Genomic DNA, 109,761 nt, shown 5'->3' with positions numbered 1-109,761 from the left:
GAGGCAGATGATGATGACGTAAATCTTTAAAAATGTATTAATTTCCTCCACTGTTGTATTCTTCATTTGTTTATTGTCAAGTTTCCAATCATTGTATTGCATTTTCCTCAACAATATAAGAATTTTATAAATACCACCTGATTGTATAACACTTTCCACCAAATCTTTATAAAATAACTTTATTTGTTTATATATTGCAAGGCTATAACTTTAGACTAGTTTAAAATGAATGTATACATATGATCATCCTTTACATTAAATTTTTGCTAATGATTAAAATTTTAATTTGATTAAATCGATGGCTCCCAACAGTTCCAGTTTTGCTTGGAGTGACAATAAAGCTCATCTTATATTATGTAAAAGAAAATGACCAAGAAATAACCATTTTGTTTTTGCATTCTTTTTTGCAGTTCTCATTTTGTCTTTCCTTTACAGCTGTGTGTTTTCATGCTTCTCTACAACTCACTCCCTTAGAGGTGGGGGTAGGTTTACTTCAGCTTGAGGTAACATCAAAGGAAGGCAGACTTTGATTACCAAGAATTGTAAAACCGATTCGGCTCTTTATAAACGCTTTGGTTTCAGTTAGGCGAAGAATAACAGGCAATTTTTTTTCTCAGCGTTTCAGAAGTCAGATTATGACACGAAATAATCAATCCTAATACTTCCTGAAGTAACCGAGATTATAATTTTTACAGTAATTGTGTAGCCCTACTTTTTGCTGCTGTAGTGAGAAAAATTAAGCCACATACTCGTTCCGTTCACCACCTGCTGCTATTTCTTCTCCAATGCAGTCATGTGCTTTACTGCTAGCTAATTTCACAGATTGTCTTCTGTGGTAGAGAGCGTCCCTTAAGTCATCCTAAAGACAGATACAGAGATGGGCCCACTTTATCAGATTAAAGAAATGTACTTGTGTAATTTGCTTTTAAAAAAGATACAAAGAGTCGAGACCAAGTGTTATTTTTAGTAAGTTCACACAATGGATGAAATAGGTGTTCTAAAGTCTAAATCAACAAGCATCAGCTCTGATTATCTACCTCTGTTACGCTGTGTGTCACTGTGAGTGTAACTGCATATCAGTGTGCGCTCTACTGCAGCTGCCAGCTTTTACTATCGCAAAGACTGTTCTAGTGTCTGTGCTCGTTCTCTTCCTAACATCTGCTCCATTCACCTCTACACACTGCTTGGATTTGTGCAGTGAGCATTGTGTGAAATTCTGTGGGGTCCTGGCATTCATGTGCAGATTGGCGACCCACTGCTTCCTCTGTTCCTGCGTGCTCTGGGTCATACACTGAAAAATAAAGAATCATGCTAGCAACAAATGGCAAACCCAAAAGTCAGCAGTTCAGTTCACGGAACCAGGATTTCATGGAATGCTAAAGTAGTGAGAGGGGAAACATGGAGGTCAAAGGTAAATGACCTCTATATGTGCTTAAATATTAGTAACACATAGTAGCATACATTTGTACAAAACAATTTACTTAGTCTGATTGAGTGCAGAGGTATTTATTTCCATTTAAATCTTTTGGGTGCAGTTATTGCAAAATGCTGAAAAAAGCTCCGTGTGTCCTCTGTGTAACTATCATTTTCTATTTTAAGCATATTAACTGGTAATAACATTACGGATTAATGGTCAACAACATACTTTATAATCTCTTATAATTAAAGTAATGTGTAATGGTCACATTGTAATTCCCAGGGTTTGTGTTTTGTTTTGACAAGTACTGTTATCATGCGTTGTTTACTTATTTACAAGCTTATTCGCAATTACAATAAAAAAAAAAGCAGTAAGTGACATTTCCTTGTATAGACAGATTTTATCCTGATCTACAGTGATGGTGTTGATCACTAGCTAACAGCTGTCGTGAAAACAAGTGTTTCACGAACTGTATTGCTTCTCTTTTATTTTAACGTTCAGCTTCCTTCACTTTCTCATGGTCAGCTGGTGACTGTAGACCATTTCTGAAATGGAGTCAGGTCTGGTGGTTCTGGCCTTGGGCATCTCATCGTCAGATAAAGCAGTACAGTTGTCTTCTGCAGAGGGTAGTCCATGGCTTGAGTCTTCTGTGAGTTTTTTACACCTTCCCTTGCAACACAGCTTTTGCAGCATCCGCAAAAGAGCAATTCTTAGTTCTCGAAAGCGCAGGGCATACAGCAGTGGGTTGACTGAAGAGTTGACCAGACAGAGGGTGCTGCAGAAAGCAAAGGCTCGCTGTTGGTCTCGGGTCAGGATCACTGAGACATCTACTAGCATGAAAGAAAGCACAGGAACCCAACAGCCCACCAGTATGAGCAGAATCAGGCCAAAGGTGCGAGCCAACCGGATATCCATCCTCATGCGAGATTGAGCTTTTCCTGCTGCTCCCTGGAAGCTGGTCATTGAGCACTCATGGCGGTGGGCCTTCCACAGGATGAGAGCATAAGCCCCCAAAATCAGAACCAGAATCACAAGGACGAAGCTGGTCCAGAAGGCTTGATAGTGCTTATTGATGTATGGAAACAAGTTTGAGCAAGGTGGAGTAAGGCCTGTGGAACACCTCCAGCCCATTAGAGGTAAGAAGGAGAGGAAGATGATTGTACTCCAGAGAATCAGAAGGCTCAGCAGGGCTCTGCGCCGTGTCAGCAACACCTTGTAAGTCGAGGAGTGGTAGATGCAGATGTAGCGGTCCAGAGCAGTCAGCAGTAAACTTCCCACTGAACCAGAGAAGGCCATGGTGACACCGCCTAGCTTGAAGAGGTAGGCGCCTGGGCCATCTTTGAGATGAAAGAGGTGAAAGTGTAAGAAACTTATGGTGAAGAAACAACTGGCAAAGACATCAGCCAGAGCAAGGCTGCCAATAAACAGATAGGATGGCCGCTTTCGCAAGGTGGCTGTGCTAGCAATCACCCCAAGCACAAGAACATTTTCCAGTAGTGTGACAGGGCCTGCCAGGAAACAGATGGTGCCGATGGCTTTCCTCTCTTCGTCACTCAGGACCATGTAGCACGTCAGATTCACACAGGACTTGTTAACTAGGAGAAAAACACAATCAGTACCGTGACAAGTCTTAGCTGACCAGTCAACTGTACATACAGATGTCCTTTTTTTTATATAACACAGAACTGAATTTTACCATTAATGGAAAGCTGCATAGCTATTGTTGATGAGATATTACCTGTGTGTCCATGCTCTACAGAAGTAGCTTTCTCCCCGTCCGTCATTCCAGCTACTATAATTAGGAAATGAAGTACAAAAAAGCTGTAACAAATGTTACAAGTTATTTATGAAGCACAGATGTCTCTACAGAATCTGATCTTTCATTCACATCTTTATGTGTTAAGATTCCGTCACTTTGACGTATGTCACATTAGGTTGGACGGGACAGGTAACTTCCCGTTTTGAAACAAACAAAGCAGAAAACGGGATTACTTTTTTATCTTGTTGTCAACATTGAAGCTGGAGCTTAAAGGGAACATAAACGTCTCTGAGTCAAGACAGAAAGTCATTTAGAGGCCAAAACAAACACACGATCATCACAGTTTCAGCTGATGATGTTACGGGAGAGATAGTCGCCTGGTAGAACATGGTTTCAAGCAAGCCATAAAACACTTTGATTTTTACTGAAGGCTGAATTGAGTTTAAAAATACACAGAGATCTATCCTTGTGCCTGTTATGTTAAAAAATAAGCCAATTTTTCATCATGATATGTTCAGTGTTATAGTGAAATTTCAGCTACTATATCTCTAAAACATTTAGCTTTCCCATTCATGTCAGGAACATCTATGCACATCACATAAATGTTTATCCCCTAGGGTGGATACTCTGCATTATAAAATTATGTAGTTTTTGTTAGCTGGCTTTTTTTGAAATATTTCCAGACTGCTGTTGCGCCGTCACTGTACAGGAGCTCCATGTTGGTGCCCTCTTGTGGAATCAGAGGAGACTGTATTTAGTCGTTTTATCAGCGGGTGAAGGTCACAGTTGAATTAAATGATCTCCAGTGAAGTGCGTCGCCTGTATGCAATCAATAGATTAAAGGGTTTGTGGAAAGCTGAGGCAAAAACATTACATTGAAGTAAATTATGCTGTTATAAATGAAAAGAACTGCCTTTAAATGTTTGCACAAAGTGGCTTAAGATTGAGGATTTCTTTGTTCTTTTTTTTTTTTTTTGGCAGGGAACAGCATGACTGATGAAATACAGAGGGTTTAATCAAAATATTCCTGAAGCAATATATTTCTAGAGCAGCTGATAAACACTCAGAAATTATATAAATATGATTAGGTGTGGTATTGTTCCAATTATACCACGCTATACTGTTTCCACTGTATCTGTGACACGGCCATGTGAAGACTATAAAAATTGCATATGTATGAGGCCAAAGGAAGCACGTATTGAGAAAGATCCTTATTGAGAGACATTTTATGAACATTGTGGTGACATGCGCAGCGTCGTGTGGCAATAACCCCTTGAGTCACTTTTGCGCCTTGACACATTGTTACAAAAGATCATGAACCCTTTGGGCAGAATTGGAATAAAAAAAGAATAAAACTACTATTTGAAGTCACTCTTCTTTTATGTATTGCAGGAAACAGAGACTTTATTAAAATAAGTCAGAAACAGCAGGTCAACTCTCTACACATTAGATTAGAAATATTGCAGAAAGCATATTTTTTTCTAACAATTTCACACTTGCAAAATGCCACTTAAACCAAATTGCTAAATCTCATATGTAAGAGAAAAATTTTAACTGTGTTAAATAAAGTTATAAGAGCTCACCTTCTCTTCTTTCTTGGCAAACTACTGAAATATCTGATTTCCTGCCTCTTAGCCGCAGAGCTGAAGCTGCATGACACGCAAACCAGCAGACGTGAGTACTGGTGTGCATGTGAAGGGAGAAGACAAGGAGGGTATAGCTGTGATGACATGAGGGGGCGGGAGCTGCTTAGACGACATCTGAGATAAAACAAAAACCAAGCCCACTTTTTGATCAATTATCCACTCTCTGTCACAAATTCCAATTTTCTTCTGTTTGTTTTTTTCCGTAATATTTTCTTAAACAGAAATAGAGATTACCAGTAGATCATTCAAAGATCAACCCTTTTGAATTTTGAAGTCTCTCATATATTTCAAGTATGCTTCATGAGGTTGGACTGTGGCGAAAAGCCAATAAGATTATTGAGTGTCAGATATCAAATGTTAAGTGTAAAAAGCATGATCATAAAAAAAGAGGAAGTGGGCCATAATCACATTGGGTTTTGCAGCATATTTTGCAAGTGCCAACAGCTTCTTATGGTGCCTAAATATCTCAATAAGAGAACTTTTGTTATTTCTAACGAACTACCTAAGGTCAAGATTGAACTGTCCTAGTCAATGTGAAGCCCTCTTTCAATTAGATTATTTCTATTTAAATAGCAATTGTTTTCCACCTCTTTTTGTTATTATCTTCTACTCATATTCATCTGACAAAACAACATCTATCATAACAGAAATATGTGCGTATACCCTGTCCCTGCAGGATCACTTAGTTAATGCTTTACTCCAGGGGTAGGCAACTCCAGGCCTCGAGTGCCGGTGTCCTGGAGGTTTTAGATGTGTCCATGATCCATCACAGCTGATTTAAAGGGCTAAATGACGCCTCAGCATTTCTTGAAGTTCTCCAGAGACCTGGTAATGAACTAATCATTTGATTCAGGTGTGTTGACCTAGGGTGGGATCTAAAACCTGCAGGACACCGGCACTCGAGGCCTGGAGTTGCCTACCCCTGCTTCACGCATTAATTCTATACTCATAAAACATTGCTTGAAGGATTAGAAGAACACCTTGTTGCAGTTTATAGAAGTAAAGGAATTGTAGATAATAAAAAGATGGCTTTAATTCCTTGGTTTTCTTGTTTGTCCTGCAGTAGACTGCTGACTTGCCCAGGATGTACCTCGCCTTTTGCCCTATGAGAGCTGGGGTAGACTCCCCCCCCAACATGAGCCAGGAATTGGATAAGTGGAAGAAAACAGATGGTTACTACAGTATTGCGACAAACCCGTATAAAGATTTTTAGATGTAAAAGTTGGCATCCTGCATTTGGCTGGCACACATATTATGACAAATATGGTGCAAGAACACGGAACAGTTAAATGTGGATAGACATGAAACGTGTATTCTGCACTCACAAATAATCTTGTCACGATCCTGGGTCTTATGACCCAGTGTTTTGAGTTTTAGTTTATTTTGATGTTTATAGTATATGGTTAAGCTCATTAGTTTTTCTATTTCATTTGTTATTAGATTCCCCTTGTGTCTTCCATCCCCTGTTAAGTCTCCCTTGCCCTTCATGTGTTTCATGTCTGTGTCTTACGTTGTCAAGTGCAGGTTTGTCATGTCTGCGTCTCATTATGTTTCCTGTTTTATTTTGCAGAGGTCCGATGTTCCTATGTTCAATGTTTTTAGTTTTGCTCTCCTCTTGTGATGTCCTTATGTTCATGTGTGTCAGCTGTTTCCCCATGTGTTTCCATTTCCCTCATTATCCTCCTGTGTGTATTTAGTCGGTGTGTTCTGGTCATTCTTTGTCAGGTCGTCTGTTGTTCACGCCATGTTCTTTACACCAGGTGTTTGTTTAGATTTCCCAGTTTAGATTTGTGTTAATTTTGCTTCAGTTTGCCTTGCTTTTTGTTTGTACCTTTTACCAGCCTCATTAAACGGCTCGCTTTTTGTTAACATTCAAGTTTTGTTCCCTGTTCCTTGGAGTCTGCATTTTGGGTCCTTCTTGTCAATTCATACAGTCTGCCCTCGCCAGACTGCGACAAATCTGTTAGGAAATAAAAGTTGATTATGTTCATCTGGGCGTAGTGTTTTCAGTGGTAGAAACGTTTCATCACTCATTTAAGTGACTTTTTCAGTCTTAGCTCACTCCAAGTTCCCCCAACTTTATAAACAATGCATCTGCACAATGACTGAAACTTAATGAACAATGGGCTATGAGGTCAGTTCCTTGATCATTAATATGCAAGTTCTCATGATCAAAGACCATTTACCGAAGGCCTCTACATTAAAAATGCTACTTTTGGGATTTCCTTACCTGGATGATTGAGCATTCATCAAAACCCGTACAACAGACAACTTTATAGTTTTTTCCTCTGTGTGTGTGTGTGTGTGTTGCAATTCAATAAATCTGACTACATGTTTGATTTTTGATCCTTATATTTCACCACCAAATTCATTCTAATGTGAGCCACTCTACTTTGACAGGATTTCAAGTGTCCAGTTCAGCATTTTGAAATTGAACTAGTCAAATACTGTCTGCATAGTGATAGCACTGACTCACTTGACCTGAAACCCTTTTATGTGAGTAGTCCACTCGCCCATTGTATTGTAGTACTGGTGGCAGTACATAGGGGGCAATACTAGGCAACCCTGATTCAGTAGGCAATATGACTGAGTCAGGAAACTGGCCAAAAGCATCAGACTAAAGGTGACAAGTTAAAAGTTTGTTTAAAGATTATTCATTAGAGATACAAACGCAACAAGCAGTCCACTCAGCAATGAGGTCATTTAATTTAGATTAAGTCCCATGTGGTAAAAATAGGCTGCATTAGTTTGACAACAATTTAATCAGATCTCTAAACCACATACCCGAGGCAATCTGAAATAAATTAGCAACCTATTTTAGCATTTAGAGAAAATCATGCGTCGGTAACTGGGTCTGACGAATTTAAGTAATATATCAAATTTCATGAAGGAAAGGAGTTAGTGTTCTACTACATGACTGTTTTAAAAGAAAAGGAAACAAAAAATGTCTCGCGGAAAGGCAGCGATATCTGGTGCACGGGCTGTGTCTTCTCCTACTTTGACCTGATAAAGTCAGCAGGACAGAAAGCAGGAAATGTGATTAGGAGCAGGCAGCACAGCTTCAATAAGATTTCTACTCGCTCACTGTCTGTCCAGGTGCAGTATAAACACGACAGACAACAGGGCAGACTAAAAGCTGAAATGTTCAATTATCTGTTGAACTGCATCATCCTGTTACACAATCCATTTTTAGAAATTGCCTTGGACACAAACATCAGGGCCAGCTCTGCTGCTTCAGACAGATTTGGATTAAATCCATTAATCAAATTTCCGCTCCTCATTTCCAGATTGCCAGACCCTCAGGGAGCAGTATCAGTTCACTGACATGAAGAACACAGGAAAAAATGATCAGGCAAAAAATCTAATTACTTGGATGCTTAATTCTTTAATCATGCTTAATTGTTTACTTTGTTTTTGTTAAATGAAAGGCTTGACTTCTAAATATGGAAATGAAACGCACCAAATGAAAATTGCAAAAGCACACAGATAAATCTAAATCTCTGACTCAAATAGCTTTCAATTACATCGGCATGGGAAACGGGGTGGAGTGGGTGGAGACGTGTGTCCAGGGGGGATTTGTGACAGAAGGATAGCAGCAGGTGATGTATGGTTTGGGGACGATTTGAAGATGGAGGTGGCAGAGCTGAAGATGCTGAGACCTTCAGTGGGAGTGACCAGGATGGATGGGATTATTAATGAATTCATCAGAGGGACAGCTCAGGTTTGACACGGTTTGGACATGTACAGAGGAGGGACAGCGAAGTGGGTTGAAAATGGAGCTGCCAGGCAGGAGTAAAAAAGGAAGATTCACGGATATACGTAATGAAGGAGGACATGCAGAGAGTTACATTCAGGTTCATAATGTTTTGGACAATAATACAGTTTTGTAATTTTGCCACTGTTTGTGTCTGTGCCCCTGGAAATTGTGCATATCACCAATTGTTTCCTCTTAGTTGCAGCTTGTTTATGGGTCTCTCTGCCTTCATATTAGAAATTAAGGCAACTTATAGCATCTTTATAGTAACCGAGGAGCATGCGTCATTAGGTTCAAGATCACGTGACTAACTTGGCCATTCAAGATTGCCCAATTTCTTTATGTTCTTTATGTCTTTATGTACTCTTGGTTTGCTTTTGCAGAGTGTTTTGGGTCGTTATTCATTTGTACTGTGAAGCACATTTTGACTACTTTTGCAGAATTTGGTTGATCTGAGCAGAGAGTATAACCCTGTGCACCTCAGTCACATCAATAAATACTAGTGGCCCAGTTCCACCGGTAGCCACACATGCCTACATATAACATATTTCACAGACAGATCATGAGCTGTTCCTTTCTTTCACCATACTTTTATCTTGTCATCATTCTGATACAAGTTCATTTTAATCTTTGTTGTTCAAAACAATCTTTTTCACACCTGTATAAAAATGGCTGTACTTCTTAAAATACATCATAAATTAAAGATTAAACTGTGCTCTTCAATCACATTTTGACGGTTCGATTTGAAATTTACTGTGCTGGTGTACTGTGACAAAATTACAAAAAAAAAAGTGCAACTGTCTAAAAATGTATGGACTTAACTGTATGTTTATTGCAATAACTGAGTGAGAGAAAGATATCAATTAATTATGACAAGGACAAGGATATTCACTTGCTTAAAAATTGAAATTTAACAGACAATCTAGAGCGTTGTTTACTTTCACTTCAACTGGGACATGATCAGGGTTCTTTTTGAGGGAATACGAAATATGAAAAGTGATAGCTACAATTTTTAATTCAACATGAGAATTATGAATGCCGCAGGAACCTCGATGGAGTTCACAGAGATATCTGTTTATCTGTAAAGAGAATATATATTTTAATAGGTCACAGCCACATCCTGTAGCGTTGACCAGACTTCCCACAACCCACAACTGCGTAAGCTCTATTTGTTTCTCAACAAGAGAATTAAAAACACAGCTCTGCTCTCAGGTCTGAGGCCTCTGACCTCTTCTGTGCCAACAGTCACACTCAACAGTCTTTTAACTGCAGTCATGCTGAAACGTGCAGAAGTTTCCTGTTGGGCCCTTACCCACCACTAACCGAGTCAGTTCAGCAGCAAATTTTATAAGAAAGAATAACTCCTGAGCAAGTTAGTGCACAGCTGAACGAGACGATACAAGGCCAGCCTATAACCAGGATCCCACTCCGTCAGTCACAGGTAACAAAGCGCCTGGGAATAGCATACCTTATCATAGTATAGGATTAGGACTACATATATGTATTGATTTGTGTTATCTATTTAAATTGGGTCACTGCAGTGGGTAGGTCATCAGGCTCAACGCCCCTCAGCTTATGTTAGCTTTGCTGCACACAAGGTCTTGCATTGCATGAATACAAGAGGTCATTTGTAATATGAAAATCTGAGTTCATAAAACTTGGATGACTCATTTGTAGTGTTGTGGAATTTTCTGTAAAAAAAAAAAAGGTCTGCAACACTGTCAGCTGTGGTCAAGCTATTTTATTACTGCATGCATGCAGGAGAGTGAACACACACATCAAAACATCACAGGTCTGCGTTACGAGCGCTCTGCCCTTGGGGTGTCTCAGCTCCTCTTTTATACCTTCACAAACAACTCTCTGTATCTTCCCAGTTACAACAGGTTTCTGTCCAATGGGCTGTTTCTGGGCAGAAAACAACTCCCACTATCTATTCCCAGGAAGCTCTTGGCACTGGTCATCTTGGGAGTTTAGTCCTTCTACGCCCTAACAGTTAGCAGATAACATAGTGAAACGTCGTTAAGCAAAGCTAAGCAGTTTTCAAAAGGTCATGCTGACACATACACATACTCCATCTAAGCATATGCATAAGCACTTAAATACTTTAAATGAGAATAATAGATATTTTCTATTAAAATAGTGAATAAAAATGACACCTGCCATGCACATGCATGCAGATGCAGAAAATTCTAATTATTGGATGATAACCTGCACTTGGTGTCCCTGCCCCCAAAAAGTAAAATGAAACCCATACCTGTGATTGCAAGGAAGTCATTAATAATTCAGAAATCATGCACTGCTATTTCTGGTGTGGTGATGCCAGCATTAGTCGAAACAAATAAGGAGTTAAATGTATTTGTAATTTAAACAGCTTGTTAGATTCATAAAGCTGTAAAATAATACAAGTGAATTGAGCCTTTGCTCATGTAATGACGGAAACTGGGAAACCTGAGAAATGTTGTTGAAAACTGCCATTATTTCTCATCTGTTTTGTAAATCAGTGGTCTGTTAAAAGTCACATTAAAAAAAATAATAATAATAATAAAAAAAATATATATATATATACATATATATATATATATATATATATATATATATATATATATATATGTGAATAGTTCTGTCAACTACACGTCAACAATAACTTTTTCATCTGAAATGGTATTTTTTCCTGTTTGGTTTCAGTGGTTCATTCCAAATATGCTCTGTGGGCATTTTTCACAGAAAACCATCTGCGGCTGGCACATCTTCAAAAAAAAAAAAAAAAGTGTTATCTGAGTGTACCAACTTCATCTGCGCACTGTGGTGCTAACTAAATAAATCTTAAATAACAGTAGGGATGAGAAGGACCTCCAATTTAATGTGCCTGTTTTACCCAAACCCACTTATAGATCAATTTCACCATGGGTTTCATTTTAATATTTAAATTCTGTAAATTATGTGTTACTTTTATAGCATATTAAGTTTCTTTGTTAAGTAACTAATGTACAAGGTTTAATTTGAATATGTTTACTGAGTGTACAGATTTTCTTTATATGTGTTGAACTTATTGCTGAGCTGTGTGAAACTGCTTCTGTACTTTCCCCACTTCCCTTTGTGTGGGCATATGACATACATTTTGCACCATTCAAGTTCATATTCATAACTTCAATCACTTGTTTGTAGGCCAACAGGACTCCGTAAACAATCAGGCCAATAGATAATCTGTAATTTTGTTCTTTTTCTCTGTGTGAGGAAAAAAGTTTCCATCCAACTTTCCAATTGTACACTATCTGTGTGACGTGTTGACACTGCTTGGCTTCTGCAGCCAGTCAAATATGGCGAGTAGTCCTTTCCACCCCCCCATGTGTTTCTAGCGACCTACCCAGTCTCTGGGTGACCTACATAGCTGACTCTTGATTGGCACAGCCCCATTTCAGAGATTACTTTGCTTTGGGGAGTGTCCTGCCTTGCCATGGCCTTCAGCCTTCAGCAGCGTTGTGCAACTCTTTAAAAATCCAGGCGAGAAAAGAAGGCAAGGCCTCGATGACACAGAGCGATGACACTTAGCCCTGCCTGCGCTCATAAAACCTACTGGAAGACTGCCATGGAAGTCAAACCTCAAAGTCCTTTGAAAAGATTGGGAGGAAAAGTGAGACCAACATCAAAGGGACAAACAGGGTAATATATGTAATATAGCCCCCCAACCCTTATTAAGACCTCCACCCAATGAATTTAAATAAAACAAAACACTTTTGGGATGGACAACCGCTCATAGACATTGTTATTACAGCCTGTTGCTGCTGTGTCAAGTGGGCATAAAAGGGGTTAACCTGAAAAAGCAAGAAATGTGATAAAACAAACCAAAACAGTTTCCTGTGGCACAAACCTCAGTAAATCTAAACACTGGACTTGTTTACAACCTAACCGAAGGGGTAGCGGACATGCTTGGTGTCTTGGTGTTACATAACACTTAACTGCCTCTATGCTCACTCTAAACCTTTATGTAATGTTTTACGTGCCATCTCGGGTATTTCCTGTCTATTACGTTAACTTCCAGAGCCCGAAAGTGGTGTTTTTTTCCTTCTTTATTTCACTTCTCTCGGGAAATACCCGAGCTCCAACAAAGGCAAGGAGAGGAGGGTCGGCAATTAACGTCACCAGTCTGGCAACAGGCAACTTGTCGACTGCCTCTTCGATGATTGGTTGTTTATTTCGTAGTCGCTTTATGATTGGTTAGATTTGCGTTGCAAGGGAGTACATACCGCTGCTGTAGAGTCCATTTTGTCGCAATTCTGAGTCGGGAGAGAGAGAAGTGAGATCTCTTCACCGGCCTTTAACACCAAATAAGCTTCGAGAGTGACGGATTTGTAGGAGATATAGTTTGCTGTGCTTCCTACATAGTCCGTAGAGGGAGTTTAGAAGCTAACTGTAAATTCTTTTCTGACGAAAGGCTTTAACAACCAAGCCTGAAGAAGTTGGTAAGAAACAGTTTTGTACCTCGTCGCCATATTAAACCGAGTTTCTTTGTTTTGGTTCTGTGCCAAAGTAGAGCGTCCTAGATCATAAAAAAAACGTTAGAATTTGAACCACTGGATTTGCTAATTAATTAAATGATCCTATATGAAGGGTATACAAACTATTTCGTTTTATTATTAATTTACTACACAAGAACAAGGGAAAAATTGGCCGCAGTTTAAGCCCAGCCTGAGCAAACAGGAGTGGGCTATGATGTCGCACTTTTCTTACATAACATTTTCGTGTGATAATCGCTATAGATTACAAGTTATATGCAAGGTTTTTATAAATGTAATGGCGAGGAAATGTCATTTTGTCGGTACTTCAATGTTATGTAATAGAATATTTGAAGAAAACGTCAGTTCCCAGTCACACGTCACAACACTGTGAGCGCTATTGTTATGTTGAGTCCTGTCTATTTAGCATATCTAATGGACGTTAAGTCCTGTCAAGTTAGCATATCTGATAAGCGTTTTTTGTTAATGCCCCGAAGGGTCGGCGACTTCTTGGAGTATCGTGCGCCGAGGTGAATTGATGTTCAGCTCGGCTTCACGAGAAAACAACGCTTATTGGCACATGAAAACCTCAGACCCTGCTGGACACAAATGTGCAGCGAGAGGTAGACAGAAGACTACTTCGAGGACCTGGGGCCCGATTGGAGGAGAAAGATTGAAGAGAGACGTCTACTCGGTTAACTTTCTGACAACAAAGAGGTGAGCTGGCGCTGTTTTCCTGGTGTCCGTGTGGGGGATGGGCGAGCCTCGCTGTCTGGTGTTTCTGCACGTAGTCTCTGTACTTGTTTTTATTGTGATGTGGTGCGCCTGTGCTCGCGGTTGGTAGTCAACAACTTGCGCTGTAATTGCATAGATTATTAGCGTGAATAGAAATGTATAACCAGAGTTTATTTTTAATAATACTATTCTCACAATTTAGGTGACACGTAGAGCAAAAGCAGTATGGGAGGTGGAGAGAGGTACAACATTCCAGTTACCCACCCTGAGCGCCCTTTGGCCAAGAAGAACCACCAGCTTGGCCGGGCAAAGCAGCGAAGCCGTGACCAGAACGGAGCAGCTGCATCCGTAGGGGGGGCAGGGGGCCTTCACCACCACGGCCACCGACGGAGCGAGAAAGGCGCTGCCTACCACAGGTCTCCAGAGACACGGCAGGCCGTGTCTGCAGAGAAGAATGCTTCTGTCCGTTTTTCCACCAACTATGATCAGAACTGGGAGGGTGCAGTGTCTCATCTCAACACACTCCTGGCAACCCAAGGCAGCCCAAGCTATGCAGGGCCTAAATTCAGTGAGCCACCTTCACCCAGTGTTTTGCCCAAACCCCCTAGTCACTGGGTGTCTTTCCCTATCGGCTCCTGTGACAACAGGGAAGTTATGACCTTCCAGCTCAAGAGCCTCCTGAAGGTGCAGGCCTGATGGGGGTGATACCAGTTCTTCATTTAAAGAAAAAAAATAAGCCAATGCATGGACCCACCCACCAGGAACGCCTCAGTTCTGTAGTATTTTTAGCTCTTTTCTTTTTCTCTCCTTTTTTTGGCTGACCTTCAAAGTTGGTGGATGCTTGACAGGAGCAATGTTTTGCAATTCCTGTTTACCATCCATTTTAAAAAAACTGATCATTTAAAATTTACAGAATTGCAGCCTTGCTGGTCGGTGATGCCTTTAGCGGAGTTTCTGTGACTATGACAAACTGGATATTCTTTGTACTTATGTTTTGTTTTGTTATTTTTAATCTTGGCTGCCAAGGCAGATTGAGTGTGCTTTTTTCCCCAAACAAGGATGGTAACATTAGTCAGGTAAATTCCCATCACTTTTACGGTCCACTTCTTTGGACAGACATGGTGTTTCATTTATGTTTCTATGAAGAATGATCTTTGGAGTTATCTCCTTAAGCTTTAGGTGCTAAAGCAGGTTCATATTTGTAGCAATTTTATTTCTTTTAATCAAGGGCCCACTGTTGTTTATATATCACATTCATTGTTTGGCTAAAGAAGGCACTCAACTGCAGTTCTGCAGGGAAAAAAAGATATTTTACAGGAGATGAGCTGTAGTGTAACTACAGGTTAATGGTATAACCTCAAACGAAGGGTAGTAAGAGACCATGGCACACTGGCTTTGGACCACCAACTCACGTACCCTTTTTTACTGCGCTGTGCGCACATGCACTTGGAGTTGAGTGTGTCCAAGGTCTACAGCACTCTTATCATAGCATTATTTTGTATAAGTGCTTTCTGTTGTGGTTGTTGAAAGATGTATAATGTGCTGTGTATAACCAAAGCAATGTTTTGCTTTTCTTTTTTTGGACATTTGGGCAGAAGGCAGTGTTGCCATTTCCACTTGCCAACTCGAAGTGAATGGTTTGACGTCTCCTTGATCACCTGTTCTGATCAGTACCGTTACTGCTCCTCAGTCTCTGCCTCTTCAGGACAGTGCCTGCAGCTCCAACATGCGGAAGGGGGCCTTGCTTAAATGTGGGACTACTGAGTTTTGTTTTCTCAAAAAAAACCCACATTGCCTGGCCCTGTTGGCTGTATGCTTTTGTGCACAAGGCGAGACAGAGCTAAGGAATGTTTCTGAAGAGGCCCAAGCGCCTCAATGTGAGACAGGAGGCTGGTGTTTGTGTTTACAAATTAAGTCTCAATGGTTAACTACCCCATAATCAACAGACACTTGCTGCCTGTTGTCTCTTGCACTTCTGTCCCTTAACCTTCTGCACTGCAATCAGACTGTTTTCTTTTTTTCATAAGTTACAGGCCAGGATGCTGTTCAATTAACGGAGGCGTAATTGACTATCTTCTATGGATTCTCTTTCAGTTCTCTGTTGAGGCTCTTTGCTTTCCCTTTGCAGAATTGGAGCCATTCATGGCCAGCTTAAAGATGACAAAACAAAGTATGAAAGCTTGTGAGTTCAAGAGCCATGTAAATAATGAACTGTATAAAACACTTGTAGCATATGTACATTTGCAGGCCAAGTTTGTGGCCTGTTTGACAAAAGTATTTTTAGTAATAACACTGAATGTATGAGACATGCTAAGGTCATGTCTTGACTTCAATACTGAAGAATATTTTTGTTAAAAAAAAAAAAGCTGCCTATAGCATCTATCAGTACCCCTATACTCTGATCTTTCCAGAGTTATTGCACATTTTTTATTGTGTATTGTGCAGTGTAGGTTGAAAGATGCTAAATGGGAAAAACAAGTAAAATAGAAAAAAAAACTCCCAATTGGACTCTAGGAGACTTGCATATGTATAGATTTGAGTTGTGAATGTGCTTACAATGGTGTGTAAGCATAGCACTTTTTTATTTTGTTTTATTTTTTACAAAAAAGAAAAACTGTGCCTAAGTTAAAACTCATACTGAAACTGACCATAATCATTGGTGGAAATTCCCAAGTTGACCAAATATTTTCCAGACATTTTCAGTTCTTGGCTGTTCTTCCGCCTGCTGACAATTGAAAATGTCTATTATTTTAATTACTGCCTTTTCTTGGTTCATGTAAACCTTTTTTTCTTGCCCAGACTAAATCATGCATGGCAGTCTCCATATTCAAAATTTTAATCAGTGAATTGGCTTTTTAATTTGTCCCTCGGATGAAATGTCACCAAGAACAATGAAATGTGCCCTGTTTACAATTGGTGTTAATTTGTTACAAAATGTAAAACAAGAAAGCACTCTTTGAATTGATGAAAAACTTGAACGAAAAAAAAAAAAACCTCAAACAAAAAATTAAATCCCCTCCCCTACCCCCCTACTTTGTGTTTGAGTATTTTTGACTTGATATAGTAACACTTGTTTGACACTACCTTTACAACACAGCTTGTTCAACTAGAGCAGTGTAAGAATGTATTTATTGTCAAAAGATATCAGGTATAACAGTTTAAACAAGGGAGTTACTTAGGGACACGAAAAACAATTGATTCTTATCTTTAGTATATTATTACATAACAAAATGACTCTGGGTACCAGCTGTATCAGCATATCTTTCATTGTCACAGCAATTACAATAACTATAGTATACAAGTTGGCCTGCTGAAATTAAACCAGACCAGGGCATGTTGTGAATACTGGCAAAGCAGGCCTTCAGTTTAATTTAACACATGTACACAAAAAAAAGAAAAAAGAAAGCAGGAGCCAAATGTGCTTTTCTTACAAACATAACAAAATTGTTTATTTACCTTTGGCAAGAGATTCCTCCGTATTCAAATAAGAAATGAAAGCAGGAAGCACAAGACTCCTTTCACACATGCACACCTTTCTATAAATACAACCTTTTAACATGTCTACTTGCACCCTGGTCTCTTCATAAAGGTCACAACAGCAGTTCTTAACACAGTTGGACCTTGAAGCATTCAACTTTGAGTGCATGCAGTTACATTGATAGATAGTGACGCACAAAATCATTGCTCTGCATGAGTTCCATAGCTCACTACAGTAGTAGCTTATATCCAATCTTTTTTTTTTTAAATTTACAACTTTAAGGTATTCTTCTGTTACGAACTTTCCCAATCCAGAAGGTAGCCTTCTCTCTGTGTGGGAGGGAATTGGTGCAGTTCTCAGCAGCAAGAGCAGGGAACCAAATGTTATACACGCTAGAGTCAATACTGATAATGCTTGTAGCTACAAAAGCAAAAAATCTTGTGCACACATACTGTGGTTCTCCTGTCACTGCTGCTTGTACGTCTGGGGGGGAAAAAAAAACAAAACAAAAAACAAAAAAACCTGGGAGGAACGTAACAGAACATTATTAACCAGTTAATTAATCATTAACCAGATTAATGAAGCCAACAATGTGAAGTAATGCATGTCCAAAATGGCTAGAGGTGAACATTAAACAGAAACCTCTAGAGAAACATAAACAGGGCTTTGGAGAACAGTCTGTCAGTGGCCTCCAGACTTGCGTCCAGCCCAGGACCTGGAGCGAGAGCGTGACCGGGACATGGATCTAGAGTAGGAGCGTGATGGGGATCTCCTGACAGACTGTTTCTGGGATGGGTGGAAGTCTTCGGCAGGGCTGTGAGACCTGGACTGGCTCTTTTTACCTTTTGGTCTTGACCTGGACGCTGATGGGGAGCGGGAGGTGGAGTGTGAGGCCGTTTCATGGTGCGTTCTGTGGTGGTCACTGGGAGGAGCTTTGTGCCTATTGGGATTATCATTACAGTTACTATCATTACAGAGTACAGTGCCATGTTTATATGATTACTGAAATACAAGAGGACAGAAATGAGCCCACTTGTTATTTTCATGGCTTCTGCTTCTTCTGTGTCGGCTGTAGGATCGAGAGCTGAAGAGGGAACAAGAAAACAAAATTGCTGAGTTACTGTACAGTTTGAGTGAATTACTTTATATCCTTACAGCATGGCTTGCCTACATACAAGCAGTATATGGCTTCCTCTTTATTACATAAATTGTTTCCTGCAGAAACTGCCACGCTCGGACATCGTCCAAAGTTTCTGTGTACAAACCTGCAAACATCATGCCCTCTCACACGCTGCGCATGGCCCACACAATTACAGGAAACTACATTTATGGCACATGTCACAAGCAGATCATAACTAAAACATAGTCACAAATAAATATTTCACAAGAGGTGGTAGACTCACTCATGTCAGCACATAGAAATAAGTGCACAACAGCCACCAGGCACACAGCACATTCGTCTCAGAACACTGCAGAGTGTACAAGCTCTCCTTTAAAGTTAAATGACAGAGGGGAGGAACCACAGCAGGAACTGGTCTTATTGTGATTGGTCACTTTCAAAGCAATGACACTCCAAACTTGCTAAATGACTGCTTTAGTTAACTGTGTTGCACCAAGTTGCAATCAGCCAACAGCATGAGAGCCATTTCAGACTGTGTTCACTTGCATTTTGGTAAATGAAGTTCACAGAATTGTTTTGTTTGTTTGTTTGTTTTTGTTGTTTTTTTTTTAAATGTAATGACAACTTTCAATTAATTTAATATTTAAATGTAAAAAACAAACAAACAAAAAACAGAATTCCAAGGAATGTATTGCATATCAGTTTGTAATTATGAGGAAATTAATACTAAATATAGGCTCTACTTTAAAGTTCCACCAGAGAGACGAGTGATACACCCACCATGTTTCCTCAATCCATCATTCACCCATCAGTTTTCTTTACCGCTTATTCCACTCAGGGTTGCAGGGGCAGGATATGAAGCCTATCTCAGGGTTGAGAGGTGGGCTATAACCTGAATAGGTCCCCAGCTCATCATGAGAATAGCAAGTTGCTAATTTGCATAATCCAAAATTGCAAGATAGTCAACCGAGCAATTCTTTGAGGGATGTTGAAAAGCTGGTTAAGCTCTCGTTTCAATACCCTTGACATATTAAACAGTTATAAACGTAAAAGACAGTGAAAGACAGAAACCCAAACTCAAGTCAGTCACAAGCTAGTGCACTCCTAGACCAGAGTCTAGATAAATGGGAGGGTTACGTGTAGAAGGGCATGCAGTGTAAAAACTGTGCCAAATCAAATAATTTTAATGTGGATCTATCTGCTATAGTTAAAAGTACATTTGTGAAAAAGCCACATTAACCGCTTGTTACGTTATCATTAAAGTAGTGGCCAGTCGCAATAGCTAATAATCAAACAAAAACGTTACAGTGAGGGATAAGAAGAAAATGAGAAAAAGTCCTGCCTGTATAACGTCCTAATTTAACAGAATAACAATTAGTTATGTCTAAAAAGTGTTATGTTCGCAAAATCCCAGATTGAAGCTGAGAAAACAAACAAACGAAAACAACAAACAGTCACATATATACGTAAAATTCTGCCAGCCCCTGCAGTACCCCACCCCCACCCTTTGTATTATATACGTGAATACATACATGTAAACACAAAAGATTTCTTACAGCAGGCAAGTTCTGACAGGGTTGTAGCTCCTGGATTAGGTAGATTTGATGTGTGATCATGTGTATGTTTTAATGCATGTTTTTGTCTCAGGTTTTGTCACAAAACAATTTCAAAGCCAAGTCACAGCTGGCTAAACTAAATGAGACATTTTTCAAAACATTTTTGTAAGTAGAAAAGTTAAAGTTTGTCATTTTGTCCACAATTGCCTACAGTCTCTCTTTAAACCACTATTTTCTCTGCTGCAGTGTGCAGCTCGTTAGATCCTCAGCTCTGGTCTTCAGATCTAGTTCAACAAACCTCTGGATTCTCTGCTCGGTTCAGCTATTGTTCCCCTGACACTGCACAGCCAGTAACCTGTGTCGTTCTCCATTTGTCCATAATAAGTTGTGACTCACTGTCCACAGGCTGCTACATTACTGATGACAGGTGGCTAATGTTGCTATCATTTAGTTGCTAATAGTTAAACGGCAAATGTTAGCATGTTAACATTTATGATAACTCCAAATTCCTGAAGTGTTGTTCAATGCTCTCCGGTGGCAAAGAGGGCAGCTATTGGCCCTTCTATAGCTTGACCAGCCTGTGAAAAAAAACTTTTATTTTTATATTATTAAATATTGATACAATTAATATAACACTGTATATTTTATGTTGTGGATTTGGATTGCATAACGTTACTAAAGCTTTGATATAAATATGGGTTACTAAACCCTATGTCCCCATTTCGTTGAGTCACCCCTGTTGCAGGTATTGCTCTGATATAAAGTAGGACAGCTGCTTGCAGCTTTTAGCTAGCTGCCTAATCTAAACATCTTATCAGACTAAGCTAACAGCCCATCTCCATATTTTAACTTCAGTAGCTTTACTGTAGATTTTCCTTGTGGAAAAAACAAAAATGAGGATGACTACAGAGTTTGCTTCTCTTCACGTTGAAGGCTTTTAAACAGGTGGTTTGATGGAGAACTCCCACCAGCTTTTTCCAAATAAAGGTTTTAATAATGCTTGCAGGAATAAGTGCTGCTGTTTTGCACACTAGAAAATGTTTGCTTTAACCCCAGCTGAGCTCAGCATCTCAGTAACTGCTCTGCCTCTGCACTGTCTACCCACACAGAGCAGAGGCAGAGTGCCAACTACCCACACGGCATCTCCCTGATAAACTATGACAGCATCTTCCCTGCTGCTGTTGTGTTATCCGTTTTTTTGTTGAAAAATTGGGGGCTGCTTGGGCTCAATGTTGTAATATTTTTTTAATTTGCACATGTGCGCCAGATATATTTCTATTGCATATTTATTTTTAATACAAAACGTGTGTGAAACGCTTGCACTTACATAATGACATCTGAGTGCTACAGAGTTTAAACAAAGCAGTGAAGCAAAAAATTTGCATTGAGAATTTTATTTATATTCATGTTACTCGAATTGTTGCAGCCCCAGTATGTACACACACGTCCCCCCCCCCCCCCCCCACTCTATTGAGTCATAAATTGCCCCTCCATCTTTCCCCTTTCTTTTTTCCTCCTCCTTTGCAAGTGCCTGCTTTCAGAGCTGCAAACATCCATAGAGCACTCCTTCACACTCACTACATTTATATAATTATGTTTTTGGTGAACTTTAACGTCTTATATTCCTTAAAAGGCGTAAAAGTTGCCAAGAACTCACTCTCTAGGGCTCTCAGACCTCCGAGGGCGACGGTCAAAAGAAGGGCTCCGGGACCTGCGGCGATCATAACTGCGACTCCGTGATCGTCTTCTGCGGGTATCCCGATCATCCTCATAGCGAGAGAAACTGCGAGGGGAGTGGCGCTCCTTGGCCTTCATCTGATTAGGGGCTTTATTGACAAATCCACATCAAAAGGTTATGTAACAATACAACACATTTCCCAAAAGGAGATGGTGCAGTTAAGCTCAAGTAGGAATGCCAATGGGTCATACTCTTGCGGTCTCCCTGTGCAAACTGGATCTCAATCTGGCGCCCGCAAACCCATTTACGATCCAGGTTGTGAAGAGCATCTTCTGCATCCCGGACATCTTCAAACATGCTGGATTGTTAAGGACTTTTAATTTGGAAAGGTGGAGCTGAAAGCTGCACGCATGCAATAAAAAAAAAAAAAAAAAAAAAAAAAAAAAAAAAAAAAAAACAGCAAGCAGCTGCAACACAAGAAAAATAAAAAGCAAACACACAAAAAAAAACACCACACAGCTACTGGATCAGTGAGGCCAAAAATGTATAAGAGTAATTCATCATCTCAGCATATTTCTTTCATTTATAATTGACCGTCTTCCGTAATACCAACTCAAATTATGTAACATTAAAAATAGGCCCATTTGTGACTTCAAATTGTGAAGACAAGACAAATACTAATGGTGATCAGATTGGGTAGGATACAAAAAGTCTGGCTTGTTACCTTTAACATGCTTGACCTTCAGCTTGATCTTTATAGCCTTGGCAGAAGAACTTGAGGTTTCCTGCTTGTCTTTGCCCAATAAACACTTTTCTTTTCCTCCCTTTGGTAGACAAATGGAAGCCTGGAAGCTCTTTTTTGTCCTCTTTGTATCTTCATGCTTTTGCTCTGTCTTTATTTTCCAAATTCCACTACTGCTTGTCGCCTGGATGTCTTTGGCTTGAATCTACTCTACAACCGCCTTTCAACTTTCTTTGGTGTGGGGTCTCCATACCTGTATCTTTACCATTCTGAGGCAACAACAGAAGAAATATTGGTTAGGAGTATATTTAATGCTAGAAGCATTAAAAAAACAAACAAAAAAATCAATTACATTACAAAAACTCCTCTTAAAAGGGAAATATTAAATCAGGTGTTACTCAATTCACTGCACCCAACAGATCAGAGTTGATGCTTTACAATCCATTAGTGAAAAAGTACAAACATAAACTGAAAGAATAAAGGATATTGAATGTAAGCAAATCCTCTTGGTCGTCGTGTATAGAAGTCAAGTGGAATGTAGACATCTACAATAGGCCCATAACGACCAAACTCACGCCGTAAATCCTCTGGCCTAAAGTGTCATGAAATAAGCACATTTATTCTGCTGGCTACCATATGAATTTGGCTCGAGTCCAGTGTGCAGCACATACACAAGAGTTGGCGCCAGCAAAGCATCGGACATTGCTTAACAGCAAATAAACCGAATTACTTTCTTACTCATAAGGAAGTTTCCTCATCAGGACATTTAAGGTGAATTTGTGCAATTTAACCAGAAACTGTCTTTTTCACATATTCATTGCGGCCATAAAACCCATATATGGCACTTTTCACAGAAGTGATTTTTTTATTTTGTGAAATCAACCACACTTAAAAATCTACTTATTATCTTTAATAATAAGTACTTTAAGTCATACTATTCACATTTAGGCCTCTAGATTATCAAACAGAACTCATTACGCTAATTTCCAAATACATTTTTTATTTTAATCTTGGCAGCAGAAACAATGTAGCACAAAGGCAGTTACACCTTAGGGATACCAATGTCCCCAGTTAGGAAGCATAACCCATTGTGAATCCATTTGACCTGATTTGGTGCCAATGTTGTAGCTGGCATCATGACATTCGTCATGGCATCTCCAGGCTCGCTCACACCTGGCACATGTACTCACTGTGGACTTGCATCCGTGAAGACAACGGGCTAGTTCTAAGTGTTGTCTGGTAATGCCAAACACAGTGTATGGCATGTGAGCACATGTCTTACTAAAGGATGCCCTACATAGTCTTTGGTCAGAAACACACACATGAGCAAGGCTCTGTTCATCTTCACACAAAGGAGCAGATACTGGTCCTTTTGCTGGGTCAATTCCCTTCTATGGCCCCGTGAAACTCCCCTGAAGGAATGGGCTGTCTTCTGGGATCGCCTCAACAGTCTTGTGGAGTCAGTCAGCACTCCTGACTGTTATTCAGTCAGAATAATACCAATTCTATTTGAGGGACTCTTTGGAAAGGATACGCATTGGCTAAAATTTCAAAACACTCAAAAGACATTCTGTTTAAAATAAAATTTAAAATGCCTTTACTCTCATAGCACAGTCAAGCAAGTGCCTGAACTTTTTGTTTAAGCTTAAACAGCCATGCCCTGAGGATAAAGGCCTTTTGAACTTAATTTGAAAACAGAGCACCTTGAAGTGCATTGAGATCCCTTCCACTGTCTTAAGCCTGTGCTGGGAGACAAATCAAACCTCGTGACAGGGCTTAAAGATGTGCAATCCTGTAAGAGGTGGACTATCTCTGTAACTCGAATGGACCACAGTCTTATGATGTCAGCAATGACATGGGCACCAGCAAAAAGTAAAACAAGAAAATAAGTGAGAGGGGATATAGAGAGAGCAACGGTCTGTGGCCACCACCTTCAAAACCCATTCTGTCGTATTGTTGCCTCTCCAATCCACCTGTTATCACTTTCACGTGCACCAAAGCAGATAAAATGAATTCACTATTTATATGCCCGAAGTTTTAATTGGCTGTAATGTTCAAGTGTTGCCTTAATATTTTTAATTATTTTTTTAATGATAGGAAGGACATAAAATTAAATTCCATAATTAAAAAGTGTATAGTGCAAAAGTGCGTAAACTACAGATATTGTAGTTTACTTGCAGGAACTGCTGCTGTCCAGCCTTTAGTTCAGTTTCAAAGACGTATTTCAGTCGTTTATTTTTTTTGTCCCCTCAGACAGGTCAGGGTGTAGCGTTAACTTCAGTAACAACACGAATGTTTCAGCTTCTTATTTCTAAGTATTACCAAATATTACACGGTTGTGTTGTCCGTAGCCAGCTTCTCTGTCCGGAGTCGCTCTCTGACCGTTAACGTCAGTTTCCTAATTTTGATGATGACATCACGTTGACATGTTTGCTAACTAACTAGCGTCACATTTAGCCTGACCATGCCTGCTTGCACGCCGGCGGGGTTGAAAGTAACAACGTACCTGGACTCGTCGGCGATGTTTCGGACAAAAAGAGATGTATTCGGAGGCCTCAGGTATCTCGCCATTTTTCAGCGGCCCGTTGCTACTGTAGAGAGGCCGTGAATTCGTGTATTGCAGCTATCTGTACCGCAGCTGAGACAGGCTACGTGGTCAGTCAGAGCGCTCTCTCGGCACTGCGCATGCCTAGAAGTAAAACACGACGGTCTCTCTTGCTCTCTCTTTCTCAGACCTCAGACAGGGATATCAAACTGACAGTTTACATTGTGGACCACATATAGGCTACTTTGAGCATAATTGGATCAGTGAAACTCCCTCTTCCTGTGAATGTAAAGAGGTTTAATTGCATTACAATTAAGTAGCAAACGAAATAAGTTTGTCAGCACGACTGGAAGACTTAAATGTGCAAAATTAAAGAAAAATATTTAGTTCATTACTGAGACTGTCATGTAGTTATAAAGTTTTTGTTAATTCAATGTCTTTTGAATCCACAGAAATTCCTATGGTATATAACTGCCATTTAATTGTTGATCTATTATTTCATTACGTTATTATTGTGAATGGCCAAAGGGAGGGTCCTCATCAGCAGGAAATGTAATACAGTTAAAAGTCTAAAATCTGACCTTATGTGTGACAAATCTGTTTCATACTGTCTGTGATTATAAGAGAAACATATGGCAATCACAGAGTCCTGAAATTAAATGTAATTCCCTAAAAGTTAATGTTTTAAAATATTTGCCAAAATTTCCCTAAAATAACCTTATAAGCTTAAAGCTTCCTTAAGTTTTCACCTTAACCTTTCCTGATTTATAATTACTTTTTTATTTCATCAAACAGAAGCCAAATCCCCACACTGACCATAGAAACTGATTTATGCCTGCTCAAGCCCCCAGAACTATCCAAACCAGTATCACGGCATAGCGTGCATTAGACCCGCTAGTCCACTAGAGGATGGTGTGGACGTCAAGCCACAAGCACATTTCTCAATATAGCCGACATGGCAAACACAACTTTTATCAAATGCTTCTTTGCATGGATATCTTTTGTTTACCTAGTTAATATTTTATAAAACACGTTAGACACAGAAAAAAGGCCTCACAAAGCAATGACCTTATTAAGACCATTGCAAATATAAGGGGACAGAAATATGACACACGCTGCTCTTTTTAATCAACACTTTTATTTAAATAGACACTGCTTTCTTCGCTGCCAAGTTTATATCCGTTTGCTCTTTCTGATGAGAGTTGTCGACCCAATGGTCAAAGTCTGAAATTGGATAAAGAAAAGAAAACACTTTTAAATTACAGACAATATTAAGATTATAATCCAGCAAATAGTTTGTTTGGTTTTTGATGCTGCTACTGTCTGAATTCTGGTAAGGTGGACTTTACCTCAACTATCTCTCCTCCTTTGAGCTCTTGGACGTGGCGGAGCCTGTCAGTTTTGCAGACCAGTTTGCCGCCCTCAATATTGACAATGCACTGCAGAGAAGTGGAAGAGACAATACACATAAAGAAACCCTCAAAACAGACAAGAAAATGAATTTAAACCCTTCACATCTTCAGGCCCACTAACATGTCATTTTATTTTACTTTACTTTTCCAGTAGGAAGAGGAGTATTCTTAGACACAGATGGCCGAACTTTAGTCAAACAGAAGCAGCAGATGCAGCAATAAGTGACCAATTTAACAGTGGTACTGTTGCCATAACACAAAATGGGGCAGTTTACTAAATATGAGTATGATTCACGAATAAAGAGAATGCAGCATTTTTTTAGTCTCTCAAAAGTTGCATCATCCTGAAGTAAATTAGCATTCAAGATAATATTTCATATAAAAAAAGAAGTTAAATAAAAATGAGTAACCTTGATCTTCTTGCCGTCCATGGTGGTGATATCAGCCTCCTTGCCGATGGTAAACGAGTTGGTCACGGACTTTCCGGGAGTCTTGGAGGTGATGACAAAGTCATTGCCACTCTGCTTGATCTCAGTGATTGGCTTGACGTCCTTGGCCACTTTGATGACATCTTCTGGGAGCTCTGTTAAGCAGAACACATGTATATTGTTAATTTATGCACAATAACCTACAACTTCAGCTACTGAAAATAATCGATTTTTTTCTTTACCGCCCAGCTTTTTTCTCACCCATGGCCCTGAGGAACTCCTCATAGTTCTCCTGAGCATAGACCTGCCACGTTCCACTGAAGTCCATGTTGTTTAGGTCTGGCTTCTCCTTCACTGAGGTGGCGGGAGGCTGAGGCAGCTGTGTGAAGCTCAACACAATGTGGAGATTGCTAGCGTATGCCCCACCTTCTTATACTTGATGGTATAGGGCTCCCAGTGCTATGTCTAATGAGTAACAATGTCCTCTGAAGTAATCACATGTTTGAATAACCTGGAGTTCATTTATACCTATGTGGCGACACAGCGTTCACCAAAGGTCAATTCATATTGGTAAATTTAGTAAATTCAGTAAATTTAGCGTTTAAGAGCTTCACTGGTGTGAAAGATGTGCAGATCACACATGGACTTAGCAGTAAAATGCATGCCAGCCTATTTCACAGCTTGACTATTTTGATCCTCATTAGTATTATAAAGGAACAGCTATTCTTCTTTGAGGCTCCACTTGCAATTTATGACAAAGGATCTGAATCAGCAAAAGAGCACACAAACAAAGAATCGAACCTTTTATCAGAAGGATATCAAATCGTAGAGGAGTTTAAGGATGAAAAGAAGAAAATGCTAAATGAAAGCATTTCATAAACATGACTAATATGCAGACCTTAACTGAACCTCATTCACGTCTCCAGCCTGCTAATGTAAATCTACCACTCTGAGGTAAAGTAGAAAGGTTAATGACACTGCGGACTGTTTGCTTCCAGAGTGGAAAAGAAATCATTCATTGCAAAATCTATTTTAGAAGTAATCCACTAGAGAAAAATTGCTGTAAATCCCTTTATTCACTACACACACACACACACACACACACACACAAAATACAAATCTGCTTCAACGGAAACTAAGATCAGAGTTTAGGGTTTTTCAAAAGCACTTAAAGCGAGACTTGTTGAAACTGTCAGCATGACCAAAAGCAGATAAATGACAAAATGCAGTCCAAATTCAGTGCTAGTGGAGCAAGTAAAAGCCAGCAAACTAGCTCCGTAATGTCAATTACATATCATATCTATATGTATCTAATTGCTTACAGAAAATGCTACCATTGTTTACTGCAGAACACTGGCTACTATAGTGGTATTTTATAAGATAATCAGCCAAAAAGAGTTTCATTAAGCAAAATACTAGACACATCAAATAAAGTAGAAGCAAATCCTGGTGTAGAGGATACTGTGGTTTGTTTGCAGGAAATTCTCAAAAGTAACATGTGCGCAGATCTTGGTAAACCCTCACTCCCTGCAGAAATATCGATTTTTGACTCAGTTTGGAGTCCTAACTCAACTCCACTGCATTAGCTGGAGGTTTCTCCCCATGCTTGTAAACACTCACGGTCACGTCAACCGTTTCAGAGCCGTACTTGTTGCGTACAAAGATGCTGTACTTTCCAGAATCTTCCATGTTGACATTGTTTATAGTGATGCTGCTGCACTTGGGCGCCTTAGTGATTGTAAAGTGATCCTGGCTGAATATCTCCCTATCGTTACGAAGCCAGAAAATCTCTGGGGCTGGTTCGCCATCAATGTAGCACGTCAGACACAGAGACTGAAGAGAAGGAGCAAACAAGATATGAAATGGCAGGTCACAGAGAGAAGCACATATGCAAGATTTAAACAGTTATTGTACCTTGCCCTCCATAATGGCTACCACATCAGGAAGGCCTTTTGTCACTTTAGCCCGATCTGAAACAAAAAGGCAAAAATAACTCTCTGCTGGCATATGATATAGAATCTTTTAATCTTTGCCACGGAAAGAAATGTCCTGGGATTAACACATAACCTATCACTCACTTTTCTCTGCAATGGCCAGCTGCCTGAGGGATGAAAACAAAGGGTTAGATCAAAATGAACTGCACAGTGTCAGGAAACGATAATCTGTTTTCAAGTAAAACCTCTGTCTTTTGGAAAACTGTTCTGTCAGTGTCAGTAAAAGCCTAGATATCTCATCCAGTGCATTGGGTGTAGCACTTACTTTAACCTCTGGTGCTCCAACAGAGCGTCATCAAAAGCTGTTGGATGTTTGAAAAATAATCACAATAAAAAATCTGGGGAAAAAACGATCTCACAATCTAAAACCTTTAAACTAAAATGACATTTGCACTCACCTTTTCCCGACAGGTCAAGAAACCGTTTGTGTGTCTCTTTGCCATCAAACATCTCCAATGTGTATTTTCCTTTATCGCTCTCTGTTGGGTTGAAGATTTCAATCCAAACCTTCTGCATGCTGCTGCCAGGCTTTGTTCTGGCTTCCTCGTCAATCCTCTTCTCTCTAAGCATGGAGAAGAGCATGTACACAGTTATGTACTGCCGTATATTAAAGTTACTATATAATACAGTTATGTTAGATCAGTGTGGCAGCCAGTGAGAAATGATTTCCTTTACATCACAGCTAAAGCATTTTTAGCACTGATTAGTGCAAAGAGACTAATGAAAAATGGAATGGCGTTAAGGAGCCTTTAAAATATTATCATTTGCTGTTATCATTGAATGATCCAGCAGGGGGTGCTAGCAGTTTAAGAATTTGAAGGCTGTTTCCAGGCTATGTTCTTTGTAAAGCATATGAGGAGGATGAATAGGATATTTTAGTGTGCAGATTTGCATGTACACATCAAAGACATCAAGGCTCTTTTATTTTTAGGTCTTTAACATGTAGCTGTTGAACTTTATTAGACGTTTTACAGCCTGTTCATGTAAGGGAAGCAGCCTCAGACTTTCCCATAAAAACAAGTGTTGAGGTAAATTATCACGCAGTGGTAGATGAAGTACTCGGACAGCGGTACTAATATCACAGTTCTCCATTACAATGTACAACTATTACAATCCATTACATTGAAAATGTATTTATGGCATAAACAGAGGTTAATAGAGCAACTTGTTTCCTTTTACTGCTTTGCTATTGATGTGCAGGATAGATATATATAGAGATGTATAGAGAAAGTATCAAATTCTGGGATTTAGGAAGAAGATTCATCTTATTTTAGATTAAAATTACTTCATTATACACACACACACACATATATATATATATATATATATATATATATATATATATATATATATATATATATATATATATATATATATATATATTTTTTTTTTTTTTTTAAATTAAATTTTATATATATATATATATATATATATATATATATATATATATATATATATATATATATATATATATATATATATATATATTAGAGATGGCACGATACCACTTTTTTATGTTCGATACCGATATCATAAATTTGGATATCTGCCGATACCGATATGAATCCGATATAGTGTTTTTTTAATCAACAAAACAGTTTTTTAAAATATCTTGCTGCATTTTGCAAGTCTGCAAGTTCATACTCAAGTTTAAAACAACAACTACACTAAAGCTATTCTGTTATACCTGTATACAAAAAAAATATTTCATAGTTCAGCAATACTGATCAATCTAATAAACTTAGACCTACACCATCCTCCCTATTCTGGTATTTTAAAGAGTACTTAGCGTAAATATTAAGCAACCTATCTAATAGGGTTCCAACTCCCAGCAACAACAAAAATAAATAAATAAAAAATAGGGAACCACCCCTCACGCTCCACCTCATGATGCTTAATCGACGTAATCAACCTTAATTTGATGCAGTGTAAAAAAAAAATGCACAGAAATCAATTATTTTTCAAGAAATATTAAATAGATTCAACATCTTTCTTCAACAAAATTGCAGACTGCACAGATGGTACCTTCCCAAAGTAAAAAGTACTATAGCTTACTAGGGTATATATATTAGACTTAATAGTCACTATATACAGTAATTGACTTCTATTCATTTTACATCAAATTAAAACTTTGGGTGTCAGATAATTATTTATTAAAAACTCGACATTTTAAATGAGAATAAGAAAGAAAAGTATGTCTTTGTGCCCCCTTTTCCCTGTTAATGCCCTATCGGCCCCCCTGGCTAAACTTTGCTAGATCCGCCCCTGCACAGTTACCAGCGTCAGCTACGTAGAAAAAGATCCTGGAGTAGAAAGTAATATTAAATAAATTCTAACAACAGCTTATCAAGCTTAAACGTGCTGCTGTTGTTCAGCCGCTGGTTTCCTCTTTCTGGTGCAAAGTGGACCAAAAACAAACAAGAGAAACGGACTCGCGACAGAAAAGCCGATCAGCTGATCATTAGCAGTTTCACGATTGAAGTAGCAGCCGAAGAGCGAGAGGCAGTCGCTCGTTAAGCTTAACGTGGGAATGCTTTACAAACATTCAGAGATGGACTTACACACTTGCTTTACTTCTCTCGGGGATAACTTTGTCGGAGATGAAATGCCAGGTTGCTAGCGAAGCTCCACATGCTATCCAGACCACCGACAGGTCCCGCATGCCACAGCTGCTCTATCACGTGATGCATACTGCTCCGACGTGCTAACGTTCTGAGGTGAGTTACGGCATGTTGCAAGTTTTGTGAGGTGCTTTCGTGATATTTAATGGATCGGATTACATTTTTTATTTTTCTCCGATATCCGATCTAGTAATTTAGGTCAGTATCGGACCGATACCGATACGTAATATCGGATCGGTCCATCTCTAATATATATATATATATATATATATATATATTTTAAATTAAATTATATATATATATAATTTAATTTAATTTAAAATAGACATATAACTATTTAAAATAGTTATATGTCTGAAGCAGGTATTGGATGTTAGATCAGAGAAGTGTTCTCTTTGTGAACTCACTTGAAGTACCAGCTGGTCTTCAGGAAGCTTATGTAGTATTTAAGTGAGCAGTAGAGCTTGAAGCCTTCACCGGTGCTCTGAATCTTCAGTGAGCTGGCTGATATCGCTATATGGGGGTGGGACTCTCGATTAATATAATAGCACATTTTGGATATATTTTAGCAATTCAAAACAAAGTGTTTGTTATCTGGGGTGCTCGGCACAGTAATATTCTGGGCACGGAACAGCTAATCAACATGGCTTTCAGGTGTATTATCCCCATCCCGACACAGCTCACCTGATGTAGAAAACAAGCCATTGGCACATTTCACCAAGATTGTTCTTCTGAATACGTGTCACTTACCGCACTGTTTACTCAGGTGCTGGAGAAGCTTGTCATACTCTGCAAATTAAAAAAAACAATCATCCATATTCAAATAGATTTTTATATTTTATTTTAAATGACTAATTTCCATGATAAATCAAATAACACAAAAAGCAGTAATATTTGTTTGGCTAGAAAATCAAGTATCACCTTCATCCAGCAAGTCCAAGGTGCTCACATCTTCTCCTCTCCCGTCTGACACCACAGCTCTGTACGAGCCTGCCTCTTTCTTTGTAACCTGAGGGGGGGAAATCATCTACTGTGTAAAAGTTAAACATATTCAGAACATTCACCATTTAGTATGTGATATCTGTGAGAACCAAATATTTGATTAAGAGGCATTTCCAGGGCAAGGCTCACTTCAAGGTGAATCTTGATTCATCTCAAGGTTAAGACTCATGTAGACTTAATCCTATAAATGTCAGCTGTCACTCTGTTTATCTCCTTTCGCTCTCTACATCAGCTACAGTGTGATGATTCATACTTGCCTTATCTGAAAATAGAACAGGACACAATCATTATGCATACCTGTGGGATAGTAAGCACGCTGACCCCTGTTGATGGATCATACGCAACCTGAGTCACCTCCAAACCATCCTTAAACCACTTGAGAGATGTTTCCTTTTTTGCATTTGTCACCTGCGTCAAGAGAGATAAACAACACCTGTAAAAACAGCACAAAGTGTTCTCAAAAGCTGGTGCAAAAATTGTGGGTCCTTTCATCTTGTTTGGGTTATGTTAGTATTTTAGCTTTGGGTTACAAGGAGGCTCATATGTTATTATACTGTCACATTTCTTTTCAGTCACTCTAGACTGCCAAAATCCATTCAAGTTGGAGTTATAGGAAGATAATTATGTGCCTAAATAATTTCAGTTTTAATGTAAGAAATTGGATAAACTTTCAGGGACTGCAGAGGTTGAAATGTTCCTTCACTCTTTCTTCACAAGAGAATACAAAAGATGGTGACGATAAGAAGTTTCACATTTGCATTTGGAAGCTGTGGCTATGAAGTCTGTAACATTTGGCCAAAATAGCTCTCAAGTAAAACAGGCTGTCCAAAAATGCAAAAATAAAACAAGTCTGCTACAGAGAAACAAGAACAACCAATGTGGCCAGACAAACAGTTCAGTTAGTTCTGATAAAAAAAACCAAACAAAGAATGATCACCGGTGAATTCAGCCACATTAAAAGGCAGAGAGGTGGTTCATCACTGAATCCTTTAAATGATTAAAAATGACCTCATCCAAACAAACATCTATCCAAATGAAGAACACGATCCAGGAGGTAGGCACACAATTTATCAAAGGCTACATCTGCACTAGAGCAAATACAGTGCTTAACAAATGTAGTAGAGTACTTATCGCAAAAACAAGAAAACACAAGTATTCAAAAAATTTGTCAAAAACTCATTTGAAACTAAAAATCGTTGTTTTTTTATTTGGCAAATAAACCATTTATATGTTTAATTTTATGTTCATACCCACATTTGAAATTAGAAAGTAAAACATTCAACCACTAAAATGATTTTTTTCATTCAGAAATGCAAGTAAATAACTGTAATTTGGCATTTTAATAAAAAAAAAACAATTTTTAAGCTTTTTTTCTAAAACCAGTAATTCTGAAAATTCATGAATAACAACAAGAATTATATTATAGCATTAAAAATATCATTTTAGTTTGAGAGCTTCCACAGACTGGTAGATGGAGATCTACAGGAAAATGCTTTGGTGCAGCTGTGGCATAAAACTTATATTGGGTGATGATCTAATACATTTGCAATTTATGGACAAAAGTATTGAGCCACATCTTTGAACCACATGAAAATATAGGGACCTAGCCATATATTTTGCCTTTGTGGAAGAAAAGACCTCACTTTTCTTCCATATAACACAATCAGCTGTAAGTGGTATTATTGTAACATGGAAGCTTAAAGGAACCAAAGAAACTAACTATTAAAGCACGTGGTGTCCTACTGACCCAACAACTGAGTTTCAAACCTCTTCTGGCATCAACATCAGCATAAAACTCTGTATTAGGAGCTTCATTGCATGTGTTTCCATGGCCTAGCAACTCCTGTGTATCCCAGTACTTTTGTCCACATTGTGCTTATTAATCACTACGAGGTGAAAACCATTCATCAGCTAACTGATGAAACAGGCCTCTTTGGACAGATTAAAGTGGAATGACAGAAAGAAAAAGACGAGAAGGCTTGGAACAGCTCAGACTTAAAATTGTTGATGTGACAAACATTAGTCAATAAGTGATAACAGAGTTAGCATAATACTACTAAAATGGTTATAGTAGCACTATTTTCTGGTGGTTAGTATAAATGAGATATGTCAGTATTCGGACATATAATATGTAAAAATATAAAAGTACCTTGCACTTCAAAATTAATTCACAATCCTCATTTACACTCCAGGACAAGAATTCCTGGAAATAAGGACCTTGGAAAACAAAATAAATGATTATCCATCCATACTGATCATTTAATTTATTCAAAACACATCATTCATAACAGTATGTTCAGTACACGCACAGTGGTAGGTGTCTGAAATATGAATTATGGTATGATTTAATCAGGAAACATACTGCAGGAAAGATTTCCCCAGCTGGTTTTTCTTTTATAGCTTAGTATTCTGCTTGTAATAGACAGAACGAGTTCTGTGGACTTTGGGTCTCACGTGGACTTTGAATAGTGGATTTGATTTGAGATATTCTGTTTACACAAACAGACACTGGGACATTGGCCTCTACACACAAAAGAGTTTTAGAGCAGAACCTCTCGTATCAGGTCTCAGAGCTCAGGTGATGAAAACAGAGAATTCAGCGGCACAGGAAGCTTCATGTCTCTCTCTATGCAACTCTCTAATTTTAATATGTTTCATCAATACAGCGATTATGAACGCCTGTTGCAACTATTAGCTTTCACCTTGGAATGAGATAAAAAAAAGTCTTTTAAAGCAACAAGGCATCACTGAATGAATAAGATCAGTTCACAAAGACATTTCTCAGCATTAGGGCAAACAATCATCATAGAATATCTGCGCCACTGGCTGTCGTGATGGTCCTTGACTGTCGGCTCTGATTGCATTAGTTGTTTTTGATGTGTGGAAGATTTCTTACCAGTCTTCCTCTTGTTGTCATGTCGGATTGCATCAGCCAAGGCCAGCGTCTCACGAAACTCTGACAGAGACACAGACAGCGTCAGACTGAGTGCAAGAATGAACCCAAACAAGATCGAAATGACACTTAATCAGATGAGAAGTGATTTCAACCTGTTGAAGTTGTATTTATACTATAAGGCAGCGGTCCCCAACCCCCGGGCCTCGGACCGGTACCGGTCCGTGAGTCGTTTGGTACCGGGCCGCGAGAGTTGAGGCTCAGGTGTGAAATGTATGGTTTTCAGGGTTTTTATCGGTTTTCAGCGTTAGTTTGTTATTGTTTTTATCGTTAACTTGGATTTCCTGGGTCTTTTCACGTGTGTTAGGAATAAATCTTCTTTTTTTCGGTACCGGTACTAGTTTTATTTTGTTGTATTTATCCGCGACACCTTAAAGGCCGGTCCGTGGCGCAAAAAAGATTGGGGACCTCTGCTGTAAGGAATATAATATCTGTGTTTATATATCCTTTATCAATATAGACACACATGGCACACATCAGCAAATAAAATCCAATTTTTACATCTAAGCACTATTAAATAAATCACCTAAAGCTGCACGAAACAATATCAGCAGACATTTTTTTGAATGCTCTTTTGCATCACCACCTTTTCAGATCATAGCACGTCAATTTCTCTCCACAACCAACATGTTCAACAAGTTTTCCATTTTCTTCCACTTCTCGATGACCTGCGCATGAGGGTAAAACTCACTGAGTGGGGGTGTGGTGTAAAAGTGAAGAGAAAATCTGGAATCAACAGTTCCCATTAGCTTTTTTGAGCTTTTTATTTTTGCATTGCAAATAATATAAGTTATCTGAGATGTTTGCATCATTATTTTTGTATTATTGTTGAATGGTTTTCACCCTTTTATGTGTGTTTCTGTGTTTCTAAATTATTAAGGGAGGGAGATGTATTTTAGTTAAGGCTGCATTTTGGGTTTTTTGCAGTAGCGTGTTTATTTATTCATTAAGTACCTTTTGTGACATGCCTGCTTTTCTGTGCAGCTCTTCCTTGTTTATCGGTCCTCAGATTTAGCACTACTCACTTAATATGAGAGAATGACTTACTTTTATCCACAAAGACCAAAGTGAACTGGTTCTTGGCGCGGCCGTCTCTCAGCTGTGCCGTGTACGAGCCCTCATCCTCTTGAGAGAGCTGATCAAACAGTATCTCCACCAAACCTTTGGCCTTGTCAAAGTTGATCTTGCGGTGCTGCAGAAAAGCAAACAAATGTTGCCACACATACAGCACACCCATCAGCTCAGATGATCCCAGATGGCAGGTGAACGTGCTGCTTGCAACTACCCTATAGATGGCTCCTCGTACAGAGAGAATACATCATGAAACAGTCACATAAAAGCATCTGAAATGCCATGTGCACACTGAAGATGAAACACTTCTTTTTTTCTATAACACATGCAAACACGCAAACAAACAGTGACACAGAGAAAACAGCCTTTGAGCTCATTTTCACGGCTTTTATGCTCATCAAGATAAGTGTATGCCTTGCATGTTGATAGGCCTCAGTGGTGGATGTGATTTGTGATGTATGGCAAGCCTAAGGGCCCTAATCAGCTAAATGGCTTTTGAATTCACAAACCTCAGCTGTGATCATTTAGAAATAATGTGTAATCAGTGCTGTTCAGATGGAACTCTGATATTGGGAAATAATGGAATAAATGAAAATGAAATACAAGCGATAAATGGAAGCTGCTGAATATAAAGCAGCGGCAAACAAACCAGGGCAAAGAAAATGTAGCTGACAGAGTTGTGAAACCGCAATAAATATGCTGCCTTGTATTTGTTTTTCTCTCTGTGCACACATCAATGCACGGTTCAATAACTACAATGGCAGCACTGATTATTCTGTGCTCAGTGTCACAACACATATAAGTTTGTTCACATTCAGTTTATGTTCCTTTATGATTATAATGTTTCTTTATTTTAGGCGGTCTGACTTTGAATTGCACTTTTACATTTTCCATATTTGGTCTCTCATTACATTACATTACAGTAACATTACATTAGTTTATCAATAATAGGGTAAGGATCTTTTTGAAATAGCTTTTTTGCTTCCTTGTTTTTGTTGCAAATAGTTACTGAGACAGAAATTTTCTTTCTTTCTTTTTAAACCCTGACCCTTATGTGACATAAGGTCCAAGTCTCCATGACCCTGGATGGATAAATAGTTAAAAAATGGATGTGTGTGGATATACACTATCTGTGGACTTTATTAACTGGACCTTGCCAGTGCGTGGTTGGGCTCCTTTTCACCTTCAGAACTACCTTGATTCTTCATAGCATAAACTCAACAATATTTTGTAGACATTTCTCAGAGCTTTTGGTCCATATAATGCAGTTGCTGCAGATTTGTTGGCGACACATCCATGATGTAAATCTCCCATTCCATCACATTCCAAAGGTGCTCTATTGGCTTGAGCTCTGGTGACTGGGGAGGTCATTTAAGTACAGAGAAGTCATGATCATGTTTAAGAAACAGCTTGAGATAAAGAGAGAACTGCTGAAAAGAGCCATAAGAGGATACTGCTGTAATAAGGGAAGGACATGGCCAACAAGTGTTCTTAGGTAGGCTGTGGTGTACCAAGTGGTTGTTTTAGCTACTGTTGCCAACCTATCAGCTCAAAGCAGTGTGGCCATTCTCCTCTGACCTCTGCTATCGACAAGTATTTAGTCCAGAGAATAGGCGCTCACTGATATTTTCTCTTTTTTGGACTATTCTCTGCAAACCTTAGAGATGGTTGCACAGAAAACTTTCAGTAAATCAGCAGTTTCTGAAATACTTAAATCAGCCTGCCTGGCACCAACAATCATGGCCACATTCTAAGTCACTTAATGTCCTCGGGATTCCCATACGCTTGTTTGCCATACACCTGGGGTCATTTTCGACCTGAGAACAACACAAGGGTTTTAAATCACCTTTCTTCATCAGTCTGATGCTCAGTTTGAACTTCTGCAGGTTTTCTTGACCATGTCTACAGGCCTAAAGCCAGTATATTGCTGCCATGTGATTGGCTGATTAGATATTTGCATTAATGGACAGGTGAGTCTAATCAATTGTCGGGTGAGTGTAATATATTTCAACTAGTTGTGTCATAGGAAGGAAAAAGGAACATTTTTCTTAATATACCAGATTTCAAAATTTCAAAGAGCTATTTCTTCTTGCACTAGAAGGTAACATTAGTTTATGTTATTGTTTTAACTACAGATTTACTATCCTAAATTATATTTTCCTGAAGAACATTGTCCAAATTTGTTTCATGTGCCTTGCCCAGATGTTGGCTCTTTCCCCCACATTCACCTGAGCTGATTTTTCTCCTAGACTATGTAAAATTAGCACAGCTTCCAGGCCTGTCTGTAGCCGCGCACACCTGCTCTTCATCTTTGTTGATAGCCTCACCATCCTGCATCTCAGGATGTTCGTTTAAACAGTAATTGCTGTTTTGAATTCACACTGACTTGTCATAAACACAGATGCTTGCACCTACACCTGATTATTTTCGCCCGGTAGGGTTTCATGACATCTGCAAATTTCCCACGCCGCGAGCATGAAAGGGGGGAATTTTCAGCAAGCTTTGATGTCACTACCTGGGGATTCAAATGTATTCTATATTACGTAGCAGAAACGGAAAGCTGTAAATCTGGTTTGTGGCCACTTGAAGAATTTGAAAGTGTGAACAAGCATGTCTGTACAGCATCACAGATCATCACAGATAACCCTTAATTTAAACCATGACCAAATTACTGTGTAATTAGTGACATGTTTCAGCATTTCATATCTGGTAGTTTGTTTTACACGCCCAGAAATATGGAACCAAATCATTCAAAAATCTCATGACAACACTGAGCTTTTAGTCAAACTGTCCAAAAACCTCCTTCCTTTTCCCAATCACGTCTTGATCCTGATTGAAAATGTCATGAGGTGTGTCAACAAAGATGCAAAAAAAATTTAAGGACTTCACAGAAGAGTCTTGAATGTGCAGAGAATCCAACTGTACTTAGACTAGACTTCATTTCTAATCTGGGTCTGCTGTGTTGGATTATGGGATACCGATATCTTTCGTAAAGGATGAATCACCTTATTTTAATGTGATGACCTCCTATTATGGCTTTCATGCAAATATTTCCAAGTCACTTCACTCAAATAAGATGTTTCCTAGACAAACGAGATCACAAGTGACCTCTACTCACTCATTTCGGCAGATTGTCAAACCGAATTCCTCAGATATTGATGTGGGCTGGCCCAAAACTAACCTGGCACAGGTGATATAAACTGCAGTTCAACACTAATAGAGTAACCTTCAGCAGCTTAAAAAGTGGCCCATTGGCAGATTCTTACATTAACAACGCTTAACCATTTAAAGGTCAGCAATGGTAGTATTTCTCAGGGTTTGTGAACTCCTCAACTCTCAAATTGGCAAGGACACAGGATAACCAGATCAGTGGCTCTTACCGGCGTGCTGGAGATTTCCCGGTCATTGAAGATTAGACGGAGCTCAGCTGCATTACTCAGACTCTCAGTTTGAAGCCAAAGCCGTACACTGCCTTTCTCAGAAACCTCCACCTGCCAGGCCGACTTCAGTGCAATCACTGCCAAAGATAAATTAAAGGCAGATTAAGTGATCAATATGTCATGAATAAATACTAATAACACTAATTCCAGTGATTAAAATAAGCTGATAGCACAATGTGAGCTCTTCCTCATATATTATAATGTCTTAGCAGTACGTACGCGGATTTCTGACTTGCCAACTGAGTTCTTTGAGCCGTTCAAGATCTGGAAAAAAAAAGTCCAACAGAAACTCAAGGTTAATTATAGTTTGATCTGAACACTGGTTACATAATGCAGTTGTATTGTCAAAGTACTAGTGAATAGTGCAATAGTTGAAGATCAAGATCGATTGAGACCATCTGCTTTGCTGGGCGAGTGACCTTGTGGAAGCGGCTGTGAGCAGAATAATTACTCGCTTGCGAGAAAAGCTTGATAAAGCTTAAAATTAAAGGCTCTGTATATTCCTGCTGCCGTCAGCTTCTTCAATAATGCAAGAGACAACTGAACATTTTTCATTCTGATGAGTGTTACATTTAGAAAGGGGCATGGGGTGCTCGCAAGTTTACCACTTTACCTTCAGCTGTGAAATCGTAGCTGGACGACTGCTGGGGGTTGTCGCTCATGTTCACTGTGTAGAGACCCAGGTCCTCCTCAGAGGGGTCTGTGAAGGTGAGGACTGACCTGACAGACAATGAAAAACAAACGGATGCATGTACAGAGATGCTGAAGCTGTCTTATTCCACCACATCTCAAACATGCGCTATTGAACTGAGCTCTGGTGAATGAGATGATTTGAGCTTTGTGACATGGCGTGATGTCCTACTGGAAGCAGCTATCAGAAGATGGGCGGGCTAATGCTGTTCATGCCAAATTCTGACCCACCATCTGTATATCGCAGCAGTAATCCAGCCTCATCAGACCAACACTGTTTCATAATCTTCTGTCTTCCAATGTTGAGCCTGTTTGAGTCCTGACCTCAGTTTCCTATTCTCACGAGTGGCACCTGGTGTGGTCTTCTCCTACTTGAAGCCTATCTGGTTCAAGCCTCGTGGTGTTGTGTGTACAGCGATGCTCTTTTTTATACCTCGGTTGTATCAAGTGGTTCTTTGAATATGAAACTGAAATGCACCGAGTCTTTTTTACCTTTTTTAACTTCAAACACACTTTCCCGTTCATAAATGCTGTTAGACATTTTCAGAGAAAAAATAATGATTGCTCCACATTGCACATGAAAAACCTACCTATTTGTCTTGGTTTCTGCTCTCACTCTCCCAGCACCAATTGGGTCTGTGTAATTTTTGCTCCAGAGGAATTTGCTCTCATCGTTCATCTCAGCAGCTTCGTATCCCAAAAATATGAAGCCATCATCATCCACACCAATCTCAATGTTTTTGGTGCCTGAGAAAGAGAAGCCTGCTTAGAAGGGGTCGTGTATTTCACTTTATTCTACAGTGCTTCTGGTGTTGTAGCAGCATGCGACTATATAAGTAATAGTCCATTTAGTGGCACCAAATTGAACATAGTGCATATGCTGGATAGTGCATATTTTTCACTGCTTGGGTGTACAACACTATCCAAAAGTCTTGGTCCATTCCTCATTTATATTTTGCAAGGAAAATGAGAAATAAGGGCATGAATGTATTGAAATGTGTGAATATAAATGGAAACACATTAGATAAGGCAAAAGTTTGTGCAATTTCAGGGAGCCTGAAAAATCAATGTTTATTCTCTTTTAAGCAAGCTTTAGTGTGCTTTCTTTAAGTGGACTTCAGGAATACTTCTATAGTGACTTTCAAAGCTCTTTTTTGGATGTTGGCTGCCTTTTGATGATCCCACACTGCTTCAATAATGTCCAGGTCGGGGCTGTGGGAGGGCTGATCCATGACTGTGTTCCACTGTGTGTTTTCCTGTCCAGGTGTGCTTTCACAGCATTGGCATTCTGTTCAGGATCATTGTCATGCTGAAAAAATTAAGCTATTGCCAATCAGACACTCCATGGTGGTTCCAAAGTGCAGTGATTTGCACATTAGCCTAACAAATGAAAAATCACAGTTGGAATTTGGGACGAGACATACACCCCTTGGGGGTTCCATAAGGAAGGACATCTGGCATAAAAATCTGTCAAATAAAATATGTTTAGCTACTTGCTGTGGCAACCCCATGAGCATAAGAGAGCAGCTGAGAGTAGCTTACCACTAAAATCCATCAAAATCTATAATTTTAGTGGATCAAAATCAGGCGTGATGTGAATCAAATTTAACAAGCTCTTGGCACTTCTCCGTCTTTTCTCCCTGTTTTCTGACTTTAAAAATGAGTTCTGACAGCCACTCTTTCATTGAGTAATTTCTGAAACGGTTTAAGGATCAAATGAAAGGGTGGATCCATCTCTCCGGCCGTGTCAGGTCTTTGCTGGACTTTTCTAATTTTTTAAGGACATAATTGTCATATACTCTCCTTCCACAAAGCCTTAGAGCTACAGCTCAAGTCTACTTAAACAAATTACAAGGAACTCTGTGTAAAGTACTGCATGTTTTGCTGGATATAAAATGAAAATAAAATGTATTTTTATTGATTTATTTTTAGGAAATCCACTTGTTTGCTTTGTTGTATAGAGCTAAAGCTGTTCCTGTTTCCTGTGTTAATGCTAAGCTGGGTTAACCATCTCCTGACTCCTCCTTCATATCTGACAGACGAATTTGAGATCTTTGCTAAGATCTTTTGTTCCTTTTTAAAAACTCATCAAAAACAACAAACAAGTGTGCAGTTTTCCTATTATTACATACACATAGGAATTTTAATTTGTATAGTTTGTCTAGAAGCTTACCTGGTTGTGTCTGAGCTATCACCGGCTCAGACGGCAGAGAGGCATGACCCACGCCAGCCTCATTGATAGCCGACACACGGAAACGATAGGTCTCACCCACCTGAAGTCCCGACACCTGGATGTCATTAGAAACACATCAAATATTTAACAGTCACTGTCATAATTCATCACAATCATTTAAACATTTTTACCCCCAGACTCACAAAGTAATGAAATTCTGGTATGGAGGTCAGAGATCATTTTTACACTGATAACAATCCAGTCATAGGCTAAACCACACCGTCATCGCTTGCCCTGTCACCTGATTAAATTTTGAACATGCTTATACTTCGCTCACCTTGTAATGCGTGTCAGAAATAGTTTTTTCACTCAGAGCAGTCCAGTTCTCTGATTGGTCACCCTGGCTGATTTTGAGCAAATAGCCAGTGACGGGGCTTCGTCCTTCATACAGTGGAGCAGCCCATAAGAGCACCAGGGAGCCGTTTCTCACCTCCCTGATCTCCAGGTCGTAGGGGCAGCCTGAGAAAGAGGAGAACAGATCATGGACTTTGAACACAGGGCAACAATGTGAGGCCAGAAAAGTTCGGTAAAAGTGCACAGACACAAAAACAGCTTGTCTTTGTCACAGTGGAAAGTCATTACAGAGCAAACTATAAATAACAATAAAGTCAAAATGAGTACAATGACTTTCCTTAATCTACCCCGACTGACTTCATCCCAGAATGTGGTAGCTAATTTGCTTAATGATTTTGGGTCACTTTTAAATCATTAATGGCACAGAGGAAAGCCCATTTGCCAAGATTAACGAGCTGCGCTTTAAAAGTGGCACATTTGAGAGCGCCTTTTTCCATTTTCAATATTAATGGCACACAAAGCTGATATGAGCAGAGTCAGAGTGGCTGGGATATCTACTGAGCCTCGACTCTGGACTCTAGGTAACCTAAAGGGAATGCCTGGAGACACCGCTCAGCGCTGAAAATGCATCTCTCCTGCATTAAGTGTAGCCAACAGGCTTCAGATTGGTCTAAAAACATTTTCTACTCTTGGAATTGTTTTATTGCATTGAGAATAATCATTTCAGGCCTGCACGTACCACAGCTGTTAAATGTCCAAGCATTTATTTGGAAGGGGCAGCCAATCACAAGACTGAAAGGAAGCTGAGTTGGCCTGTTTCAGATGGAGGATAAACTGAGAGGCAGCATCAAGTACAAGATAAGTGTTATTTTGAATCATGCAAAGCTGATGGTAGAGTCTACCATCAGCTTTAAATAGGCCTGTGGGTGACACATCAGTCCAACGTCAATCAAAAGTAAGAAAACAACAAAATTATTATTTATTGTTACTCCATTAAGAATGAGTCAAAACATAAAGCTAAAACTTTAACTGATTTCATTTAACAAAAAGATAGATACTACATTATTTCCATCATTAGTCATTTATTGCTTCAGTGACTTTTTCCTACTTTTTCTGTAGTGTTTTCAGTGTCTTGCTTTGGGATACCAACAACCATCCATAGCAATATTTGAGCACAAGCCACAGATGATAAACACATAATGAATTCCACTAACTGAATCTAACCACAGGCTGTTTTTGTAGATACTGTGTTTTCACTTGACCACTGACCTGCGCTTTAATGGCACAATAAGCAAATAAGCACATTTTATTCTGAAACCAAAATATGTATGTATGTGTGGTGACCACACACACACTTCCACTGATTTATATAAATGGGCCCTCAAGTTGATGGATGGTCTCAGATGGTCACAGGAGCCAGGGTCAACAAACAGAGGAAACCGAATGCCAGGAGGGTACTGATGGAGGCACATAGCTCAGGGGATAAAACAGATTTGTGTATAAATGTAACAAACAACTTTTAATATTTAAGTTCTTACAGTTACAGTGCAACATGCAAATTACATTGTGGAAAGTGAACATAGATTTGAGCACTGATCAAAAGCTTTTGTTAACATTTTCATATAAACAGAGTTATTTATTTCAGTAAGCTGGATCCTCTTTAAAATAAATAAAGAATACATTTTGTTCATAACAAAGACAGGTCCAAAAAGCTTCTAATAGCTGCAGTTCCACTAATGGATTCAAAAGTGACTCAGTCCCCATTGACTCCCATGTTGAGATGCCTGACTTCAGAGATAAAATCAACATGTTTACAGACTGCTGAAAAAACATGACATGGTTACAGTTAATTTCCACTTCAAAAATAATTTATGGTCAACCTTTGCATTGTATCCCAATATAAATGGTATTATATGAAAAAGGGTCACTAACTATATGTGTTGTGATGGAAGAAGTGTTTAGGGTCTTTAATTAAGTTAGGGGTGTATTGTTCAATGGGCTAATTCATGCGTGAAAGGGTTGCTCACATAAATAAACCAGCGACAAGCAAAACAAAGTGCAGAATTGATGATTTAAACATTTAAGCACTTTAAAAGTAAAGCATGCATAACGGAAATTTAATTTCACCTGGCTCTGGCATCGTCCACTTCTCACATAGGAAAGCTTCACTGGGTTCAGACGGTTTCCCGATGCCGACCACGTTGGCAGCAAACACACGGAATTGGTAGAAATGTCCGCTTGTCAGGTTGCAAACCTGCAGAAACATTTACAGTACACTTCACAATGTACCTGTGTCTTGGGGTAATAGAGTGATTAAATTCCCCCCCCCCGGTATTAAATATTGCTATTAGTTTATGGCACCTTATTGTAATACTGAGTTGTAATATTACTCAGATCTTCCCAATTGTTAAAGCAAAGCTGTTCCCTGGTCATGAAACTGGTAAATACATAATTTATTATTGCCATATTACTTGAGTATTGCCATTAGGCTGTATTTGTTTTTGTTTTCCTTAAATTGATTTTCTAAATTATTTTAATACTGTTTCTAAGAACATCAGTGTAGTGTTATTTATCTGGCACAAACAGTGATTCAAGCTTTTATTCATATAAATCAAAACCAAGTACTTGAAAACATGGATACGATGTCCCATCAAGCAGGGACAAAAAGCTCCCTCATTGAACAGTTAAAGCCTCTTGACTCAGGAAGGCATTTTACGACATATTTTCTCTGGAGATGCTGCCACAGCATTTTTCTGCAGCCTGTCCCCAGACACTTCTGCTTTGGAAAGACAGGCGAATCAGCCTTATTGATCGCCTCATTGATCTTTCTATTCACAGCCACTTAGACTTTAAGGCCCTTATCAGCGCTGTGAACACTTGTGAACCTCTGCTTCTACTTTCAGCTCTCCACCAGCAACTAATTGACACAACCACGGAGAGCTTTCTTCACTGTATCTAAAATACGCCACCCGACACCTGCTGCCATGCTCGGATCATCAAGCTACAGACCCCTGTGCACGATGGTGCATGGGCCCTGTGCTCATGGCCAGAATGCTCTCTGGACAATCCAGCCTGCAACAGTCTGCAAGTTCCTTTATTAACTAACGATCCCGCTCTAACCACACTCAGGTGGAGCAACAATCATGGTATTAGACTGAGATAAAGCCCATCCCAAGTAATGACTGCAAATTTCATCCACTAGATGGCAAACAGGATGCATGTGATTATTAAAGAACTATTTTCCATCCTCCAGCGGGACACCTTTTTTTATAGAGAGTTTTATCAGCAAAGCATCTGCAAGGTTGGATGATGAAAGGCTGAAAACATGACCTGTACTTCACCTAGACTTGAATGTATCCATATTTTTTCTTTTGCAGCTTCTCTACATTTTAGGTGTAAAATATCATATTTTCTATTCCACTGTATTCATCTGAAGTTTTTTTTTGTTTTGTTATTTTGCAGGTTAGGAAAGATATTTCATTAAAAAAGAAAGAATAAAAAACTGTTTCAGATTTTTATCATTTTATCTTAAAAAGCAGTCTAGACAGTTTTGATGGTTATATTTAAATATCAATTTGAGGCTCACAGAGAACCCTGTTAGTATAAGTTGATTTATACTTTATAACAAGCAAGCTACAGCAAAAGATTAATTAATATATATTTATGCATCAGACTTAACAAAGCAGTGTTAATGTGTCACTCAAAATAGCATCTGCTCTGGAAAAAAAGTGATTTTTTTCTTTTATTAACTGGTAAGTATATGCATATGATAATACTTCTGTACTGTAAGTAGGATTTTATATGAAGAACTTTCACTTGTTACAGTAGTTGCACAGTATTTGATTGATACTTCTACTTAAGTGAGCAATCTGTGTACTCGTTTTAGTTAAGTGAGAGAAAAACAGGAGGTTAAAGTCTGTTTTTGTCTTCTAAAATGGGCTCCTGATGGTCCTTTGTGACAGCTAAAGCAAAGAAGCTTCCAAACCAAAATCATGAGCACAGCTCCAGACAGAAAAGCAGCCCTGAGCTCAAAATTGCAGCACAATCGATGTTCTAATGACTCTAATTTGCATCCAGGAAGCCAGCAACTTGATTCAAATGAAGGCTCACGCCGATTCTGTGCTTCTTGAACATGCAATGTTGAAAAGGCTTGTTTAGTCCAAAAGGGGGCGCTGCATGTTCTCATCACAGGGTTTCTTCTTCAGCAAAAGGGGTCTCCAATCCTCAAAAGTCTGCACTTTGCAACACGCGGGTCTAATCTTGATTTATGGTGGCACAGTCATTTTCGTTCTAATTGGCTTTGTCTTTGTTTTTCCCAGGAGCTAAAAACAGCCACTTGCACATAACACATTTGCACAATGTCTAATTACAGAGCACCTGTAATCTCTCTGAGACAGGTTAAAGATTTAACTTTCCTCTGGGTCTCCATGGACACTGCTTGTTGCCTAGTGACACAGCCAGTGCGGATGAGGGAGCTTTGGCCGTTATTGCCATTATTTAGAGGCAACTGCAAAATCCAGAAATAACTTTTATTATTGTTATTATTATTATTATTATTATTATTATTATTATTATTATTATTATTATTATTATTAATAATAATAATAATAATAATAATAATACTATATTCTCCTGTGACATAGGAATTTCCCAAAATGGGTTAAATAAAGAATTTCTAATGTTAACTTATCATTTTAAATGGAGAAAAATGGTCTCTTTAAAAACTGCATTGCAAAGTCTGCTCTGCTTTCTGTGCCAGTCTGGTTGACAGCAGACATTTCACTGAAATCCCAAAACTGTGCCTGTGTCTGTAACTGTAACCAGACCATCACCTAAGTCAGCACTTAAATTTCAGAGAAATGGTCCAAAACTTTCAGTATTACCCACCTTGAACTGGCGCTCTTTGACAGGTTTGACGTTGACCTCTCTCCATATTTCCATGCCCTTTTCCTTCTGGTCCAGATAGTAGCCACGTACAGGGCTTCCCCCGTCAGAGAACGGAGCCCTCCAGCCCAAAACCATCTCTGACCCAGTGCATAGCAGAAGGACGATGGCAGAGGGAGCAGAAGGAACATCTGGACAAGCAGAAGGAATTGGGGAAAAAAATACATATAGATGAGAAAGTCTCAGCAGGCACTCCTTCTTGCTAAATAGACCAAAAAATGCCAATAACTCTCTGGCCGACAACAGCTTCTGTCCAAATTTTCAATCTCACAACTCTAGGCCTACATTAGACTTTCTCCAATGATAACGAAATAAATATTCACCTCATATTCTATTTGACAAAAATGCATTCCTCACAAAGAATTGGATTCAAGCTATTATCCCACAGGTAATGGTAGAGTAGCAGAATAGATGTGAGATTATTCTGACAGTGAGTGCCAAGCGAAATGAGTCATAACTCTACTATACTGCAGGCTGCAGAAAGCATATTATCTGAGACTGCAAGAAGGGTCAGTGGCTTTTCATGTATAGTCAGTCTCTACCGGATTAGTCATTTGGTAGAGCTTACTTGACAAAACATATAGACTGTTATGTGACAGGATCACAATTTCCGTTAGATATGATAACAAGAGCAGTGAACAGTGATGTGCTATATTAATGCAAGCTTTGATTTCTCTGCCTTCTTTGTTAAATATTTCCTAAAAATGATTTTGCACTACCTAAAATGCTGCAACTATGTGGAGGACACCAAATAACAAATGTAGGGTGAATGTTGGAAGCCTTTCATTGTCCTGCTTTACAGTGCATATGCATTAACGGGGAGGACTCGTGAGGCTGCAAATGAAAACTACCAGTGAAAAACAAAAACCCATTCCACCAAGACTGAGTGAAAGCTGAGAAAAAGCAAAAAAAAAAAAAATTTAACTGTGATGAGAAGTTTACAAACACACATTATGGGCATGAATGTCATGATAATTTGGTGTTTTAATGATTGACCAGGTCAAAGAAATCCAGAGTGGAGTGTTTTCACAGCGTAGAACTTTAATAACTGAGGGCAGAAGTTTGAATTTGTTTTGGATTTTCTATAATCCACACATGGTCAAAATTATACATAGAGGCTGAAAAATACACATACATTCACTTAAATCTTTTAATAAGTGGTGCTGAAGGTTCTACAGTGTCTTTTTAAATGACAATACAAAGGCTGATTAACTTCACGTTATTGATCTTGATTGACTTCAGCTGGCAGTTTCTCTTTTCTAACATTGAAAATGATTTATTAGACGGCACTTATTCAATTGACCGATCAGATCCATGGGGAAATCTGAGGATTTCAGTGAAGATCTAAGCAGAATTGCAGATTTAAACAAGTTGTGAAGGAGCCATTTGTAAACAACTGCAACAGATTCTAAGATTATCAGTAAAAACAACTGTACATAAGTACAACTCATTTGGATGAATCATCACTTTGCTTGGAAGAAGACTCAAACGGTCACCTTCAGGTGACAGGAAACTGATTGGGATGTTCAAGACAACCCAGGAACCACCGAGTCTCAAGCCACAGGAGCTGGCACTGCTGGAGGTCTACATCACCATGGAGAGGATGTTGACTAAGACAGAAAACCCTGCTCTAAAATCAACACCTTGAAGATCAACTGAAATGTGTAGCTGCCCTTAGGCTAACTTTACACTTCACTAACGGCCTTCTCAAAGCCCTGGCCTCAACCCTATTAAAAATTTGTGAACTCCACTTAAAAACCAAGAAGCCAACCAATTTAAACTCCACCAATTCTGCCAAAAAGAGTGGTCAAATATCCAGGTTGAATTATGTCAGATGTTAAAAGAAATCATTAAAATCTCCAAATTATTATGACATTCATGCCTATGATTAGCATATGCATATCACAACTGTATACCAAAGAAACCCCTGAACATACTCAGCACTCACTGCCATTTAAACATTATAATATAGTGTGAGTGCTCTGAGTTAGATGCTCAATAACAGAATTACAAAATATTTACAAAATATTTAGTATTTTATGTTTTTGTCTGGCAGGCATGCTTACGAATGGCTGATTTGACCATGATGGGTTGAGACTCATCTGAATAGCTGCTGTTTCCTGCTCGGCTCACACACTTTACTCTAAACACGTAGTCCTTCCGAGTCTTGAGGCCATGGACTGTAAACCTGAGGAGAGATTATGTTCAAATCACATATATTGCAGTTGTGCATTTTCTATGATATTCATTTCTATTTCTTTTTGACTTTATGTTTTTAATTCAGTTCATTTCCAGAGTTGATTTGCTGATTTCAGTTAGCTTTTGCAGTTTGAACATACTTAGTTGTAGTCTAATTTCAGTGTAGTTTTAGTCTTTTTAAGTATTCATGTGAGGTGGGCCAGAGGCAGGATTTAGAACAATTACTATAGATGTAAAATGAAAAGAAAGAACTTTTTGAAAGCAGTCTCTTAGGTGTCTAAAGCCTCAATAAATATTCCCATCAAAGGCTCACCAGACAAGCTGTCATAACAAATTTGACCAATGCTAAAAGTAAGACTAAAGAAATCTGAAAGTAATATTGATGTTATTTTCAGTGTTTCTGCTAAATTAAAGAAACATCTGTTTACACTTAAAAAGTTTGTGTTTTATTTTAATTTAATTCAATTTCTTTTTATATCCACTGTGAGTTTTAATATTAGTTTTTGTTAACTATAATAACCTTTATTTATCATGCATATCACTTATAATTATCTGGAAATGGCCTATGAAATGAGATCATTTTGACTGTCACTATAACTTAATTTTATTCATACTAACATTTTACCCACATACCTGTTTTTAGCAAAGGGCTTGTTGTTAACTGTCTTCCAGTTGTGTTTGCCAGCTTCACTGTAGTACAGATAATATCCCAGGATGCCGTTTTTGTCTTTGGGCTCTTGCCACTGCACCAGCACAGAGGTGTCTGTGTCTCTAATTGCCATGACAGAGTGAGGTGGAACTGGCACAGCTGGTGGGAATCAGATAATAAACAAAAAAAATATCAACTAAAACCACGAAACTTAAAATGGTAAAAGGAAAACTGACTACAAGATAGAAAACACCTATTTTTCTGTCAATAATCTCCTCAGGAGTTGGCCCACAGTAGAGCTTGAAGTAACTTTGTTGTTTTCTATACTGAAATAATCTAGAGTAGCATTATAATTCAAGGACTCTATCATTGCTTCCCTGTCTTGTTTGTCTTGTGTATACACACATGCACTCACACACACCTACACTTGATCTACAGGTCCTAGAAATGCCTGTGTGGGCTCTCTCTGGGTGATTCTAACACTGGCCAAAGGCGTGATCATGAATGGTTGTCTCTCCTTATCTCTCTGATAACCAACCTGTCGAGAGCGTACCCTGCCTCTTGCCCCACGTCAGCTGGGATAAACTACCACACAACCCTGAACTGGATAAGAGGTAGGAGATGGAAGGACTTATTATAATTTAACTTCTGGTTTCATAATATAACACTGGCACCCCTGGTGTTTAGACTGGTTCTAAACCTTGCTTTCACCATGCAGCTTTAAGCCACTGGGTATGAAATCTTCTGGGAAAATGAAAAATCACTGTGCAACCAAAAAAGGAAGATGACTTTTGTTTTTCCCAGTAGCTACTGGCAGTTTTCTGCACATAAAACACTGGATTCTATAGGGTGCATAGTAATAACTGTAAAAAATCTACCCTTAAAAGGAAAGAAAACACACTACTGGTATATAAGGCAGAGAAATATTATTTTACGTGGACTTACAATATCATTACTTTTTACTGCTACAGTTACATATCACATATTCTTGGATTTAACAAGTGATATCTGCCCAGCCAACCCTGGTCGGTGTTTCTGGGGCAGGTCTGCCAAAAAGTAAATGAATAGACTCATCATATATTCATATATAGGTACAATATAAAATTATACCTATTGTTGTGCATCAAGAAATTCACATTCTGATTTTCAGACATGTAGAGGACCCCTTTTCTCTTTTTCTCTTTTATTTATGGGTTGTTCCAAAACATCTGCCACTTTGCAATGAAATGTTTTTTTTTATACAATAATCCATTTCATATGTGGGAAACCTTAGAGGTTATCAAAAACACCGCTTTACTTTGTTCCACCTCCACTGGGGGTACCTCCAAATTTTGGGAACATTCCACTGAACTAAATATTTTAAGAGGAAGAAAATGCACTCAACACATTTGTTAGAGCACAAGGGTACATACAAAGTTGTTCAGAACCACTTACTGAAAACTTTACTTTTTTTTTTGCAAGAAACTTTCACGAATTCTATGAACCAAGCACTGAAGGAATGAAAATAAAAACCTTAGCACTAATTTCAGTTTTTTTTCTGTTAAAATAAAAAAGTAGTGCATGGCCATGTTTCAGTATTGTTGTTTGGCTTGCTTGTGCTGTGTTGTTGAATTGATACATTCAATCACATTGAGAAAAGTAAAAATAAGGCAGGTAGGTATTGCTTATATGCTAAAAATAGGTCATTTTAGGTCATTGGTAGGCATGTATGTTACCCCCCCCCCCACATAGATGTGTTCTAGGCAACTTAATGACGTTATATTATATATAATGCAAAATGTTTTGTAGTTTTGTAGATATAAATTAAATGTTATTCTGGTCAGACAAAAAAGGATCCAGTGCTTTTATAATGAGTCTAAGTGCTAGAAACAGAACGCCTCATTTTATCCTGATACTAAGTGGTTGCTAGGCAACTTGACCATGCAACAACATCAGATACCGATAAGAACCAGCAGGGGCCCGAGAAGTATCTGTGCGCCAACATGCGAAGTCAGTGGCCAAAGACACTAACAACACAGACAAGGATTTGTGTGTTATGGTAATGTTATTAGACCCATAAGATACGTCTCATACTGTCATTTATTTAAAATGATAATTATATGGTTGATAAATTATTCCTATCGAGCCCTCAATATTGTACTGTGATCTGTTCTCAATAAGAAATCCAGATAATCTATTAAACCACTGAAAACCGAGATAAATATAGCCACATCATTTCTCTTGTAAATTACTGTATGAGTGAACATGTAGAGTAGGAGAAATACAGTTCAGTGTGGAAATGCTGAACAATGACGGCACTCTTTAAAATCTAAGTGACCTTTACAAGAGGCAGAGTAATAAATGGCTACCGGTACATAACATATTTAATCTCACCTTGTGCCTTTCCGAGGGAGATCGGTGTGCTCGGCTCAGAGGGATCACTGACACCATACTTGTTGACTGAACGCACTCTGAAGTAGTACTGCTTGCCCTTCACCAGGTCAAATACTGGGAACCTGGGAGAGTTTACCACCATGTCCAGACTCACCATCTCCCAGCTGTTTTTTCCTGTCAGGGACTGAAACAGGTGGGGAATTAGATTAATTTCCAAAGTGCTGTCTATCTCAAGGACATCTTCATAATTCAGGATCCTTAAAATATGCAGGTGGATTCAATCTGCACAGTTTGGAGTGACAGACAGTGATACTTTGATTTAGAAAGGCAGAAATATGAAAAAAGGAACAATATGCCAGGAAAAAGTTAAAAAGAAGACAGATGGGTAGGTATGCAAATTGTAGACCGCCAGTTTGTCATCTTGAATTTTTTTCCTTTTCATCTTTGTCAATTAGCCATCATCATGCAGTGTCTACATTATAGGCTACATTAACGTAGCTGTTGTCCTGCTCTGTATTGCCATCATTTCTTTCCCCAAGTCTCCGGTGAGAAACGGGTATGTTCCCAGAGATCAGTGATTATAAAGTGCTTGCTCAAGGGCGAATATGATATTTGAATGTTCTCTTCATTATATAAGAGGAAGTGAAGCTGTAGACTTTTAGTAATTTCAGATGCCTGTGACAGATTTGACAGTTTTATTACCTCAGTAACTTATAAAGCTTCAATAAAGATCTATTTCCTGTAGCAGTTTTTTTGATTATTGGAGCTAGAAGCTGTTCAGTGCCTGGGCTGATATTAGAGAGCCTTTAGGCCTCCTACTATTGTAAAGGCCAGGGGCTGTCCACACACTCCAATATGTTGGAGAAAACTTTTTTGACATCCCCGATAATGCCTCTGAAAATTTTTTTTAAAAAAAAGGTTGCTGGATTAGATGCATGACTAATTTTAAACCAAACAAAGCCTTTTAGATAACACATCCAGCCAACAACCAATCACTAGAAAAAATCTCTGCATGCAAGCAAAAAAAAAAAAAACCACAACTCCTGATGCCAGAATATGTGGCATGTAAGAGCAACATCAAGGTCTGCTTGTTTTTAATAAGATGGTAAAGTTTCAGTTAAACTGACAACACCGCAGTATATGTGGGTGTGTATTTCTTCTCCTTCTGTCTGTTTAATTAGTGCTGTTGTCAGCAGCCTGCTGTTAATTTGACTCACGTTCCAGCTCCGGACTTCCCAAACAAAACAAGGGGGAAGTACTGATGCAAGAACACTGATTCTTGTGTTCACTGGATGTGAAGGTATTACTAATTGCAACTGTGGTTAGCTGGATACGTGTAAATATTCATATATGAGAGAGCATTATATACACTAAGAAACTTGGATTGGAGCCCATTCGCCTTCAGAAGTGTCTCAGGTCTTTGTGACTCGAATTCAACAAGGTACTGGAAAGATTCCTCAGAGATTTTGTCACGTTCCTGGGTCTACTGAACTAGCGTTTTAAGTTTTAGTTTATTTTGATGTTTATGTTTAAGTTCTTTAGGTTAACTAAGTACACTTGTTTATTAGATTCTCTTTGTGTTTTTCTACCCCTGTATTTAAGTTTCTCTCACCCTTTATGTGTTTCATGCTGTGTGTCTTATGTGTCAAGTTTGCATTGCTATGTCTGCGTCTCATGTTTCCTGTTTTATTTTGAAGGTCCGTGTCCTATGTCAGTGTGCTTCCTTTGTCTCGTTATGTCAGATTAGTGTCAGCTGTTTCCCCATGTGTTTCCACATCTGTTAGAGTTTGTATTGTTGATTGTCATTTATGCTTAGAAATATTTAACCATAGATGCTTAGAGGTGTATAATCAATTGTGTAGTGATAAGTTGTGTGATCTTTAACAGGCTACAGAGGCTTGGTGTGTATTCCACACTAGAATGCACACCTATATCCTGGGAGCATGGGAAAGTTCGTACCTTGTCTTAATTGTTTTATGGTAGGATTAACGTAGCTACGTCTGTTCTAGTCTAAGTGCTTTTCTGTTTAGATGAACTGCTGGACTTCCTCACCGGGGGGGGGGTCTAGTCTACCCTCTTCCTGACCAAGGATGTTTGACCCTTTGATCAGCAACACACACACACACACACACACACACACAGGCAAGGTACTCTTTGTTTGTATGTAGACGTCGTATGTTAATGAACCTATGCATATTCATGTAACCTCAATAAAAGGACAGTGGTACGGGAGGACGGACGAGAGCGACTGGGGTCAAGCGAAGGGACGGCGCTCTGTCCGGTCTCTCCCGTGCACGAGTAACATGAAGAACTTTGCCTATTTGTGTCTTGCTTAGCAGTGTAATTATATTGTCTTCAACGTTCCAGCGGATGGGTTCAAGCTACAAACCTATCATTAATTGGTCCTTCGATGCCGGAGCCCTGGAATCGCATTCACCGAGGGGAGGAGAGGCACGCTGAAAGACTGACGTCAGCCAGGAAGTTCCTGTGGATTCGCGGTCTGTCTTTTCTCCTCGATGAATGAAGGTCGGCGGGATTCGGGCTGATATTACACTCTAAGCAATGCTAAGTAAGTTTAAAGAGGCCGACTCTATAACCGTGTCGTTGTGCAGTCTCCGCCACTGTGTGAGGCGTTGAGAAGAGCCCGACTCTATAACCGTGTGGTTGTGCAGTCTCCGCCACTGTGTGAGGCGTTGAGAAGTTCGCTACTTTGTGGAGCGATACCCGGGTTCCTTGCTACTTTGTGGAGCAAGAGGTTCCTCGCTACTTTGTGTGGCGAGAGGTGAGTTCTCCGCCACTTTGTGGGGCGTTGAGAAGTTCCGCGGGGTCCAGACTGTGCTGGACGATAGGCCTATTTTGTGTTGTTTTTGTTGTCGTCGTCGTCGTTGTTGTTGTTGTGTGGGTGTGTGCGGAGCAGAACATGTGGTCTGTGACACCGACTGTTGTTGTTATCATGGGTTTCTAAGCAACCAAGAGTGAGTCGGAGGGAGACAGACGTTTGTGCTGGACTTTGCTCCTGGCAGCACAAAGTATTTATGTAAAAAAGAGAGGGAGCGACGGCTCCACAGCTGCGCGGGTTCACGCAAGCGCGGTCATGCGGGTTTCACGCGGACCTGAGCCGTGCGGTTAATCGCAGGCTTATAAATGGAAGAGATTAAGATGTTAAGAAGTTTTCAGAAAACACACCAGCCTTGAAGAGCGTGTGGAGAAGGCCAGCCCACATCAGCAGCTATGCTCTGGTGGGTGGCTGTCCCCCCACCCCTTGCTGACACAAAACGTTAACTCTTCAGCCTGTGTGCCAGACCATAGACGTAATTGAGGTGGATAGTTGTTAAAAGTAATCTACATTACGCTTGTGGTTGCTCAAATTCAGTACAATGACATGTAAGGTGAAGTGATATAGATAAATATTTAAACTAATGAAGTGCATAGAGGCACTTGACCTGTGTGGAAGACTGTCGTCTTATTATGAACCATTGTTGAGATATACAGCACACCTGTGAAAACAACTAATATGCTGAACCCTGTATGAAACATCTAAAAGTACATGATGGAGAAGCTGTGTTGAATATGAAAGTGTAAGACTTTGCCGCTGTGGGCAGAGCAACTACTGTGTGATGTTGCGTTGCGGTTTTTTTTTTTTTCTTCTGAGCTGATGAGCAAGCTACACATTATCAGATCAAGAGCTGTCTGAGAACTACTCAAAGAGAGGGAAACAGAGCTATGAGTGTGCACCGTTCCCGTGAGCAGTTTTCCTGCACCTTGACTCGTGTGTGTAGCATCAGCATCATGTGTTTGTTTATTTGTTTTGTTGGGTTAATAATAATTAAATAAACTGGTGATCATATTTATGGATCACCATGGCACATATCATCAGTCATGTGATTTATTTACGCAGATCACAAAGTGAGTGTGAATGTGTCTGACATCACAGTGTTTTTGTGCACTGTGCAAAAGTAATTGCCTTTGATTGTGAGTGACAGCGGTGATTTTGCAGGTCGCCAGCTATTGTAAAAAAAAAAAAAAAAAAAAGAGTGAATAAGAGGGAGAATTTATATTGTAGGAAAAAAATAATCATAGGAAAAAGGTTTTGTGTTGATCAACCAAAAAAAACAACTATAATTTCATTTTCTGCTTTTAAGAAAGGATTGTTCACAAAAACAGAGAGAGAGAGAGAGAGAGAGAGATGTGTGTTGGTTAAGCAGTGATGATAATAATGAACATGTCTTAGTTTGTCACTTTCAGGTGAAAAGCAGACCTGAATTAATTTTCCACATGCAGCGGTTGGAAGAAAGTTATAGTTTAACATCATTGGAAACATGCAGGCCAAGTTTCTGGCTGACTTATTTACAGCGCCATGTGTCTCTCAACCTCACAAGCAAGTGCTCACTCCTCCCTGAGGAATGCAGCTCCAAAGAGCAATAACATGGCAGATAAAGACAGCAGCAAGTCCTGAGCAAAGAGTCCCAGCAAAGCAGCAGCAATGTGGACAAACAGCATCAAAGAAGAAGAGCAAACCCATCATCCTGACTGATCGGATGAATGGCACTGTGTTTACAACAAGCTGAAACTTCACTGTGCATGTGAAGAAAACGTTTGAGGAGAACTGAACAGTTGGAGTTTGACATTTGCCACCTGTGGAGTAAAATGGCAAGAAGAGACAGTGGAACACAGGACAAAGCTGAAGGATAACTGCCGGCTGTGGACTGTTAAAGTGGGAGAGGACAAAAGAGTGAGAGGACAACAGAGTGAGAAGACTAGGTGAGAACACATAGGAATTATTTAATGTGGGAAATCAAAATTTGGGTTAGCAAACCTGGGGAAAAGAAAACTGACTGCTTAAGTTGGAAAATTGAGACGGAGTCTGAAACATTGCGAAAATAGAAACATATACAAAATCACACACACACACAAGCAGAACATGCATTAACCCTACTAACACTTCCAAACACAAAATGACTCATGAAGACTCATAGCACATTAGTTAAGAAATGATCAAATAGCAGAGAAGTGTGTAGGAAAGGCAGAGAACATGCTCTGCTGGAGATGCAGCTCCACAGACATGCATTAAACCTGCCTAATAACACAAACACACATGCAATGAAAATTAGCTTGTTATCTTTCATCAGTGTTAAAATAGTGTCAATTTAGCAGACACTTGTTATCAAATGCTGAATTTATCCAATGCAAAAAAAAAATAAAAAAAAAATGACTCTCTAAGTTGCAGGACAACAGTTTAACTTTTGTGGGAAAAAAGATTCTGGTTTGACCGACCAGTGATCAGACAATAAATTTAGTTGTTAATATAGTAAATTGGGAGAAGCTTCCTGCTTGATTGATGCAGCACAAGTTTACTACTAAATTTACTGTATGAGGGAAATTCTCTTTTAGTGATAACATTTTGAACATGCATTTCTGTCGTCCTGTCATCCTAGTGGGTTAATAGCTGATATGCAAATTAGTTGATCGGTTTTAGATTAATGAAAGGTGACTGAATTCTAGTACGAGTGAATGAGATGTGTTGGAGTTGTTGTGTGTTGAGTGGAGACTCTAAAACACTGAGTTTCCTGCTTTGATGTGCGAGTGAATCCTGTATTTAGATACACAACTCTGAATACGTCAGAACAGACTTTTTTTGTGAAGTGCATGACAGCATGTCACATGTTTTATGATGAATGGAAAAGGAAAATTGAATAAAATAGATCTGTGGCCTAAATGAGTGAAGAGCACAGACCTGGTAATTAAACTCATAGCTAATAAGACATTAGGGTTATGTTGTGTGTTGTGCAGCTGATGGTTGGTTTGGAGTGAATCTAGCTGATGATTTTTCTTTTGTTGTGAAGTTGAGCCTGCCGATTAGTATGATGGTATGATGAACCATGCTAATGGTATGATTTACCCTCCTGAGATGAGGAGTTTGTGTCATGACTTAACAAGGCCTTTTTATTTTGATACTTTCACAGTGCACTGAAAGTTTTGTTTGATAATCTCTGTTCTTTAAGCAGATCTGCACGTCGGGAATTAAAAGCGCTACACGTCGTCGAGAAAATTGTGCCAAGTGAGTTCTCCACATTTAAATGGACTCTGGAGAAAGCCACTTATTTGGGACAATTATTAAATGACAGTCCCAGTCCAAAAGGATTCAGCGATGTAATCCAAACTAAAGTTCTTCTTTTTCTTTTTGAAATGACGTCATTTTGCTGAGAGTGGAAACTAAATGCGACGATAGGTTCCACTATCAGCAAAGAAAGAAAGAATGAATGCATGAATGAGTGAGTGAAAGGAAAACAAACTGACTGACTGGTAAAAGCTGACAAAAGCTGACAAGACTTTACTGATGTAACACGACTGTGTGAAGTTGACCCCCGCCTGGCAGGGGTGCAGATGAGTCTGTGTGTGCTTCCCTTTACAGGAGCAGAAAGATGACAGCAACACTCGAGGTTGCGTGATGATTTAACATTTTAAATGCCATTTTCTGTGTCTGTGAATTTACTATGTGTGCGTCATTCACTAGCTTGTGTGCTCACAGAGATAGCTGTGACAAAGTATGCATACGCCTGCGCAAGCGCTAACATTTGCATTTTCGTTTTTACAGCATTACGGTTCTTCATGTGTTTGATCATGTGATTTATAGGAATACTGGCTAATGTTTCTCTACTACAAGATTTCTGGGTTTATGTGTGACGAAAACTGTAGTTACAGGCTATATGTTGATGGAGAAATTAATATAGTTTGAGACATACTGTGATGAGACCAGTGTTACTGTTTCCACAGCGAGTGTTAACTTTATGGTGTTTTATGGCACCTCTAGAATCTGTTGACCTGTGTCTGACCTCCGTCTGACCACAGTCAATGTGTATTGCTAATGTTTGTTTCTTTGAGAATGCTGTAGTAGATTCAGCTGAAGCGGACAAGTGACATGAGTAAAACAAATAAGAGATTACGGTATTTATGGAATAGTTTATTATGGGCTCATTTGCTGGCCACTTTTGAACCCATAATAATAATATATGAGTGGATTGACTTTGCTTAAGAGAAGTCACTGATTACATTAATGTTAACAGAGTACATGGGATAATCCATGTCTGAGGTGAATTAGGGTAATAGTTGTAGTTACTGATTTGAGAAAACCTGCACATGACACTTGTCTTGCTGATGTTGAATGCTTATTACTCTTATGATACAATTGTTTACAGGTATGAAGTTTGATTTCACTTCCAGATTTTGCTTTCCAGGCCGTGATGGTGTGTATGCAGGCTCCTGGGAGAGCCAGGTGTTAAGCAAACTTAATATGCAACACACGCTAACATCTTTTATTGCAGGGTTACGGAGCTACTCCAGAGGAGATGCCCTGATGTTGCCTGGGACATGATCTAGCTAATCTTTTTCTTTAAGACAGGGATCCAGGTTTGGTGAGTTGACGCATGGGAATGTCCATGCGTCAAGAGGTGGAGTGCAAGGATTAACATTAAACAATGTTTACTATTATTGTTGCAGTGATTTGTGTGATTAGCCGTTTATTTACAAGTATTAAACCTATGCAAGTGGTGCACCCATGTTCAGATGAGGCTTTGATGGCCTATAAGTGAAGTTCACTGAACTAAAGAATGTGGTTTGATGATTGTTGACATGCTCTCCACATAGAAGTCTTTCTGAAATACAGGTGCAGCAGTAATCTCCTGAGAAATCTTCAGAGGCCCAGTGAGAAGCGTGAACCATTCCAGGCATAGCCGACAGCCAGGCAGTGGTTGAGGTCAAAGGTCAAGCTGGTTGGGGCCCATCATGAGATCAGACCTTGGAGCCACAGCAAGGACCATGAAACTGCCTGCAAAATAGAGGAGAGGATCGTCCACAAGATGGGAGGCCAGGAGAGAGGCTTCAGGAGGATCAGAGATCATCTTCAGCACAGCAGACATGACACAGAGAGCTGTGCTACTGAGCTTCCAGGAGATTTTAAATAAAATGAAAGATTCAATATTGACGCTGAGGAAGACAACTAAGGTGTACGACGTGCTCTGCCTTAAACCTTCAGCAGCGTTGGAACATGAAAACTCGTGGGATGAGGGGAGCGTGCCAAGCTCCATCGACAGCGCAGAAGGAGTTCGGGGATGACATCATGATTCTGTGAAAGCACAGGAACCAGAAGCTATGGTGGTGATGACAGCGGTTTCCTATGAACATCACCTAATGCTGTGCCACTATACTGTGCATACGATGACACTCTGAAGGCTGCTGGGATCATAACAGCAGTAAGACAACAGAACCCTGCACCCTTTCCACAGAGGTGTTTCTCTGCAGAGCGTGGACAATGAAGGAGTCATAAATATCCCCCTCGCAGGATGAAGGCCTGAAGTGAGGTGATGGGAGGCCATAAAACTAGAGTGCTGAGAGGTCTGCAGCTCTGGAAATAGCTGAGACCCATGTTGACAAACAACAAAACTAACTGGTATGTTTGAATGTTTATTCTACATACATTTGGACTCTGGTCCTATGGACAACGAAACAACTAGAAGAGACATTCATGACGCCCTGCAGAACTCAAACCACTCTGCAGAGAGACATGTGATTTGCACACCCGGAGGAAGCATCACCAAGCTGAGATGTTTTTGAAAATGTTACTTTCTTAGTTTCACTATTAAATTAACAATTTCTTTGGTTGCTCGTAAGATGCAGTTTGCCATGAGATGAGCTCAATGAATGGGGTAACTGCTAATACATTTATTAAACTGTGTATCTTTGCAATAATTTAGGGTGATTTGACATATGCTGAGTATAAAAATGTTTGCATTGAAACTGTCAGACATGAGGTATGCATAACTGGGAACTTTCTAGCATAAAGGTCAAAAACGGGGGAATGTTAGAGTTTGTATTGTTGATTGTCATTTATGCTTAGAAATATTTAACCATAGATGCTTAGAGGTGTATAATCAATTGTGTAGTGATAAGTTGTGTGATCTTTAACAGGCTACAGAGGCTTGGTGTGTATTCCACACTAGAATGCACACCTATATCCTGGGAGCATGGGAAAGTTCGTACCTTGTCTTAATTGTTTTATGGTAGGATTAACGTAGCTACGTCTGTTCTAGTCTAAGTGCTTTTCTGTTTAGATGAACTGCTGGACTTCCTCACCGGGGGGGGGGGGGGGGGGGGGGGGGTTCTAGTCTACCCTCTTCCTGACCAAGGATGTTTGACCCTTTGATCAGCAACACACACACACACACACACACACACACACACACACACACACACACACACACACACACACACACAGGCAAGGTACTCTTTGTTTGTATGTAGACGTCGTATGTTAATGAACCTATGCATATTCATGTAACCTCAATAAAAGGACAGTGGTACGGGAGGACGGACGAGAGCGACTGGGGTCAAGCGAAGGGACGGCGCTCTGTCCGGTCTCTCCCGTGCACGAGTAACATGAAGAACTTTGCCTATTTGTGTCTTGCTTAGCAGTGTAATTATATTGTCTTCAACGTTCCAGCGGATGGGTTCAAGCTACAAACCTATCAACATCCCCTAATCGCCCTTGTGTGTATTTAGTCTGTGTGTTTCTGTTCATTCATTGTCAGGTCATGTGTTGTCTTTTGTGCCATGTTTCCATATTCCTGGGGCCCATTCTTCGTACCTCGCTAAGTAAGTTAGCTGGATTAGATTGTTGACGATTTCGCGTGATCTTGGATCGTTCGGTTCCCCGAAGCTCATCCGGGACTTGCTGTCATAGCAACAGAGCCGTAAGCGTAAACCTGCTCGGGAGCAGGTTTACTTTATGTAAACAGGATTAGATCGCGGCCACGCAGGTATGTCCGCTTCATTTATACAAAAGCAACAGCGATATTCCACCACTGTTTCACCATAAATAAATAACATCAGTGTAACTAAAGATAATGCAGCACTTGATCCTTTTATTGATGTCACACAGATACATACAGGTCATTTCCTAAAAAAGGGAAATGTACTATTAACATTCTATTACATGTATGTGATTATTACAGATGTAATTCATATTTCAGAGTGGTAATTGCAAATTACTTCGTGTAATCAAGATGGGAGACCACGGCTATAAAAGCGAAGGTGGATTTGGGAAGTCTGTCGCAGCCATGTCCTGTCCGTTTACGCGAGCAACCCATTGCGGAAGGTGCAAGATTGATGAGGAGAGTCCCCAGAATTCAGCGTATATTGCGGGATAGACAGGATCCTTTAGCTCAGCGCGACAGTGTGCTCATTGAGAGATATCGATATTCCCGTGAGGGTATTATTTACTTAACCAACTTGTTGACAAGGGGATGCAGGACCACCACCTGTCTTTTTGTGCTCTGCCCTTTTCTTGGTTGCTGTTATGAACAAACAAACAGATTATTCCAGGGTCTCTTTCCAAGAGACTAAAAGCAATATAAGTGATAAATATTACCATTCTGTAGAATATTCTTATATTTCACTTTTACTTGTTCCCATGTTCTAGTGGGTCCTGTTGTGGCTCTAATGTGAAAGGGGATATAATATAACATATTATAATATAATATAATGTAATATAATATTGGGTAATATAGTGTGATATGATAAATCTACCCTACCGCCTACTGGTGTTGGCCAGAGGGGCCGATGGCGCGATATGGCAGCCTGGCTTCTGTCAGTCTGCCCCAGGGCAGCTGTGGCTACAACCGTAGCTGCCTCCACCAGTGTGTGAATGTGAGAGTGACTGAATAGTGGCATTGTCATGCGCTTTGGGTGCCTTGAAAAGCGCTATATCAATCCACTCCATTATTATTGTTATTATTAAATTACTTACGAGTTTAATTTGTCAGCAACTTTCTGCCAGCCCTCTCTCCTTGCTTTTGCAGCCTTTGCAGTGTTCCCTTGCGTTTTAATTAAACTCTGAAACTCCTGAAATCCCTCAATCAAGAGTTCTTGCTCTGCTGCCGAAAAATACCGAGCTGAGCGCGCTCCTTCGACATTTTCGCCGACCAATCAGAGGGTTGCCGATCAATGTTTCTACTATCAATGCGTAGACCCTTTTACGACACCCAGTGATCTCACATTACTTCATCCAGCTGTACTAATCGTCAACAGCAGGTGTGTTCGGCAAACCGGATTAGCGAACTCACGGTTAGCGCGATGATTTGGTCTTGGATGTGTCATTTGATCTTGGATGTAGTAAGCGACGTACGAAGAACGGGCCCCAGGTATCTTTGTATCCAAGTCAGGTTTCATGTTTTGGTTGTTTTATGTTTATCTTTAGTTTCCCCAGTTTAGTTTCACGTCTGCCTTTTGTTTTGTAATGTTTTACCAACTTGAATAAACGGCTCGCTTTCTGTCAACATTAAAGGTTTGTTCCACGTTCCCTGGTGTCTGCATTTTGGGTCCTCTTTGTGAATTCATACAGTGTGTTGCTGCATACTGTAACAGAGTTTGATCCATATTGACGTGATAGCATCACACAGATGCTGCAGTTTATCAGCAACACATCCATGATTCAAAGCACAGCCATTTAACTCACTGTAGTATTAAAGAACCCAGTTTAGATGGCATGAGCATTGTGAAAATGTGTACACTGTGGTCATAGAGTGATAGACATGTGCTGTTAAGAAGCACCACACCATGTGGTCTTCTGCTGATGTAGCCAATGTGCTTCAAGGTCTGACATATTGATTGTTCAGAGAAGCTCTTCTGCATAACTTGGTTATAGGGAATGGTTATTTGAATTTCTGTTGCCTTGCTGTGAGTTTCAGCCAATGTCTTCTGGCCTCTGGCATCAACAGGATATTTCCACACAGAGAATTGACACTTACTAGACATTTTCTTTTTTTTCTTCAGACCATTCTCTTTAAACAACTGGGCTGGTTTTGTGTGAAAATCCAAGTAGATTTGCACTTTCTATAATACTTACACCAGCCCATCTTGTGACAACAACTATTCCATGTTTAAAGTCACTTAAATTCCCTTTCTTCCCAATTCTGTGATTGCGAGCATCTAAATGCATTTAGATGCTGCAATGTGATAAACGTAGATATATGAACTTGAAAAGATTTACTTAGCAGAGTAGCCAGGTGAGTTTATATCTAATTGTAATTTAAATGTAGATATTTTTTAATGTCTTTTACCGTAGTAGGTGCGTGTTTGTTCAGAAATCTTAAAGGTGTAGATGTTTTCTGGATCATCGCTTCCTTAAGATGGAACTATTAATCCAGCATCTACAGAGCAACATGAAACTTTTGTTGGAAACCTGAAGGTATAAAAATCACTGCTCTATCAGGTCTGGATTGCTCTCTGCCGTCTGCTGAGGTTTTAAGTTGCTGAATACTGTGGTTGCCAGCTAGATGCAATCATTGTATTCTGTTTGGTACAGAGTAGGTAAAGTACATCAAGTCTATTGTTGCTAAAAACAGCTGTATGCATGCTGCAGGCAACAATGATGTGTGATGCTATGTGACTCGAGACTGAACCAAAACACTAAAGCTGCAGTAAAATGGAAGCAATTAGCTGAAACATGATATACTGCTTCGTAAAGTGCAGAAGCTGCAGACTCTGGTGAAAATTCTGCTGGGTTTTCAACTTACACAGGCCCATTACATTTTCTTAATCTATAATTATGGAGTTAAGGAGCTTCGGCTCAAATGAATGTTTAACATTTTACTGCTGTCCATTTCCCACATATGCATATATTTTTAATTCAGAGGCAGGTCTTTTTAAAATGAAATAAAAGCCAATTTGTAAAACTTCACAGAAGGTAATCAGTCTCATTTCTCAGATTTGTAAATTAAACTGTATAAGTTTATCTCAATTATCCAGCCATCTTAGAAATCTAAAATCTAATCATGATATCCTCATCTTTCAGTTTTTCTCCTCTTCTGGCATGAACAGTTATCATTGCGATTTTAGTTTGCAGTTCTTCAGACAACATATCACATGACTTCAGATTAACCCTGACTCCCAGAGCAGGCCACTTTTTCAAATAGCGGATCAAAACAAATCAGCTTGATAATAAACCTCTGATATGTTATAGTGACCAGTTTCAAGTCGCTGTGAGGAGATTTTCTACTGGCTGCTACAAAGATTGGAGATGTTTCTCCAAGTTTAAATTATGTTCAGATGTGATTGATCTAAAAATGATTTTTAGTAGATGCACTAAAACTTCACTTATGAGCTCATAAGATGAAAGAAGTTTAACCAAGACCCTCGGGGAGGCCTGCAGCCAATCAGAGTCTTCTAAGTTGTTGTAATATGAATATTTATGTGCCGTGACTGACCCGCTCCACGTAGAAGGTGAGCGGCTCCCTGCCTCTGGGTTCAGGCTCGGTCCAGCTCAGCACCACGTAGGTGTCGCTCACCTCGCAGGCGTGGACATTTGTGGGAGGAAAAGGAGCTTTGATTCGACCTAGAGAGCAAAGACAGGAGTAGGAGGCGGAGGATGACAAATGCAAAAGTTAGAACAAGGTCAATGAGAATGAAAATCCAAAAAAGTGTTGGCTGAGAAGCTGCGTTTGATTCTCTTTCTCTTAAAATGCTTTGCTGCTGAATGTGTGCACAGCACCTGGCTACCCCAGTCTCACCTCCTTTTCTAATACCTAAGTATAGCAGATAACATGTAGTCAAATACTTTCAGTGACACTCCAAATGATTCAAGGACAATAGAAGTGTTCAGGTTTAGCCAGAAGTGTCCCATCTGTCTCTGCACGTTTGTATTCCTTGTAGAGTTTGTAGAGCTGCAGTGTGGATCAGAGAAGAGCTCCACGGCTGAAAGAGTAGTGAAGAGAGAGGGATGGTAGAGGCAGCAAACCTTTGTTAGTATACAGAGGAGTATCTGAGCAGCAGGACACACTGTGCTTTAAAAAAACAAAATTCATGTAGTGCTGCAGCGGTTACGGAAAAAACCATAAAGCCATGTAGTAAAATCTGCTGATGACAGACAAAAGCAATGATAGGCTCCTTAAACCCATTTTCTGGGAGGGGACTATTTTTAATGAATGCTGTGAAACTGTGAAGACATACACATATTTGTGTGGTATATGTGAAGAGAAATGAAAGTTTACTGAGAACACAGATATTATTAAGCAGGCTCATCGGTGGTTGTACGGGTTTTCTCAGCGGGGTAGATGAGAGAGTAATTATAACATATTTCACCTCCTCTATTTAATGCATGCTTGCATTTCTTTCATTTGTTGCTCCAGAAAGACAAGAACAGGCTAAAAGAACAACTAACACCAGTTTTACATTTATTATAAGAACCCAAAGATCCCTGATAGAGCTCTATAAACAAACAAACAAACAAACAAACAAGTACACAGTAAAAGCCAAGCCATCACTAATAACCCCACACATGTGCTTCATAATGAGCATAACAATGCCTCCAGGACTGAGTTTTAAAGCACAGGCTTGCACAACAAGCCAACAATACTTGGTAATCAAATGATCAAATATTGTCCATAAGAGGGATGTTAATCACAGTGAATATTTTTTGGTCTCTAAATGGTTTATGTACTTTGCAGCTTTACTGTTTTTGCATTTACATTTCTTTTGAACATTTATCTGTTTATTCAATGCTGTATTGTTTGACTGTTGAATATGCTAATTTAAGGGAAATGATTTGATTTTTGTGGCTCTTAAAGTGCTTAATCAAACTCTGTTTGAAGCCAAACAATATAGTTATTTTAATGCACTCTTTTTTTTTTTAAACAACCAAGCAGTAGGAAAATTATGTTTAATGTGCAGCTAAAATGAGAATTTAGGGACAGTAAGTGGAATGCACCTGATTGGTGAAGTCAGTCACCTGACCTCAGTTCAAAAGAAGATGACTGCAGCACATCTTTAAATGTCAAACATAAAAGTGTTTAGCATTTTATTATTTACACGTAATGATTCAACATGGCAGACTGAAGTTTTCTCCCATACGGTGTGTATACTGTACACAAAAGGAAATGAACAACAATACATGTCTGGGAACTGTGGCGAAGATTTCTTCCTGTTAAAATGGAGTTTTTTCTTCCCACTGTCACCAAGTGCATGCTCATTTTGGGGGGGTTCTCTGTAATATAGAGTTCTCTGAGGTAACCATTGTGACTTTGCGCTATTTAAATAAAACTGAAATGAATTTCATAAAACTTACAACCTGACATCTTTGTCTGCTAAGTGAAACCAATGCCAACTTTAACCTTAATTCTTTTTTCAGTGATCATATGAGGTCATTAAAACCCTGGGCTCCTATAGTCTTTGCACAGTGCTGATGAATATATGGCCTCAAACATAATGAATACAACATCGAGATTCAATTCAATTTCAATTCAATTTGATTTATATAGCGCCAAATCACAACAAAAGTCACCTCAAGGCGCTTCATAGATACAGAGAAAAACCCAACAATCATATGACCCCCTATGAGCAAGCACTTTGGCGACAGTGGGAAGGAAAAACTCCCTTTTAACAGGAAGAAACCTCCAGCAGAACCAGGCTCAGGGAAGCGCGGGGCCCTCTGCTGCGACCGGTTGGGGTGAGAGAAGGAAGACAGGATAAAAGACATGCTGTGGAAGAGAGACAGAGGTTAATAACAGATATGATTCAATGCAGAGAGGTCTGTTAACACATAGTGAGTGAGAAAGGTGACTGGAAAGGAAAAACTCAATGCATCATGGGAATCCCACGGCAGCCTACGTCTATTGCAGCATAACTAAGGGAGGATTCAGGGTCACCTGGTCCAGCCCTAACTATATGCTTTAGCAAAAAGGAAAGTTTTAAGCCTAATCTTAAAAGTAGAGATAGCGTCTGTCTCCCGAATCCAAACTGGAAGCTGGTTCCACAGAAGAGGGGCCTGAAAACTGAAGGCTCTCCCTCCCATTCTACTTTTAAATACTCTAGGAACAACAAGTAGGCCTGCAGAGCGAGAGCGAAGTGCTCTAATAGGGTGATATGGTATGATTTTGTAAATCAGGGTCCCCAAGATGAAGATCAAGCCAAGATTAGCTTGGCAGTTCAACGGGATCGATTCAAAGTACTTATGAAGCCACTTATAAAAGTACACTGTCATTTTTATATTTTGCTTTTGTTGAAATTAATAAAAACTAGCTAGCTGTTTCTCTCAGTTTACAGTTTTCCAATACCCTATTTTATCTACAACATATTTAACTTTAAATGCAACTCTAAATGTAAACTTACATAATACAGAAGACTTTGAAACTAGAGCTTGAGACCATAAACTCAGTAATAAGGAAGAGTTAGATGCCTTTTTTATTAACTACAAAAGTCACATCCTGTTTTGGTTGTGACTTTTTTAGCTCACTTTTCTAATCTGGAGGCTAGCCTCCCCTTTTCAGAAAGCCAAAATAAGGGAGAAAGTTTCCTCTTTCATTGAACTTAGAGACCATAATTTAGTGGCTCTCAAACTTTTCATGCCATGCACTCCACCTTCAAAAGTCAAACAAAGGTCAGACCTCCAAACGTCACAATTTTTTATAGATCATAAATAATAAAAAAGGGATCCAAGTTTAATTTTAGAGGAACAAAGGTCAGTGAGACAGCATTAGCAAACTACATACATCACATTCATTCGGCTTAGTTTCTCTCCAACCCTCCCACAGCTATACAGCATATAACCTTTCAAATATTCTGATTCTTCATTCTACACACAACATACAATCTGGACAAGGGAGTGTCCGAAGTTATGTGTACTGCAACAGAGTCAGTCTGGATGGAGACTGATCTTAGAAGTTCAGGATGTTGCAGTGCTATGTCATTTCACTTCTGTTAAAAGCTGCACACATGCACTTCTTTGTTATACATGTATACACTCCTTCTGCTCTAAACCTCCTCTGGAGAACACAATAAAGAGAGTATAAATGGACTCCCTGTGCTACATGTTTTAGATGGCTCCACAAACACAAATTCCTCCTCCCGCTTTCCTTTTTATCTGTCCGTGGGTTACAGTGCCAAGGTTATCAGCCCTCTTCACAGGCATTCACACTAGCTCGAGCCATTATGTGCATTTACTAGGACACCGCCAGGGATTGTTCATTCTTTTCAGTTCTGTAAATGGAGCAAATGCTCATTGCTACAGTCATACAATTACTGCAGCTCATTGTTAAATATAATATGAAGATGCATTAAGCCACAAACCCCGAGGGATCCTGCAGGCATAAAGGAGGCACCATGCGTGCCGGTAAAACATGGATGCTGTTTTAAATCAATGGGGAAAATGTTCAAGTGGCTTGTTTTTCGGACAAAATTATGCACTGAAATAAAAATAAAGGTTCTCACCTTCCAGTTCATCTTTTGTGATAGTAATGGTCCTTCCTCTGTCCACTGTAACCACTGTGAAAGGAGAACAAAACAGATAGATATAGGTTGAAGATAGAGAGGATAGAAAGGAACGTGGTACCAGGGTAATGAAGTTATATATGAGCTTGCGATAACAATATTATTGTATTAATGTTAGAGGAGCAGCCACTGATAAGAAAGTCAGACTCAGAGAGACACAAAGAAGTGAGCTAGACCGACATGGGAGGATGGAGAGCAGGCCGGAGGCAAGTCAGCCTTCTGTCTGTCCTTCATCTGTGTTTAATGATCCACAGCATCTGACCAGAGTCCATCTGTCCTCCCAGTTACACACAGGCACGCACACACTCCACGATCCACATCGCATCTTATTAATTGCTCATTCCAACATTACACCGTTGACCAAACAGAAAAGCTTTAAAATACGTAATCTTTTAGGAAATAATGTGTTCTACCCCACAATGTAATTAAGAAGCTGTCAGAGAAACAACTGCAAAAGCCCGCGGCTCTACAAAGTGAGATCTAAATCTGCACACCTACATCTGTTCTCTCTGGTAGTGCTGATTTCCTTGCAGGTGTAACATGGCAACTGAGGCAGATGAGGTGAATAAACAGTAGGAACGAACTGATAATGCATTGTTGATGCTCCCTGTAGTCATTTGTAGATGCAGATGAGTGACAAATTAAAGGAAAAGCCTGAATAAATAAGTGGGGATACATAGTGCACGCAGATGCTTCCATGAAAAGGCGCAGGGGTCGCTCAATGGCTTGATGTGTTCGAAAATAATGTAAATCATATGCTGCGATCACAGTCAGCAACAACCCAACAGCTGCATACGATTTTGAGCCCGATTTCAGACAGAATTGCCCAATGATTAAGCTGCATTTCTATCTTTTTTCTGCCATTAGGTCCACTCTAACTAACTACAAGCGAGAGGGAACATATTTTTTCTCTAATCACTCACTGGAGACAACCATATCCACCTGAATCCAAAGGTATTTTAAGTTGTTGTCCTTGGGGCAGGGTGCTAGCTATGTAAAGTACCCCTTGATAACAGTGGTAAACCCACCCATTGTGCTGATTTGGTAGGCATTTGTCCTCCAATAGCACTTATGGAGCAACTGCATTTGCAAACCACAGTGCTTGATTATGTCTGCTATGTTTAGTGGAGGAATTTAAACTTTCTTTGACTCTGGCTCTCAAAAGACCATAAATTGAAATATGTAGAAAAGTGCTGAAACTTCAAGGATCTTTTCTAGGAAGCAGGAGTCTGTTCATGTGGAGCTGTGAGTCAACAGCTCTTGTTTGAAATGTACTATATAAATAAAGGTGACCTAACATTAGTCTGAATGAAGGAAATAATGATACACTGACACCTTTTCACTCTGGCACACGCCATGTTTTCCTCTCATTACCCACAATGCAGCTTGAAAGCCAACAGTTTAGTCAGAGATTTAAGTCAGTAAAGTCCAGATGAAAATCTCAAGGTATGAGAAGAAATTCTTCTTCCTTCTGACTCTATAATCTTACATTTTTGGTTTTCAAAGTAGATCAACTTTCTCTAGAGCCAGAAAAGCATCTTTATGCATCTTTTGTCAGACATCCAAAAGTTCTACCAAAGAAAAACACTTTGATGTGTCATGCAAGTTCCCCCATTTTTACAAACCACATGAAGTACATGAACCTGACAGCTAACTGATAGGACAGTTTTAGTGCCTGTGATCTTACATCATCAAGGCTGCCCAAGAGACAAAATGACATCTTAGAGACTGGGAACATTTTCTTTATTTCTTTATCTTTTTTTATGAACTCAAACAATTAATTAATTATGATTAAGGAATAAATACAACTGCATCGCAAAGCCTGATTCAGTAATTTAAGGAATTTCAGGAGAGTGTTTTTTCCACTTGCTAATTGATTGGGGAAAGTTCCTCCACTTAAGCACTCATGCATATTTGTTGTGCATACTTTGGCATTATTTATGATATCAGACGCCAAAAAGACAAAGCTCTTGAGGTATTCTGCTAGTCAGGTTTAAATTTCACTCCACAAATAAATTAGACGATGCAGGAAAAACCAGCAACATTAACACATTTTAAAGCTTTTTATATGTCAGTGTTGATGTTTAATGTGTTACCCATAGTCCTGGTGTGTTCCAGGGGGTCTGCAGTGACGACGGGCTTCGTGGCTTTGGAGGGGCGCCCTGCACCGGCCTGGTTCACACTACGTACTCTGAACTGGTACAGAGTTCCTTCCTTCAGCCCAAACACTGGGTAATGGCAAATCTTTTGAATATCCACATTGCAGCGCACCCACTCACCCTGGCTGAGGTCACATCTGAAAAGGACACACGGTGCGAGGGAGAAGTCAGTCCTGAAAATACAGTAATAAAGAAAAAAAAATTGTACAAGAAAAACAAAGAACTAACCCATTGTGTTTGAACAACACTAGGTGCAGTCTGCGGGGTACAGTATTATAACACCAATTCTGAAACACTTTATCCCACATAACAGCCAGTATGTACGCCACAAAAGAGTATAATTGTGACCAGAGAGCATCGCGAAAATAACAAGGCTCCAAAAACAGAACAAAAATGTTTTTTAAGTACAAGTCCAGGCTCAAATTGTACGACATCAATGACAAACTGTTGCCACTTTTCTAACCAGACGGGGGGGTTGCTAGGGAACTGGGAAGTATCCTACACTTTGTTTCGTTGTTCAGTAACCAGTAGCGTTTAGAGCTGTGTGCTGTGACTAAAGAAGAAAATACACAAACGAACATGAAATGCAGAAATGCAAATATATGAGCACACATGTTCAGGTGATCCTGACTGACTGATTTTGGTGATAGCTCCAGTAGCTGTTCTCCTCAGAGAGCCTTTGAGTCTGCTGTTAACACACAGTTGAGGGTTGATAATTACCATGTATACCATCCATCTCATTAGGGCTCTGCCAACTTAATATGTCCAATTCAAATTCCTCAGCAGCAGAAGCACACAGAAGGGTTAGCAGTGTAGGCTTACTGTTGGTCACATGTTGACTTGCAGTACAGGAAATCACTGAGAGTCCAATCTAAAATAAGCATTTTAATGAATGCCAAATCAACGTGAGCTCACTGTAGGAGATCCAATCTCTGTGCTGGATATTTCTGGCAATGAAAACCTGTAATCTTTTCGTCAATACTTTTCTTTCGTTGTTTTACTGAATTCAAACATGCACACAGTCTGAAAAGGTAGCGTAGTCAGACTAATTGTCTCACAGTTCATCAGTTGATTAAGTGTCTGTTTAAATGACATAATCAGCTGTCATTTTAATTGATATTTAAATGACATGATAAATCACCAACCAAAGCAATGACTTAATGTAGAAGCTTAATGTAAAAATCAATATGAACACAATGAAAAAAACAAAACAAAAACAGTTCTGACAATCGAAATTTCATCAGTCAATTTTCAAGGTTAAAAAAAAGAAAGAAAAAGAAACCCTGACATTGCATTCGCAATATGTAAAAAACATGAAGGTGACTCGATGCCATGGTTTGCTGTGTGGCAGGCAGGATGTAGGACCCAAATGCAGGACTCACGGACAATGAAGGAGTGAACTAAAGAAGGCAGCATTATTTTGGCTGTAAATGACTCTTCATACAAAAAACAAAGCCTTAAAGCGAGGAACTAGAAATACGAACTAAAATCAAAACACTAAGACACTGGGAAGCTAAGGAACTAAACTGGGAAACAACTACAATGAGCATGGAGGAAAAACACACAGAGTAGTTAAGGTACAACGTGACAGCACACTTGCTCAGTGTGTGTGAGGACTACAATACACAGGTTGAAAACCGAGAGCATGGAAACGGGTGGAAACACAGCTGGGACTAATCAGACGTAAGGAGACAGGAGTAAAGCAAAGCTCCAAACACTGAACACAGAACACAAGACTATCAAAATAAAACAGGAACCACACGACAGGCACAAGTGCACGGACTTGATACTGAACAGAGGGAACACGGAGCACAGGGACAGGAGTGACATGAGACACGACTGACTGGGGAACAAGAAAATAAACATGAAGACAGAACTAAACCTACACTGAACATAAAGGGCACATGAACAAAAACCAAGAACTAGAAATCAAGAAATACTGCAGAACTTAGAGCGCTAGAAATACAAAACAGAAACCACAACACTAACAGTGATAAACCATGATGTAATCAAAAACTAATAATAACACAAAACACTGGGTCACTAGGACCGTGACACTCTGTCTTCTGGACAGTGTTGTGTAATATAGAAAATGATAGGAAAAATTTGTCCGAATACAGAGGTGGGGTGTACCTCACCTCTAGCCCTGGGACATGCTCGGGTTTGTTGAAATCTAAAAGTGTGTGGACACATTTGGAAAGAAAGTGCAGATGGATGTGATTGCACCAAAGCTGTTAAATCATTAACTTTTTAAAAGGGAAAATCTAGAAATCCTAAAATATACAAAGAAGCACATTTCTATGTCAACAGGATAAACACCTGCTCAGTGGACTGTTGATTTGCCAACACTGTCAGCTAGTTTTCAAAGGTCTGAAATAAACTTTCAGTGTCAGCTTTCACTTTGTTTTACCCGATTCATTTGAACCCAACGGAATATTTGAAGTAAGCGGTACATCGCGATTCTCACCGTTCCACATAATATCCCTGCACAGGTGAAGCTCCATCAGCGCTGGGCGGCTGCCAAGTCAGGAAAACGTAGTCCTTGTTCACGTCAGACACCTGCACTGCGAGAGGAGACGCGGGACCGCCCACCACTGCAGCCGATGCATCTATGGATGTCAGCAGAGTCAGTTAGCGAGAAGAAAAACGGCATAGAAATATTCAGCCCCCAGCTATGTACTAATAACTGAACTGAATTTGTGTAGTTCTAATGAAAGCTGAATGAACCAGTAAACAAGTCAAACAGGAGCAATTTGTCCCAGCTGACAGAGAAGTTTGTGATGTGCTGCTTTTTTCACATTATTTGGAATATATTTATTGGATTTCCAGTTTAGCACTCAACTAAATCGTTTACTGTGGAAACACAGGGTTTGTTTTTCCAACAAACAAAGTAGGAGAAAGATAGTGAGCCAAAGGAGGAGGAGATGTGTAAAACCAAGGGGAAAAGGAACTGGAAAGTTTAATAATAGGATCTACAGCAATCTAGTTCATGCAATCGATTCAAACATATAAGCCTGAAAGTAAAAAAAATGGCCACCAATCCTGGGTTTCTTAAGTTTTCATGTCTGCAAGATTTTCAGAAAATTTGACCTCTGACCTTGAGGTCAAGATCACTGAGATTCCTGTCCAAGATTTTTAGTAGATGCACCTATGGCATCAATTTGAAAATCCTACATTGTGTCAGTCTCAAATGATCATGTTCACAAAGTTGGGCATTCATGCCACCCGCCTGCCAGTGACGACAATATCAAAAACGAGTTTTGCTTTGTTGACCTGCTATTGTGTGTTTCTCCTAATGACCAAAGGATTATCAATCATTTTAAAGTAATCAATAGTTGCCACTCCACATGTTAAGTTACTCCAGGAGATATTCTATATAAAATAAATTCTGTGTGCTCAAATTGGAAAGATTAAAAAAAAAACCAGTGTCTCAAGTACCTGATGTTCTTTGATCCAGTTTTTTTTATCCAAAAGAACATGTGAACAAATGTAATTCTTCCATTTCAGAGCCATTAGTGACAGTTAAGTTATGGTTTATTAGAAAATTGTTTAGACAGAGATGGAATCATTGCTAAAAGACGGGGTGGTAGAGAACGTATAGGTACAAATAAGACCTTCCATGAGCTCTAACTTGTTTTGACCAGCCACCTATCCCACATGGTGATCTCCCTGGAAAGTTTACCTAAAATGCACCTTTTGAAGTCTTCTCCAGCAAATGATCAGAAAACAGATCAAAGTTCACCGGTAGCAGTCGTTTTTTTCTGATGATCTACATCACAGACCCTGCATTAGTGAAGTTTTGCTACTTTAAACTTGATATATCCCACGATACTGATGCTCAAAGCTGGTTATGGAAAAAGCTGTTTTGAACACAAACAAGACTTTGGCTTTAGATTTTGATATTATAACAGATCAAGTGTGTGTTAATCTCTGAACTTTCAAATCTCCTGCCGTCTCAAATTTGACACACACACACACACACACACACACACACACACACACACACACTTGTTTTCATGTCTTAGTGAGGACATCTGTCTGTCAGCATCTGACATAATGCTTTCCCTCGCTGCTCACCGCAACCCTAACCATGAAACCCTTACCCAGGGGTGTCGAACTCCAGGCCTTGAGGGTGGGTGTCCTGCAGGTTTTAGATCTCATCCTGGGTCAACACACCTGAATCAAATGCATTATAATGCAATCAAACAAAGCGTATAATTTGAAAGACAGCTGGGCAAGTTCTTCAAAGAAGACACTAAATATTTGAGGAGTTTCTGGTGTGATCTGACACCCACTTACAAGCGTGGCACAATGCCTATGAGTGGCTTTAGGAAGTCGTTGAAAACAAGCTACGTACTTCAAAAAAAGCAACGTGTCTGCAAAATGAATCATACATTTCATCATCTGCTTAGATAAGCATTAACTGTTACCACTATATATGTTATTATGTAAATAGAAGCAGGTAATGCCTAGGCAACCTAGGTACTCATGTTCCCAAGGCCTATTGTTGTGAGGTTTGACGATGATCCACAAAAAAATTGTGGATCATATAAAATTTTTACTGATTTTCAAATTTGGTGCAAATTTGACGTTTACACCCGATTTTCACCAAAATGAAATCAGTTGAATCTGTTATTAGCATCTACCATCACATAAAATTTGGAAATTATTTTTTTGAAAACTGTAGATGCTAGATGGCTAACAAACAGAGAGCCAGACAAACAAATGCAACTGATTACATACTCCCTCCCTTTGGGGGGAGAATTACTCACTTGGCAGAAACTCAATGCATCTAGGAAATCCAAAGTTCAAACCAAGCATTAGAACAGAAAAGAAAAGTGCTTTAGCTAACTTTGAATGTGCCATGGTTGTTTGTATCAGACGGGCTGGTCTGAGTATTTCAGAAAATGTTTTACCTACAGAGATTTGCCAACATCTATAGAATTTACAGAGAATGATTGAAAAAAAGAGAAAATATCCAGAGAGTTGCAGCTATCTAGGTGAAAAAGCCTTGCTGATTCCAGAGTTCAGAGGAGAACCACCAGATTGCTTCGAGCTGTCAGCTATGACAAGAAACTGAGGCAACAGTTCAAACAGGCTCCCCAAATCTGAACAACAGAAGACTGAGAAAAACGTTAGTTTCAATTTTCTGCAGCTTTTAGATGAGAGAGGTCAGAATTGGATGTAAACAACATGAGATCATGGATCTCTCCTGCATTATTGTTGCTGGCCATGTCCATCCCTTTATGACCACCCTGTATAATCTTATGATAGCTGCTTCCAGCAGGACATGATGGCCTCCACAGTGACCAGATTTCAATCCAATAGAGCACCATCAAGACTTAGTGGAATGGGAGATTTACATGATGGATGTGCAGCTGACAAATCTGCAGCAACTGTCTGATGCTATCATGTTTCCAGAGTTTCCAGCACTTTGTTGAATCTATACCAATACAAATTGAAGCAGCTCTAAAAGTAAATTGGGTCCAACCAAGCACAAGCAAGAGGTAATTAATACAATGACCATTGATGGTAAATATGCTTAAAATGAATTCACATTCAGTTATTTTAAAAATGTTTGCAAAATTTGTAATATGACCAAGAGTGCTGGGCACTTCAAGGAACAAATGAAGAGCACTCTGTTTTCAGATGCATGTTCTGCTTAGGTGTGTTTGTAAAAACAGTGAAAATGTGGGATATTACAAGACTGTGACTGGTGGTTATAAAAGAGACGTCAGAAGGAAAGAAGCACGTGGTCAAGAAATTTCTTATGTTATATTGAAATAATGTGAAGCTCTTGTGTTATTATTTAGTTAGAGTTTAGTTGGTTTTTATTCTTTAGTTTAGTTTCATCCATATCTCTGAGTTTATGAGTCTTTTCCTGTCTTTGGTGTAAGTCTGTGTTGTCCTCTATGTTGTACTTTTAGCTGTGCCAGTACTTTCCTCTCTCCTTTGTCTGTTTCATGTATGCGCTTCCACGTTGTCAAGCTCGTGTTGTCATGTCTACATTCTATTATGTTTCCTGTTTTATTGTGAAGAGTCCGTTCCATGCTCAATGTGTTTAGTTGTACTTCCCCTGTGGCATTCAGGTTCATTTGTGTCAGCTGTGTTTCCCCAGGTGTTTCCACTTCCCTCATTACCCTTCAGTGTATTTATGTCTTCTGTCTTCACCAGGTCAAGTCACATCTTGTCACAGAGTTTCCTTTCGCCTGTTCATTGTCCATTTATCTCTTGTCATAGTTTTTCATGAATCCTGTTCCGACCATGTTCAAGTCAGTTTTTATGTTTTAGTTTTTCCCCGTTTAGGTTTCAGGTTAGTTTTTTTCCAGTTTGCATTGCTTTGTTTTTGTTTCGACATCAGCCCAGATATAAACGGCTCGCTTTTTGTTATACCGCAATTTTTTTTTGTGTCCGCATTTTTGGTCCACACCTCAAACACACCGGCCCACCCCCCCGTGACAGTTTTTAAGACTACATGAATGGTATGTTGGGTTTTTTTTTTATAATCATGATGATCCTTTTGAGAGCCAGCTGAGGGTTTCCTATTGTTTCTAAACTTTAAGCTAAACTAATGCATCTGGAGGTTTTCTGTTTGTTCATGCTAAGCATTTGCACATGAAAAGTGGTCTTAATTTTCTCTCAGTGAGGCTGTGGAGGTATATTTTCACATTAGTGGATAATTTTGAAAGCGCCAAAGCCAGCTTCAGTATTTATATTAGATCCATTAATCTTTGGACTCTAATGCATTGATAAATTGTAAGTGTAGGCTAACATTTTAGAGTATTTCACCTGTGAGATAGACAAAAGCGCTGTGCTCTTGGATTCCATCCGTGGTTCTCAGTCTTGCAGTATAAAGACCTTCATCCTCCTTGTGTGCAGCCCTTAAGGTGATGACGGCCTTGGTGTCAAATGTTTTAATCTCCACATTGCTGGATTGATGCAGTTGTACACCTGGAAAATAGAAAAAGCAAGCTAAAAAGTCAAGAATAATGCTTTTATGACCCATTACTTTCATTTTACCAACTTCACTGTTCAAAAAGGTCTTTCACACCACTAGACTCGAGGTAATTAATGCTTTAACTTTAACTTCTGGCTGTGTCCCTTCATATTTTAATGAGGCCATTATTCACCCTCTTTTAATTTTAGGAAAATTTCAAAACTGCCTTCATTTCCAAAACATTATAAAAAGTGTTGGCCAACCAACTACCAGAAGTTTGAACTGTTCACAACATTTTAGAGAACTTTCAGCCAGATTCACTGTACTGAAATTCAAATGAAATTTTAGCACATAAAATGAGATGAAATGCAGGTAACTATTCAATCCTTATACTCTTGCGTCTGTCAGCTGCTTTGACACAGTTAATCGTAGTACCCTGATTAAGAGATTTAGAACGTGGGTGGGCATTTTGACTTATTTTCTTCCCATCCCTCTCATTGGAGTGTTACACTTGCTTTTGCTAATTTTGTGTCATCTCCTGCTGCTTTATCCCGTGGTGTGCCGCAAGGTTCAGTCCTGGGACGTATCCTGTTTGCTCCCACTTGGACACATCCTGAATAACTTTGAAGACATTTCATACTATTGTTATACGGCTGACATTTCATTGTACTTGTCTTTGAAACCCCAGAATGTGACCAAATTATCTGTTGTTCAAGACTGCATTCATATTATAAAGGACTAAATGGTATCCTATTATCTGTTTCTCAATACACAAAAACTGAAGTTATGATCTGTGGACCTGACATCTTTGTTCCCAAAAGTAATTAAAATCTTGGACCCTTGGGATGATTTGCTCTGAGTAAATCTAAAAGGTCCTAAACCTTTGGCGATTAGAGCCCTCCATCGTCAGTTGCCTCCATACATCAGTGAGCTACTACAGCCATATATAACTTCTACATCTCTGAGATCTGCTGATCCTTGCTTGATGGCTGTCCCTAGAGCCCTAGATCTGTGCTTTCTCTGGACCTAAGATCTGTGTTAATACATTTTTAAAAGAAACTTAAGACCAGCTTGTGCAGGCTTGCCTTGATTTAGTTTTATACCATTTAAATTGTTGTGTATTCTCTTCTGCAAAGCACTTTGTGAACTTTGTTCTTTAAAAATGCAATATAAATAAATTTTACTTACTTAATTACTTTGTATTTGCAACACTTACCATCTCTAAACCAGCTGACATCCTTCTGGAAGAGGAGCAGAGCTGAGGTGAATGTACACTCCAGGGTGAGGGTGTCGCCCTCTTTCACCCAGGTCGGAGGAAAGGAGGTGCCAAACCGAGCTTCCTGTTGAAGCTGTAAGGCTAGAATAGATGGGAGGAATGGAGCAGGAGTAAGAACACACGGGTGATAGAGACAGAAATGCCTAAAAAGACCATCTAATACAGACTAGAAAAAGACCCACTGCTTTATCCAAGCACACACACACAAAGCAGCTATAAGAGAATTCCCCGGGGGAAACGTCACAGGACAGCAGAAAAGCTGCAGATGGCACTCTTTGTTTTTAAGTGAACAGTTCCTGACAAGTTATTCCTTTAGCTGCCTGTCATTCTCTGCCTTGTCAAAAACAGCAAAGCAATACAATCCGGACGTGCAAGATATGTGTGCCATGAGGTCTCGTCAAATCCCATTCTCAGGGATGAATCTGAAAGATTGTGACATGCTTCTCATAATGATCTTGTTCTGCTTAGAAGTCCGGGCTATCACAACAGTGTGCGTAGAATTATTGAAACACACCGCAAAGATGTTTGCTTCCCATCATTCAAGTCCTGCATTTCCCTCAGTGCACTGATGTTATGATAAATTCACCGCAGTCACGCTTTAGTTTGAGTGATTTGTTTTGGAAAATACAATCAGCTCCATATGAGATAATCAAGTATCAGTTACAAAAAAATAGCAGCATGCAATTCTTCAGCACATTCTCCTAGCAAGCGGCCCCTGATGCCATTACAAGCTGATAAAGCTTCATTCAACATGATTGCCACTTAATATCTGTGTGTGTAGGGAAAATATTGGATTGTCTCGCACCCACATGGTCATTCCTCAGAAGCAATAGTGTAATACATACATAAATTATATTGCTCCTGACTTTTCCAGTTTTGCTATGTCTTTAAAATCCCTTTAAGATAAAATAAAAATCAGCACATTTTCAATAGAAATCTTGCTTTCTTTAGAAACGCGCACATTTGCACAGTCAGTATATGAAATCTGTCGAACCTGACAAGAAACACGCAACATCTGTGCACGATGATGACAATGGACAGAGTTGACTATCAGTAAATTTTTAGCAGTGCATACATGGGTCACAATATTAAAATAACTCTTATCAAAAAAATCCAGCTTGTTGAGAAATGGTCACAGGCCTTTGCTGTCTGAGACTGGTATCCTTGGGTCCTGTGGGTTACAAGCAGGGTTTTCAAAGTGTGGCCTGCAGGCCAATGAGAGCCCTTGGTAACCGTTGGGAGGCCCGTGGGGGCAACAACAAAACACTCTAGGACTGGATATTTCCCTCATTCACTTTATCTAACAGCTCAGAGCAAAACTAAGGGAGCTTTTGTCTTTATTTACAACACTTCAAACATTCTCACCACCCACCAACCACAACCAACCACCACCACCACCACCGAAGCATATGTTTGAGCCTTCTTCTTTTGGGATTTTTCTTTTAGGCTTGGCAAGTGTATATATATTATATACATAACAGTAAAATCCACATGAATACCAGGACCAAAATGGGCTTGGGACCAGCATTAGGGGTACACAGGGTTGTGGCCACCTGTGGTTGGGTTATGTTTGCAAAAGTCATTTATTTAAGTGTTAAGTTAAATCTGGGCACTAAAGCTACTTGGAAAAGGTTGGATGAAGATGGTAATTTGTGAAAATACTAACAAAAATAAATTAAAAAACAAGGGGAAGTTGAAGGGACATTAACTAATTTAATATAAAACTCTAAAAGTGTATATATTTTTTCAGGATGTCATGTTTTATACAAAAACTAGAGGTCCTTGTAAGATAAACATGTCTATGTCAGATAGCTGTTCCTGGCAAAACCGCTTCTTTGGTTTGATCAGATTGCGAGCATATATATGTATAGAAATTATGTAGTTCTAGGTTAAAAAGTCCTGAACCCCACACATGGCAGAAGCTAATCTAGGCCACAGAGTGCCACAGCTAGTGCGAGGTGCTCCGCAGCTTGAAGCGAAGTGGGATAAATCTCCCGCTGTCCCTGGAATGAAATATACATGACTGTCGTTTCTGCTCACTTGGAAGCAAGTCATTTTATCACTTCAGTAACTACCCCACAAATAGTCTTACTTATGCCTGTACATCTATGAACACCCACACAGAAACATAAATTCCCGTGATATCCAAACAGCATCAGTGTGCAGCTCCCTTTCATTCCTCCCATGTCTTTCTTTAAGAGGTGCCACATGCACAGCAGAGCCAAATGTTGTGTCAGTCTTCAAAGTCACTCAGCCTGCCCTCGTTTACTGATGGAGGGAGGAACTTCAAAGGGTGGCAGAGAAAATGAAAGGGGACACTTTTCATTAGGCACTGGTGTGAAACTTACCGGAGGTCTGCAAGCGCTCTGAACCAGCCACGGCTCCTTGATATGCTGAATCGCAGGGCGGCAGAGCAGGACAGATTGGAGAGTGGCAGGCAGGGTCAAAAACAGAGAGAAAAGCAGTGAATGATACTGTGAGACTGAAGAAGAAACATGTTTAAAAAAAAAAAAGAAAGCAAGAAAAGATAAAGCAGAAGGCGAATCAAACCTGGCAATGCCACATTTATGCAAGTCACATCTAATATTCCCTTTAACCTAAGGCTGTGTTAAAGCCTGAAGAATACCTGTGAAATGTAGAAGAAGCCTTGAAGTGTCTCATTAAAGTCATTAAAGTGAGCTGAGCATTCAGGAAGTGAAGCCTTTTCATAAAAGGGCAGGTAGGTCAAGGTAATAAAAAAATAAATAAAAAAATAAATAGTTTCTGTAACACTGCTGCGAGGCAGTATAGCTCACTGTAGATGTTATTAGTCACTGCTACACCCACTGTCTCATTTTAATTTATTATGCATGAGCACTGCAACGGGACCTGTTTTTCTGATCATTTCCGTTGATGCTGGTTCTCTTACAAACACCAAATTTACATAGAGACTCAGATAATGAGGATAGAAAACCGCACCATGGAGACCTGAGGCATTAGGAGGATGGAGATACAAACATTTGGTCAAATTTAGCTAGCATAGCATCTGCACCCTGGGCACCTTAATGATCATCTGTGCAACAACATAAAGCAAAAAAATAAAAAATAAATGAAATGCTCTATTTGTCATAGCAGGATTTCAAAATATGCACTTACGTTAGCTGTAAATGGACTAATGAAGAAAAACATGCCTGTAAGGGAAAAACCCAGCGCTACATTCTTGGTGCAATGTAAAAGGAGGTTTAAGTAAATATTCATGGAAGCTTGAGGTGCTGGTTAAATTTAACGTTTGAACTTTATTTTAGTTAAACACAATATCGTCTTCTTCTCTAGTTTCTCAGTGGCTAGCCAAACCACCTGGGATGTCAGGGGCGGGGCTTCTTTAATCTGAAAATAAAGTTAAAGTTAAACAAGGTAAAAAATTATTTAAAAAAATCAGTTTCACTTACTACTTTTATTCTACTTGTCAAACTAAGAGGTGCATGGCTGACAGTTGGACAGGCTGCAGTTGAGACACTTGTTTCTACAGGCTGTTTGTGCAAACTTAAGATGTTCTTAAAGTGCTAGGATTTCCTTGCATGGCTGATGTCAGTGGTCTTGACTCGTGCATCGTGGTTTCATAATTAATCCTTTATAAGAATATTTCTTTCAGGTTATGGTTTTGTTTTTGTTTTTTTGCAGTAAATATTTTTTAAGATGTTTTAGGTGGTGTTCTTCTTATGCTTTGACCACACTTCTCCAGTTTCCCCAATGTTTTTAAGGGTATCCTGCATACCACGGTGAGACGTTTTCAGCTAATACCTCTTTCTGAATCACCTTGTAGGTGCCAAAATACTGTATCTAACTCGAGGAACTAGCTTAAAAATTGAATTTAAAATCGGTTCTTTGGTAACTTGTCTGTTATGTGTAGACAACATTCAGATGTTAGGGACAGAATTTGGCATAAAAGGTGAAGGCATGAATCCATCCTGCCTTACATCAGTGTTTCTAGCTGGGGATAGAGGTGTGATGCTGTGGGGGATATTTTCTTGGCACACTTTAGACTCTTTAGTAGTAGCTGAGCGTTGTTTAAACACCACAGCCTACCTGAGCATTGTGTCCAACTCAACATGACCACATGTATCCATCATCTGATGACTGCTTTCAGCAGATTAACACATAATGTCGCAAAACTCGGATCATCTCAAACTAGTTTCTTGAACATAACTGCGAGTTAACTGTTGGCCTCCACAGTCACTAAATCTCAATCTGGTAGAGATTGGGATGTGGTGGAAAGAGAGATTTGCATCGTTAATTTGCAGCTGACAAATCTGCAACAATTGCATATGCCATCAGGTCAATCTGGACCATTTCTGGCATCTTGTTGAATCTGTGTTAAATAATTAAAGCAAAGAGGGTTAAACTTTTCCACTGAGTGTATGAAAAGTATGTTTATGGGGAAAATAAGGAAGTTTGAAAATGTTAGAAGTGTGAGATCTAAAGTTCATTTTTTCATGCTTCCGATGTATGATCTCGAAGGAATTGCACTCAGGAAGCCAGAACTCAGGTTTTATTTGAAAATGGGAAAAGATAAACTAACAACAAAAGAGGTAAAAGTTGTGTAAACCAGGTTTGAAAAATGTTCAAACTAAGTCAAATAATTTACTGTGTCAGTGTCTCATTGCCAGCCTGACTGAAACTAGACTCTTCAGTGTTTTGGGGGCAATTGTACTGTATTCCATCTTTGCTACTGGTTTTTGAGCAAAGCTGACTTGAGATGAAACAAGAAACCACTCACAGTTCACCACGAGCATTCCAAAGGTCACAGCTTCACCCAGGAGACTCTTGGCTACCACTTTGTACTCGCCAGCATCATCAGGAGAGCACCTTTGTAGAAGATATAGAATGTCATCTGTTTGTGAGTGAGAGTTGAAAGTGGGTGAATTTCAAGCCACAAGAGATGTTGAAAAAGCTGTGACCTCTTTTCATGTGCTGGATTTGGGTAATAGAAAAAACCTGCAACACAGCACGCACATGTACTTCTTAATTGAACCGGCACGTTTTATCTCATAACACCACCATTTAATTTCCTTATCTTACCTACAAGTAGCTTCAGTTTCTTATTCCATTCCTAATTTGTCAGTGGCAAGGTCAAGTAATCTGCTGCGTGCCCTATCTTGCACACTTCCATCACATTCATTCCAGTTTTCCAGACTTAATTAGAGATTTGAGCTAGTGACCCACCTTCTGATCTCCAGTGTGTTGAGACCAAATTTTTGTTGAAGACTGTAATTCCATGGTCGGTCAGATATTATCAGCGGCTCACCATCCTTGTACCTGCCGAAAAAGTACATAATTTTTGTTTTTTGAATATCAGAGTAAATGAACAACAGGCTGTACTTGGGTGGTTTATGCTCCTGCCTACTAATTACTCATGCACAGCTTTCATAATCAATTGTTAGTTTGGCTGAATGTCTGACGACTACAGGGGGTCTTTGATCTGTTATTCTGTCTTGTGCTGGGCATTGTTGAGGGCAGCTCATTGGGCTTGATGGGTCCCATATGGGGTAGTGAAACTCATGAGCCACAGGTTGTGTGGATCTCATAGCTCATGAATACTAAGCATACGCAGTCTTTTCATCAGCTAGTCTCACAGCAGCTCAGGTATCAAAGTCGACAGTTTGGCACATTGCCTGAATTAACACAGATTATTTCATATTAATACTGCGTGCAATATTCAGCTCAGGGTTCTGGACAGCAATGTCATGGCTCTTGGTCTTTTTGGTTTTTTGCAAGTAAGTTTTGGACTTTTAATGTAACCTTTTGTTTATTTTGGATCAATTACATATTAAATAATGATGCAATGTAGTGCTGCCACTAAGGACTGTTTTATTCATAGAAGATTCATCTTTCTGTTTTTGCTCTGACTTCCCAATAACCAAGGATATTCAGTTAGCATGGATATAAAATATAGAAAGCAACAAATCATCAAACTCAAGAGACTAAAACCAGAATGCTTGCTAGCTTGATAAATGACTTAAGAAGTAATTTTCTAAACCTGTTTGTTTTTGTGTGTGTTGATAGACTGATTATTTCAACTCTGATTATATAACACACAGTTTCTCCCCAAAAGGTACAACTCTGCAAACAGTTTATTCTGCTCTAACTTACTCTATCCAAGCGAGAAATGAAATTAAAGGGACACAATTATGCCGATGACCCCATGTCAGATTGAATAGAAACTTTTGGACAGTTAAAGGAGCAGTCACAGGGGGACTGGCATGGAGGAAAACAGCCATGGGTGGGCTGTAACAGGTGCCTGGTCTACAATATACAGTATTCTCAGTCTCATGTTTTCCTTTTTACATGCCTATGATTCAATCAAACCCCAAAATACAAATGGTTTAACATACCAGAATAAAATTCCCCTTCCACTTAGTGATGTTAGGTCAGCTGTGCCATTAAACTTTTTTTATGATTTTTGTTTTTTAAGTGCTCAAAAAACAAACAAACCTGTCACTTAAAAATTGTTTTTTAGTAGATTTCAAAGTCTGCTATGATGACAGTCTTTTTCCTGCTTTCCTGCAGAGCAAGATCTCAGGCAATCCAATTGTTCCTTAGGCCACCAATCATCAATATTTCATTGAGAAAACTACTATTACCTAAATAAAAAATAAATGTATAAAAAGGATTCACAGCATGTGTCTGTGAAGGTTCTCAGTCATCCAGGTCATCGTAGTCTAAGGAGCTTGGAAAGAAAAGCGTCTGGACTTCTTTAAGTTGCTTGAAGACATTTCACCTCTCATCCGAGAAGCTTCTTCAGTTCTAAGGTCAAATGGTGGAGAGTCCCAGATTTAAACCTAGTGTACTTCAGACCCAGCAACACACTCAGACAAAAACTGGTTCACCCGAAAGACAAAACTCTTAAACACAAACTTAACAATGTGGTGTATGCTGTACAGTGCAGCAAGGAATGCCCAGACTTCTACATTGGAGAGACCAAACAGCCTCTTCACAAGCGCATGGCACAACATAGAAGAGCCACCTCCACAGGACAAGACTCAGCAGTCCATCTGCATCTAAAGGACAAAGGTCACTACCAATGTTCACATTTTGGACAGAGAGGACAGATGGTTTGAAAGAGGAGTGAAAGAAGCCGTCTATGTCCACTGTGAGCGACCATCTTTGAACAGAGGCGTTGGTTTACGACACCAACTGTCTGCCATCTATAATCCAGTTTTGAGATCCCGTCCCAGACGCCTTAACGCCCACTCACATCCTGGGCCATCTGACCTCAGGAAATCACATGATAGGGTGGGGCTAGGTTTCACAATGAGCTCACCCGAAACTCTGGCTGATTGTGACCCACACCCGTTTTCACACCTTGGCTCATGTGATTAGGTAGAGGATCATCAGGGGGTCCTTTGTCCCTCTTTGGGGGGGAAACTCCCACTGGGTTTAAATCTGGGACTCTCCACCATTTGACCTTAGAACTGAAGAAGCTTCTCGGATAAGAGGTGAAACGTCTTCAAGCAACTTAAAGAAGTCCAGACGCTTTTCTTTCCAAGCTCCTTAGACTATGATTCACAGCATGAAAATTTGCTGTGAATAACATAAACACACGTGACACATAAACACCTAAAGCATAAACAGACTTCCTTATTCCTTATATTTATTATATGTAGTTATTTATGAGATAACATGACAATGCAGTTCAAAATATACACATTTTACAATAACAAATTGTGGATTCCTCTTTATGTCCTCTAGCTGCTGTGCTGGAAGTTTGAGTGTTCAATGGTGAACCAGCTATGCTGACGAATGTTTCTCCTGTCTCTTCTTTACTTTTAAAATGTTCATTTATCAGCTGGAACAAATGCAGATATCGATATGTATGGCTAGACCAGAGGATAGGAACCCATTTCCCCAGGATATTGCACCTTGTGTTATAGACAGAGACCAGCTATGTATGTGATGTGTGTCTGTTTCTAAAAAGGGTGGATTTTCCAAGTTGAAGGATACTGCATGCTCACAGAGTAGTCAATTACAGGGTCGACCCACCGTAAAGCATACCCTGCTTTTTCCTCCTCAGTGACTGTAATGGGAACCGTAATTTATTAAATAAGCATCATGATGCGTTCAGTGAAATTTGAAATCAGTGACAGTGTCTCTGAATTCAGCAGCAAAATGTCGAGTTCACACATCAAGAAAGCTAAAGGGCTGTTTTCCTCAGACTTTTAAACAATCTGGCTTCTTCATTTAAACCCAAGTAGTCGCATCTTGCTGGCCATTAGAACAAGTTTTATGGCAATTAAACTTACTTACTGTTCATTTATAATGTTAACAGTATAAAAAAGTAGTTTCTCAAGTAAAATGCTTAGAACAAGTTTTGTGGTTTGTTATTTTTATATTGGTATTTATTTTTCTTAAGTTGGTCATGATTTTGTAGGAAGAGCGATGCTCCTGGATTTTTCAGTTGTAGTTTTTGGCCCTTACAGCTCCACAAGGCAAGGCACATCTGGTTGTATTATATTCAAGAGAGTGTAGACATTTCTACAGCATATCTACAAAACTAGACAAGTGACATCATAGGTTAACACCACAGGATGCAACTTTGCCCATGGTCCTGTGATTTTTGTGGGGAAACTGCACATTTTTAGCATAAAGAATGCAGTAGTAGAAAGAGATGAGGGTACTCACCATGTCACCTTTGGGGTTGGACAGCCCTGGACAGTGCAGGAGAGTTTCACACTCATGCCTTCCCAGACAGTGTGAGCCCTCAGAGGGATTGGAAAGTCTGGGGCCTTCTGACTCAGTTGCTCCAGGTACCTCATGTGGGCAGATGCCTTCATTTCTGCCTGAGGTACAGACAGAGTGGTGAATTTATCCATGGAAGGAAAACATGTCTATAAATATTTATTGTAGATAAACACACTGTATTTTTTAAATATAGCAAGTCTCTGTGCTTTGGCTGTCATTAAAACAAGCGGGAGGACCAAGGAAGGATGGAAAATTATATATTAAAATTAGGAACAGTAATCAAGAGGGAACCTTTCTGAAAAATATTCTGGTTGTTATCTACCAATCAGAAAAGCGGTATTTATTTAAGGTGGACAAACTGTGGCACTTTTTCTCCAGAAATGCTAATATCTAAACAGTTTTGTAGTCTTTTGATGAATAAAATAATGGGATTCTTAAGACAAATATTTGACTGTACCTGTTTGCGAAGAGCTATCTTGTTAACACGAGTGCGTAACAACTGCTGGTTCCTGATCACATCGATTTCCACCCTCTCCGCCTCATTCCCAAACATTGTCCACTGCTCTCTCTCATACTCTTCATCAGCAGCCATGGTTTCTTTTAGGATTTCCCTGTTGGTGTAAACCATGAAGTAATTTAAATTTGTTTGGTGGTTATTTATTTGCTGTTTCATAATGTTGGATGATTTGTCCCGAGTATAGTATTGTAAATGTTGTTGAAAAGAAACAACACTACTACTACATTGCTCCATCCTGCAGTAGCTTCTTTATAACCTCTGCAGGCTTTGATGTGTTATATATGCCATGCTAGGTCCCAGATGGGTTTTTTTTTTTAAATCTTTGTTTTTTTACTTTATTGCCTACATTAACTCTACTTGTGTCCTTGTTTGGGCATTCAGTAGGACAGTAGTGAGCAATTAATTTTCTCAAAGGGTCACTGGGACTGGTTTGGAGTACCAGTTATGCTAATGTGGCCTCTTGATGTAGTCCACAACAGTCCAAGTCGCTTGTGTGGCCTCTTGGGGAAATTAATGGCCCACCCCTGCACTAGGAGGTGCCAGATTGCCATTTTGGTTGACTCACTAACTCGAATCATCCAATAGATCAACAGATTTAGGTCTAATATTACTGTAGTTTCTGTAGGTGTTTCTCTCTCCAGGCTGGGGTAATTAATCCCAAGGCAAACTTCGACTGCAGTGGACAGAGTTTTCTGTCTGGGTTGTCCTTACCAAGGATGATTTAGATCATTCTGCTTAAAAAGTGAATTTTCAAAAACAATTTTCTCTCATTAAAGCTCCAAAGTTGTTAGCTACATACTTTTTTTACAGCTCTCTTTTGGATGCTGTTGAGGCTTGTGCACTGTGACCGATAGTTATGCTGACACAGGGAGATGTAGCTGGTGCCTGTCTGCTAAGCTTCACCTACATTAATTAGATTCACTGAACTGGACCTCCCAAAGGTGTTTGTGCTGTTGGTGTGAGTAGCATGTTAAAAAAACACCTAGCATTCATCAGAGGTAACAGCAGAAACGTGAATTGCAGGTAAAATTTTAAACATGTTTTGCAATAGATGGCTTTACCTTTTGAGAGAATCCAAATAGCGTTTCTTTTTCACTTTAAGAGGGCCATAATACAATTTCAGTGTGTCCCACTTCATTTACAGTCAAATGCTAGTTTTATGATATTCGTCAGATTGTCTTCTCAAACGCTCCTTGATGAGGTCATTAGTTCACTGCTCAATTTGTAGCTTTCTGTCATTTCATATAGCACGCTTCTCGCACACGTTCAAAGGCTTTGAGGCGTCAGTATTTATGAGTTGTACATCAAGCCCGGCTGCCACTGCTGATTCACATCACTGTAAAAACGATGCAACGCTTCTACCCTGACGAACACCTCTTCAGGAATCCTTCAGGTGTGGACAGTTCAAAGCGACACTGTGTCGTCGGCCGTGTCACATCCTTGACTTGCCTTTCATCGGGCTGGTTGTCATGGAGATGCAAGGCAGTTGTGATAGTATATTCAGTCAGAAGAAGCAAATTTAATGTTTTGGTTTTTTTTTTGTTTTTTTTTCAGGGCAAAAAGGTGACACACTAAGTAGGAAAACTTGCGTTACTAGCGGAAGAGGATCAAGGCTTGCTTTTGATTAGTCTCTTCTTTTGTGTTAATCTAAGTGTTTGTGAAGTTACAAAGTTAATCCCCACCAGCTCTCAGCTCTTGAACCTGTGCTCTGATCTCCTTGTAAGCTGTTAAACAAACCAGACACCTCTTAAAAAATTAATGAAGCCTTACTGGTAGCCCATGCACGTTTGCATGACATATTGACGGTATGAATATGTATACATCTCCTCTGTACATCCAGTTAATCCATTTGAATAGATATATACATACTGAAACATGCTATCATGTAATTATAGTTATTATGAATACTCCTCTCTCATCATGGTAGAGTGGATGTGCATCTTGAAGCATTTTTTGACTGACAGACCCCAGGGCTTAATTATTTGCCACAGCAGAGAGAAAGACTCTTAAATATTCACACGAGCAGTTCTGAGCTTTTTTGCTAGAGCATGAATCGCTCGGTAAATGGCCGAGATCTTTCAGTTAAATGCGCAAACTTCTTGATTAAACGGGCAAATAAATATGTGCAAACACACACTAACAATCCCATGTGCCTAAAAACACAGTTTTTAGTATTTTTTGCCACCGGCTTGTTTAGCAAAGTGTGTTGGTGCTTTTAATCTCTGTGGGTTCAGATTTAAGCCTAGAGTGGAATGAACCACTGGATCACATCGAGTCAGTGGGCATGAAGAGGTTTATGGGTTTATTATTTCTCCAAAACCTTTCCTGTCTCTGCAAAGAAAAGGAAAAACGTTCTTGCCAAGACAAACTGGGCATGCATGAGTCAGCTGCATAATTTATTTCTTACCTATGTGGGGAAGATACTGGAGAGACCATTACGTGAATCTGATAGGAACATGTAGTTGCCAGCACAGAATGATCTAGCACATTTGTTTCCGCACAAATCAAATCGAATGTTAAGCTCCCCCATCTTGCAAACGCTAAAGCAGAGGTCTGGAAATAGTGTGCCAGTTCTCAAGAGCTTTCAGCTTCATCCTTCCATCGTTTCGTTTTTGGCCCGTAGAGGTCAGTCATCTTCAGCTTTTTCCAGCCTCCATCCTAAACTATCCAACTACACTGTGTTCATCTGAGCACATCTGAGGAGAAAGGAAGTTTGAAGATGCACTTCAGAGGGAGTCGACCTTGCAAATTTGCGCGGTAGGGTTTGGGTCTTAAAATCTGAAGGTGACACAAAACTGCGGCATTAGCTGAGCATGTTTGTGGATGGATAGTCACTGGTTGATGAGATAGGAGGGTTGTCGTGGTGATATGGAAGAGGGGACATAATGAGATGCTAAGTTGGCAGGACTACATCATTGCAGCTGAGGCTCATTACTTTCAGTTGTGTTTTGTCTTTCAAGAGGGTGTGATTTCACCCTCGATGACTTCCCCTCTTTTCACTCTTGCTACTTGGCAACTGTCTTCTACTATTTCTAATCTGCTACTTTAATACTCGTTGTGACCTCTGTTCATCTGTCTATTTACTTTTTTCGGCCACTTGCCAGCCAGAGCTTCCTTTCATGGCCTGAAGAAGGAAATATCTTTTATTTTTAGCACTTATGATGAAGTCTACACTAGCGATGTCAAATCCTTTTTGACACAAGAGTGTAATCAGGTTGTGGATAGACTGGAGAACAGGAAACTGGCTGCTGCTAAGCCTTTAAATTTGAAAGTGCTATTGACTTGCAACACAGACACTACATGACCCAGACAGGACAAGGTGCCCCTAGAGCAGAAGAGGGATTTTAGTAAAGCAAATCAAGTCACTAGAGGCAACAATCCCTCAGCGTGTGTTCTCTGTGACCTAAACCTCTCTATTCTGGGATTACTTTTAGATATGACAGCCGAGCAGTAATCCTGTCCTGGCAACATGACCGTAAGACACTTAGAAAGAAAAAGAGTTCATACATGTCATCAGCAAAATCCTCTTATATTCTGATTCACTTACTAAGTTAAAGACCATGTGTTCTGGCAAAAAAAAAAAAAAGTCCAGCTTGAGTACCAGAATATTTATTCTTTTGCTTCGTATATGAAGTCCAACACAATTAACCAACATGTCTTTCAAATTGACCCACAAACCAGTTTTATAATTCCCTCTTGAGCACATGGAGGCCTTTTTTCTTTAAAACCTCATGCTCCTTTTGGCAGACTGCCTTCACTCTTCACTTGTTTGAAAACCAAACCGTCTGCTGCAAAGATGCTGCAAAGATAGGCTGTTATCAATGGACCTGACTGCACCAGACAGGAGAGCACTATGTAGGTGGTATATGTTCTATAAGTGGAAAAAAAGACCTTTTTTATTTATTTATGTTTCTTTACTTTCACAGACTGTTTGCAAAGTCCTTATACTCAGAGTCATAAAGTGATTAAAAAAATTCAATATCTTTTAAATTAAAAACCAAACTAGTAGGTTTAATCTGCAGTAGTCTGTAGATGTTAACTACATAGGTAGTTAAGTGAGTAACTGGGTAGGTCATCATTTTATTGGAGAGCTAGCGCGGAGAAACAGTCGGCCATTTGCCCTCACTTTCATACCTGTGGTCAACTTATAATCACTATTTAACTCAGCACCCATGTGTTTGGACTATGAGAGGAAGTCAAGGGCCCCCAGGAGTACTCGTGCAGGCACAGCAGAACATGTAAACTACACAGGCCATCACATTCAAGCCAAGGGCTTTCTTGCTATAAGGCTAACCACTGCCCCACTCTCTGTAAATGAACCAGAGTCAAAAATGAAGATGTTCGATAGCTTGAGTTTATCAGACAATCATCAGTATCGGCTGACTCCTATCTTAGATTAGCTGTCATTTGAGCGTGGCGGTAGTTGATGTTTATCAGTGGTATCCCATCAGTCTTGATCCTGGTTACAGTTTCATGCATTTGTGTGATGAAGGGTTTCATGAACATTAAATAAATGGGGAAACAAATATTTATTATAATTAAATAGCAAAAACAAAAGAGTTTTATGGACTAACAAATAAAACAGTGCTTTGTGCTCTACATCCCTCCACAGGATGTGAGACTCCCCTGCTTCTATCTATAACCACAAAAATACAAACATATCTAATATCCTTCTTCTGCATGACTGCAGTTGAATAGTTATTGCTTATTTGGTCCATGACATCAGCCAGCAAATGAAGGGACCCAGCTGGCCTTTTATAGACTGATGAGAACGAGGGAAAAAACCCTGATTTCCGTTGTTTACTGAGATTCTCTATTGACAGAAAAGCTCTTGTGCTGTATTAGCTCGCAGGGCAAAGCGTCAGTGGAAGTTGACCCACTCTTCTTCCTCAAATAAACTGGAGAGAGAGCATGATAGTGACGGAGAGGCAGGGGTTTTATGACATAAACAGATCATCCAGGAAGGAAGTCCTCAGGAAAAAAAAAAAAAGTGGAGCCTTGTTGACAGTGTGAAGAGACTCGTCCATGGTTGCTGCCCTTTTTTTCATGCACTGAAGATTCATCCTGCGTTAGAAATCCCCGCATCAAGACTTGCAGATGCAGGCTTCTGGTTTTTGTGAGCCTCTGCTACTAGGACTATTTAAAGGATCATGTGGTTGCTCTCACTTTCTATGCTTTTGAGTCCCATTTTTGAACCTCAAGGATGTTATTGTTTTGTTTTTTTTTAAAGAGGATGAATTGACTGCATCGTCCTGCAAGGTGATATGCATTTGTTGATAGATATCCATTGAAATTCCCAGGACACATTTCACTGAGCTTGACTCGTCTTATGGAAGTATTGAATATTTACGACACTAGAATTAACACGTTTCAATAAAGACATTCTTGTCTAGTAGTTCATCCACAATTATTAAAATGTAAATGCAAGGATTTCAAATTTAAATTAAAACATAATTTAAATGTAAAAGTATTTTTCAACAAATTACATCTGTATGAAGATGATCTGTGAGCTGTTTTGTGCCTCACCATGTTCTGTGCCGAGGGAAGTTGTCCATGTCGAGGACCTCTTTGACTGACATGACATCACCGGGTATGATAGGAAAGACACCTGAATAGGAGGCCTCCTCATCGCTGTGACATCCAAAGTGTTGTGGAGGACAAAAAATAAAAAATAAAATAAATAAAACAAAGCATGATTAACATGCGCAAATCATCAAACGACACACAAAGGTGACAGATTACAAAATAGATATCTTCCCTTGTCATCCTTCACAGTTATCTATTCTGCTGATAGAAGGATATTAGCACGCCTATTAACTTTGTCACGGATTATGACACAATATCCAATCTGTTGTTCATCAGGCCATTATTCTCCTCTGCCACTAGAAAGCAGCACTGCCTCTAATATCCTCTAGCTGAGAAGCACAGGAGGCCGTGCATCAGAGAGTGCTTCGGTTAATGTAGGCAAATACAAAGTACATGAGGGTTCATTTATTCAGGCGCTCCAGGGATTCACTTTAAAGCAGGCAACTCTTATCTCAGTTAAGAAAACAACTTTTATGCATCTTTTCTGGTTCCTGTTGTGAAGATGTAGCGAAGTAAACAATGGCAAACCAAAAATCAAACAAGACAAAGGAAATTGCAAAGAAAATAAATCCATCACAGGCAGAACTTCTTTGAAACACATCCTCTGTAATGTTTGTCACACTAATATACCCTCTGTCACTCTGCAGCTCTGGGGTAAACCCAAAGCGTGGTTCATAGGATGGTGTAGCATGTTTGTCACTATTCAGTTTATACTACTCCTGTGTTGTCAGTAGTATTACTGTGCAAGCTGCTAAATTGGATTCGTTACTATTTTAAATGGGAAATACAAAATACTGCTTTGTTAAAACATATTTTAATTTTAGCTATGACCCTGTGGCAATGGGATACGAGCTAAAAACAGGATATTAAACACAGTGGTAGGGCTGAAACAGTCGTGTCTTCAGGTTCTTGTCTGTGGGCAGTAAAATGTGCAGTGTTTGCAGAATTGTAGCCTTGTGCTTTATGCGATTATTCAACTAGCTTCATCCCATGTGGGGTTTGAAAACCCTAATATAGCCATTCGAGCAGAGCAGCATACGACCTCTTTTCTCCTCGAGTGTGAGAAATGTCATAACTGCAATCAGCTGCTGCTTCTGCTCTGTCAGTGTTCCCCTTTTCCTCACTGGTGTACAAACACATGTTATTATTGTGTTTGTCATCAAGAGGAACTGCGGTTGGTGACGTTAAGCTCATGCAAATGTATAGGCGAGTTTATTGGATTGTTTATGACACGGTCACAGCCATTTGAAAGTTTTACTGGCCACTATAGTGAACAGTAAAACTTCAGGCTCTACAGTATGTTTGATTCAGGTGATGGTTTGGCTGTTTGAGCTACATTTACTGAGGGGGAATATACCAGATGAACTAAACATAAACTGCAGTCACTGGTCACATACAGGAGAGTGTAAATATTGATGCACTGCCAACACTTCTCCTAGTTACCGCCTAGTTATCGCTTCATCATATACTACTCCACCAACCCCCCCATTTGTTTATATTTTGCTTTCAAGAATTATTTATATATATTTTTTTCTAACACGGTCTTTTACAATAAGTCCTTAGTCTTTCTTACATTTTTTCAAAAGCCTTCTTTAGACACTGGATGCTTTTCACTCATTTTTGTTTCACTCCTTTTAGCTGTCTCTATATAACAGACAACGTAGCAAATTTTAAGCCAATTTCAAATCGTGTCTTTAGGCAAAACCGATCATCATTACCTAGCCTAACTTGTTTCCAAATTCTTTAGTTGACTCTATAAAATATCCCAAAAAATAACCTAATTTTACAGATAAAATAGTATTTTTGTCTATTAGCTGATGACTTAACACAGCAGTCCCCAACCTTTTTTGCACCACGGACCGGTTTATGCCCGACAATATTTTCACGGACCGGCCTTTAAGGTGTCGCGGATAAATACAACAAAATAAAACTAGTACCGGTACAGAAAAAAAGAAGATTTATTCCTAACACACGTGAAAAGACCCAGGAAAACCGAGTAAACGATAAAAACGATAACAAACTAACGCTGAAAACCGATAAAAACCCTGAAAACCATACATTTCACACCTGAGCCTCAACTCTCGCGGCCCGGTACCAAACGACTCGCGGACCGGTACCAGTCCGAGGCCCGGGGGTTGGGGACCGCTGACTTAACAGATCTCAGCAGCCTGTGCAGTATGTCTGTAAAAATTGAGGAACCTGAATATGTGGAGGACAAAAGAAAAAGCGGTAGGCCTGAAAAACCTATCTACGGTAGATGACCAGCATCTGAAGGTAGTGTCCTTAAAAAATAAGAAAAATAAAAACCCCAATCAAAACAGGACCTGAGAAATTGGCCTTCCTGAACCTCAACATTATTATCTTGCAAGAGAATGGAACAAAAGTTAGTCAAAATCCAAAATGTAGCGTTGAAGCATCCACCAAGATCCATGGAGAACTACACCTACAGACTTCGAGAAAGAAGTTACAAGAAAGCATTGCAAGAGTTCAGGCTGTGTCGACGAAAGAAGGTGTTCATAACAAATAGTGATTTTCCCGCACATCACTGTAAAAACTCTGTTTTTGCCTTTTATGTTTTCCATGTTTCAGTAAACCGCTGCACCTACTTCCCGTTTTTCTAGTAAAGAAAAGACTTTTGCCCAATTATGCAGATATGTACATTTCTGAGCCTACACTGCACCACAAACTCTGTCTGAATTTCCAACATAAAACTGAGTCGACGTTATCCACAGTATGTGCACCACCATGGAAGGAAAGAGGCTTTTGTTGTTGTTGCAGTTGTGAAACTGAATAGCACATTTGTAACACGAGAAGCACAAATTTGAGTTTTTTCCTTATCTGAAGACGAGGCTTACTCTTTTAGAATAATTGCAACCTCAGTGAGAGGCTATTTTATAAGTGCGAAGGCTTCCCTTGTTTTTCTTATGTAATGAAAACCTTTTCTTTTTGTTTTTAGGAATATGCATTAGCTTTTTTGGATTCCTGTTAATTAAAAAGCTGCTGCTCTTATTCTTCCTGTGAAGTAGTGTACGTTACTTTACCACAGAGTCCCACTGTAATAAATAAAAATCTCAAAATCTCAAATGTGATGCCAGAACTGTATTTTTATCCACCTGCGTCACACAAACCCCGACCGTTGCTGTTAACATCTAGCCTCAAGCATTGCTTTCAACAAGTCATCTTACAAATGGCAATGCAAATTGACGTGACTTCTCTTTTTCTTTTGATTGTAATCTGGGAAATTTCCCCATTTCACGGTGCTGAGAGAACAACTTCTGCTTTTGCTTTCCTATAATTGTATTTTCTTTCTATTGTTTGGGCTCCCATTGAATGTGTGTACCACTGAATAATGTTGTGTGTGGCTGGGTAGTACACACACACATATATATATATATATGTGTGTGTGTGTATAGATATATGTATACATGAGGGCACATATAAACAGGAACTTCCAAATGCATGCAGTAATCCATGCAGGCCAAAAATGTCATGCCACTGCTGTTGGTTGAAAGAGAGTGGTTGTTCGTTTGTGTTTACAAACAGTGGGCTTCCTCAAAATATTAACTTGGTGTAACTGGAAGGAGGAAATAAAAAAGAGGGAAACTTGATGGAACTGGACGTTCTGTTATCGCTGTTTCATGCATGTCAACATACTGTACAAAGACTGTTTTGTGCTATTCTACAAATACAAAAAATGAAACCACTGTAGAGAAAACCGTTCCCTTCTCTGGTGTTGGCTAAACCTACCCAGAGGCCACTTTGCTCAATCTAACATGAAGATAAATTTGAGTGTGCTCCCACGAGCATGTTCTAAGTATAAATTTCACCAATGCACCTGCTCCCTCTCATGCTTCTTCTTTTAAACAAAAGGAGACATGACCTCTAAGTTCAGCTGAACTAAGCTAGATGGAACAATTGCTTATTTTCAACTTCCCCGAGGAGAAAAATTGGCCAGTTCCCTTTATTCTCAATGGAGATTGTAGACCCACAGGTTAGCCTAATTTAATAACTCACTACAGCAAGAGGGGTGCATGAAAATGAAGGCAAATTTGGCTTGAGAGTATGAGTATATGTTGACTTGTACCTGTGTGCCTGCTTTCATTTGTGTTCTGCCATAGTGTAAATGGATAGGCCTGCTGCATGTGAGTGTGGGCAGCCAAATGAAAAGAAACAAAAGTTATAAAAAAAACCTTTTGAGAAAATTAAAATGAGGCAAATAACAATGAACCAGACTTGCAATCTAATCATTACACATGACAGTTTATAGTCGGTTAAACTTTAACCTTTTAATTTAATTTTTTTGAAACTTTAGAGTTTAATAAACCACTGACAATTTTATTTATAAAATGTTCATTTCCATATATAGCTTTCATTTGTATCATATTTGCTACGTCTTGAATTTGCTTTAAAATGGTTTTTAGGTTTTTCAGGAGAAAAAAATCACATAGTTGTAGACGTCTCAAAAATAAAACTATATTTATCAAATATGATGGACTGGGTGTTCATGGGTTAGACTGAAAGTCAGCCTTGGACCTTGAGATTGTTTTTAGATGTTTGTGTAGCAGGTTAACTGAAAGCTATTCATTTCCTGCTTCAGGTAATTTTCATGCTAACCACAAAGTAGCTGAACTGATGCATCTGTACACACAGGTGTCTTAATTTATCCGTTAGCTCATCCCGCTGTTGTCTGCTTATCATATGATCAAGAGTTTATGTTTAACTTTAGCCTTTAAAACCGGCTGTAGTACAATGTCAAAGGGACTTCTGGTAGAAAAGACTGAAATATAAAACTGTTTGCTTGTGTGCATGTGTTGAGGTCGTTTTTTGATTGAATGTGTCATTGAACCATGTAGTGAATCAGTACTAAAAATGAAATTTACATAAAGGATACATTTGTTTTATAACAAAGATGCATACGGATGTCCTCTGTTATCAGTAAAGCTGCAAGGAGTCCTCATCTTAACAAGTTGCTCAATCTGTTAATCCTATATCCTGTTTATTTCTTTTTAATACTATACAGAAAGCTGCATATGGTGTGAGACAGTTCCACCTTTTTCAAATATTAATCAGTTTGCTTCATCAATTTTAAAGCCTCAAGCTGCACTTTCCTATTATAGTGCAGTGAATTTTCTATTGTACTTTTTGTTTAAATTGTCTTTCATTTAAAAATAAACGTGCAATAAACAATACTGCACATAAAGTAAAACAGAACTAGTTATTTCTAGAGTTTTGCTTGTGAAATTTGAGTTTGAACAGAAGTCTTCATGATATGACAACACAAACATTATGCTTATCAGTTTTCTGTTTTTGTATTCCCTCAAGCTGTTACTGTGAGAGTGATTACGGAGCTTCTTTTAAGCCACTTTTTAGACTCTGAGGTGTCCCAGAGTTAAGAGGAGTTTAACTTAGATCCTGTATAGTAAACAAAAGTACTGTAAAGTAGCTAGTGCTGGCATTCATAACTGCTTTCGGTCTTTGTGTCATAGAGTGAACAAGGTACCGGAAACATTCCTCTGAGATTTGGCTTGACATGATAGCGTCACACCAAAGCTGCTCTACTGGATTGAGATCTGATGACTGCGGAGGCCATTTGAGCACAGTGAGCTCATTGTCATGATCAAGAAACCGGTTTGAGATGGTCTGGGCTTTGTGACGTGGCATCTTATCCTGCTCTAAGCAGCCATCCAAAAATGTACACTGTGGTTATAAAGAGATAACTGTGGTAAACACTAACACATTGTTTAGTATTTAAACAATGTGTACAAAAACACCTCTGCAACCAACCCCACCCTGAATATTTCCTCTTTTTTAAATCGTTCACTGCAAACTGTAGAGATGGTTGTGTGGGAACATCCCAAGTAGATCAGCAGTTTCTAAAATCTAAAATGGGACGATCATAGCTCAAGAGTTGGCAGTTCGTCTTGTAATCGGAAGGCTGCCCGTTCGAGCCCCGGCTCGGACAGTCCCGGTCATTACGTCCTTGGGCAAAACACTTCACTCGTTACCTACTGGTGGTGGTCAGAGGGCCCGGTGGCGCCAGTGTCTAGCAGCCTCGCCTCTGTCAGTGCACCCCAGGGCAGCTGTGACTACAATGTAGCTTGCCATCACCAGTATGATGTGTGAATGGGTGAATGACTGAATGTAGTGTAAAGCACTTTGGAGTCCTTAGGGACTAAGTAAAGCGCTATACAAATACAGGCCATTTACCAATACTCAGATCAGCCTTTCTGGCATCAACAATCACGCCACATTCAGAGTTACTTACATCATCTTTCTTCCACATTATAATCTTTTGTTTGACTTTCACCAGGTCTTGACCATGTTTCCAGGCCTAAATCCAGCGAGTTGCGTCCATATGATATTTGCAATAATAATCAGTTGAACAGATGCATCTAATGAAGTGAATTTCATGTGTATGCAGTACTTATTGATCACTGATGACAGTAAATCCATGTAAAGGCCACATGTTTGAGTGCGTTTAGTTCATTATATTGATAAGTAGTGGTTTTTAAATGAAAGGGTAAAAGATTATTCCTCCTTATCTGTGCTGTTAGCAAACCCCATGAAAAGACAAAACCAACTCTTGATTATAATGTTTTGACCTCACTAAGCCTGTATTTTCTATTTAAGTAATAAAAATGGAAAATAAATCATATGAAATTATGCACAGAGCAATGCTAAAAGAAACAGTTACTGAACAGTCAAATCCTTGGGGGACGAGGTGTCGATGTTCCCTAAACACCCTAGGCAACTAGTTGTTTTAGAAGTGTAACAGAAAGCGATTTCCAGCAAAATTATCAGAAGTTCTGATCTGACAGACTTCAAGCTTAACACTGCATTTTTGTGAGCCCCCAGCAATACACCTGCCAAGTTTGAAGTAAATCGAAAGAATAGTTGCAGAGAAAAGCGGAGAACACATACCACACATAACACGATATAAAGAGGTTCCTGTGTTTATTAGCGAGATGAAGGAACATGCCACTTAGTGTAGCTTGTTGAGATTTTTATAGGTTTTGGGCAACAAAGAAAGCCTTTGGCAGAAAAGAATAAATTGGATCTGATGTCAAAGATAATACCTTAGTTCCTCTTTGGTTGTGGCATTTCCCGAATTTTGTTAAAATGAAGATAAATATTATCAAATTAATTCATTATAAATGGCATGCAGTGATGTTGCTATCACTGTGTGTCTGTTTGCACCTTGACGTGAAGGTCCTCTTCTTGATCTGGGAGGACAGCTGCATGCTGTGAGACATCTGGGACGACTGCTCCTCCTGCTCTCGATGCATCACCATCCTGGTTTCCATGGTAACGCCCCAACCGGCACCTGGGAGTGGAGGGGAAGCTACGAGTGAGCATGCAGAGGTGTGTAGGAGGCAATGTGATTGTCAATAGGAGTCAGTCGAGCACTAAAGGCACTGTAGCCTTAGCCATGAGGGTATCTGTATTAGTAATCAGCAACCTGAAGCTGGGTTTGAAATTGAGTTCAGATTAGTTGCACGATTATGCATATGTTTACAGTAAACACCTTTATCTGTGTGCTTTAAGCTTTTCAAAAGCAATAGATTTATAATGGGAATAATCAGCCCTAAGTTTTAATTGTATATAGAATATTTGTCGTAGTGCTTAAATCTCTTATGATATTATATTGAAGTGACTACAAACAACGAACAAGGTGAAAATAATAATAATTATATTTCTAAATCTACAGCAATCAAAAGAGGTTATCAAACACCCAATACTATTTCGATAAAGGGGCTTCAATCCAATATGTCAATGATACACTACAGAGAGGAAAGGAAACTGTTCAGAATCCATTTAATACATCAAAACCGATTAAGCATTTTAATATGTAGCTTTACAAAAACATTTGAAATACTGCTGGAACTACTTTTTTTTTCATTAAGCTGCTGATTATCATAGGCTCTTGTCGTACAGGTCTAGAGACTGAATGGCGACTGTCTAGCAACCTGTGGTTGCTACGGAGAAACATATATTCCCCAACCAGCTGGCAAGTGGTTGCTGGAGGTTTTTTACTGTTGCTAGGTGACATTGCTTTCAAAGAGATAAACTGTGCTGAAGAAGTCGCTGACTTGTCTGCAGACATTCACCAGCTACTCACTAAGTGGTTGTTACCCTTGTAATGCAAACTGGAAACGAAGACTGTTTGCCTTTTGAAATGTTTTGTGACACAACTTTTACTTTGAAGGTGAACGTTCTCTATTTTCTTGTTTTTGGCCACACTTTTTTGTAATTTCACTACAGCTCTGAGGTTAGTTTGCAGGTTCTTGTGTCAGGGTTCCTGGGTCGATGACCCAGCGTTTTCAGTTTTGAATTTTGCCACTGTTTAGTTTTCACATTTTATGTTTTACGTTTGCCCCGGTCTGTGTCCATTATGTTCTGTTCCACTTCCTGTGTGTGATTAGTCAGATTCAGTTCAGCTGTGTTCTCACCTGTCTCTCATCATCATCACTCCTGTGCATTTAAGTCCTTACTTTCCTCCAGTTCATTGTCTTGTCATTGCTGCCGACAATTCTGCATGTGTGTTTTTCCAGTTCAGTTAGCCAGCCAGCCAGCCATTCAGTCAATCAGTCAGTTTCAGTCTGTTATATTCCGTTCATCCTGCCTTTGTAATAAACACTGTCCTTATCCTTCATAAATCCTACGTTTGGGTCCTCTCTTCCTTCTCTCCACACTGCGAAGCCCTGACATCTTGCAGACAAGTTAGTACCTTTTATGCAAACTGCAGTTGACCATGGAGATCTGCTAGCAAGAGGTTTTCTTGGTGCTCCACCCAATTTGGCAACGTCCAAAATCACTTGCAAACCGGCCAGGGAATGATCATTTTCCCCCAGCGACTGGGGTTTCTACTGGGCCTCTAACTGAAAATTGAAGCTTTAGTTATTGGGTTAACCTATAAATTGGTAAAATAGAAAAGAAAGCTAAAGAAAAGTGAAAACCTACAATTTTTTTGTGTGTTGTTCACTGTCCAGCCTACTGTGTTGTGACATGTTGAAATGGTGTGTTATAGTGAATCACCCCCTTTTTTTCAGCAACTAAGCCTCAGTTGGCCATGGTGTTGCACACACCCTGTCCATCATTAATCATGTGTTTGCTCTGGGGAGGTGAGTGCAGAACGCACCCAACAAACAGAATCAGGTCGTGCCTGAATGATAGCTTCATTCACCCATTCCCAATAGCAGCCACCTGTGTTAGCAATATAAACAAGCGCAGTGTGTTATTTCTTCTCATCTCCTTCAATTGCATTGTGGAAGAGGTTTGGGGAACAGGCTAATATGCTTGCAGGTCAGCTGATTCCCTTGCTGCTTTACTTTATTTTATTTTATTTTTTATGTGTCTCACTGCTGCCCAAGGGGAGAGGTTTGTTTGAACACAGAGGATAGTAGGTCAACCTCTAGCACATTGGAATTGATCAATCTCCATGGGGAAGCCTGGATCCCCAGGCCCCTGGAGGGAAAGCAGATAAAGCAAAGTGGCTCTATTTCTATGCACCGTGCAATTTTTTTTAAAGTCTCTGGAGTAATGTGAGAGCTCATTTTCTAGGTCTGATGTTAATAATAAAAATCTATCAACCTGAGACAAAACAAGGTAAATGATTCACTGTTTTAAACATTGACGGGAAAGAAATTATACAAATACATCAGGAGCTTGACTTGTGGTCTCCCAGGAGAGTAATTAAAAAGCTACATCCACTAAGGCCATCAAAAGACAAGACAATTAAGAAGTTCAGCTAGCAGAAGAAGCGAGCAAACATTTTCAAGAGAAACAAGAAGAGAAGGGAAACCTTTTTGACAAAGCAAAAACACTAGCAATTAGCTGCTATATGCAAATGTACTGTAGAGGTACAGTGCATGCATTTTACTCAGGCTTAGTATTATTAGGTACTCTAATTCCTCAGCAACTGATGAACAGCAAAAAAAGCCTTGCTTGCTATTTGTGTTAGATCTAGCTAGTGGCTGAGGAAATGGAAATCCCACTCACAGTTTCTCTTGTTGCCAAAGATCTGTAGGACGAATATATTCCACTTCCTTTTGTCTCCCTGTCTCACTCCTTGAAGATGCTTTTCAGTCTTAGTGTCTCACCTCTCTTTATTGCCTTTGACTGTCTGTCTGTCTTCATCTACTGTACCTCACTCTCTCTATGTCTCTTGAGTAATCAGGGTGACCCTGAACTCTGTGTCCTTCACTGCCAAGTATGTCGACAACACAATGCTGTCTCATTCTTAAGTTGGTAAATATAGACCAATGACACCCCTGTGTATACTGAAACGTGTGTACACACACACACACACACACACACACACACACACACACACACACACACACACACTGCCAGATCGATTTAGAAAGATCTTTGTGTACAAGCAGCTAAAAGATGAGACAATAGCTCCCTGTACAATGAAACCCCAACAGCTGAAAGTAACAGCTGGAACGGCCTCAGGAGAACAACTGGCTGTGGTAATACTACAAACTGCCACTAAAAGAAATATATATTTATTTCAGCCCTCTCAGCACTGTTCCACCTGGGTACAAATGTTAGAAAATTAAAGGCTAAAGCACTGGGGAGGTAGATGCCCGTGGTGAGAGAAGGAAGATCCAAAGAGAACGGGAGAAAGCGAGGAAGAAAGACATGATAGTTGAAAACAAAAGCAAAAAATAATAAGTAGTATTTGAAAAGGAAACAATCTGTCACATTAACAGTATGACCAGTTAGTCTGTTTTTAAAAGAAAGCAGTTGGTATAATGCAGGCTTCCTGTGTGATTGCTCGTGAATACAGAGCAAAATCTTTCTACTGTTAAAAGGATTGCAATGACTTTTGGTTCAGAAAATAATGATGATGATGCCCACAGGATGAACCCTAATAATTGTCACCAGCATTTCATAATTTACACACATCCTCAATAGCTTAGCATAAACGGCAGTAACATTTATGGCCCTCTGATGATTAATGTACTAGAGTAGCTTCACTTATACTTTCTAGCCCCTCAGTTTGCAATCTGTTTAAAGTAAAATGTTTTAAATCAGCTTTCCTCTGATTGGCTACCCAGTCAGTGTTCACAGAGATGACCATATTAGTGGTATCTGCTTGCAATGACATCAGACAGGGCCAAGAGTTGAAAAAAAAAAGTTTGAAACTTAACCAAAGCAGTCCGAATCCTGAACTTTTGGCTCACAGGAATACTTGTACATATAGTCACCTTATCTGTGGGTGTATGTGTACTTTTAATCTCCTTTTAGTCTTTTGTTTTGCTACTTGGAGAATGATAACACGTTCAAGGACGAAACTAATTTGAAACCTGTTACACAGGATTGTGTTTTTGTGGCTGGCTTTAGTAATTAGTTCAGTAAACACTGGATATCATAGTTTCAAACTTTCCAGAAGTTTCCTTTCATGATTTGACTTCGAGTTGATCCTCTGCAGCACGACTTTTTTTCACATTCTTTCCTGCCTTTCGTTTGTTGTCTTCGCCACTGTTTCGTCTCATTAAATATGGCACTGTATTCCCAAGAGTTTATTGGAACTGTGTCTATTCATGTTGCTCTCAAAACTTTTTATCTCTGGAAACATAAACTTGACTGAATTCCACTTTTTGGACATTAAATCTGCAAACAATTTAAAGGAAATTGACATTTTACTATAAGTGGTACAAGATTTTCTTGTGTCTAGTGGTCATTTGACTCACAGAGACTCAAAGCATTCATCGTTTAAGGCCATAGCAGTGTATAAAAGGTTGAGGAGTTATTTATAAGCTTTTAGTTGCCACACCTGCCTCTGGAATATCAGTGCACAATACAAGCTCAGGTTGCCAGGCTTTCTTTTCTCATACATACATGAGCAGTGACCGTCTGACTAAGAATAACTGCTGAGACAAAGCAGCTGAGGGCCATCTTTATTAGTTCCTCTTTCTCTGAAGGAGTCCTCAGCTTTAAGGTTCACCAGGACCATCTAATGTCAGTGCCGTCTTATATTTTTACCATAACTGCAGAACAAAGAAGAGGCCTTTAACGTGTTTTCTTGGATCCTCAGAGAGGCATGAATGATTTAGCACGTTTGTTACAAAATTGCTGAAGTGCTGTCATGCTCAAAAGCTCGATGGGAGCAGCTTCTGTCTGTTTAGTGCCTAATTTATTTAGGCCACTTATGCAGATCAGTTTGTTTGCATGTTCCCAGAGTAATAGCTCTGGGAACATACAGTACAGTCAATTACATTCAATTACTACACGTGCCAGGTTAAACATGTACGGGAAGCCAAGAGGAAATAAATATTTGCAGCACTTTCAGAATGACTTATGTGTTATTAATCATTAATGCTTATTCACAATTCATGCTTGGACTATACTTTTACTTCTTTGAAGTACGAATAAAAGCCCAAATTCAGGGGGGGGGGCTCATGGAAATCATATCATTTCATCTGAAGCTCACAAAGCGAGAGGTTGCATTGACGAGAACTGTTATATCCAAGCTGTTTCTTCTGACTGGTCCAGAATATTTTATATGGATCAGTGGTGGCAAAAGGAAAATTAGGAGAAGCTGTATTAACTGATTTAAAGACAATAATTGATAAGAACCTACAATAAGAGCGAAAACTCAAACAACTTCCCAACAACTGACAACCTGAACGCAACAATAGATTAAAATAACCCAAATTTCTTGACTTATCTGATCACAGTAGAAGACTTGGAGAGAATAAGATACTAGGCATGACACTTGTGAAATGCCTTGAAACTGCAGACTCCTTGCTCTCTACTGCTGCTAAAAAAGTTACTGCAAGCACCAACTAACAGAGAATACAACTAAATAGATCAGCTTCTTGTCACAGATACATGATCCGTCTTGAGTCCTCTAAGAAGGATGTGATACTCGGCTTGGTGGTGAGTCATCGGCCTTTGTCAACAGGTACCTCATCACAAGCAGACACTTTACAGGTGTGCAGTTGACATTAAAATAAAAGGTGGATGTGGTTTGTGTGACTGAATCACAATGTTGTCTCTAGTTATTATTAGGCAGTGTTTTCAGTTGGACTTGGGAACTTTTTTGAGTAAGACTCTAAAACCTCATATCAGAGAAAGTTCTAGCATACGCCAATCCTGGAGGCCAGGTATTTCTTTCCTTATTTTGCAGTTCATGCTTACAGTAAATCTGGCGTGACCTGAGCCAGAGGCAAGAATATGAAAGGATACGAGACATTTCCTGCATGGCATTACATTTTTTCATGTGGGGTTGTTCATGTTTTGATAAGCAACAATGTCATGTTATTATTTTCTGATAACATATGATGAATTACTCGGTTTTTAATGCATTTAATCTCATTTAACTGAATATCTCCCATCGTCATGTGATACCATCAGTTTGTGTCATCATATTTACCTTTTGCGCCCTTGAGCAAATAGCATAGTATGCCGGGCTTAGTAATGAGAAGTTTAGACACATTACACACCATGCTGACAAGAGGCAATGTGCAAAAATGCACGACACTGTTAGGTTCAGACTGAATGTTCTTCCCAGTGCTCAAAATTAATTTGGTATCAGTTTCAAGACTTTAGTGAGTGTTGTTCCACTGGGAAACTAAATATTACTAAACTTTCTTTGCTATCTTCTCCCCCAGTGGTGATCAGGCCCAGAATAGAACTTAATGGACACCAAAGTCTGCAGGATGATCCATCATTTCCTGGCCTGCCTTGACAGCTGTTTCCATGCCTTTTTCTAATCAAGGGCCCATTACGAGATCATTAGAATGCAAGAGAGGAAAGGAAGGGGGCGAAGTGATTGGTTCCAATTACATGCAGACTTCTATTTATTAAATGACATGGTCTTGACGAGATGTAGGTGCCCTCTACAAGGGGATGGCAGGAAAAAGGACGCCAGTTGTTGTCAGTCATGTTGTTGTTGGATGTATCTTTACTTTTAAAAAGGCTTGTCACCACAGAGCCAAAAGATGATCGTCTCCCCTTTATATTTACTAGTTGGCATTAAGTAGGTAGTTTATTAATGCTAAATAAAGCTTGT

General features: G+C 39.4%; 5 protein-coding genes across 5 annotated transcripts; 1 reads left to right on the top strand and 4 right to left on the bottom strand.

Moving 5' to 3' along the window:
- Positions 1-1,924: 1,924 nt before the first annotated feature.
- Positions 1,925-4,908, bottom strand: cnr2 (cannabinoid receptor 2). The gene is made up of 3 exons (XM_085365359.1): positions 4,760-4,908; positions 3,156-3,238; positions 1,925-3,012 (listed from the first exon to the last, which is right to left on the bottom strand). The coding sequence occupies exons 1-3, from the start codon at positions 4,906-4,908 to the stop codon at positions 1,925-1,927; spliced, it is 1,320 nt and encodes a 439-aa protein (XP_085221485.1).
- Positions 4,909-12,855: 7,947 nt separating this feature from the next.
- pnrc2 (proline-rich nuclear receptor coactivator 2) lies at positions 12,856-16,830 on the top strand. The gene is made up of 3 exons (XM_085366360.1): positions 12,856-13,036; positions 13,567-13,786; positions 14,007-16,830. The coding sequence occupies exon 3, from the start codon at positions 14,030-14,032 to the stop codon at positions 14,498-14,500; it is 471 nt and encodes a 156-aa protein (XP_085222486.1). The 5' UTR covers positions 12,856-13,036; positions 13,567-13,786; positions 14,007-14,029; the 3' UTR covers positions 14,501-16,830.
- A 90-nt stretch (positions 16,831-16,920) lies between these two features.
- srsf10a (serine and arginine rich splicing factor 10a) lies at positions 16,921-25,044 on the bottom strand. The gene is made up of 6 exons (XM_085366362.1): positions 24,885-25,044; positions 22,848-22,970; positions 21,888-21,994; positions 21,616-21,784; positions 18,316-18,366; positions 16,921-18,222 (listed from the first exon to the last, which is right to left on the bottom strand). The coding sequence occupies exons 1-6, from the start codon at positions 24,947-24,949 to the stop codon at positions 17,964-17,966; spliced, it is 774 nt and encodes a 257-aa protein (XP_085222488.1). The 5' UTR covers positions 24,950-25,044; the 3' UTR covers positions 16,921-17,963.
- A 995-nt stretch (positions 25,045-26,039) lies between these two features.
- Positions 26,040-27,181, bottom strand: fabp10a (fatty acid binding protein 10a, liver basic). Its single transcript, XM_085365358.1, has 4 exons — positions 27,025-27,181; positions 26,746-26,918; positions 26,273-26,362; positions 26,040-26,147 (listed from the first exon to the last, which is right to left on the bottom strand). Exons 1-4 carry the CDS (start codon positions 27,089-27,091, stop codon positions 26,097-26,099), a joined length of 381 nt encoding a protein of 126 aa, XP_085221484.1. The 5' UTR covers positions 27,092-27,181; the 3' UTR covers positions 26,040-26,096.
- A 956-nt stretch (positions 27,182-28,137) lies between these two features.
- Positions 28,138-103,039, bottom strand: myom3 (myomesin 3). The gene is made up of 36 exons (XM_085366359.1): positions 102,933-103,039; positions 95,676-95,780; positions 90,090-90,243; positions 89,573-89,730; positions 86,117-86,209; positions 85,671-85,759; positions 83,263-83,307; positions 80,855-80,995; positions 79,491-79,652; positions 75,169-75,310; positions 72,639-72,838; positions 70,483-70,536; positions 66,486-66,613; positions 53,227-53,410; positions 50,838-51,012; positions 50,072-50,193; positions 47,949-48,136; positions 45,189-45,315; positions 43,045-43,226; positions 42,708-42,822; positions 41,125-41,281; positions 40,458-40,564; positions 40,064-40,108; positions 39,785-39,921; positions 36,381-36,525; positions 35,277-35,336; positions 34,530-34,597; positions 32,678-32,788; positions 32,300-32,387; positions 32,129-32,167; positions 31,786-31,891; positions 29,156-29,319; positions 29,023-29,059; positions 28,842-28,864; positions 28,678-28,733; positions 28,138-28,596 (listed from the first exon to the last, which is right to left on the bottom strand). The coding sequence occupies exons 1-36, from the start codon at positions 103,037-103,039 to the stop codon at positions 28,327-28,329; spliced, it is 4,284 nt and encodes a 1,427-aa protein (XP_085222485.1). The 3' UTR covers positions 28,138-28,326.
- Between the last annotated feature and the right edge of the window lie 6,722 nt (positions 103,040-109,761).

This window comes from Diplotaxodon limnothrissa, linkage group LG11 (assembly GCF_057381915.1).
Source record: "Diplotaxodon limnothrissa isolate DT_005_m linkage group LG11, D_limnothrissa_male_GT1.1, whole genome shotgun sequence".
In the NCBI taxonomy this organism is placed as follows: domain Eukaryota; kingdom Metazoa; phylum Chordata; class Actinopteri; order Cichliformes; family Cichlidae; genus Diplotaxodon; species Diplotaxodon limnothrissa.
This window is presented reverse-complemented; position numbering and strand designations above follow the sequence as displayed.

Bases quoted from the DNA above. Each gene is read 5' to 3' on its own strand.
- cnr2 (XM_085365359.1), bottom strand. From the start codon at position 4,908: ATGTCATCACAGCTATACCCTCCTTGTCTTCTCCCTTCACATGCACAC. The intron at 3,239-4,759 runs GTGAGCTCTTAT...CATTTGTTACAG, and splicing joins TTGCCAAGAAAGAAGAGAAG to CTTTTTTGTACTTCATTTCC. The intron at 3,013-3,155 runs GTAATATCTCAT...TTTTTCTCCTAG, and splicing joins TGTAGAGCATGGACACACAG to TTAACAAGTCCTGTGTGAAT.
- myom3 (XM_085366359.1), bottom strand. From the start codon at position 103,039: ATGGAAACCAGGATGGTGATGCATCGAGAGCAGGAGGAGCAGTCGTCC. The intron at 51,013-53,226 runs GTGAGATTAAAT...GATTCCCACCAG, and splicing joins CTCCCTCGGAAAGGCACAAG to CTGTGCCAGTTCCACCTCAC. The intron at 42,823-43,044 runs GTGAGCGAAGTA...AATGACATCCAG, and splicing joins TTTCTGACACGCATTACAAG to GTGTCGGGACTTCAGGTGGG.
- pnrc2 (XM_085366360.1), top strand. From the start codon at position 14,030: ATGGGAGGTGGAGAGAGGTACAACATTCCAGTTACCCACCCTGAGCGC.
- fabp10a (XM_085365358.1), bottom strand. From the start codon at position 27,091: ATGGACTTCAGTGGAACGTGGCAGGTCTATGCTCAGGAGAACTATGAG. The intron at 26,363-26,745 runs GTTACTCATTTT...ACTTCTCTGCAG, and splicing joins TGGACGGCAAGAAGATCAAG to TGCATTGTCAATATTGAGGG. The intron at 26,148-26,272 runs GTAAAGTCCACC...ATCCAATTTCAG, and splicing joins AAGGAGGAGAGATAGTTGAG to ACTTTGACCATTGGGTCGAC.
- srsf10a (XM_085366362.1), bottom strand. From the start codon at position 24,949: ATGGCGAGATACCTGAGGCCTCCGAATACATCTCTTTTTGTCCGAAAC. The intron at 21,785-21,887 runs GTATGACCCATT...TTGTCAATAAAG, and splicing joins TGCACAGGGAGACCGCAAGA to CCCCTAATCAGATGAAGGCC. The intron at 18,367-21,615 runs GTGAGTTCTTGG...TTCCCTCTTCAG, and splicing joins AGGTCTGAGAGCCCTAGAGA to CTCTCGATCCTACAGCCGAC.